We start from the raw sequence: 144,179 nt of genomic DNA, 5'->3' as shown, positions 1-144,179 counted from the left end.
CCCAAAAAAACCCGCAAAAAGAAAAGATTAAATTTTTAAGTTCCCTACAACTTGAATGGAATCTGGAGTATACAGTGTAAGTGAAATAAGCAGAGGGAGATGGGCAATTACAAGATGAACTCACGCATGTGTGGTATATAGAGAAAAAATAAGGGAACAGATGGTATCAAATGATAACAAACTCTTTACTCTGAACTATAAAACTGAGATATCAAGCAAATTAACAGGTGGACTGGAAATAATATAGTACACTGGTAAAGGGTTTTAGGCAATATGGCAGTGGTGAGGTGAGGTATCCTTGCACATCAAAACTATGAATGTTTATAGTATTGTAGCATGTTATCAAAACTGTAATAATTTTTAAAAACGTTCTCTATATATACCATGCTTACTTGTCTAACCCAATTGCATTGTCACTCTTTATTTTGATAAAATCGAGACAAAAGTTCTCAGATTACACACACACATACACATACACACACATACACACATTTAACCTTTGAATCATGTCTGTGCCTTTACCATAGTCACTTCTGTTGCACAATTAATGATATTCATCTTTATTTTCTAGCAAGCCATCAACTTAAGTGGTTAAGGTAAGTAGGGTACACATTTCACTGTCCATGGTCCTGAACCACCAGACTCTGGAAACTCCGTGAGATATTATTTATTTTGTGTGTGTGATTGGGCCACACCTAGCAGTGTTCAGGTCTTATTTCTGGCTCTGTAATCAGGGATTACTCCTGGTGGTGCCTGGGATTGAACCAAGGTCCCTAAGAGCTTTTATCTTATCTGCTTTACAGACACTGTCTTCATCATACTCTCTGGCCTGGTTCATGGTTTTGATCTCTGAGTTCTTCTATACCAAGCATTGGATACGAAAACCATTGAAGTTGGGTGTGTCCCCAAAATAAACCAAAAAAGATGCAGTGTAAGAAATCACGCAACCCGGAGATTCTTCTGGCACCGATTTATTCAGAGACCTTCTTATGCAAAACGGGAAAGAAGAGGAACAAGGGACGAACGAGGAGGAATCCCATTCCTTAGCTAGGCAGCTTCCCTCCTTTTTACCCCTCGCTGCCTCCTTACGCCCAAGTGTCTGCAGCTGATAGGTTAGTTACAGCTTATGGGCGTGGCAAGACATCCTGTTTCCTTATTAGGAGTTGTTTTCGAAGCACACAGGTGTTGATTACAAAGAACGCTACAAAGCATGGTTCCGTGGCGGCTCTCCACAATGCAGAAATTTGTAAAATACAAGGAACTGCATGTATTTGTAGCTCTTCTTTCCATATAATGTTCCTCTCCAAAGTTGACAATTCCATATAAAGTTTGGCGGCACTACACTAGAATTTTATGGTAACTACTCCCAGTCCAGTGCTCACAAAACTTTGAAGTTCCAGGAATCAAATTCAGGCCTCATCTATGCAAGGCTAGTAGTGTTTTCCCATTGAGTCACATCCCCAGTTTCATGTTGTAGCTCTTTAAAAATTTAAGGGGCTGACACGCCGGCTGAGGATGGAAAATATCCTTTTTTCTTGCCGGGCAGCGTGGCGTCAACCATATTATGAGGACTATTTATTAAGCAGGCACAAACTTGGTGGCGCGGGAAGGAGGAAAAAAAATTTTATGTACTTGGAACAGCGGGACTTCATATCTCCCCATTCTCAGCAATGGAAAACTAATTATCAAATGCTTCCTTGGCAGTAGGGCTGTCCTTCCTAGGAGGAACTCCAACAATAGTGAGTTTTGTGCTGAAATATGGAATGTAATCAAGGTAAAGAGAAAATGAAGTGAAATTTATCAATTACGCAGGCGGAGATGGGGGGAGGGGGCGGGGGTTGGGAGGTATACTGGGATTTTTGGGGGTGGAATATGGGCACTGGTGAAGGGATGGGTGTTTGAGTATTATATAACTGAAACATAAGCCTGAGAACTTTGTAACTTTCCACATGGTGATTCAATAAAATAAATAAAATTTTTAAAAAAGAATAAATACAAAATTCTATGAAAATGACTTTAAAAATTTAAGGGGCTAAGGATATAGCACAGTAGAGCACTTGCTATAAATGCCTGAAATCCTGGGTTTAATCCCTGATCCTACAAACAAATAAATAATTAATAATCATTTGTTGGGGCTGGAGCAATAGCACAGCGGGTTTGCGGGTTTGCTAACAAAGCGTTTGCCTTGCATGTGGCCGACCTGGGTTCAATTCCCAGCATCCCATATGGTCCCCCAGCACTGCCAGGGGTAATTCCTGAGCACATAACCAGAAGTAACCCCTGTGCATTGCTGGGTGTGACTCCCCCAAAAAAGCAAAAAAATAATAATCATGTGTTGATTTTATAATTATATAGAACTTTGTACATATATGTTATATTATATAGTGTTTTCCTATAAGTTGAAATTTTAATTTATATATTTTTGAGAGGTAGTAACAGCTACTAAATAGGCTTTTATTCCTTTAATTTCTGGCACACAGGAGGTGCTCTGGGGATACTCTCAACTTTTTCTCAGGGACCACTCCCAGAAATGTTGGAGGACCATGCGGTGTCATGGTACTAGAGATTGAGTCCTGGGTTCTCACATGAAAAGCATGTACACCAGCCCATTGAGTAATCTTTCTGACCCTTACTCCTTTATTTAAAATAATTTTTTAAACTTAAGGCTAAATCTTTTTTTATTTTGCTTTTTGGGTCACACCCGCTGATGCACAGGGGTTACTCCTGGCTCTTCACTCAGGAATTACCCTTGGCGGTGCTCAGGGGACCATATGGGATGCTGGGATTCAAACCCAGATTGGCTGCGTGCAAGGCAAACGCCCTACCCGCTGTGCTATGGCTCCAGCCCCTTAACCCTAAATCTTTTAACTACATTCTAATTATTAATTCTGAGCCTTGTGGTGTAGAAAACCCAATAAAGAATGCAGTTTCAAAGATTAAAAAGTATTTCATTCACTTATTATTTCAGTTCATGGATGATAATATTTTAACTTGAGACTATTAATCCTATTGTAGTTATTTTGAGTGTTGAAGTGTTGAAAACACTTCTCTTGTTTTTCCAGAGCCGTAGTACGGAGCTTCAATTAAATTTCCAGTTATGGTAGAGTTTTCTGTTGTCCTATAGTTATAGCCTAACATGCAGAAACTGAAAATGTTGTTCAGGGTCATTTATAAGCTCATGGATGTCTGTTAGTTGATCTCTGTAGCAGATAATAATTATAGTATTTAATCACTGTTAGGGACACAAGCAATCATCTCATTTGCTTAATAGGGATTAAAGCACCAAGTCACCCCATATTAATGGCATTTTAAAAAGTTAACTGCTCTCTTAAAATCGAAATAGTTGCCTTCATGTCTCACCTTAAGTAGCACTGAGACAGGTCCGCTGACTGTGTTACAAGACTTTAGATCTTAATTACTGTGCAAGGATAAGAATGTCTGTGTATATGAAATTTATAAAGCTTAGTTAACTTTTCCTGAGATACTATGTAGCTACTTGCCAATAAGAGTTGCAATTGGAGCAGCATCTGTGAATGCACTCTATCTAAATATCTAAATATATATATATATGTATAATGTATGTAAGAGCAAGCACCCTTGCTCTGGCCCCCATAAGGGTCCATTTAGGAGACGAATTTGAATAGATACTTTTTATAGTAATTGTATAATGATAGAACTATAGTTATAGTAGATGGAGAGAAATGAATTTGTACTGAGAATTTCCATTTCATTTCTGTCAAAAGTAGCTGTTTAAACCATCAAATATGCTTAATCTCAGTCATTATCAACCTTCCAGTGGAAATTTTTTTCCTTTTCTTTTTTTTTTTTTATTAGTTTATTTTTAATTAGAGAGTCATCGTGAGGGTACAGTTACAGATCCATACATCTTTGTGCTCATGCTTCCCCCATACAAAGTTCAATAACCCATCCCTTCACCAGTGCCCATTCTCCACCACCTGTAAACCCAACATCCCTCCCCCCCTCCCCAGACCCGTTTCCCCCCACCCCACCCTGCCACTATGGCAGGGAATTCCCTTTTGTTCTCTCTCTCTGATTAGGTGTTGTGGTTTGCAATAGAGGTGTTGAGTGGCCATTGTGTTCAGTCTCTAGTCTGTATTCCATCCGCCTCACCCTTCCCCCACATGACCTCCAACCACATTTTACTTGGTGGTCCCTTCCCTGAGTTACCCAGAATGAGAGACCAGCCTCCAAGCCATGGAAACATTCTCCTGGTACTTATTTCTACTATTCTTGGGTGTTAGTCTTATAGTCTATTATTCTATATTCCACAGATGAGTGCAATCTTTCTATGTCTGTCTCTCTCTTTCTGACTCATTTCACTTAGCATGATACTTTCCATGTTGATCCACTTATATGCAAACGTCATGACCTCATTTTTTCTAACAGCTGCATAGTATTCCATTGTATAGATGTACCAGAGTTTCTTCAACCAGTCATCTGTTCTAGGGCACTCGGGTTTTTTCCAGATTCTGGCTATTGTAAACAGTGCAGTGGTGAACATATAAGTGCATATGTCACTTCGACTATACTTTTTGGCTTTTCTGGGATATATTCCCAGCAGTGGTATTGCTGGGTCAAATGGGAGCTCAACTTCTAGTTTTTTGAGAATCGTCCATACTGTTTTCCAAAAGGGCTGGACTAGCCGGCATTCCCACCAGCAGTGTAGAAGGGTCCCTTTCTCCCCACATCCTCTCCAACATCGGTTGCTTTTGTTCTTTTGGATGTGTGCTAGTCTCTGTGGTATGAGGTGGTATCTCATGGTTGTTTTGATCTGCATCTCTCTGACGACTAGTGATGTAGAGCACTTTTCCATGTGCCTTTTGGCCATTCGAATTTTTTTCCTTTTCTGCCTCAGTGAGGAAGAAAGAAAAAGGAAAAAAAACATATAAGGACTTATCTGAGATTAGGAATACAGGAAAACTAACATGATTGTAGATATTTGTTATTTTTAAATTATTTTTATTTAAATTTTTTAATCACCATGAGAACAGTTACAAAGCTTTACAGTTTAAGTCTCAGTCATACAATGATCAAATACCCATTCCTCCACAAGTGCACATTTTCCACCACCAAGAACCCCAGTATATCCCCCACCCCACCGCTCCCCCTGCCTATGTGGCAGATGATTTCCACTTTACTCTCTCTCCACTTTGATCACATTCAATATTTGGACAAAAGACCCACCCTTATTACTTGGAATTTTCCCCAACAATCAGACCTGCCAAAAAGACATCATTAGAAAATTTGTTTTCTATTGCTGATTATGAAGAGCATATGATGTCACATAACCGTGAAGTGGCTGCACGATTTTGGATTTCTGATATTTTAGTAATAAGTCTGGAGGGATTTCTGCCACAAGCCTCTGGGTTCAAGTCACTGCAGTCTCATATCGGGCTGTCCAATAGGCTCTAAAAGGTGGCAGCCACTGTGCCGCAGGGAAGAAGAGGTGGAAGGGACAAACACCTTTTCCCACCCAGGGTAGCATGGAGCAATAGTTTAATGCACAGTCCAGATGCATTTCTGCCAAAAGCCACTGGGTTCCGAGATTGGTTCGTGTGCCTCTGGGTTGATGGCCATTCAGGAGCCAGGAGCCGTTCATGGCAGCAACTCGGGGCCTCAATGGGCCGGGGAGAGGGGCCGGTTCCACCCCGCATCCCATGATGCCCAGTGTGTCACAGCTCTCTCTCCAGTTTTGGGCAGGGGCGGACGCTAGATCATTTATTTCCATTGCTCACTTTGCTTATCAGGAAAGGTTGCTTTGGAGGAATAGTCCTGATAGCCACATACCAGAGCCATGTGTGTAGAAGCTCATGGTTGCCAGGATTCACTCTGAAGAAGGCAGAGAAACTGCACCTGCTCCATCTGGGGTGTCCCAGAGATATCGGCTTGGAATGGGGCCTGGAGGATTCTCCAGTGTTGTGGTGCCCAGGAGGTTTCTTCACTGCTGAGTCAATATTTATTATGTTTACAGGTGCCTAGAATTTAAACTTCCTTCCTTTGGTGGTAGGTTGAGTTAGAGAGGGGAACTCCTCAATAGTACTCAGAATCATTTTCTCCGAAGAAACCAAATGGACAGTGCTCAGGGCTTGCTCAGAGTACCTATAGAATGTGAGACAAATACCTTAACCACTGTACTAATGTTCTACCTTTTAAAATGACACTTTCTTTACCTTCTTTGACCTGCGTGCCAAAACACAACTCCTAGATTCAATCAATCAGATGGTCCACTTCCCAAGTTTAAACTGGAAATGAGTGCTACATGGGATGGATTCTTCAGTCCACACAGGAGGTAGCAACAGAAGTGACAGAAGTTCTGCTATAGCACCTGGTAATTCTGGGGTCAGTTGTGTGACAGTGGTGCCTGGTACTCATCAGAAGTCATACCAAACTCTGAACCAATTCTGTTTGTAACTCTGTATGCTGAGCAGATTCCCCTGCCTAGTTTCCAAGTCATTTCTCAGTTTCCTGGTGTTCTCTTTAGTGTAAATGTGTCAAAGAATACATTTCTGATGTCTGTAATTAAAGTTTGTGATGATTAAAGTTGCAGGTAAGAGCCAGCAAATTTGGAGGGGCTATAAGGAAAGACTAACAAATCTTACATTGGAGATGTTACCGGTGCCTGCTCAAGCAAAAACAATGAGCAACGTGATGACAGTGATGACAGTGATAGTGATACAGTGATAAGGAGAGGCTAGGAGATGTACAGGGGTCTAGTCGAATACCTTGCATGCACTCAACAATGGTTCCATCCCTGGAACTATATACCTTCCTGAATATAGCCAGGTGTAGCTTGAAGGACTCTCCCCACACCCTGCCCACAACCTGAGCATGAATCAGTGGCAATGCAGGGCCTGAGGAGCTCCACCCTCCTGCATCCTGGCAATGAACTACCACCCCAGCTTCATGTGAGAGAAACTTATGTGGAATGAATATTTGCTTTTAATGAATAGTATCAATTTACTACAGAAACTCTGTGTGTGTTCAGGATATTAATAAACATGAAGACAAGAAGAAATAGTTATTATGTCCATATATTTTTCATATATCAATGACGTTTCAGGAGTTCATAGAGGAAAGAAAGTGAAGTAAAAATTCAGTGTGTTGATCACACACACACACACAAGAAAGAAATTGGTTCAAGTTTTGGGATATAGCTCAACTGGATATGTGCTTTGCATACAGGAACCATGGGTTTGAGAAAAGACACTGCATGGTCCCCTGAAAATCTTTAGAGCTTATCCTTTTCTCACCCATAACTCCCAATAAAGAAATTGGGAAAAGAATTAACTAAGAAAAAGTTGTGCTGCAGATCTAGCACCCATTTATAATGAAAACTCTAAGCAAAATGGGCATTGAAGGAACTTTCCTCAATACAGTCAAAGCCATCTACCACAAGCCCATGGCAAACATCATCCTCAATGGGGAAAAACTAAAAGCCTTCCCTTTAAGATCAGGCACAGGAAAAGGTTGCCTGCTTTGGCCACTTCTATTCAATACAGTACTGGAAGTTCTGGCCATAGCAGTTAGACAAGAAAAAGATATCAAGGGCATACAGATAGGAAAGGAAGAGGTCAAGCTATCCCTATTTGCAGACGATATGATACTATACATAGAAAACCCAAAAAAAATCTACAAAACAGCTCCTAGAAACAATAGGTAGATATAGTAAAGTGCCAGGCTACAAAATCAAAATCCATGGCTTTCTTATATACAAAATAATGAAAGAGAAGAAACAGACATTTAAAAAAAATCCCATTCACAATAATACCTCAGAAAATCAAGTACTTTGGAATCAGCTTAACCAAAGAGGTGAAGGACCTATACAAGGAAAATTGCAAAACACTAATTCAAGAAATAAAAGAGGGCACTAGGAAATGGAGACACATCCCCTGCTCATGGATAGGGAGAACTAACATGATCAAAATGGCAATAATGCCCAAAGTGCTATACAAATTTAATGCGGTCCCTATCAGAATTATTTGTATCACTTGTCACTTGTCATCCCTTTGATCTTCAATTTGCTCGAACGGGTGCCAGTAACCTCTCCATTTGTGCCTGTCACGTACTAGTGTAGCCCAGTGGTATCTGCTCACTCCAGGAACACGAAGAGGCTCAAACAATTCATTCAGGGTTTTGACAAAGAAGTCTGACAATCTCATAGGTAGGTGGCCATGCAGTCTTTTGAAATCCCATGGAATCCAGTCGGTAACAGCTCTAGTCCAGCAGTTGTCTCTAAATCGCATTATGTGTCTGGTCCATCTGATTTTCGACACCTTGACAAACAAAACAGAAATCCTCCCTATCAGAATACCCATGACATTTTTCAAAGAAATAGGCAAAACACTCCTGAAATTCATATGGAACAATAAACCCCCACGAACAACAAAAGCAATCCTTGGGAAAAAGAAGATTGGTAGCATCACCTTCCCCAACTTCAAACTCAACTACAAAGCAGTAGTAATTAAAACTTGCATGGTATTGGGCTAGAAACAGACCTGCAGACCAATGGAACAGAGTTGAATATCCTGTCACAGACCCCCAAATATATGGCCACTTAATTAAAGAATAAATACCTCAATATCAGACATGAATCTATAAGGTACATAGAGGAAAATGTAGGCAGAACTCTCCATGACATTGAAGCTAAAAGCATCTTTATGGATGAAACAGCACTAACCATGCAAGTGGAAGCAAACATAAACAAATGGGACTACATCAAAATAAGAAGCTTCTGCAATTCAAAGGAAACAGTGACCAAAATACAGAAAGAGCCCACAGAATGGGAAAGAATATTTACCCAATATTTATGTCATAAGGGATTAATATCCACGATATACAAGACACTAGTACAGTTGTACAAGAAAACCTCCAATCCCATCAAGAAATGGGGAGAAAAAAAGAAAAACGGAGACAAGAAATGAACAGAAGTTTCCTCAAGAAAGAAATACAAATGGCCAAAAAGCACAAGAAAAAATGCTCCACATCACTAGTCATCAGGGAGATGCAAATCAAAACTGTCACTGTCACTCTCATCCCATTCCTCATTGATTTTGCTTGAGCGGGCACCAGTAATGTCTCCATTGTGAGATTCGTTGTTACTGTTTTTTTGACATATCGAATATGCCACGGGTAACTTGCCAGGCTCTGCCGTGCGGGTGGGATACTCTCGGTAGCTTGCCAGGGTCTCCAAGAAGGGTGGAGGAATCGAACCCCAGTCAGCTGCGTGCAAGGCAAACGCCCTACCTGCTGTGATATGAGATGTCATCTCACACCACAGAGACTGGCACACATTCAAAAGAACAAAAGCAACCAGTGCTGGCGTGGATGTGAAGAAAAAGGGACGCTCTTTCACTGTTGGTGGGAAGGCCGACTGGTCCAGCCTTTCTGGAAAACAATATGGACAGTGCTTCAAAAACTAGAAATTGAGCTTCCATATGACCCCACAATACCACTTCTGGGAATATATCCCGAGGATGCAAAAAAGCACAGTCGAAATGACAGCTGTACCTATTTGTTCATTGCAGCACTGCTCACAATAGCCAAAATCTGAAAACAATCCAAGTGCCCTAGAACAGATGACTGGTTAAAGAAACTTTGGTACATTTACACAATGGAATACTGTGCAGCTGTTAGGAGAGATGAAGTCATGAAATTTGCTTATAAATGGATAGACATGGAGAGTATCATGCTAAGTGAAATGAGTCAGAAAGAGAGGGACAGATATAGAAGGACTGAACTCATTTGTGAATTATAGAATAACATCACATGAAGCTGACACCCAAGGACAGTAGATACAAGGGCCAGGAGGATCGCCCCATAGCTGGAAGCCTCCCATAAGTAGAGGGGAGAAGGCAGATGGAAGAGAGAAGGGATCACTAAGAAAAATGATGGCTGGAGGAATCATTTGGGAGACGTGTGCTAGATAATGGACCAAACATGATGACCTCTCAGTGTCTGTGTTGCAAGCCATAATGCCCCAAAGTAGAGAGAGAGTATGGGGAATATTGCCTGCCATGAAGGCAGGGGGAGGATGGGAAAAGGGGCTATAGCAGTGATTCAATAAAATTAAAAAAGAAAAAAAAAGAAAAGAAAAGTTGTGCTGCTAGAAAATAGATAGAAGCCAAGGACTGAGGGCTCAAAATCTGGAGTTGGTTCAGAAATACATCTGGGATGATTTTTAATACATTAATTTTGGAGTTAGAAGAGGTATATTTTTATCCCTAAACTTTATTTATGCCTAAAAATTAATTTGCAATTTTACCCCACAGTGAAAAATGTCTAAAGTATATCTTTGACTCCCCTTAATTTAACTACTGATAACATGTTATTGACCAGAAGACTTACTAATCCTTTAAACTCATTAATATTTTATGTTATGTGTATATCTTTGACTTCCCTTCATTTAACTACTGATAACATGTTATTGACCAGAAGACTTACTAATCCTATGAACTCATTAATATTTTATATGTTATGTGTTCTTATAATAATATGATAAAGCAAAATGTCATTAAAAATCATAAATGGGAACTAGAGATATTTATCAAATGGCTGGAGCACATGATTTGCATGCAAGTCTTAGGTTCAATTCCTAGCACTGCATGGTTCCCTGAGCACCTCTAAAAGAGACCTCTGAGCACTGAGCCAAGAATTTTCCCTGAAAACTTTTGAGTGTGGCTCAAAGCACCAAAAAGCCACAAACTAAATCATAAGTAGATCGTAAGTGGATCATTGAAAAAGTCTTTATCCTTGTCTTCATATGGGTTAACAAAAAAAAAAAAACAAAACACACAAAAAAAACACCACACCTATGTGAACATACACTGTTCATATTCACTTTGTTAGTACCCCTACTTTCCCTCCCTGCCCTGAGCAGAACCCCTGCAGCCGAAGAGCCCAGCCATAGCCATGCTCAATGGCCAACATCCAGAGACTATAAAACCAAGCTCCCAGAAGAGAACGACGCAGAGAGTCTCTTGTCCCCAAGCCTGGCTGTCTTCACTGGAGCCCCTAGGACAGGGTGGGTTGGGTTTTGCTCCCCACCCCGAGCAGAGCTCCCTTGGCTGAAGACCTCCAGAGCCCAGCCACAGCCATGCTCAAGGTCCCTCTCCACACGTTTGGACGAGCCTCACGTATGAAGGAACCAGCAGAGGGTCCCAGGTGTGTGGGACCTGGGGCTGAGACCTCCTAGCCTGCTGGGATCTGGACTGGGCCTCTTCCACCCAGATCTCCCATTTTCTAGTCGCTAGGCAGTCACACCCAGGGACTGCCCCGGGGCCGTGTAATCCTACCAACGGCCAACATCCAGAGACTATACAAAACCAAACTCCTGGAAGTAATATCTTATAGCCTAGTTATCCCCCTCGGAGAACCTGCCATGCTATCAAGTTTACTGTCCGCATGGGAGAGCCTGGCAAACTCCCCATGTCATATTCATATGCCAAAACCAGCAACAATGATGTATCTCAATCCCCTGACTCTGAAAGAGCCTCCAATGCGGCACCATTGAGAAGGACGAGTAAAGAGAAGCTTCTAAAATCTCAGGGCTAGGATGAATGGAGACGTTACTGAGACCACTCGAGAAAATCCATAAACAATGGGATGATGATGATGATGATGATGATGATGATGATGATGATGATGATGATGAGTACCCCTAGCACTTCTTAGGTGATCTCTGATACAGAACCAGGAAGAGCCCCTGAGCATTTCCAGCTGTGGTCCCAAATACACAAAGCAAAATAAAACTCACATTGACTAATAAAACTCCACTCTATATGTGCTCCTACACTTTCCAAGTGGTTGTCAAGTACTGAGTACACAGCAAAGAAGGAAAATAGATAAAACAGGGTGAAGAATCACCCTCTATCTGTCAGAATGACAGATAGAGCCAGAGTTGGATGGGTGTTATTTAAAGATAAACTCAGGCATATTTAAAATTTCAAGGTTTTTTGGGGTAAAAATTGGACAGTGTCCAACCATAGGAAGTAGAAATGCTCCACTGATGGGATCTAAGGGAAAACTTTTTGGAATTTTTTTCAGTGGGGCTGGTGGTTAGTGGGGTGAGGGAGAGTACTCTGGTGTGGTACTGAGGCTACACCAGAGATGCTCAGTAGCTACTCCTGGCTCTGTATTCAGGGATCACTCCTAATGGTGCTTAGCGACTATATGGATTGTCAGCAATCAAATCAGGGTTCCACCTTAACCCCTGTACTACATTTCCAGCCCCATGGAAATGATTTTTACAGAGAAAGTAAAGTCAGTATATTTAATTGTTTATAGTTTAAGTATTTGTTTTATTTGAAAAACTTTGTTGATTGTGAATGATTGTCTTAAGAATGACTTCTTAATATTGCAGAATTTTCTTTTTTTCTTTTCCCCTCTTTTTTCATTGAATCTTCATGAGATATCATTACAAAGTTGTTCATCATTGAGTCTCAGTCATATAATATTCAACATCCATCCCTTCACCAGTACACATTTGCCACCACCAGTGTCCCCAGTTTCCCTTCTGCCTGCCTTTCTCACCCCATGCCCGCAACGTGCCTCTATGACAGACAATTTTCTCCTTCTCCTTCTCCCTCTCTCTCTCTCTTAATTTTCTTTCAGGTATTGTAGTTTGTAATACTATTACTGAAATGGGGTCATGCATATCACTTTACCTCCTTTTAGCACTCAGTTTTTGCCTAGAGCGATACTTTCCAACTCTCATTGTCATAGTGGTCCCCCCCCCCTCTATCTTTAATTTTATTGAATCACTGTGAGATAGTTACAAGCTTTCATGTTTGGGTTACAATTACACAATGATCAAACATCCATTCCTCCACCAGTGCACTTCCCTACCACCAATATCCCCAGTATACTCCCCCTTTCCCACCCTCCGCCTTGCCTCCATGGCAGACAATATTCCCCATACTCTCTCTCAACTTTTGGGCATTATGACTTGAATATTGCAGAATTTCCAGGCATAGCTTTGTGTTGACTTATACAATCTGCTAAGGCCTCAGAACCACCTCAGTTTAGGAGCCTCAATGTTTAATTTTAATAGTGTCAAATTATGTAATGGTGGTTAAGAAATACCTCTTAATTATTGAGACATAAAGTAGAACACTAGTTATTATGACCTGGAGGGAATGGAGATCTCGGCATTATTCATTTAATAGGTATATAGTGGCAGTTCCATACAAGGAAAGATGTTCTGGGGATGAATGTTGGTACTTGCATAACAATGTAAATATGCATAATACCACTGAATTGAACACTTAAACAAGATTAAGATGGTAAGTTTTTCATTATGTGAAGTTGATCACAGTTTTAAAAAATTATCTTTACTTATACTATTTTGTACATATTTAAGTCTACTTACAAGACCAGCTGCAGGTTAAATTGTAGATCAATATATGTGTATTTGAATAACTGGGTCATGTGGATGTCTATTCTTAATTTTTTTGAGCAGTCTCCATACTGTTTTCTGTAGAAACTTAACCAGATGACACTCCCACCAGTAATGGAAGAGCTTTCTTTCTCACCACATCTCCATTAGCATTGATTATTTTCAGTCTTTTGATGTATGACATTCTCGCTGGTGAGAGGAGATATCTAAATTGTGTTCCCAGATGATAAGTGAAGAACACTTTTTTTGTTTTTTGCTTTTTTGGTCACACCCGGTGATGCACAGGGGTTACTCCTGGCTCTGCACTCAGGAATTATGCCTGGCAGTACTTGGGTGACCATATGGGATGCTGAGGATTTGAGGATTGAACCCGGGTCGGCTGCTTACAAGACAAATGCCCTACCCGCTGTGCTAATACTCCAGCCCCCGTGAAGAACACTTTCTCACAAGCCTTTTGGCCATCTGTATGTCTTTGTAGAAGTGTCTGCTCAGATTCTCTTCCCCTATTTAGATAGTATTGTTCTTTTTCTATGTGTGTACATTATAAATCTCAGAATTTGGTAGATGTGTGCTGAACAAACATTTTCTCACGATCTTAGGGCTTCCTTCTATTCTATTCACCATTTTTTTTCACATGGAAAAATATTGCAATTTGATGTAGTGCCATTTGTTTATTTTTGTGTCTATTTTCTTGGTCAATGGCAGTGACTCTTTGAGGAGGCCTCTGAAGTCAATATCATAGAGACTTCATCATGGAGACTTCTAAATTTTCCTAAATATACATTATGGATTAATGACTAATATCAAGGCTTTTGGTAAAACTTGTGAATAAGCTTTTGTATATGGTGTGAGATCTGAATTGATATTCTTTTTTAAAAAATTATATGTGGTCTAATCATATTTTCTAATACTATTTTTTGAAGAGGTTTTCCTTGCTTCATTTTATACACTTTACTCCTTTGTTAAAGATTAGCTGCACATATATCTGGTTTAATTCTGGGCGTTTAATTTTATTTAATTTGACTGAAAGTCTACCTTTATTTAAGTACCTCTTAGTTTTGGTAATTTAAATTATACTCTAAAACTACAATCAAGGAGAAAATAGTTTCACATTATTTTATTCTTCTCAGGATTTCTTTGACTGATAGTACTTATACTCCATGTAAGTGCTAAATTATTTTTTCCATGAAAAGTGCCAGTAAAACTTTTGTGGGTACTTCATTGAATCTTTGGGTAGGATGGTAATTTTTTGGCTTGTTTGGGGTCACACTGGGAAGTGCTCAGGACTCACTCCTGATTCTGTGCTCAGGGTTCACTCCTGGTACTTGGAACTTGGTATACTAAGTACTTGGTGCTTGGTACAATGGTACTTGGGAAACCATATGTCCATATGTGATACTGTGGATCAGACTAGTGTTAGAAACATACATGGCTCCTTAACCCCTGAACTTTCTCTCTGTCTGTTCCAAAGGACTTTTAAATAGCTAATGTTGCATAAAATTTTTAAAATATATTTTGTTTTTCCTATTGGAATGTAAATCTATGAGAACAGATATAATCTGTATATGAGTCATATATTTAGTACCTATTGCAGCTTCTAGAATGGAGTAAGTACACAAAACATGTACTTCAATAAAAATGTGAATATTCAATAAAAATGCAAATGTCTTAATCTATTTTTTGCCACGTTTTCTCTCCTCCCTATCACCACCTCTAGCTCCTACTTAATCTTTTCTCTCTTTTTTTCTCCCTCCCTCTTGTTTGTTTTCTTGCTTTTTCACTTTCTCCCTTTCTTTTTTCTTATCTATGCTCAAGGCTTGCTCCTGTTCTCTGCTCTGGGATCATTCCTAGACCAAGTGTGGAGCCAAGGATCAAACTGGAGTTGGCCTTTAGCATGAAACACAGGTTATACAATTGTTCCATCTATTGAACAATTAAATTCATGGGAATTTGGATAGATTAGGAAGTATCACTGTAGCATTGTATCACTGTCATGCCATTGCTCATCGATTTGCTCCAGCGGGCACCAGTAACGTCTCCATTGTGAGACTTGTTGTTACTGTTTTGGGCATATCGAATATGATACAAGTAGCTTGACAGGCTTTGATGTTCGGGCAGGATACTCTCAGTAGTTTGCCAGGCTTTCCGAGAGGGATGGAGGAATCGAATCTGGGTCGGCCACGTGCAAGGCAAACGCCCTACTCACTGTGTTCTTGCTCCAGTCCAATTACCACCTCAGATTAGGAAGTATCAGGTATAAATTAGGTTTATTTCCTTTAAATGCACGTTGATTATATCTCTGAAAAATGTTTAAAGTTGTATTTGGTTATAAAAGCCTTATTTATTATTTGGCTCATTTATTGTAGTGCTCAGAGAGAGGTGAGCATCTTTTTAATATTAGCCTAAGAATTATGAAGCAAAAATATTTGTTTTTTTAATTTTTTTAATTTATTTTATTTTTTTATTTATTTTTTAATTTTTATTAAATCACCATGTGGAAAGTTACAAAGTTCTCAGGTTTATATGTCAGTTATACAATATTCAAACACCCATCCCTTCACCAGTGCCCATATTCCACCACCAGAAACCCCAGTATACCCCCCGCCCCCACCCCCTACCCCCTACTGTATAACTAATGAATTTCACTTCATTTTTTCTTTACCTTGATTACATTCCATAATTCAACACAAAACTCACTATAGTTGTTGGAGTTTCCAAACAAGAGAGACAGACCTACTACATTTGATAATTAGTTTTTCATTGCTGGAAATGAAGAGATATGTAGCCCCACTGCTACAAGTATATAACTCTCTCTCTCTCTCTTTTTTTCCTTTTTCCTTTTCCCTTTTTTTTTTCTTTTTCCCCCTCATCCCCCTTCCTGCGCCTCATAGTATGGTGTACGCCACGCCGCGTCGGCCAGCGTGGGGCTTTTGCTTAGTTCACAGTCCAGAGGTGGCTGCTACATTAAAAACCTTCAATATTTCAACAAAAACTTACTGTTATTATTTGGAGTTTCCCCCCCAAGTCAGACCTGTTCAAATGGAACCGTTTCACATTGCTGACAATTATAAATGTTAAGTTGCGCGGATGCGGCAGCGTCCGTGCGGTTTTGGATTTCTGTATAAAGTCCAGGGAAAATTCTGCCAGAAATTACATAGCCCAGCTCACAGTCCCAGTGCATTGCTGTAAGAAGTCTCTGAATTCAAAGTCTTTAGGCACAGAGGGTCCGATTCGCGCTCAGCGGCTCCGGATTTATCTGGGCCGAGGGCGTGCCGGTTATGCCCCCTTCCCATGAGTTCCTGGGAGCCCCAAAAGTAAAAACCAAATACCTGTGGGTTTGGAGTCACAGAAGATGGCGCCTGCCACATGGGTGCCGCCAGCCTGCCGCTTTCCATGCAGGAAGACAGGGTGGGGAGGAAAAAAAAATCCACCCCCGGCAACACAGAGTTGTAGCCCAGTTCGGTGTCCCAGTGCATCGCTATCGGATGCTGCGCTGGATGCCCGAATGTGTTACATCTTTGGAATCAAAGTCTTTAGGCACAGAGGGTCCGATTCGCGCTCAGCGGCTCCGGATTTATCTGGGCCGAGGGCGGCAAAAATATTTGTTAACCTTTACTTTCACTAATCTAAACCTTGCATTCTCTGGTACCAAGGTCATTTTAAAGAAAAGATGGATCCTACCATATTTATTGTTTTTCTGCCAATATTTGCATCTGAAGTGAAGACATATCTTTATGAATGTTGTAGGCATACTTAATTATGGGGATAATTTGATTAAATAGTGCCCAAAATGTTGACATACGGGGGTTAAATTGAAAGCATGGGATTAGGTAGGAAGCAGTTGGGGCACATAAATCAATGGTTAGAGACTTTGGAGCTGTGATTTGCATAGAGGTAAGATAAAGCTCCAAGGAAACTGCCCTTCCCTTGACAGGAAGTCCACTGCCTGCAAGTCTCTGACTCAGTCTTTTTTTTTTTTTTCTGTTCTGGCAATTAAACCTAAGGTCACACACATTCATGACAAGTGCTTTAACTCTGAACTATATTTATGGCTTCGTATTATTGAGGGGTCTTTTGGACCACATCTGGCTACTCTCAGATGTTACCTCTGGTTCAGTGCTTGGGGAACCATGTGCAGTGTCAGTGACCAAACTGGTGTCAGCCACATGCAAGGCAAGTAACTTAACCCTTGTCCTATCTCTCTGACCAAATAAAAAATAAATCTTTTGGGAGGGGGGTTGTTTGGGACCACTCCTGAGCAGGAGTAAGTCCTGGCTCTGCACTCAGGAATCACTTCAGGTGATGCTTGGGGGATCCTATAGGATGGCAAGGATCAAACCAGGTAGACTGCATGCAAGGCAAGTTCCCTACCCACTGTACTATCTCTCCAGCCCCTAAAAAATGTTTTTGATGCCTATTTGATGCTTGTACTTCCCATGGTTAATATACAGGGAAGGGTATTAATATGGATAGTCCCTTGAATTCAGTAATGGATATGTTTTGTGTGTTTGGGGGCCAAACTTAGTAATTCTCAGAGTTCACTCCTCGCTCTGTACTCAAGGATCATTCCTGGTGGGGCTCCAGGGACCGTATGTGGTGCCAGGAATCCAACTCAGGTCGGCCATGTGTAAGGCAAGCGCTTCATCTCCTATATTGTTGCTCTGGCCAAGATAGTTTTCATATATGTTTTTCTTTTATTTTTTAAAAAAATGTAGGAGTGCTGCTATTTATTCAGCCACTGGTTAAGCTGACTGAAGCAGGCATGAAATCCATATTACCATATTACTTAAAATTTTTTTAATTAGTGAATATTATTGAGAAAGACCATCACAAAGGTGTTAATGATTGGGTTTCTGTCATATAATGATCCAACACCCATTTCCCACTACCAATGTTCCCAGTTTCTTTCCCAACATCCTTCAACACACTATCCTCCACAACCAGCCTGCCTCTATGGCAGGCACTTTTCTTCTTTCTCTCTCTTTCTCTTCTTTTCCTTTTGTGCATAATGGCTTGCAATACAGGTACTAATAGGTCATTGTGTTTGTTCAGGGCATTCAGTATTTTTTATCAGGAAAGTAAGGCTGGAGTAACTTTTTAACTGGGTGGCAGCTTTGGGGTGTGCACATGACTTCTGAGGCTTCCAGCAGTACAGGGAAGGGGGGGTAGTAGCCCATCCCGACCCCCAGAAAGTCTGGAGAGTTCAGTCACAAAATCCCGCATACTAGAATTTTAAGAAGATTATATCTAGGTGAAGTGTATCCTGAGACTGTGGGGTCCAACTGGGGGCATGGCGGCAATTTTGGATGTGGGAGAAAGCAGCTACCAGGGGCTCTGCTTCAGTGGGTACCAGTCTGATCCAACCTCCTACCCCCGATTTACCCCAGTCTGCTCAGCCCTGCTAGGGTGAGAGATTAACTGCAGCTTTTGATTTCTTTCAAGATTTATGGGTCTCTGAAGCAAGGCTGACAAATGAACTTTGACAACAGTGCCGGTGGTGGTTTGTGGGCATAACTCCCACATACCTAACTTTTGGCCATTTAATTTCTTTGGAATCTTGGCCTGGAGTTGTTGCAATCCTGCCAGAGGCACAGTGGCAATTTTTGTATATCAGGAAGCCTGACGGTACCATCAGGATGCTGATGTACTCGCCCCAGGGTACAGGTTGACCTGCTGGCAGCACCACACTCCCACATATATCTTTTTTCAATTTTTGTAACACATTCTCTCAGATCTCTAGAAAATTAGAAAAAAAAATTGCTGCACTAACATTTTTTTACCCCCAGGGCTAATTATTCCCCATATTATGAATTATTCCCCATATTATGCATGTTTGTTACATGAAAAAAAGCACAGTTTTCATCTTACCCTACTCTTTTTTAAAACTTTTATTTTAAAATTTTATTGAATCACTGTGAGATAGTTACAACCTTTCATGTTTGGGTTACAATCACACAAACACCTATTCCTCCACCAGTGCACACTCCCCACCACCAATATCCCCGGCATACCCGCCCCCCCTTTCCCACCCTCCCCCAGCCTCCATGGCTGGCAATATTCCCCATACTCTCTCTCTACCCTGGGGCATTATGACTTGCAACACAGACACTGAGAGGTCATCATGTTTGGTCCATTATCTACTCTCAGCACACGTCTCCCAGATGATTCCTCCAGCCATCATTTTCTTAGTGATCCCTTCTCTCTTCCATCTGCCTTCTCCCCTCCACTTATGGGAGGCTTCCAGCTATGGGGCGATCCTCCTGGTCCTTGTATCTACTGTCCTTGGGTGTCAGCTTCATGTGATGTTATTCTATAATTCACAAATGAGTTCAGTCCTTCTATATCTGTCCCTCTCTTTCTGACTCATTTCACTTAGCATGATACTCTCCATGTCTATCCATTTATAAGCAAATTTCATGACTTCATCTCTCCTAACAGCTGCACAGTATTCCATTGTGTAAATGTACCAAAGTTTCTTTAACCAGTCATCTGTTCTAGGGCACTTGGATTGTTTTCAGATTTTGGCTATTGTGAGCAGTGCTGCAATGAACATATAGGTACAGCTGTCATTTCGACTGTGCTTTTTTGCATCCTTGGGATATATTCCCAGAAGTGGTATTGTGGGGTCATATGGAAGCTCAATTTCTATTTTTTTTTAATTTTTATTTTTTTACTGAATCACCATTAAGAAAGTCACAAAGCTTTCAGGTTTAAGTCTCAGTCATACAACGATCAAACCCCCATCCCCTCACCAGTGCCCATGTTCCACCACCAAGAACCCCAGTATTCCCCCCCTCCTACCCTCCTAGCTGTTTGGCTAATGATCTTCACTTTATTCTCTCTATACTTTGAATACATTCAATATTTCAACAGAAAACTCACTATTATTATTTGGAATTTTCCCCAAAAAGTCAAACCTGCTGAAACGGCATCATTCGATAATTTGTTTTTCATTGCTGAGAATGGAGAATATATGAGCTTGTGTGGCCGCAATATTTTAGTAATTAAGCCCAAAGAGATTTCTTCCAGAAGTCACCGAAAGAAAAGGCCGAGAGAGAAAAACATTACCTCTCCCGGGGCGGCATGGGGTTGTAGCTCAGTTCACAGTCTAGATGCATTTCTTTATGAAGCTGCTAGGTGCCAAAAGTGGTTAATAGGCCTAGCTGGGATCATAGTCTTTTAGGAGCAGAGGAACCGTTTCGTATGTGGCCACTCCGGATTTTGTCTGGGTGGTCAATTTCTAGTTTTTGAAGGACTGTCCATATTGTTTTCCAGAAAGGCTGGACCAGTTGGCATTCTCACCAACAGTGAAGGAGCGTCCCCCTTTCCCCACATCCACGCCAGCACTGGTTGCTTTTGTTCTTTTGAATGTGTGCCAGGGGCTGGAGCAATAGCACAGCGGGTAGGGCGTCTGCCTTGCACGCGGCCGACCCGGGTTCGATTCCCAGCATCCCATATGGTCCCCTGAGCACCGCCAGGGGTGATTCCTGAGTGCATGAGCCAGGAGTAACCTCTGTGCATTGCCGGGTGTGACCCAAAAAGAAAAAAAAAAAAGAATGTGCCTCTGTGGTGTGAGATGATATCTCATTGTTGTTTTGATTTGCATATCCCTGATAGTGATGTGGAGCATTTTTTCATGTGCCTTTTGCTTGTTTGTATTTCTTTTTTGAGGAAACTTCTGTTCATTTCTTGTCCCTATTTTTTGATGGTGTTGGAGGTTTTTTTCTTATACAATCCTGCTAGTGTCTTGTATATCCTGGATATTACTCCCTTATCAGATAGGTATTGGGTAAATATTATTTCCCATTCTGTGGGCTCTTTCTGTATTTTGGTCACTGTTTCTTTTGAATTGCAGAAGCTTCTTAGTTAGATGTAGTCCCATTTGTTTATGTTTGCTTCCACTTACATGGTTAGTGCTGTTTCATCCTTAAAGACGCTTTTAGCTTCAATGTCATGGAGAGTTCTGCCTACATTTTCCTCTATGTACCTTATAGATTCATGTCTGATACTGAGGTCTTTAACCAATTTGATCCGACTTTTGTGTCTGGCATTTGACAGAGGTCAGAGTTCAATTTTTTGCAGGTAGCTATCCAGTTTTCCCAGCACCACTTGTTGAAGTGGCGTTTCTTGTTCCACTTCACATTTCTTGCTCCTTTGTCAAAGATTAAGTGGGGGTCTGTGGCAGGATATTCAACTCTGTTCCATTGGTATGCAGGTATGTTTCTAGCCCAATACCATGCTATTTTAATTACTACTACTTTGTAGTAGAGTTTGAAGTTGGGGAAAGTGATGCCCCTTGTATTCTTTTCCCCAAAGATTGCTTTAGCTATTTGTGGGGGTTTATTGTTCCATATGAATTTCAGGAGTGTTTTGTCTATTTCTTTGAAATATGTCATGGGTATCCTGAGAGGGGGATCTTTGTTTTGTTTGCCAAGGCATCGAAAATCAGAGGGGCCGGACACATAATGCGATTTAGAGACAACTGCTGGACTAGAGCTGTTACCGACTAGATTCCACAGAATGTCAAAAGACTGCATGGCCACCCACCTATCAGACTTCTTCATCAAAACCCTGAATGAATTGTTTGAGCCTCTTTGTATTCCTGGAGTGAGCAGATACCATTGAGCTACACTAGCATGTGACAGGGACGAATGGAGACATTACTGGTGCCCGCAAGAGCAAATCGAAGATCAATGGGATGACAAGTGACAAGTGATACAAGTGATCCTGATAGGGACTGCATTAAATTTGTATAGTGCTTTGGGAAGTATTGCCATTTTGATCATGTTAGTTCTCTCTATCCATGAGCAGGGGATGTGTCTCCATTTCCTAGTGTCCTCTTTTATTTCTTGAAGTAGTCTTTTGTAATTTTCCTTGTTAGGTCCTTCACCTCTTTGGTTAAGCTGATTCCAAGGTATTTGATTTTGTGGGGTACTATTGTGAATGGGATTGTTTTTTTAATGTCTCTTTCTTCTCTTTCATTATTTGTATATAAGAAAGTCATGGACTTTGGGGTGTTGATTTTGTAGCCTGCCACTTTACTATATCGACCTATTGTTTCTAGGAGCTTTTTTTGTAGATTCTTTAGGGTTTTCTAAGTATAGTATCATATCGTCTGCAAATAGTGATAGCTTGACCTCTTCCTTTCCTATCTGTATGCCTTTGATATCTTTTTCTTGTCTAACTGCTATGGCCAGAACTTCCAGTACTGTATTGAATAGGAGTGGCAAAAGCGGGCAACCTTGTCTTGTGTCCGATCTTAGAGGGAAGGCTTTTAGTTTTTCCTTATTGAGGATGATGCTTGCCATGGGCTTGTGGTAGATGACTTTGACTATATTGAGGGAAGTTCATACAATGCCCATTTTGATAAGAGTTTTCATCATAAATGGGTGCTGGATCTTGTCAAATGCTTACTCTGCATCTATTGATATGATCATATGGTTTTTATCTTTTCTTTTGTTGATATGATGGATTATGTTGATTGATTCTTGAATGTTAAACTATCCTTGCATCCCTGGATAAATCCTACTTGGTCATGGTGTATGACCTTTTTGATGAGTCGTTGGATTCTATCTGCTAATATTTTTTTTGAGGATCTTTGCGTCTGTGTTCATCAGGGATATCGGTCTGTAATTCTCTTTCTTTGTGGTATCTTTGTCTGCTTTTCGTATCAGTGTGATATTTGCTTCATAGAAACTGTTTGGAAGTGTTTTTGATACTACAATTTCCTGGAAAAGCTTAAAGAGTATTGGGAGTAAGTCCTCTTTAAAGGTTTGGAAGAATTCACTAGTGAATCCATCTGGGCCAGGACTTTTGTGCTTGGAGAGACTTTTTATTACCATTTCAATTTCCGTGATGGTGATAGATCTGTTCAGGTATTCCAGGTCTTCTTGTTTCAGCCTTGGGAGGCTATAGGAATCTAGGAATTGATCCATTTCCTCGAGGTTTTAGAGTTTCGTGGCATAAAGATTCTCAAAGTAACCTCTGAGGATCCTTTGAATTTCTGTAGTTTCTGTTGTAATGTCCCCCTTTTCATTTCGGATTCGGCTTATTAGGGTTTTCTCTCTCCCTTTTTTTGAGTCTTGCTAGAGGTTTATCGATCTTGTTTATTTTCTCAAAGAACCAGCTCTTGGTTTCATTGATATTTCGGATTAATTTTGGGGTTTCCATCTCGTTGATTTCTGCTCTGAGTTTTATTATTTCCTTCCTCCTGTTTGGATCAGGTTTCTTTTGTTGGTCATTCTCCATTCTCTTAAGCTGTGAGGTTAGGTTACTTATGTGGGCTCGCTCCTCCTTCCTGAGGAATGCTTGTAGAACTACAGACGTTCCTCTCAACACAGCTTTTGCTGTGTCCCATAAGTTTTGGTAACTCGTGTCCTTGTTTTCATTCGTTTCCAGGAATCTTTTTATTTCCTCTTTGATTTCCTTTTTAAGCCACTCGTTGTCCAATAGTGAGCTGTTTAATTTCCAGGTGTTTGATTTAGTTTTCTGTTTGTGTGATTTATTTCTAATTTCAGCACATCATGGTCTGAGAAGACTGTTGACACAATCTCTATCTTCTTCATTTTATAGAGGTATGTTTGTGGCTCAGCATGTTGTCTATCTTGGAGAATGTTCCATGCACACTTGAGAAGAATGTGTATTCAGCTTTTTGAGGATGAAGTGTCCTGTATATATCTACTAAGATATCTACTAAGTCCCTTTCTTCCATTTCTTGCCTCAGATGAAGTATGTCCTTGTTAAGCTTGAGTCTGGTTGATCTATCAAGAGGTGATAAAGCAGTGTTGAAGTCTCACACTAGTATTGTGTTGCTATAGATGTCTTTCTTCGAGTTTATGAGTAGTTGTTTTAAGTACTTTGCTGGTCCCCTCATTAGGTGCATATATATTTAGTCATGTAAGTTCTTCTTGTTGTTCAGATCCCTTTATCAATAAGAAATGACCTTCACTGTCTCTTGTGACCTTCTTCAGTCTGAAATCGATGTGGTCTAATACTAGGATGGCTAACCCAGATTTTTTATGCTTACCCTATTCTTATGTTAATGCTGGTCTCAGAGAGAAAAACTCTTGCATTAATGGAATAGTGTTTATTAACTTTTTGTTAATTTAAGAAAAGCAATTTCAGAATATCTTTCTATTCCATAGGTCTGTGTCATATTTTCTGAGGGCATTAACACCTTCAGTTTGTTAATGGAACTTATGATACAAAGTAACCTTTCAAAACTTTCAGTTGATATTCCTAGTGCTGGTTTTCAGAAGATAAGTGAGAAAATGTTAAACTCTTTGAATAGTAATCTAGCAAGAACCACTAGGCTTTTTTCTTGTCCTTTTGGGGCGCTTCCATCTTAATGTGATAAACTGTTGTCTCAATATGATAGTGACTGCTTAATTGAAAATAATTAATTAAAAATAATTCCATTGCCTTTATAACCTAGTTGTAAAAGTGATATTTCAAGCAACCAGTAGCCCTATTTAGTCAGCGGCTACTATTTTGGACAATGCAACAGACAGAACACTCCTAACACTTGCAGAATGTTCTGCTGAAAAAGGAGATAATAAATCAAAAACTGTACTATTCCTCAGAGTAGAACTATTTAGGAGTCTATTATGTCACAGATTCAGAACTGACAACATACAGCAGTATTCTGTGCCATTCTTCCAGCATTTTCTGCTCCTACAGTGAACAACGGCCAGCATAGGATCATCACGGAAACTATTGAGGAATCTGGCTTTGCACTTCAACTCTTGTCTTAGTGTCCACAAAAAATTGGAAGTGATTTATATAGAGTAACAGCCTAAAAAGTAGTGAGAGTAACAGGGACTTCCTTACAGCAGTGGCGTCATGACCTTATGAACTGTGCAAAAGCCGGAGAATTTCCAGCCAAAGTCAAGTTGTGAAGCACTGGGCATGGCCCAGAGTGAGATACAGCATTGGCATTCCTTTGAAGCTTTGGCCTCTCTAATCCTGTTGCAGATGGTTTTAGTGCTCTATTTTGTTAGAAGGTCTTCCTTGAGTCTCTTGCACCACTAGCACAAGTAATTGAGCTTCAGTTTGGAACTCATTTAGCATGGCATTGGCAGGGAACACCCAGGTTAGTTACAATTTGCTCCTGCGTTTCTTGGAAGGACAAGTGAGGTTCTCTTCCGACCAGCAGACCAGCAGCACAGTTGTATGCTTTCATTGCAGGAACAGCTCTGACACTTTGAGAGGGAGAAACTTTTCTCTTACTCGATTATTATGTTGGCATTGGTTATATATCCAAGAAGAGAAAAAGTCCTCCCTTAATTTTTCATTTTCAGAGCAGCTATCTAGGTTCACATTCGTTTTGATTAAATTCTTTCACGTTTCAATATCTCAAATTTTGGATTCAGTCTGGTTCAACTTCCGTACAACTTTAACAAATATAATGCCCCCTCCCCAACTCATTTTCTTTAGTTTGTTCTGCACTTTGTTGGTGGCTTCCAGTAGTTTTATAACTCACAAATCTAAGTCCTTGGATTTTCCATTTGGTTTTAGCAGTTTGACACTTCAGCATTGTACCACATAAATAATTTTTTTTAACAGGATATCATTATTCACACCTTCCCCAAAGTTTCAACTTTGTACTAGTTGCCATGGTAACAAGAAGGCACCAGCTGAAATGGTGTGCTTGCTCTCTTGAAGTCATTAAGATGGAGAGGAGAGGCAAATAATTTATATTCATGGTTAAATTAGTAGTAACAAGAGAAAAACATATTTTTTTTGGTTGCTGGACTTCATAATAATCCTTATTTTGGGGTCTCCTAAGTGATGCTCAGGACCCCTGGGACCCCTACTGGTGATTAAAGGCAACCAGACAAAGGGCCAATGGTTCAAATCAAGGGCCTGGGGATGCTCTACTGTCTTAACTCAGTGGTGCTGGTGCCTTCCAGGGCCACACCCAGCAGTGCTCGGTGCCACTAGGGCTGCGCTTGCTCAGAAGACCTTGTGGCACTGGGAATGGGAACCTAGGTCAGCATGTCTGGCCTGTTAATAACTATTCTTTGACTGATTTTTATTACTTTATGATTTTTTAAAAAAAATTTGTATTAAAGACATTTCATTTGCTGATGGAAACTTCAGGACTAGCAAGATGTTGACAACATGAAAGCATACAATTTTTTCGACTGTTTTTAAAAAATTTTTTTTGTATTTTAAAAAAATTTATTACACTCAACATTATTATTTTTTTTAAATTTTTTTATTGAGTCACCATGTGGAAAGTTACAAAGTTTTCAGGTTTAAGTCTCAGTTATACAATGCTCGAACACCCATCCCTTCACCAGTGTGTTTTTTAAAAAAATTAAAAAAAAATTTTTATTAGTGAATAACCGTGAGGTACAGTTACAGACTTACAAACTTTCGTGCTTGCATTTCAGTTAAAAGATGATCGAGTACCCATCCCTCCACCAGTGCCATTTCCCACCACCAATGGTCCCAGCATTCCTCCCACCACCCCAACCCTCTCCCCTCCACCCCACCCCACCTCTGTGGCAGGGCATTCCCTTTTGCTCTCTCTCTCCATTTAGGTGTTGTGGTTTGCAATAGAGGTATTAAGTGGCCATCATGTTTGGTTTATAGTCAACTTTCAGACCGCATCTCCCATCCTGAGCGAGCCCTCCCAGCACCTTTTACTTGGTGACCTCTTCTCTCTCTGAGCTACCTTTTATATTGTGTCTCTATTCGTGGCATCCATCATTCTGACTATGATATATGTTTTGGAGTCTTTTTACTAGGGCCTCTTTTAGCTGGCACTCTTTGGGATCCTTGGATCTGGATGCCTGCATTCTCCAGCTCTGGGAACTTTTCAGCAATGATATTTTTAACTGTGACTTTTTCACTGGGGTTGTCTCCTTGTCCTTCTGGTACTCCAATAATTCTAATGTTGTTCCTCTTGAAATAATCCCCTGATTTGCCTAAGAGCTATTTTGAGGTCTTTTCCCATTGCTTATTGTTGTCTGAAGGCTTCCTGCAGCTCATCTTCAAGCTCACTGATTCTGTCTTCGACTGTAGCCATTCTACTATTGAGGTAACCCACTGAGTTTTTAATTTCATCTACAGAATCCTTTATTTGTGACACTTCCTTTTATAACTTTTTAATTTCTGCTCTCATTTCTTGCTGTATTTTCTCGGCTGTCTGTTCTGTTGTTTCATTCATGTCCTCCTTTAATTTACTGGATGTCTGTTGAACCATTTCTTTGAGTTCATTGAACATCTTCAACATTTCATCTCTAAATTCTTTATCAGAGAGATTGTATTTGTGGGTAATGCTTGTATGGCTGGACCCTTTTCATCATCTTCTCCTTGTGGTGCGGATTTTCACTATTTCTTCATATTTTTGTAGTAGTATGGAGGTGGGACCTTCCAGTTCACTATGTGTCAGTTTTCCCCTCTTGTGAGAAAGGATTCTGGATGAGCTTGGTCGATGGTGGCCACCTTTTCCCCCTCCTATAGTTTCACCTTCCTCTCAGGTGCTCCTCAGTGGCTTCTGTGATGTCTCTAGTGAAGCTTTGGAGGATGTGTTCTTTTATATTGGGTTTGTAGAACTTTTTGTGATGCCAGTAGTACGGTGCAATTGGAATAGGCTACTGGACTATTGGCCTAATGTGTTTGAGATGGCCAGGATATTCTCCCCAGAATTAGGTGATGGAAATGAAAATGTGAGTCCAGAGTGCCAGGAAAGGGAAAAATAACTGCGGCTGCAAAAATGGTCAAGCCCATTTCTGCGGAGGCCATGCCTCCTATAACTATGTGGGTGGGGTGTCAGGTGGGGGCACAAATCTGGGATATGGAGCAAACCTGGCAGGGTGCTGGAGGATGGTGCCGGGATAGACGGGATATCAACTGATTTTTAAACATGACAGATAATAACATAATTAAATGGGTCATACATCTGGAAAACCAGGTATGTGATGGGATGACTGGGACTGGAGAGATAGCACAGTGGGTAGGACGTTTGCCTTGCATGTGGCCGATCTGGGTTTGAGTCCCAGCATCCCCTATGGTCCCCCTAAGCACCGTCAGGGGTAATTCCTGAGTGCAGAGCCAGGAGTGATCCCTGTGCATCGCCAGGTGTGACCCACCCCCCAAAAAAAGCAAAAAAAAAAAAAAAAACCCCAAAATTCACAAAACTGGGATGACAAAGGAGTGGATTCACTTTAAGAACAGCTGTGAGGCCAGGGCCATCGCTCAAAGATCTGAAACTCATACAAGAGTCTTCGTTGATCTGGGGATGGGGACCCTTGGGATGCTCCCAATCCCCAATACCGAGCAGGAGAAAAGCCACAACCTCCTTCCCCCCTCAAAATAAACAAACAGAAAAACAAACAAAACCAAACTAATGTGTACCATCAAACTTTAATGCTGGGTGCAGTTAGGCTTCTATACACACAGAACTGTGAAACTGCACTCCCTATATTTATAGAGTATTGCAAACCAATGACACATCAATGATTCTAAAAAAAAAAAAACAAAAAAAAAACCCCAAGAGCAATTGTGCAACACCACCCCCACTCCATAGGAGAATGGCAAAACGGAAAAAATTCCAAAAACAGGAACAAAACCTGACCCTGTTTAGTTTTGGAAGACGGGAGCAACAGGCAGCGGAGACACCCATAAGACGGTCCAAGAACGTGGCGTCAATGCTGTCTCCAGGAAGCTGGGCAAACAGAACCTTCTGCCCAGGGCTGCCCAGGAGGGGGCCCGGGGGTGGGGCGTGCGGGCAAAGGGGCGTGGCCGTCCCGCTCCGCCCCAGGCGCACCGCTTCAGCGCGGGGCCCGCGAACTACCATTCCCAGAAGGCCGTGCGGGTCCGAGAGGGAAGAGGCGGCGGCGGCGGCAGGAAGGGCGCGAGCGGCGGGGGCGGCGGCGGCGGCTGCACCCGGGTCGGTCCGACAGCCCTGAGTTGAGTGATCTGGACGCGGCCCATAGCCTCCTCCGGAGATCGGGCGCTGGCCCGGACGTCCGCGCGCCTGGGGCGGGATGTAGCGCGCTGGGCGTGGAGGCCGCCGGGCTGGCGGGGGGCGCGGGGGGCGCGCCGAGGATGGAGAGAGCCATGGAGCAGCTCAACCGCCTGACGCGCTCTCTGCGCCGCGCCCGCACCGTGGAGCTGCCAGATGGTGAGCGGGGGGCGTCCCGGGCCCAGGGCTGCTGGGGGCGGCTCAGTGTCTGGGGGGGGGGGTTTGCGGGCGCGGGGGGAATCGGGGGTTGGGGGTGCGGGGCTCGGTCCGCTGTGAGGTCGGGTGGGGAAACTTAACCCAAAGCGATGAAGATACCCACTTTTTATTCTTTTTTACTTTTCTGAGACCCGGGAGGGGCCCGTCGGGGTCCCCAGCGACGCCCCCCAGCCTGCTGTTTCGGGCCCAGGCAGGTGGGAGTTGGCAGGACCCGGGGCCAGGGCAGTGCGGGTCGCTTGGCTGCAAGATTCGGGGGAAACCGGAGCTTCTCCCGACTTAGGAGACTTGATGGAATAAGACGCGGGAAGGTGGAGACCGGGATTCAGAACATTAACTACAGGGGCGGGCCATGTTACAGGCATGATTACTTCGTGGGGGTAATGCACGGATGCCCGCCCCCACGACCCTTCACTTACTTGGCTCTGCACAGGGCTTCCCTCCCACCCCGCCGCCCCGCCGCCGCTCCGAAAGTGTAGCGAGCATCACTGTGTTTTGACAGTAAGCAGGTAAAAAGGATGTCGAATGTCAAACATCAAGTACTCTGTGTGTGTGTGCGTGCGTGCGTGTGTGTGTGTGTGTGAGATACCTGCTTGTTTGCCCTCATTTAAAAAAATCTATTTATCAGACGTAGGTGGGAACTGGGGAACTCCTGAAAATAAGGAATGTCCGTGTAGTGTAGTTCAGCGTGGCAGGTTTTCTTCGGGACAGGTAAAACTGGCTGTAAAAGGGCTCAGCAAGCCGTTTTGTCCCAGCCCTATGAATTCACATGTTTCAGAGACTGGAAGAGAAGATGACGGTGCAAAGGGCATTTGGTACCCTCCGTCCAAATGACTGGGTTAAGCAGGGTTAGACTGGTGAATTTCTGCCCCTAAAATGTGCTTAATGACTGTCAGGTTTCTTAAGATTCATAGGATACTGAATCCAAGTGTGTTCTCATAATAGATTTTTAGGAGCAGCAGTTTTCTTTTAAGTTTTTGAAAGTCTTAGTCAGCCTCTGGAATGTTTCCTTAGATTACCGTGTAGGGGGCGGGGTGTTTAGGCCCCACCCTGCTTGGTGCTCGGGAGTCTCCTGTGGGCAAGGCTGGAACTCCCGCCCTTTGAGCTATTTCTTGAGGCCCTCCTCTCCCCCATCTAATTTAATCAACTTTTAAACAACTGAGTTTCAACGTCTTACTCTGTGGAAAGTTCCACCAACGGTGTGATAGTTTCTACAAAAAGAGAGTAATTAAAAATTAAACTCTGAGGCCCACTTGCCATGCATTGTCGCGACCAAGCTCCATTGCCGGGTACCACAATTGATCCTCTGAGTCCCCCCCACCCCCCCTCCAGGAGTGATCCCTGAGTGCAGAGGCAGGAGTAAGCCCTGAACACTGCTGGGTGTGGCCCAGAAGACAAACAGAACTTGAGTTTATTTTCCTTGGTTGTTATGAATTTGCTCATCTTCCTTTAATTTATCTTTGACCCTTACTCCTGATGAATCTTTTTTTTAACTCTGTGAAATTGGCTTGAGGGGTAGGAGAATTGTGTGTGTATGGGGGGGCAGTGTGAGGGGGCAGGAAAGGTGATGAAGGATAGAGGGGAGGATAGAGGGATATAGCATCCTAATTTTAAAATTCCAGATTGAGAGGGCCTTAGCATAATAGTACAGCTGCTAGGATGCTTGTTTTGCTTGCGGGCTGATCTGACTTTGATCCCCAACGTCCCATATGGTCCCCTTACCCATCAGAGTGACTCCTGAGTGCAGAGCCAGGAGTAAGCCCTGAATACCAGCAGGTGAGGCCCCCCCCCAAAAAACAGACAAAATTCCAGATTGTATACAGTTTAGGGCTGAGCATACATTCTGAGAGCTTTCTAAATTTAAGAAAGAATTTCACTGCCTGTTGGCATTCAGCAATAAATAAACATGTATAAACAATTAAATTTTTTGTTTGTTTTGGGGCCACACAGAGGTGCTCAGGACTCAATTCTGGCTCTGCACTGAGAGAATCACTTGTAGTAGGCTCAGGGGACCTTATGAGTTGCAGTGTATTGAACCCTGGTTGGCTGCATCCAATGCTGTTGCCTTACCTGCTGTACTATCACTTAGACTCCAATAAACACTTTTTTTGTGTGTGTGTCTGTGTTTTTTTTTTTGGGGGGGTCACACCTGGTGATGCACAGGGATCACTCCTGGCTCTACACTGAGGAATTACCCCTGGCGGTGCTCAGGGGACCATATGGGATGCTGGGAATTTAACCCAGGTTGGCTGTGTGCAAGGCAAATGCCCTACCCACTGTGCTATCACTCCAGCCCTCAATAAACACTTTTTATTAAAAATTGCATTTGATGTTTTGAGGAGAAATTGCATAATATGAATCCAAGCTTCTTGCTTCTTCTTCTTCTTTTTTTTTTTTTTGCTTTTTGGGTCACACCCGGCGGTGCACAGGGGTTACTCCTGGCTCTGCACTCAGTAATTATTCCTGCAGTGCTCAGGAGACCATATGGGATGCTGGGAATCGAACCTGGATTGGCCGCATGCAAGGCAAATGTCCTACCTGCTGTGCTATTGCTCCAGCTCCAAGCTTCTTGTTTCTTAAGATTTCCACTGAGTTCTGAAATATTAACAAAATGACCAACATATTTAAAACAAGTTGAACTTTTCTTCTGACTCTGAAAGCTTTAATTTTATACCTAGTCTTCAAGGTATAAAGTCTTCAGTCTTCATGAGGGTGGAGGAGGAAACACTTGATAAGTGGTTATATTTTAACCTTTCTCAATTGTACTTCCTGAATAGTCTCCTCCTAGAAGAGGAGTCACAACTCTGTCTCTTCATAACTAATGTTTGTGACCAGCTTTTGTAAGATTAGTTATGATATAGAAATACATCTGTATTTTATAAATATGAGTTTACATATGATAATATCAACAAATTTTGGATGCTCACTTATGCTCACTTTTTTTGTTTTTGTTTTTGGGGCCACACCTGGCGGTGGGTGCTCAGGATTTATTACTGGCTCTGTGTTTAGGGGTCACTCCTGGTGGACGGGGGAACCACATGGAGTGCTGAGGTTCAAACTTGGGTTAGCTGCATGCAAGGCAAGTACCCTACATGCTATACTTAGTTCTCCCACCCCAAACTTTAAATTATAATATTATTTTGACTCGTAAGTTTAAAATCACAAATTTGGCATATTCTGTTTATGACTTTATTATTGAGGAGCTTAATTGAAATTGTCATTATCAACAAGTTTAGCTTCTTATTGGGGTGTGTATTATCTGAGAGGCAGAGAATGCTGTCTTGCCAGGGAGGTTTAAATTAGTGTTTTCAGCTCCTGGTGACTCAACTGTTAGGTAAAGAGAGCAATTTAATGGCTGAAATAAAAGAGAACAAAACAAATTAGGGTGCATTGCACATATTAAGAATTAAGTACTGTATTCCTTCCGGTAATCCAATATTTGGTAATATCCTTTTGGTAATCCAATGTTTGGTAACAAATACATATTACCAAACATTTATTACCAAATATCCAGTTCAGTTTCCCTTTATTAAAAAGTGGGATCTTTTTATTATCAAATATCCACTTGTTCTCCCTTCTTAAAAAGTGTTCTCTTATGGTGGATTTCTTTGAATCCGTATGTAGACAAAGTTCACAGGTTACATTTGATTGATTCAAGTGCACAGACTGGGTCTGAGTGGTACCTGGCAGTGTTCAGGGGCTGTTTCTGGCTCTGTCTTCAGGAGTGACGCCTGGCAGTGCCAAAGGTGGTGCCAGGAATTGAACTGGCGCTTTTTTGCCTGAGAGGCACATTCCTTCCCTCCTGTACTATCTCTTGGGCCTTGATTTATATCAAGACTTCTTAAGATAGCAGTTGCTTCTCTATTTTAAAGTCTTTCAAGTTTTCAGTAATTTTAGACTTACAGAGAAGTTTTGTGAATTGTAGTAGAGTCCCTATGTAGCCTTTATCCGGCATCCCAGGATGTTAGCAACTTATGCAGCTACAACTAAGGGAATATGGGTTTATCATTAATAGCTGCTTAAGATACTATTCAGTTTCATGCTTTCCCACTAATCTTCTTTTGCTGTTTGGATACCTCATTGTATTTAGTTGTCATGTGTGTCCTCAGAATTTCCCGAAATGTTCTTTAATTGTGCTTTACTTTAATAACCGTATAATATGCTCTTCTCAGTGGGCATTTGTGTTGTCAGGAGACTACTCGGGGGCCAGGAGATAGTGTAGAGCTAAGGCACATGCCCTGGTGGCCCCTGAGCACTGGTGGTCCCTGGCAGTATGGGAGCCGAAACACCACCACATTCTGTGTCCTTCGTTGAACTCTCTGGACCACCAGACAAGAATCTCTGGGACTGATCCTGGCATCCCTGGGTATCCCCTCCCTGCACCTCTACCCGCTAAAAAAGAAGAAAAATTCAGATTGCTCAGCTTTGGTTTTCTTTTTGTTTTAGGGGCCTGACATGGTGGTACCCCCCAAGTCCACCCTGTGGTTAAGGGGCTCAGTCTTCTTCCTGGTGGTACTTGGGAGAACTGTGTGAAACTGGGGCCTCAGCATGCAAAGCACGCGCTCCATCCCTTTGAGCTTTCTCCCCGGCCCTACTCAGGTTTTTAGGTGAGGTTCCCCTTAATTGGCTTTTGCTTTATGCTCTTTCATAATTCATTTAAAATGATGTCTTTTTGACTAGATACTCCAAAAGTAATGTGATCTTCTCAGTGGTTTATATACATATTTAGGGCTATATGGCATTACAGTGTATTTTCTGTAATAATCAATTGATTCCATGTCAATTGATTAAAGTAGTATCCGTTGGGTTCTCCTACTGTTATCATTTTTACCTTGTAATATTTTGGGGAGATATTTTGATACCATGCAAGTAGTACTATTTCCCATTAGGCCTTTCACTCATTAATTTTGGCATCTACATTGACTTTCTAAGGGCTAAATGAGAGTTGTCAGGGTTGCTTCTTAAATATTTGTAAACATCTAAAAATCCATTGAATTGAAAAATGACCATGACCATTGCTAGTATATAAATTCAGTTCCTAGCTGAAACACATAAACATAATTTGGCATCATACTACTACCCCACTCCCACCCTGTGGCGGGGGGGGAGGGGAGCAGCACATCTGATCCTACTCAGGGGCCACTCCTGCTTCTTTGCTCAGGGACCACTCTTGGTGGCACTCAGTGCACCATTTGTGGGTCTGGGGATCAAACTCCACTCCAGTTTCATGCAGGGAGCCACCTTTTCATTTGTACTGTCCCTCCAGCCCAGCATAGTGGTTGACTTTTAACCTTTCTTCTTATTTCTGTGAATGAATTATTCCATAAAGGGAATAATTTAACATGTGAATAGTGTAAAGAGATGAGTAAGATTTTAAGGCTGCTTCATAAAAGCTTTTAAAATAATTTCTTGCAAGAAGCAAGTGTCATGTATTTTTTAGCAGATATATCTTTTGTTTTTGTTTTTGGGCCACACCCAGCAGTGCTCAGGGGTTTTCTTGGCTCTATGCCCAGGAATTATTCCAGGCGGTGCTCAGGGAACCATCGGGATGCCTGGGATCTATCCCAAGTTGGTCATGTGCAAGGCAAATGCCCTACCTGCTGTACTAATCTCTACAGCCCCAGCAGATCTATCTTTATTATTAATTTATTAAAAATTTCTCCAAACTACATGTAAGTATGATGTAGATGTGAAGACGATTAACACCTCTTTTGAAGTACAATTTCACTTGCTAGGGTTATAGTAAATATTAAGCCTCCAGTTTTATCATCAATTCCAGAATGTATCACTTATTTATTTATTTATTTATTTATTTATTTATTTATTAATTAGTGAATCACCCTGAGGGTACAGTTACAGATTGATACATTTTCGTGCTCATGTTTCCCTCATACAAAGTTCGAGAACCCATCTCTTCACCAGTGCCCATTCTCCACCACATATAAACCCAGCATCCCTCCCACCCATCCCCAATCCCATCTCTCCCCACCCCACCCTGCCACTGTGGCAGGGTATTCCCTTTTGTTCTCTCTCTCTAATTAGGTGTTGTGGTTTGCAATAAAGGTGTTGAGTGGCCATTGTGTTCGGTCTCTAGTCTACATTCGGCACGCATCACCCTTCCCCTGCATGGCCTCCAACCACATTTTACTTGGTGTTCCCTTCTCTATCTGAGTTGCCCTCTCCCCAGAATGTGAGTCCAGCTTTCAAACCATGGAGTCAACCTCCTGGTACTTATTTCTACTATTCTTGGGTGTTAGTCTCCTACTCTGTTATTCTATATTCCATAGATGAGTACAATCTTTCTATGTCTATCTCTCTCTTTCTGACTCATTTCACTTAGCATGACACTTTCTATGCTGATCCACTTATATGCAAAGTTCATGACCTCATTTTTTTCTAACATCTGCATAGTATTCCATTGTATAGATGTACCAAAGTTTCTTCAACCAGTCATCTGTTCTAGGGCACTCGGGTTTTTTCCAGATTCTGGCTATTGTAAATAGTGCTGCAATGAACATATAAATGCAGATGTCATTTTGACTATACTTTTTTGCTTCTCTGGGATTATATATTCCCAACAGTGGTATTGCTGGGTCAAATGGGAGATCAATTTCTAATTTTTTGAGAATTGTCCATATTGTTTTCCAAAAGGGCTGAACCAGTTGGCATTCCCACCAGCAGTGTAGAAGGGTCCCTTTCTCCCCACATCCTCTCCAACAGTGGTTGCTTTTGTTCTTTTGGATGTGTGCCATTTTCTGTGGTGTGAGGTGGTATCTCATGGTTGTTTTGATCTGCATCTCCCTGATGATTAGTGATGTAGAGCAGTTTTTCATGTGCCCTTTGGCCATTTGTATCTCTTCCTTGGGAAAGCTTCTGTTCATTTCTTTGCCCCATTTTCTGATGGGGTTGGATATTTTCTTCTTGTAGAGTTCAACCATTGCTTTATATACCCTTGATATCAACTCCTTATCTGATGGGTATTGGGTAAATATTCTTTCCCATTCTGTAGATTGTCTTTGTATTCTGGTCACTGTATCTTTTGCGGTGCAGAAGCTTTTTAGTTTAATGTAGTCCCATTTGTTTATCTCAGAATATGTCACTTTTGTGATGATGTATGCAGAGGTACAAGCAGTAGCTGGGATGAGAAATTTTATAGTATTTCAAATTTTGTAATTTATTTCCTCCTCCTCCTCCTTCTCCTCCCGCACTTCTACCTCTTCCTCCTCTGCTCACTCCCTTCCCCTCTCCTCTTCTTCTTTCATAACACCTGCTGATGCTCAGGTGTTACTCCTGGCTCTGCACTCAGGAATTCTTTCTGGTGGTGCTTGGGGGGGCCGTATAGGATGCTGGGGATTGAACTCTGGTTGATCCCGTGCAAGGCAAACACCTTCCCTGCTGTACTATATTGGTCCAGCTCCCTCTTCTTTATTTTTAAGAGAGAATTTCATTAATTCATTTCCTCCCTTCTCTTTACTTTGTTGTATTGAGATGACTGGTGTTTACAAGTATGTGTGGTTGTGTGGCTCGCATATTTCTGTGTACTTGCCATGGGTCACATAATTTAGTCTCTGTGCTAGCACACCTGCTTAAGGGAGTGGTTGCATGCATTCTGTTGGCAGTGTTTGTCGAGAGTTGCTGGGGTGGTCACACATTTGCTCTTCTTTGGTTGCACTCCTGCACACTGCACATCTTTTGTTGTAGTACTTAACGGGTTGCAACTTCAGTTGTGGGGTTTGCACCTGGGGGCACGACTTTGGAAATCTAGACGGCAGAGCCCTGGGGAGCACCCTTGGTGCCTGTAAGCAATATTGAGACTGGAATGATGGCCTTGTGCATTTCAAGGCTTGTGCCTTTGCCACTGAGCCATCCCTGGATAATTCTATATTATCCTTAACTTTTTCTGCTTCTTCGAGTTTTGTTTGTTTGTTTTTTTTCAAACTACTGAGAGTATCTTGCCCGCACGGCAGAGCCTGGCAAGCTACTCGTGGCGTATTTGATATGCCAAGTCTCACAATGGAGACGTTTCTGGTGACCGCTTGAGCAAATCAATGAGCAACGGGATGACAGTGACAGTGATAGTTGAGTTAAAACTTTGGAGTAGTCTTACTTTGAAGTAACACCCTTTAGGAAAAATAGAAGATAAAATTGTTTGTCTTTTTCTTTTCAAACTTAGATAATGAAACTGCTGTTTATACATTAATGCCAATGGTTATGGCGGATCAACATAGGTGAGTGCCTGTTTCACAAATTTACAATTTTGGAGAAGTACAAATTTACCTAAATGTTGTATACTTATATGCTCACATCCACAAATAGAGTTTGGATGCCCTGGTGAAGGCTAGTAAGAGTACTAAAAAACTGTTGATTTTAAGTTACTATGGATTTTTTGTGTTTTGTTTTGGGCCACACCCAGTGGTGCTCAGGGTTTGCTTCTGGCAGCCCTAGAGCGGGGGCCATACGTGGTGCTGGGATTGAACGAGGGCTGACTGTTTGCCTGGCAGATTCTTAATCCCTGTGCTGTCTCTCCAGCTCTAATAACTCTCAAAATCAAACACTGCCAATTTATTTTTCTTTTGAAATAGGTCTGTTTCTGAACTACTATCAAATTCAAAGTTTGATGTCAATTATGCATTTGGACGTGTGAAAAGGAGCTTGCTTCACATTGCAGCAAAGTAAGACTAAGAGATACTTTGGGTTACGTTCTCATTTAGAGTATCGACCAGTTAGCTCTGAATTTGCTGTTGTCCCACTGACAGAAGAATGTTCTTTACTCATTTTGGTGTAGCGTACTCTGTTTATGTTTTTTTTTTTTCTTCTCTAGACAAATTGTTAACTTTGGGATTTGGATTCAAGTTTCTTATTTATTTTTCTAGCTTGTTCTAGATTAGACCAGAGTAAATTAGGCATGGATAATTGCCTTTTCTGGATGCTCTTTTTTTTTGTTTGCTTTTGGGCCATACCCAGCTGTGCTCAGTGTTTGCTCCTGGCTCTGGGCTCAGGGATCATTCCTGGTGGGGCTCGGGTGACCATATGTGGTGCTGGGGATCAAACCCAAATGGGCTGTGTGTGTCACAAGCACTTTACCTGCTGTACTCTCTCTGGCTCCACTTTTCTGGATGTTCTTAATAGAGTACATTTACGTTGTTCCCTAATACCATGAGATCTTATATGCTAAGTGCTCATTGTTCTTTATTATTTTTTTATGGTACTGGGGATCAAATACAGGATTCATGCTTGTGCTTGACTATAGGACCACATGCTTGGCCCTGCATATTGTATTTTTTACTTATGTGTGACAATAATTATTTCCTATGATGTTTCATTGTGTCATTAATTATTTGATCTCTAGCTTCTTTTCAGAATTTATATGGATGTGCTCAAATTTATTTTTCATAATGAATTTGGTTTCTGGGAGTCAAAAAAGTTGAGAGTGTTATACTTATTGTGTACTAGTGTTGTATTTTACTTTGCATTATTTGAACATCTCATATTTTATTATTTCCACGGCAAAATGATATAGTTTGAAAATAGAGAGTTTGCACAAATCACAAATTAATTCAAATTGTGGTTTAATATTAACCTTAGAAATAATTACTAGAGCTTTTTGTTATTTATTTTGATTTGTCATTATTGCTATTGAATATATCTGAAATGTTCTTAATGTTTTTCAGTTGTGGATCAGTGGAATGCTTGGTTCTGTTGTTAAAGAAAGGAGCAAACCCTAATTATCAAGATATTTCGGGTTGTACACCCCTTCATTTGGCTGCTAGAAATGGGTAAATATTTTGTTTCCTTAAATCACTTAATTTTATCATTTATATAAATCGTAAAGTTTTGGAAATACTTCTTTTCAAGTTAAACTCAGTTGGTGTTTCCCCCATCATTTGTCTTGATAAGATCGTCTTGTATCACTGTTTTCAATATTTAGGTAGCTGTCATGTTTGCTAATTTATTAAATTTTTTTAAAGTATTTTTCTTAAAATGTATTTGTGAAATTAATTATTACTTGTATATAATATTTTATTTTCCAAAAACAACAAAATTGTTTTGGAGAAAGACCACATCCAGCCTCAGAGGTTACTCCTGGCTTTGTGCTCAGGATTACTACCGACAGGGCTTAGGGCGACCTTATGTGGTGTCACAGATTGAACCCAGGTTGGTTGCATGTAAGGTAAGCACCTTAGGGGCTGTAGAGATAGTACAATGGGCAGAACCCCTGCCTATTTCTAGCTTGTTCCAGATCAGATCAGAGTAGGTTAGGTATGGGAATGAAAGGGCCTTTTTTCTACCGTTCCAGCCCCAGATATTTTTAATATCACCAAACTGTGCACTTAAATTGTTGAGATACTATTGACTTTTAAATATTCCGCAATTAAGACTGAGGATTGTTACAATAATACAACATTTTACTCTATCCATTCCCATTCCCATTAAACATATTCTCATTTGTTCCCCTTAGATATCGTGATGTATAATAATTTTAATATTTAGGCTCTACGCATAGACTGATGTGCACCACATGCACCATCAGAGTGCCAGTATCCCTCCACTCACTGTCCCTAGGCTGCTTTTTGTCCATCTGTTCACTTCCACCCTTTATTCTCCCTGCTCTTGATTTAGTTAGGCACGATTCTCAGAGTTAGAATTTTTATTGTTTTATATTTCCTTTGTTCTTGTTGTTTTTTGGTGGGGAGGATCTCCCAAATGAGCTTAGAAGTCCAGGGACCACTCCCAGCAATTCTCTGGCATTCAGTTCTCTGGTAAGCATCGGGTCCTGTGAATGGTTAGCAGAGGATTACCAGGGCCAGCTGGTAGGCTTAGAGACTTTCAGGGCTGCATCTGCAGATGCTTGGGGGACCATATGGTGCTGGAGATTGACCTAGGGTTAGCTGTATGCAAGACATGTACCTTAACCCTCTGAAGTCTTTCTCTAGTCCCTATTCTCTACTTCAGTTTTGGAGTATTTTGGGCCACACCTGACAGTGTTCAGGGATTGCTCCTGACTCTGATCTCAGGGATCACCCTTGGTGGTCCTTAGGGGATTATATACAGTGCAGAGATTGAACTGGGGTGAGCTACGTGCAAGACAACTGCATTAACCTCTGTGATCTCTTCTGCTCCCCCTATCTGTTTTGTATCTGTAATGAAGATTATTTATTAGTCACACTAGGAATTTCTTGGCATTGTGAATGATGAGTTTGTCCCAATGACATGAAAACCTGATTGTACCTTTTCTTTTTATCTTTTAGTTATGAACACAATTTTGTATTTTTTTAATGTTGTAGTGTACATTTAAATGTTGCATATATATATATTGATATCTGCCTCCAACTAATATTGATGCAGTTAATATATCAGCAAAGTAATTGTTAGTGTTACTGTCTTTTTTTTTACTTTCAGGCAGAAGAAATGCATGAGTAAATTACTAGAATACAGTGCTGATGTTAACATTTGTAATAATGAAGGACTTACAGCAGTAAGTATTTTTTCATGTGTCTTAAAGAAAATATATTGAAGGAAAAGTTTAGTGCAAATTTTTCTGTAAGTTTCTTCTTAGTAATAATTAAGATATATTTTTATTTATATTTTGAGCCCCAATATTCTCTCAATCTTTAGTTTGCCCTTTTAAACTTGTAGCATAGCTTTTGTAGTACACGTTTAAAATTTGATGAACTTTGTTGTATTAGTTTCTCCTTTTATGGATTTTGCCTTTGTTGTCAAATTTGAAACTCTGCCTAATCCTAAATCCTGAAGATTATCTTTTTTTCCCAGAAGTTTTATAACTTTGCATTTAAGTCTATTGATCTACTTTGAATTTCTGCGCATGTGAAAATTGACACCTTGGGGCTGGAGCGCTAGCACCTTGCACGGGCATTCCCAGCATCCCATAAGGTCCCCTGAGCACCACCAGGAGTAATTCCTGAGTGCAGAGCCAGGAGTAACCCCTGTACATCGCTGGGTGTCACCCTCCAAAAAAAAAAAAAAAGAAATGTGACACCTAAGTCAAAATTCATCCCTCCCCCTCTCCCATGAAGTCCAGTCTCCAGTCTATCACTCTTTGTCAGAAAAAAAACCTGCTCCCTGAATGAAATTGTTTTTTTTTTTTCCAAAAGTCAGTTGGTAATACTTGTATGAATTTATTTCTGAATCTGCAATCCTACTGACCCATGTGGCTGACCCTTACAGTACTGCATTCTCTTGGTTGCTGTAGCTATATGAAACACATTACTATGAGATTGAATAATTGTTCTTTTTTTTCATATTTTCTTTTCTTTGTCAAGATTTTGTTAGTGTTCTGGTTTCTTTGCCTTTCCATGTAAATTTTAGGATAAGTGTGTGCATTACGACATTTACTTGAATATTTTTTTCTTTCGTTTTTGTTTAATTTCTTTTTTTTTTTTTTTTGCTTTTTGGGTCACACCCAGCGCTGCTCAGGGGTTACTCCTGGCTTTGCACTCAGGAATTACTCCTGGCGGTGCTTGGGGGACCATATGGGATGCCGGGGATCGAACCCGGGTCGGCCGCGTGCAAGGCAAACGCCCTACCCGCTGTGCTATCGCTCCGGCCCCTGTTTTTGTTTAATTTCTTTTGGGTCACATCTGGTAGGGTTTAAGATTTCTCCCAGCTTGGTGCTCGGGATCATGAAGTGCCAGAGATGTGAACCCCAGCTTTCTGCATGTGTGTAGCCCATTGAGCTCTTTCCAACCCTACTTACAAGCATTTTTATTGGAATTTTATTAAACCAATAAATTAATTTGCAAAACATTGGTATCTTTTGCTGTTGATTGAGTCTTCCAAACTATAAACAGACTCTCCAATTATTTAAGCTTTTCTTTCCTCAGCATTTTGTTAAGGTTTTAGACTTTGTATATGTTTGGTTGTTATATGATATATTTTATTTTAAAATTTAATTTTGGGTGTGTGTGTGTCTGGGACACACCTAGGGGTACTTAGAGACTACTCCTAGCTCTGTGCTTGGGATGGCGATTCTTGGGGGACCATAAGATGCTGGAGATCAAATGCATGCAAGGCAAGTGCCTTAACTCCCTGTATTATCTCCTTAGCCTGTGTGGTATGTTTTATGATATATTTTGATGGTAGGGCTGTAGCACTGTTGTCCCTTTGTTCATTGATTTGCTCGAGGGGGCACCAGTAAGGTCTCCATTGTGAGACGTGTTACTGTTTTTAGCATATCAAATACACCATGGGTAGCTTGTCAGGCTCTGCTGTGCGGGTGGGATACTCTTGGCAGCTTGCCAGGCTCTCTGAGAGGGACGGAGGAATCGAACCTGGGTCGGCCATGTGCAAGGCAAACGCCCTACCCGCTGTGCTATGGTATATTATAAATTTAAGTTTCTGCCTTTTCACTGATAGTATATAGAAATGGGATTGCTTTTTATGTGTTGTTCATTCATTCTGTTACCTTGTTGAACTCATTTATTCTGTTTTTCTGTTCTGTAGTGTCTTTGGGATTTTTCTATATAGAAAATCATCTGCATATCAAAATACTATTTTTTTTTTCTTTTTTGTGCCACACTTGGCTGTGTTCAGGGCTTGCTCCTGGCTCTACTCTCAGGACTCGCTCCTGGCAGTGCTTGTGGGGGGACTATATGAGGTGCCAGGGATCATACTCTATTTAAAGCCAGTCAGATTGGCATCCTTGACCTCTGTCCAATAGAGATTGATCTCAGAGAATGAGACAGACAGAATATATAAGGACATACACAGACTATCCAAGCTTTATACACACACACACACATACACACACGTTAATTGTGCAAACTTTAGGTCACCTGAGTAGACATCTGTGGTCTTATAGGCAGAACATTTATTCAATTTAGTATTGCTCCTCCACCACGCCCCTTGGCTCTCAACAGGTGACAATGTGTTAAAAACAGTGAGTAAGCACATCAACATTCAGGAACGTGGAGATCAGAGGCTTGGGTATTGTACATAACTATCAGAAGGCATGCTTAAAATATAAAGTCCTAACAGTTTCCCATTCTATTTTTTCCCCCCATGCCATCCCTACATTTAGAAGGTCCTAAAAGTCTTACTTTCTACTTGCCTGTATTCTATATTACCAATATTCTATTCTTTAATGCTGTTTTATTCTGTCCTCAGTACATTTTTGCAAACATTTTGCATTCCAAATTATTTTACCCAGGGTCATATCACATCCTTGGGTTTTTTTTTTGTTAGGAGGATGAATTCCCACAGAATCAGGGTCGACCAGTGCCTTACAATTACTGTACTGTCTCTCTGACCCACAAAGTACTTTTATCTCCTCCAGTTTATGTTTTTCATCTTTTTCCCTCTTGCCTCACTGCTACTTAAAATGGTTTTCTGAGTGTTTAATTACCAAATTTTCCTTGAACTTTACAAATATCCTCAAAATATAGCTTTAATACCTCTCATTTGGTTAGTTTTGAAGGAGTCTCTTGTGGAGACCTCTCTAAAATTAATTCATTGTTTGCATGAGATCCTTGGTTTAATCCCCTGCTTTTTTTAAAATTTATTTTTTTAATTCCCCGCTTTAAAAAAAATTACATATTTTCACATACTAAATTTTTGTAAGGGTCACATCTTGCAGTATTTAGGGTTTACTCCTGGTTCTGTGTCCAGGGATCACTTCTGGTGGGTCTCGTGGGACCATATGCAGTCTGAGGCATTGAATCTCTCTCAGCTCTGTGTAAGGCAAGCACTTGACTTGCTGTAGTGCCTCTCTGGCCTCTAGGACCTTCTTAAACTGTGGGTCATCACCCCATTAGAATTGTATAACGCATGTGCAGTTTAAAATTACATTTAAAACCAGGAGTAAGCCCTGAATACTGCAAGGTATGACCCTTACAAAAATTTAGTATGTGAACATATGTTTTTTTTTTTTTAAAAGCAGGGAATTAAACAAGGGATCTCATACATTCAAGACAAGCACTCTGTTGCTAAGCCATATTGCAGTTGCAAAATATTTGGCAACAATAAAGGGATTCTGAATGCACAGCAGTTAAAAAAGTTGATTTAATATCAGCTGCAAAATGAATTTGAGGTGTTTCTTGCATCACTCAGTTATCATTGCATTTGTCTGGCAGAAAACGCACACGGAAGGCTTGGAGAGATAGTACAGTGGGTAGGGTGCTTGCCTTGCACACGGCCAACCTAGGCTTGATTCCCTGCAGCACATTTGGTCCAAAAACTTCTCCAGGAGTGATTCCTGAGCATGGCCAGGTGTAGCCTAAGTTGTCCTTCTCTCCCCCCGCAGAGGATCATGACTTGAAAAAGTTTAGTTGAAGAAGCCCATTTCTGATACTTCATTGTACAATGAAGGGCTTGGTTTTTGAAGTGCAGGGTGTATGACCGACCTACATCTTGCTGCATTTTTTTTTCCCCATGTAGGAGATAAAGGATTGTGGACTTGAATTTTAAATGTAATCTTGAGTTTCTGTATTATGCTCACAGTTGAGAAATAATAGCATTATTTATTTGCTGTTTTGATATGAAACACTTTTGCACAAATGTTTAGTAACTAAATGGCTGCACAGATACACTGGCTGGCCGTGAATGGGCGAACAGAACTACTCCATGACCTTGTGCAGCACGTCAGTGATGTTGATGTGGAGGACGCGATGGGGCAGACAGCGCTGCACGTGGCCTGCCAGAACGGCCACAAGACGGTAAATTCAGCCTTGAGGCTTTAAGTTCTGTTGCATGCTCACTTTTGAAAACTTTGAGTTCATAAAAAAGTTTTGCAGTGCATAATTGGGAACATGAATCGCCGTAGCAAAATCTTACCAATTTCTGTAACAGATGGACTTCACAGTAATTCTCCTGAGGATAAACAAAATAGATAATAGTGCTTTTAAATATGATTAAGTATTTGTGATTGGGATTGCACTTTCATGTCTGATTCGTATATTTTAATAGCTGGCATGGATTTTATACAAGTAGCTAAATGTAAATTTTAAATATAGGATGTTCACATAATCTTAACGGTTTTAATGTATATTCTGTTCTTAGTTTTGCTAGGTATTTCATATTTTATTTTGATGTTAATCTCAGTGAGTAGAATTAATGAAAAATGTTCAGTGATTTTGTTTAGTTGAACTTGGATTACTTATTTTTCTGCTTTCTTGAACTCTGATGTAAAAACCTAGAGTAACAGTTGTTTTCATTGTATAGATGTCTAAAGTTACACATTTATTTTATGTCAACATTTTAGTATTATTTCTACGTACAAACATTTGGCTTTGGAAATTGAGGATTAGTTTAAATATGTTATATATGTGTACACATATATATAAGTATAGGTATAAATATGTTATCTGTTATAATCTGAAACAGGTGGTAAAGGAGAAATTACTTCTAGTCAGATACCTTTGAAGAGTTATATCCTTAGAAGATTTGTAGGTGACCCAACTCCACTGTGGTGATGTCTCAGAGTGAGATTTTGCAGATATAGTAGAGAAGCAAGGGTTCTGTCTAATTTCATTGACTTGGGGTTCAAAAGTGTTGGTGTGAGAGTCCATTCTGTCATGGTTGGGCGAGTATATCTTATCGTACAAGGATTATATACAGTATTGCCTGGCTATGTTTAGAATCATTGTATGATTCTAAGGACCTTTGGACCTTTTTCATCTAGGGCAAGAAATAGTTTGAAAAATAATGTATCTTCTAGCCACTAAGCTGAATTACACCTCTTGAAATTTGTGTGCTATACCTATTACCCGTGTTTCATTATTATGTATTTCTGGGGCACATATTCAAATCTCTGGAGTGAGTATATTCTTTCATTTTGATTGGATATGCTATATTGGGCCACAGTATATAAGAATTGTTATTTGGCAGTGATTATTAATGTTTTAAAAAGCCCTTTGTATGTTTTTCTGCAAGTTGAACACTGAGTCTAAAATAGTCAAGTATATTTGTCAAGTATCTTACTGATTTAGTTAGTGGAAAATTTATATTGTCTCAAAGTAGCCATTTTTTGCATCGATGTATTAAAAGTTTAAAAAGTTGTGTGCACATGTACTGGTGCACATAATTTTTTTAAAAAATTTATTCTTCTATTGAATCACCATGTGGAAAGTTACAAAGCTTTCAGGTTTAAGTCTCAGTTATACAATGCTCGAACACCCATCCCTTCACCAGGGTGCACATAATTTTTAAGTGTTTGAAATCTCAATATTTATTTTCAACTTTAAGAACTTGAATATTGATTTATATATATTACATGGAATTAAGTGTAAAACTTTATAGAGAGATTTTTTTCCCCTCTCTACATCTGCCATTCTGGGGCCATTCTTGGTCAAAGCTTCATTGCTGGAAGACCGTGTGATGTGCCTGGTCTATTTCTCTAGTTCTAAAAGTTTTTTTTTTTTTTAATTTTTTATCTAGTTTCTGTGATTTACAAGGCAATTGATGGTGGTTTCTCATGCCCATAGTCTAAAAAATATTTTTAAGAGCTTCTCAGTTATTTTCAGATTCAAGAGGTAGAGATGATAAAGAAACTCTCCAAAAATTTACCTTCTAATTGCACTTGTGGATAAAAATACCAGCAGGACATAAAAAGATTTTGAGCAGTTGGCTAAGTGCTCTAAAGTTTTAGAATTTACAGTTAAATACTATGTTGCTTTGGTGACATGATCCTCAGGTTCATAGTACCTTCTTTTTTAAAGACAAAAGATATGGAGAAGATTCACTTTTGTCATCACTAAGAAATCAGTTTTATCAAATTTCCTGTTTCACTAGAGGGTCAATCAAGATAAAAGATTTCAGCATCCTTTCTGTACAGGGAAGTGGTCTGAATATTAAAGAGTGCATTCTGAGCTTTTGATCTTGCACATAATAAATGCTTTATAAATGCCCATATTAAAAGTGATTGAATGAAAAATAGTAGTTCCTTAATAGTTAATTTTTTATAAAATCTTTTCTTAAGTTAGCTATTATTTGACATAAGTATCTGAACCACACCAGAATTATGTTTTTTTTCTTTGCATATTCAATTTAAAAATTCATTTCGGTTTGGTTATTCATCTGACTTATTATATATAGCTTTTGGCTTTTCTTCCCCTTCTTTTATTTATGTCCTAAGATATAGACTATCTACTGATGTCATAATTAAGGAAAGTGTTGTGAAGACTTTGGAAGGGTCTTAAAGACAATAATAATATTGGTACTGTTACTGCCATTATTAAAGTGGATGATATGACTGCAAGGAAAGTACAGAGAGCACTCAGTGGACGCTATTCTCTTACTCTTGTGCAATAAGGTAGACCCAGTGTGGGCTTTGATTTTTTAATATCATTTTAGAAAATGTAGTAAAATCTATTATTACTCTATGTATGTGTGATTGACTCCAACTTTTATGAGCACAAACTGGTTATGTTTTGGTAAATGTTTTCTTTGTCATTACTTCTTTTGACTTTCATTAATGTGTTAAGTTGCCACACATGATTGATGATTATTTTCCCGGAAGAGTTTGAACTTGGACATAATAGCTGCGTCACTCATGGTTTATGGGTATCAGAGTGCACAGCAGGATTAATTTATGAACTAATTATCAATCCACTAAGCAGCTTTTATTTTTATCAGAATAAACTTATATGTTGAATATGATGCTCCTTGATAATATGCAATGATTGTTTAATTTTGCTTATGATATAAGCTCCTGAAATTTAAAAGCAGTTACTTGAGACTGGTCTTTTGGCCTGTCTCTGTCATAGAAACTGAAAAATGTGAACATTAAAATTGTGGAACAGTGTTTTACCCTGTTCAGTGAGTTCACTTGGTATCTTGAGCCAGCTTCCAGGCTTTTCATAAGGAGAATTACAAGCTTCTGCAGAAACATTAATCAAATTCAGTCTTGCAGCACAAAGGTAGAAGTGCTAACATTTCAGAATGTACTTTCTGGCTTAGAGTAATTTTACAGTTCTCCTTTAATTACTTTTGGGAAATGTGAGCAAATAATGGAAAGTTCTTTTTTCACTGTGTTTTTTCTGATATAATTGAGTAATACTGAGTTGCTAGATGTTATATAAGAATTCAGAGTTTCACTAGTTAGGTGGACAGGTTCCTAGAGAAGACCTATGTGAGCCTTAAGCCAGCTCAAAAAAGAGCTGGCCGTTTCCCTGCACTGCCCCAGTGCATAGGTTATTTTGTGCATACCTGTTATGTCATGCTAGCAGAATTTTATTAAATAAAAAAGGATAATTTAAAGAATTGCCTTTGGCCTTTTATGGAAAGCTGCAGATTCTTACTTGCAGCTTTAATATTGAATATTTATTTCTTCTTTGATCCGTGTTTGAGAGTTGGCACTGATAAAGTAGAACTGTCTTAGGTTTCTTGCTTTGTAATTCATCTGCGTATTTGACACAGGTGGTCTTGGTTAGTAACTTGCCTTCAATTAAATTACTTTTAAGATTGACCTAGGTATTAGCTTATACATCAGTTTTCCACTCAGGATATTGTTTTTATCACTTGAAAGGTCATGAAGTCTGTTAAAAATGACTTGTTTCTCTTGACTTTAACTCAGGCGTATAAAAGGATTTCATTTTAGTATAGTTATTAAAAGTATGTGTGCTGAAAACTTTAAAAATAAAGTGAATTAGCTGTCAGTTACGTGTAATTTTGGTATAATTTTACATTTGTGTTTACTAAATTTTAAACTGCTCAGGCTTAATTTTTTCCAACTATTTAGAAACAGATGACATTATGATTATTAAAAATAAATTGTTTTTGTACTTTTTTGGCTTATAAATGTTTTTTTAAGAAATATTTATACATAGGAGTTGAGAGTAAAAAATTTGCTAAAGCAAATTGAGTCCACAGCTATTACAGAGAATTTTATCAAACCTTCTGAAAGTTCTAGTAATTTTTTCTAAGCTACATATTTTATTTCTTTTCCAGTGAGAATGTGAGTTTCATGAGGGCAGACACTTTTGGTTCATTTTGTTCCCATTGTAACTCCTGCATTTAATGTCTAGTACATAATTAAGTTTTTCTTGAAAGATGAAATGGTCTAGTCAAATGCTGTATCATTTTGATAATTTTCTTTCTGTCTCTTTCCCCCGTTTCTAAATGTCACTTATTTTCTTGTGTACCTTTACTTGAAGGTTATATTGATGGTGCTGACTCTTACAAAAAGTCCTATCTGTTTTTTTCTTTAGAATTTTTGCTTTGAGAGCTTTTTATTAATTGAAACAGAATTTATATCTTCAGTTATGTTTTGCCTTATGTATCTGTGTAATTTTAAACCCTCAAGTAGTATTGTTTCTTCAAGAACTTTTTATGTATATTAATATAATAAAAACCGTTTCATTTATCTAACTTTTACTAGTTTCAGTGTTATTCATCATTTTCTATATATTGGAATTTTTTTTTTAGAATAAGTTTTATTTATTTATTTATTTATTTTTTGCTTCTTGGGTCACAACCGGTGATGCACAGGGGTTACTCCTGGCTCTGCACTCATAAATTACCCCTGGCAGTGCTCAGGAGACCATACTTGAAGCTGGGAATCAAACCTGCGTCAGTCACATGCAAGGCAAACGCCCTACCCGCTGTGCTATCACTCCAGCCTCATATATTGGAATTCTTTTAGTAAAAAGCAAATTCAGGTTGTGACTTTCTTGCTCCTTCAGTTATGCCATCGAATCAGTAATTGCCTGAATTCTTTCTCTTCCCCCCTTCCCCCCCAAGGAGCTCTTACAAAAAGGGAGGGAATCAGCAAACCTTTTTAAATTTTTGTTTGTTTGCTTGTTTTGCTGCACCTCCTAGTGCTCAGGCCTTCCTCCTGACTCTGAGCTCTGGGATCACTCCCGAGTGATGGGGCTCACTCAGGGGCAGCAGACTGCCTGTCAAAGTGCCTTAACCCCCGTGCTATCTCTTCAGTCCCAACAAACATTTCTTTAAATTGTAAAGATAGATGACTTTTCACTCATTTCATGCTGTAAAACAAGTTTTTATTCTTTTCATTTACACATCTTTATATATATATATGTATATATATCTTTATCCTTACTCTGAGGAAAATGAATTTTTTTTCCATTCTCTGTCTCTGTATCCTCAACCTTAGAAAGATTTCTGAGTGGAAGAGAAAATATTGGAATGAACTATATCTAATTCCTTGTATGTTCATAGCTTTTGAGTAAAGATCTTCTAAATGTCTTTGTATGGTCTTTGTGGGCAAAGATGTGATAGGAACATATGACAGATTATAGTTATGTCCTATGCTTTCTGGATATGATCTGCCTGGAGCTATTTATTTTTACTTTCTGGGTTTTGGGCCACACCTGGGTGTATTCAGGCTTAGTTCTGTGCTCAGGGGTTACTCCTGGCAGGACTCTGGGACCACATATGGTGCCAAGGATTGAACCCAGGCTCGCCACATCCAAGGCAAGCACCTTTGTCACTATCTTGTCTCTCCAGCCCTGGTTTGCCTGAAGTTTATTTCACTACTTTGTTGGTAAATGACTTAGTGGTTAGGAACCTGGGTTTGGATTTTAATCCCTGACTCTCTGTTTGTGTGTTGAGATAAATTATTTAACCTCCTTGATTCTTATTTTCCTACTTGCAGAATTGGAGAAAATATCCACTTTCTCAGCCTTACAGGATACTTCAGTTGAATAAAGGATAACTGCTTATTAGTAGAGCATCTAGGTACATATTCAATAACATGATTCATAATGTTATTATAGTATTAATAACATTACATAGTAATATTATGTAATATAACTTAATATGTAATATTGCATAGTAATAACATTATATAATTGTTGTTAGAGTATTGAAAACTATGTAATTGCACAGTTTTCTTACTATATTTCAGCTTCTCACATATATTCTCACTTGTAACAAATTTTAATTATAATATATTCATTATATTTGCTTTAATCATACCTGATCCTCTTAAGGGATGGCCTTTTGTCTATAATTTCTATAGCAGTTAGTAGACATTTACTGCATCCATTTCATTCGTCATCTGGTGCTAAATAGATACCACTTTTAGGTAAAAGAGAAAAAAAAAAGAAGACAGCCATAATCAAAAGGCCAAATAGGACTTGTGACCCAAATGCTTTTTTCCCTTTCATTTGTATTCTGTATGTGAGTTCTTGTCCTCAGTTTAAAGAAATTACTGCACTGATGATAAAGTTCAATGTAATAGTTGTTCTGTTACATAGTTTTTAGAATTTCTCTGGGATAAAAGTGAATTCAAGTAATTATGTATGAATTCTATATCTTAAGTTTTTAAACATCAAAATCTTGTAATAAGAAATTATTCCTATAAATGGCAATGTAATTTTTTTTTGTCTAGTCTGATCACAAGACAACATTTTTCAAACCTTTTAGGTTTTTTTCCTAGTATGGATTTTGAGACACTGTGCTTCTAGAGCTCTTTATCATTATGACTCTTAGATATACCCAATTATTTTTTGTTATGGTGAGTGTTTAAATACTGGAGTGATAGCACCTCGGGTAGGGCGTTTGCCTTGCACGCGGCCGACCCAGGTTTGATTCCTCTGTCCCTGTTGGAGAGCCCGGCAAGCTACCAAGAGTATCCCACCCGCAATGGCAGAGCCTGGCAGGCTACCCGTGGCGTATTCGATATGCCAAAAACAGTAACAACAAATCTCACAATGGAGACGTTACTGGCACCCGCCCGAGCAAATTGATGAACAAAAGGACGACAGTGCTACAGTGCTACAGAGGGTTTAAATGATCTTTTTTCTAATGACTCTTCCCACTTCTTAACATTGTCATATATTTGCTAGACAATGATATTTATATGTATAGTTAGATAAATATTGTTTACTGTTGAGTGAAGTAATAAATTATATGATAATGTTTTCTTTACAGTATTTGACATGGCTTGTTGAAGGTCTTTTAACTTATAGACCAGGTACTTGGTGGAACTTTGTAATCTGGCTACTCATTTCCTTCCGTTCTCGGCAGTTTTTTTTGTTTTTTGTTTGTTTGTTTGTTTTTGGGCCACACGTTGTGTTGCTCAGGAGTTACTTTTGGCTCTGCACTTAGAGATTACTGCTGTTAGTGCTCTGAGGACCAAATGGGATCCTGGGATCCAGCCTGGATTGGGTACACACCAGGCAAGCACCCTTTGCCCCTATACACTGTACACACACACACACACACACACACACACACACACACACACACACACACACACACACACACACAATTCCCTGGCTTTTTTTCTCCTTGTTCTTATGCTTCCTTCATTTTCTTTAATCTAAATTTCTGCAGGTTTCCCCTATTATCCAAAATGGAACATGCTTATTTGATACGATTGGTGTAGGTTATTTTTGTGGCCTAGGAATGCTTACAATTTTTTGTTTTTGTTTTTTGATTTTGGGCCACACTTGGCTGTGTGCAGGGCTTACTCCGCTCTGTGCTCAGGGATCAGTAGTTCTGGAGGGTTTCCGGAGATCATTTGGTGCTGGGGATTGAGTATGGATCAGGTGCATGCAAGGCAAGTGCCCTGCCTACTGTAATACGTCTCCAGTACACCAATTTTTCATATGATGGTAACATCACAGTCAGAATCCCTGTCATAGCCTACCAAATCTATCAAATACGAAAGCTTATTTTTTTTTCCCCCAGTTTTGGGGCTGTTCAGGGTTACTCCTGGCTCTGTGCTCAGGAATCACTCCTGGTGGGCTCAGGGGACCGTATGGGATTCCAGGGATCAAACCTAGGTTGGTTGTGTGCAAAGCAAGCTCCTTACCCACTGTACTATCTCTCTGGCCCATGAAAGCTTTACCTTTGAGTAGCTGGGAACACTAGTATTCTTCCCTGGATTAATCAATAATTTTTTTTCTTTCCTTTGTGCATTTTTTTTCCTGTAGTTTTTCTAAATTTGTTGTAAATCTCTATTTAACTTTATTTTCTTACATCATTGTTTTCACTTTCCTGTATTATGGGATACTTTCCCTATAGCATCCTGTTCTTTTCTCAAAGATAGGTCTTTTCTTTATTTTTGGTTCTCTTTATGTCTTTATTTTTCTAACTTTTTTCTTCCCTCCTTCTTCCCTGCCATCCCTCCTTTTTCCCTTCCTCCCTTCCTTTCCTCAGGGCTCACTCCTGGCCCTGCTTGGGGGACCATTGTGGTGCAGGGAATTGAACCCCAGTTTGCCTTGTGCAAGGCAAGCATCTTAGCTGCTGTACTAATTCTCTGACTTCACTTTTATTTTTTTGTTCGTTTTCAGTTTTTGGTTTTAAGGTTCGAGGACTGCTTCAAAGATACACTTAAATACTATGTTTCTAGTGATATGTAGGGGAGAGGCACTGAAATGAGGGATGGAAGGAACCTTTGTGTCCGACTGGCTAACTTCTGAGTGAGTGCTTGAGTAAAAGTAGCATACTAAACTCCAGGTACTTACAAAGTTATAGCTGTTGTAGCTGTTTATTTAACAGCTCTATGCAGGTAGTTTTGCTGTCATATGTCCAGACCTCTGATTTTTTGCCGGTTTTGTCCTTCCATGTACCTTGGTCCATTCTGCTCTCTTATTGGTTCTGTCCCTTGTCCTTGTGCTCTCTTTGGCCTGCTAGCCTGTCACTGACACACTCTTTGCCTGTCCTTGCAGGTGCCTGCTGTTCTTGGTTCCCTCTTTGGCTTTTCTTTGTTCTCTGCCATGTGCATGTGGGTGAGAACTGCCCGACCACAGGTGTGGGATCAGAAGTTGCTGTCTGTCTGTCTGCCTGGGGAGATATGAGCCTAGGGTCAAAGTTTGTTAGCTTCATCTTCCCCCTTCAAGTGTCTGCTGTCTTTGTCTCTTTGGCATTTGCATTAGCTGTCAGACTGGCTGCCCCTCCTGTGGGTGAGATAGAAAATGACCAGTTGTATTTAACTTTGCATCCCTTTTCGCTTCCATTTGCAGTATGCAGAAAAGATTTTCAATCTCAGCATTATTTAGGTATCTTAATTCTTTTATTGTGGGGGTTGTCTGCATTGTAGAATGTCTAGATCTATTCCTGGCTGCTGCTGCTGCTTCTTTTTGTTTAGGGTCACACCTGGTGATGCTCAGGGGTTTCTCTGTCTTTGCACTCAGGAATCATTCCTGGTAGTGTTTGGGATACTGGGGATCGAACCCAGATTGACTGCGTGCAAGGAAAACACTCTACCTGCTGTACAATCTCTCCTGCCCCTTATTCCTGGCTTCTATCCACCAGTTCTTAATAGCACCCTCCTTTCCAAGCCATTAAGATGGGGGAGGAGGGTTGGGGGGTGAGGGGAGATCTCTCAGCATTGGTGAATGTTCCCTAGAGGGAAAGCTTGTCCTTAAAGGAGAACCGCTGCTATAGACCCAATTGAATCTGACTGGAGTATTTCACTATCGATTCTTCTCTGCGGCCAGTCTACAAGAGGAGACTCCTATTTGCTGCCCAAAGTTTTAACCATTGGTTGCTTAATTTCTGGGAGTCTGATGGAATCTGGGGGATGAAGGTTTTCCCTTAGTTTTTTTCCCGTAAATTTTTTTCAGCATGATGTCTCTCTCCAGTTACCTGTACTACTTGTCTGACAGTTCAGAGCATTCCTATTTATTTTGTCTCGTGATTAAACTGCCCATCTTCTGAAAGAGTATAAGGAGGGATAGTGGCTAGCTGCCTGGGGTGGGAGCAAGGGTCCGATTGTTTATTTTGTAGACTTTCGACTCTTCCAATTTTGGGCTGTGTTGAACCGTGCCTGTCTGCAGAGAGCTCATGACATTTCCAGTGCCTGTGTTTACTGTGTGTGTTCCCTAGTGAGGATTTTGTGGTGGATTGTTGGAATTCTGGCTTCCCGGCGCTTAGACTGCAGCTAATATTGATCTGCCAGTCTGCTGCTCTTCTTCAGACACTTTGCTCTCTGCCCCCCAAGCCTGTTGGTTTATCTAGTGTACTATAGAGACTCTTTGTGAGTTTATTGTCTTACTGTTTTACCGATACTGCTTTCAGGTTTTAAGCAGCACTAAACTTGAGCATCTATGTTCAATCCAATGCAAATATGAAATCCTTTGATTCCCCAAACTTTTAAAGTTTTTATATATTTTCTTGCTATTTGCTAGAGAAACACAAACAAGGATCAGAGGAATAAAACCAGAAAAGATGATGGGATTTGGGGTGAGCCTGTATCCAAATCCTGTATCCTAATCATTCTAGATACATAGTTTCAAGATTTTAGATTAGTTTCCTTCCCTTTAGTGAGAGTCAGATGTTCAGAAGTAGAACTTAAGAGAGTTTATGTGAATGACTATCTGTGAAACTGAGTCAGTGTTGACTACTGTTATATAGAAAAAGGATTTTTTTCTTTGTTATGAGAAAGTTACAATTTTGGTACTTTTTTTTCTTAGTTAAAAAAATACCCTCATTTTTAAATTTAAATGATTAGAACTCCATTGCCTAATCTACTAGTCACATGTGACTATTTTGATTTAAATTAATTATAAGTGAATAAAATTAATATCCATTTTTTAGTTGTACTAGCCACATTTCAATAACTACTTAAAACTGATTATTACTATATAGTGGTTCTCTGCAGGAGAGGTATATCCACTTTTCAGAAACTAAGTTACTTAGCACCCTCAGGGAAATATACTTTCTTTCTGGTGGGGGGAGTTTGGGCCAAGTGACAAACTAACAGAACTCACCCCCACCACCCCCAAATAGTTATACCCTAGGTTATTAGTAGCCATGCCACCTACATCCCTTCTTTTCAGTGCCTCTGAGTGGGTGGTATCACCTTTGGGAAACTGCTCTAGAGTATTCCTCGGGAGTGCTAATTTATGTTACACGGATAATCATACATGTATTTTGTAGTACCTGAGAAGTTCACAGTTTACCAGAGAGTTGGATTATCCTGCCATCATAATCATCTTGCTCCTGTTTGTTGTTCTTTTTAAGTCTTCACTTATGGCAGGACCTTTTCTCATATGAATTAAATTGCAATGCTATGTCTTTGTTTGACTACTCTGGCTATAATTTTAATTGTTTCTCTTCCTACCAGACAGTGCAGTGCTTGCTAGACAGTGGTGCTGATATTAACAGGCCAAATGTGTCAGGAGCTACTCCATTGTACTTTGCTTGCAGGTATGCTATTTTACATTTCCAAATGTTTTCACTAAAGAATGTTGTAGATTTATGTATTTCTGTACATTTCCTGAAAGTCTTTGTTTTTCCTCAAATACCATATTCCCTTTTAAGATATAATGTGGCATTATGAGTCTGTTACTTAACTGTAAAAAGAAACATTAATGGATTTTTTTTATTAAAGCACCACGAGTTCAAAGGTTTTCATAGTTGTTGAGTTCGAGCCATACTATGTTCTAACACGACACTTTCCTTTCCCAGTGTCGAAGGGTTCCCTCCCACCCTCCATCGTTCATCCTGCTCCCCTGACAGGCACATTTTTAAATTTGGTTGGTGTAGTTTGGATTGCCTGTTGACAGCGTTGTCAACTGCAGTTCAGATTCATACATGTACCTTGCCTCTATACCACCAGTGTTCCTGAAACTCCTGGTCCTTGCGTCTGTTGCCTCCTTTCCACCTCTTCTTATTCTCTACCTTCATTTCTTAAAAAATAAAACTTTATTTTTTTTTTTACTTAGTGTTTTAGAATGTCATAGGAGGAACTTTTAGTTTACTTGATATTTTAATTTTATACTAATTGCTTAATAAGAAAAAGGATATATCAATAATACAGTAGTTCCCTCTAGGAAACTTCCCATGCACTGACAAAATTTGCTTTCCTCGAAGCAGAGAAAACTTTCCAGTACAAAGTGTTAAGTTAACCAAGTCAGTTCCAAAGGGATAGGCTATGAAAGTATATCTTGGTCAAGAGCCGTGTCTTTGCTTTCTCTGACTTTGTTAATCTATATTTCAATTTATTATTATTAGTGTTATGCATTAAGTTGTTACTGTTTTTTTGCCTTGGCTCATTTTCTTGAAACAAGTATGCATTATAGTCTTTCATTCTTGTAGTAAACAGTCTTCCTGATGTATATTATTACAGGCATTATTATTATATATTTAATTACATATATTATTATATATGACATATAACCGACTATATTAATATACAAAAGTGATTATTGTATAATGATATATAAGAATATCAGTTATTAGTATACAAAAATAATACCGTTTATCCATCATTATAGGCAAAATAATAAGGATCTAGTAATATAGTAATTATCTTTGTATTTCCATTCATATACATACATATAATATTATGTAATTGTAGTTTACAGTTAATAGCTGTTTATAAAACACTAGTGATTCTTCTCTCTGGTTAGATTATATAATTACAATGTTTATTTTGGTTCTTAAATTCAGATTTAGAACTCTAACAGAAGCTCCTCTTACCCTGTTTCTGTTGCATATCTTATTACTTGAGACTTGTTTTTGGGTTAACAGATTTGTTTCTTGTTTGACTTTTCCTTAGTACATTTGGTAATACTTTAACCGAAAAGATTCAAGTCATCATTCAACAGCCTTACCTTACTTATACTAGAATACAGGACTTTTAGATTTTTATATTTCTAGATCTTTTCTGAATCAAGTTATTTTCTTTCTTTGCACTTAAATATTTTCTAGTTGCCTGACTAGAAAACCAGTTTCTTCCTGAATTTGTGTCTTTAATTTGGCTATTATCACTGAAATCATATCCTATCACGAGAGGTTGTTTTTAGGTCAGACTTCTTTTTAAAGCTAGATTTGAGTGGCTGGAGTGATAGCATAGCGGGTAGGGCATTTGCCTTGCATACGGCTGACCCAGGTTCAATTCCCAGCATCCCATATGGTCCCCTGAGCACTGCCAGGGTTAATTCCTGAGTGCAGAGCCAGGAGTGACCGCTGTGCATTGCCGGGTGTGACCCAATAAAAGAAAAAAAGAAGCTAGAGTTGAGTGTTCATATATTCTGAATCTTTACTATTTTCTATTCACCCAACCCACATTAATTAGAATTATTATCTCTTATTCAAGAGTATCGGATAGTCTCTTACCTGATTTTCCTGATGTCTTACATTATTTCCCTCCAGCATATTCTTTCCTCTGCAGCCTTAATTCACATCATTAATTCTTTTGCAAAAAATTAATTAGTGCTTTTAATGCCTGTCTTTAAACTTTTCAGGTGCCTCCTTCCTGGCTTCTTTTCTGAGACTGAACTCAGCTATAGCCTCTGAGGCATACATGAGCTGATATCTGCCTAATTTATGGTCTTTTAGTCATGTTGGTTCTCTCTAAGTGGACAAATACAGCAGATTCTTTCTATAGTCTATGTGTTTCATTTTTTATTTACGCTTGAAATGGTCTTCCCTATGTTTTTTATTTGGCTCATCACTTGATGACTACTTTTTAGAAGGTGATTTCTTGACCCGTTTAGGCCTTTTCATCTTGCTCATTTCCTTCACAGCACTCTGTTTTATCATTTTTTTTTACTTGTTTACAGTCTTCCCATTAGACTGAAAGCTCAATGAAAGCAAGAATTATGTTTAGTTTACTCACTACTTTATATTCAGAGTGTTTAGTATAGTGCTTTGTCCTTAGTAAAGATTTTTAGTAAATATTATTAAGTGAAGCAATCACTGTAATTATCTTTAAAAAAATATATATATATACTACAATATCATGTGTAATAATAAAGTACAGGTATTTTTCATTGTTAGAGAGGGGATATCTGTAGAGTTAGTTGGAGCATACATGGTAAAATAATTTTTAGATGCACTTCCTGGTGGTGTTTTTGTCCCACCATTTTCCCCCTTTCTCTTCTCCCCTTTGTAACTGCTTCTTGCAGTGATGGGAGTTTGTGCATCTTTCATGGTCACATGTATGCTTGTTGGGGTCTGTACACCTGATCTTGGAGCTCACACATCTTTACTTGCATTGCTTGCTGAAGGGTGCACCCATCATTGACCCTGCTCACATGCACCTGACTGCGATGCTTTGAGATGGCGCATTCTTGTGGAGCTGAAGATACCAAATGGCAGAGCGGTCCTTGTTTGGTGCGCTGTGCTCATGCTCGTACCTGGGCAGCACTAGACATCGTCAAACTCATGACCTCAGGCATACAAGGCAGCTGCTTTAAACACTCAGCATCTTTGGAGCCCCCTCATTCAGTTTTTGTTTTGTTTTGTTTTGTTTTTGGTGAAGGTAAGGATGGGAGACAGGACACTTCAGGTTGTGCTCAGGCACTCTTCCTGGCTTTGTGCTGAGGAGTGACCTTTTGCAGTGCTTGGGGAGAACATACATGCTTTTGGAGTTGTCAGCATGCAAGGCAAGCACTTACATCCTGTGCAGTCTCTCTACCTCATGTCATTAAGTTTTATTTAGTGAATATTAGGTTGCTTTGAACAAAGATGATTAAGCGAGTGTCCTTAAAACTGCAGCTGGGGGGCTGGAGCGATAGCACAGCGGGTAGGGCGTTTGCCTTGCACGCGGCCAACCCGGGTTCGATTCCCAGCATCCCATATGGTCCCCTGAGCATGGCCAGGGGTAATTCCTGAGTGCAGAGCCAGGAGTAACCCCTGTGCATTGCCGGGTGTGACCCAAAAAGGAAAAAAAAAACCACTGCAGCTGGTGGAGGAGGGTAGAGGCTGGAGAGATAGTGCAGTGGGCAAGGCACTTGCCTTTGGATGCAGTTGACTTCATTTCTGTTGACAGCACCAGGTATGGCCCTTTGAGCCCTGCCAGGAGTAATTCCTGCACTTAGAGTCAGGAGTAAGCTATGTGCACAGCAGGGTATGGCTCAAAAACAAATAACAACAATAATAACAACTAAGCTGAGACTGGATGACCAAAACATAGTGCAGGGTTTAAGGTACTTGCCTTGCATGAAGCCAACGCTGGTTTGATTCCCGCCACAACATATGTTCCTTTGAGCCACCAGCAAAGATCTTTTGAGTGCAGAGCAGGGAATAATCCCTGAGCACAGCTGAGTGTGTGTGTGTGTGTAGTTTCCTGTGTATCGCTTCTAATATACTAAAGGAAAATAGAAATCATACCAAATTGACTCTGTAGACCATTATAGTACACTTAAGAAAAAAAAAGAAAATAATTGTTTTTTTTTTTTATTAAAAAAGTATTATTCAAGTTCCCAAAGTTGGCAACTTTAGTCATGCCCCTTGACCTTGGTTTCTTTGTTAAACTGCAATATTGACACCTGTTTGTGGGTCTGTGGTGAGAATTAAATGAGCCGGTTAATATAAAGCATCCTGCAGTATATTAGTAGTTGACAAATGCTCACGGAGCTCTAGCACTCTTTTCCATTCCCAAGTGAGCCCTCAGTTGTATTGTCCTCATTCAGTTTTATTGCTGTACAGGGATTTCTTACTAAGAAATAATGATTCTTCTCCCACTGTACAGATGTATTACTTGTTCCCCTGTAAACTCTATTCTAATTCTGAGCTCTATTTTGCTGGTGTGCTTTTATTCCACAGTTTTGGGTCTGACTTTGACCTAAACTGATGACAAAGTAGTTGTAGATGTTTTTCTTTTCTTATACTTTGTACACGACATTATGATTCATTATGGTCTTTCACATATAGGTACACATTGATCTCTCACTTTAGATATCCTTGCTTTCAGGCCTTTCATTTAATATCTACAGATGCTTTGGTTTCTTTTTCTTTTCTTTTTTTCTTTTTGGGTCACACCTGGCAATGCACAGGGGTTACTCCTGGCTCATGCACTTAGGAATTATTCCTGGTGGTGCTCGGGGGACCATACGGGATGCTAGGGATCAAACCTGGGTCGGCCGCGTGCAAGGCAAACGCCCTGCTCAAGGCTATCGCTCCAGCCCCACTTTGGTTTCTTAAGTAATTAGATTGGCTATATATAAATTCAGTCATTTTGTTCACCTTTCCCTACAAGTTTTTCAAATAAAAGGTTCAAATATGTAATGACTTGAAAGTATTTTCTGTATTTGCAGATAACTTTTATCCATTAGAAAATGTAAGGTTTAGCAGGGACTGCATGTATATAGTTAGTGAGGTATATATGAAATTTCAGGTTTGTAATACAATGAGAGAGTTGGGATTCTAGACATGAATTAGTAGCTATTCAGAGCCATTTTCAGCAGCCATAGATTTAAAATCATACACTTCTTTTTCTTTTGCTACTATTAACACATAGTATTATTTTAAAAAAATTATTATTGGTTTTAATATATTGTAGAATTTCAAGTATCTCCAGAAATGTTAAAATTCACCTTACCCACCATCAAGTTCTAGTGTCATTTCACTGTAAATGCAACCCTTCTATTTTTTCTTTCTCCTTCCTTTTTCTCTTGTAACCACAATTCCCCCAATGCTCCAAAATACCATTAGAAAATAAGTTTTCTTTATTTTCTCAAAGATATTGTAATATATATAATCTATTCCTAAGCAAGTTTTCAAATAATTGCTGAGTAGAGCCTAAAGTTAGAACACTGAAGATTCTTCAGAAATAACTTCGAAAACGCTTTAGAAGCATGTTTAATATTAGTTAAATCTTGGTCAACTTTTCAGTTACCAGAAAACATTTTGGTATTTCCTTGGAGTATTATCTTGATCGATATGAAAAATCAGCTCAACAATAAAGAATAATTATTCACTGAAGACATTTTTGCATTTATTTGATGTAGCACTCTGAACTGTGTGTTACAGAATGGTCCAAATCTCTTGCATGAAGACAGACTAGAGGCACTATTCTGATGATGCAGATTTTTTTATTTTATTAGCTATTGTTTCTTGCTTTTAACTTATTTTTTACATGAAAGTCATAGAATATAGATGGGGTTTTAATGTCATTTTGGAAGTTATTATAGATTTCATAGCGGTGGACTAAACATTTCACAGTGGTTGGCTGGAGAGGTAGCAGATAATGTGCTAGCTATGCACATGGCTGACCTGGGTTCCCTGGAGTAAGCCATGAACACTGCTGCTTGTGACCCCCAAACAAAAACTTTCACAGTCGTAGTTTCACTTTTTTATTCTAATTTTATTTTTTATTGTACACTTGGAGTATGATTTAGCAAAAAGTATCCACACACGTTGGCATGGATGTAGCTCATGATAAAGCACATGCTTGGATTGTGTGAGGCCATGTCTTTCTTCTACTGTACTCCTGATTATATTGCTTTCTGAGAATAAACTTTTTTTTTTTTTATCTTGTTGGAAGAGTATGATGCAGATGGTGGATTTTGGAGTCAGACTAGTTGGAAATCAGCTTTTTTCTCTGCTACGGAGCTGTGATTTTGAACACAATTCCATTATGTGCCTCAGCAATGTTTTTCAACCTAAAACTGAAGTTAATGCTGTAACAATATCAAGATTTTATCATATATTGTATGAAAGATCGGCATTAATGTTGTCACTTAGTAGATTACAAATGAATTAAGATTTGCGTATATTGGTTATTTTCTGCATAAGGTATCTTCTTGTTTGTTTTTTCACAAGGGTGACTGTGTGTCCCTGAGCTCTGCTCTGGGTAGGGCCTGGGCAGCACAGCCTCCACGGCCTGTGGGTCACACCTTGCAGTGTCAGGGATGAACCCGGGGCCTCTCGTGTGAAGGCATCTCTTCTGGTCCTGGAGCCACACTTGCAGCCCTCACCTTCAATGCTTACTTTTCAAATTCATGTGTGTCAGTTCAAAACCTATACTATAATTCAGGAAGATGTTGGGTACAGTTTATAACTCACTTGCTATGATGGTGGTGCGCAATAGGCCAAATGTATTGTCAAGAAGCTTGTAGTTTTATGGAAAAATTTGGCACAAGAATATTAGCGTATTAGGTAATGATATCAACTTCTTGATGTACATCAGCAAAACTAGTTTCTGGTTTTATTTATTTTTTTTTTTGGTTTGTTTGGAAGGGACTGGTTATTGTTTTTTTAGTTTTCTGCTTTTTTCTTGGCAGATTAGATTTTATTCTTGAATTTGTTTAATAATGTAATCCGTATTCTAGATTTAAGAGAATGATATGCCTATATTTCTGGAATCATATTCATCGTAGGATCCTGTTGTTTTTCTAAAAGCTGTTTTAATTTATTAATTATATGTTGCAGGTGAAATTCTAGACTTATTTGGCCTATCACATTTTCAGAATTCGTGGCCCCAGAAGGAAATCTCCCCTTTCTTGCCCTCCCCATGCCTGCCCTTCCCTCCCCTCTCTACTGTTCCATCCACTTTAAAGTCTGAATTGCGAATTTGGTTTTTAGTACTTAATTTAGGAACATATGAACTAATTGTAAAACGATATCTGGAATCTAGTGTTCACTACCTCTGAGATAGGTTGGATATAGCTTGTAGAGTGGTAGAGATACCAGTTTCATCTTCTGCAAGAGGAGAACAGTCGGAGAATGTGGTGTGAAGAAAAGAATTTTAGGTCAGATTTAGGCTTTTAGCAGAAGCCAGACAGAGTGGGTTGATTAAATGAAGGCTGGAAATACAGTACAGTTTTTGGCTACTTGTTCCCAGTTCTCCCCAATGCCATTCTCTTTTTTAAAAAAAATTAAAAAAAATTTTTTAATTAGTGAGTCACAGTGAGGGTACAGTTACAGATTCAAACATTTCATGCTCATGTTCGGCAGCCCATCCCTTCACCAGTGTCCATTCTTCACCACCAATGAACCCAATATCCTTCCCACCCCCCAATCCCATCCACCCCTCCCCACCCCGCCTCTGTGGCAGGGTATTCCAATTTGTTCTCTCTCTCTCTCTCCTTTTGGGTGTTGTGGTCTGCAATAGGGGTATTGAGTGGCCATCATGTTTGGACACTAGTCCACTTTCAGCGCACATTTCCCTTACCACTTGGGATCTCCACTCACAATTTACTTGGTGTTCCCTTCTCCATTTGGTATGACTTTCCCGCAGCGTGTGAGGCCAAGTTCCAAGCTATGGAGTCAACCTCCTGGTATTGTATACTACTATTCTTGGGCATTAGTCTCCTACTCTGTTATTTTATATTCCACAGATGAGTGCAATCTTTCTATGTCTGTCCCTCTCTTTTTGACTTATTTCACTTAGCATGATACTTTCCATGTTGATCCACTTATATTCAAAGTTCATGACTTCATCTTTTCTAACAGCTGCATAGTATTCCATTGTATAGATGTACCAGAGTTTCTTTAACCAGTCATCTGTTCTTGGGCACTCGGGTTTTTTCCAGATTCTGGCTATTGTAAACAGTGCCGCGATGAACATATAAGTGCAGATGTCATTTCGACTATACTTTTTTGTTTCTCCAGGGTATATTCCCTGGAGTGGTATTGATGGATCAAATGGAAGCTCAATTTCTAATTTTTTGAGAAGCGTCCATATTGTTTTCCAAAGTGGCTGAACCAGTCGGCATTCTCACCAGCAGTGCAGGAGGGTCCCTTTCTCTCCAAATCCTCTCCAACAGCGGTTGCTTTTGTTCTTTTGGATGTGTGCCATTCTCTGGTGTGAGGTGTATCTCATGGTTGTTTTGATCTGCATCTCCCTGGTGATTATTGATGCAGAGCATTTTTTCATGTACCTTTTAGCCATTCGTATTCGTAAACTTTTCCTTGGAAAAGTTTCTGTTCATTTCTTCGGCCCATTTTCTGATGGAGTTGGATGTTTTCTTCTTGTAGAGTTCAACCAGTGCTTTATACACCCTTAATATCAGCTCTTTATTGGATGGGTATTGGGTGAATATCCTTTCCCGTTCTGTAGATTGCCTTTGTATTTTGGTCACTGTATCTTTTGCGGTGCAGAAGCTTCTTAGTTTAATATAGTCCCATTTGCTTATCTCTGTTTCACTAGATTGCTTAGTTCCGTGTCATCTTTGAAGATACCTTTAGCTTCAATATCGTGAAGGGTTTTGCCGACCTTGTCTTCAATGTACCTTATGGATTGTGGTCTGATGTTGAGGTCTTTAATCCATTTTGATCTGATTCTTGTACATGGTGTCAAGTTGAGGTCTAAGCCCATTCTGTTGCATGTGGTTGTCCAGTTATGCCAGCACCATTTGTTGAAGAGGCTTTTCTTGCTCCACCTCACATTTCTTGCCCCCTTATCAAATATTAAGTGATCATACATTTGGGGTAGTGTGTAGGGATATTCCACTCTGTTCCATTGGTCTGCGGCTCTGCCTTTATTCCAGTCCCATGCTGTTTTAATTGTTACTGATTTTTAGTAAAGTTTAAGGTTGGGGAGGGTGATGCCTCCCATCATCTCTTTCCCAAGAATTGTTTTAGCTATCCGTGGGCGTTTATTGTTCCATATGAATTTCAGGATTGCTTGATCCATTTCTTTGAAGAATGTCATGAGTATCCTTATAGGGATCTGCAACGCCATTCTCTTATGTTGATAAGTCTTTTCTTTCTTATTCATAGTTTTAGAAAGTATTAACATACCATAAACTATATAATCTCATTTTGAATGCAGTGAGACTGTTGTTACTAAGAGGACTAGAGATTTTGACATGTATGATAGGAAGGAGGAGGTCTGGCTAGAGTTGAGAAGAAAGTAAAAACAAAACATGAGTCCCAGTAATAGTTGTTTATCACAAAGTGCTGTGATTTATTTTAGTTAATGTCTCCCAGGTTCACTTCTAAGACTTAATAAATCACTTTTTTAGCCACATGGTGAAATGTGACAACATTGGTGAAAGTTTGCCTGATTGCTGAAATTATAGTTCAGATCTTCCTCTTGGGTTTTGAATATTAATCTCGATTTAGGGGCCAGAGAGATAGTACAGTGGGTAAGGTGCTTGCCTTCTATGCAGCCAGCCCAGGTTCTGTCCCTGGCATCCCATGTGGTGTCTGACCACTGCCAGAAGTGATTCCTGAATTCGGAGCCAGGAATAAACCCCTGAGCATCACAGGGGGTAGCTGCCAAACAAAGCAAAGCAATAGATTTTTAGAGAGCCTCTTCATTGGTGAACACATATAAGTGCTGGGATGGAGTCAATTATATTGATTTATATTTATTTTATATTAAATTAATATCATTAAGATTTCCCATTGGTTTATAATGAACTATAATTAATAAAGGTTTTCAATTAAGAACGGACTTTTTTTTTCTTTTTTAAAAATTTTATTTATTTATTTTTTTACAGTTACAGATTTATACATTTTTGTGCTCATGTTTCTCCCTTACAAAGTTTGATAACCCATCCCTTCACCAGTGCCCATTCTCCACCACCAGTAAACCCAACATCCCTCCCCCCATCCCCTGTCCCGTCTCCCCCCACTCCACACTGCCACTATGGCAGGGTATTCCCTTTTGTTCTCTCTCTCTGATTAGGTGTTGTGGTTTGCAATAAAGGTGTTGAGTGGCCATTGTGTTCAGTCTCTAGTCTATATTCGGCCCGCATCATCTTTCCCCCACATGACCTCCAACCACATTTTACTTGGTGTTCCCTTCTCTGAGTTGCCCAGAATGAGAGACCAGCCTCCAAGCCATGGAGACAGCCTCCTGGTACTTATTTCTACTATTCTTGGGTGTTAGTCTTATAGTCTATTATTCTATATTCCACAGATGAGTGCAATCTTTCTATGTCTGTCTCTCTCTTTCTGACTCATTTCACTTAGCATAATACTTTCCATGCTGATCCACTTATATGCAAACGTCATGACCTCATTCTTTCTAACAGCTGCATAGTATTCCATTGTATAGATGTACTAGAGTTTCTTCAACCAGTCATCTGTTCTAGGGCACTCGGGTTTTTTCCAGATTCTGGCTATTGTAAACAGTGCTGCGATGAACATATAAGTGCAGATTTCATTTCGACTATACTTTTTGGCTTTTCTCGGATATATTCCCAGGAGTGGTATTGCTGGGTCAAATGGGTGCTCAACCTCTAGTTTTTTGAGAATCGTCCATATTGTTTTCCAAAAGGGCTGAACTAGCCGGCATTCCCACCAGCAGTGTAGAAGGGTCCCTTTCTCCCCACATCCTCTCCAACAGCGGTTGCTTTTGTTCTTTTGGATGTGTGCTAGCCTCTGTGGTGTGAGGTGGTATCTCATGGTTGTTTTGATCTGCATCTCTTTGATGATTAGTGATGTAGAGCACTTTTTCATGTGCCTTTTGGCCATTCGTATCTCTTCCTTGGTAAAGTTTCTGTTCATTTCTTTGCCCCATTTTTTGATGGGGTTGGATGTTTTCTTCTTGTAGAGAAGAACGGACTTTTAAACTTGCTTCTTTCTCTGTACAGTCATGGTCAGAGAGACACAGCACAGATTCTTCTAATGCGAGGAGCCAAATATCTGCCAGATAAAAATGGAGTAACTCCTCTGGATTTATGTGTTCAGGTATGTTTTTCAATGTGTATTCTTAGTCCTTTAACTTTATAATAGAAACGGAGACTGGGAATCTTTTTATTTTCACCCCATCAAATGAAAAGGTGAGTGCAAAGATTTTTGTACTGTAAAGGTATGTGTATACCAAAAAGGTATTTTGTTCGGTAAAATGAACTGTGACATTATGTAGTGGCAAGATCTGTTTGATCTCTATCTTCTGTCTCTTCATCCTAACTCCTAACACTGGTACTTCTAAACCCCATACAATCTTAAGAGTGAATCTTCTTCTGTGGTAGTGAATGGTGGCTGCAGTCTGTTAGGTAGCTTTAGGATATGGGCTCATTGCTAAAGGAGCCAACTACGTCATTAGAAGGCAACCTTGTCCCTCAATACAGTAGGAGTAGAAGGTAGTAGAGATAGGCCCAGTGGCCAAATGGCCAGTGATATATTAGTCACACCTATTTAAATGGATTTTCATGAAAGTCCTGAAGAGGCGTTTTGGAGAGGCGTGCTTGCCTTGCACGTGTCGGACCCAGGTTCGATCCCCTGCATCCCGTATGGTCCCCTGAGCATCACCAGGAGCGAAGCAGGAGTAATTCCTGAGCGTAGAGCCAGGAGTACTGGCTGAGGATCACTAGGTATGGTACCCCTGAGCACCACTAGGTATGGACCCTCTAAAACAAAACAAAACAAAACAAAACAAAGATTAGATTGTAGAGAGCCTCTTTATTGGTGAACACATGGAAATGCTGGGTTGGAAGCCTGGAAGCCTTGATACCTCTTCCTACATCACTTTATCACTGGCACTGTCATCCTGTTACTTATCTAGTGGGCACCAGTAATGTTTCCATTGTGAGAATTTTTGTTACTGTTTTTGGCATAATGAGTACGCCACGGGTAGCTTGCCAGGCTCTGCTGTGCGGGTGAGATACTTTTGGTAGCTTGCCGGGCTTTCCGAGAGGGGCGGAGGAATCGAACCCGGGTCGGCCGCGTGCAAGGCAAACGCCCTACCCGTTGTGCTATCGCTCCAGCTCCGTCTCTTCCCACATAGCAAAACTTATGCATCTCTTACATTTAGATGTTTCCAAGTTTTGTCTTTTATATACATAGGTAATAATATTTTTCCTTAGTTCTTGTGAAATTACCCAGCCAAAGTGGGGGCTATGGAAACTGAAGTGGAGGTGGGGTGGGGAATCTTGTGGATCTGGTTCTCTGATCTATGGGGTCTATACCAATGCTGGGTGGAATCAGAATTAAATTACATGATTACTAGATCAGTCTCCACAGAGAACTGGAAATTGTATGGAAAACCCACTCATTTGGCAGCAGGTGTACTATGTGGAGAGGAAGCAAACTTCCTTTAGGGACTTCATTTTTAAAGCTAAATAATTAATTATTATTATTTTTTAGGGTGGATATGGAGAAACTTGTGAAGTATTAATTCAGTATCACCCTAGGCTATTTCAGACAATTATTCAAATGACACAGAATGAAGATCTTCGAGAAAACATGGTAATGTAACTGTGCTTGTAGTTTACAAATGAGCATGTTTAGTGTATATGATAGTTTGCAAAGGTGCTTAGTGCTATTTAATAAATGTTTTAATAGTGTGAATTTGCTTATATGCATTATAGGACAAATTTCTATTTATTTATATATTTTTATTTATATTATTATTATTATTATTATTTTTTGGGGGGGTCACACCTGGCGATGCACAGGGGTTACTCCTGGCTCTGCACTCAGGAATTACCCCTGGCCATGCTCAGGGGACCATATGGGATGCTGGGATTTGAACCCGGGTCGGCCGCGTGCAAGGCAAACGCCCTACCCGCTGTGCTATCTCTCCAGCCCCTATTTATATATTTTTAAATTTTATTGAATCACGGTGAGATAGTTACAAGCGTTCATGTTTACAATCACACAATGATCAAACACCCATTCCTCCACCAGTTCACATTCCCCACCACCAGTATCCCCGGTATACCCTCCCCTTTCCCACCCTCCCTCTGCCTCCACGGCAGGCAATATTCCCCATATTCTCTCTCTACTTTTGGACATTATGGCTTGCAACACAGAAACTGAGAGGTTATCATGTTTGGTCCATTTTCTACCCTCAGCACACATCTCCCATCCCTGCTGATTCCTCCAGCCATTATTTTCTTAGTGATCCCTTCTCTATTACATCTGCCCTCTTCCCTCTGCTCATGAAGCAGGCTTCCAGCTATGGGGCAATCCCCCTGGCCCTTGTATCTACTGTCCTTGGGTGTCAGCCTCATGTTATGTTATTCTGTACTCCACAAATGATTGCAGTCCTTCTATGTCTTTCCCTCTCTTTCTGACTCATTTCACTTAGCACGATACTCTCCATGTCTATCCATTTATAAGCAATTTTCATGACTTCATCTCTCCTAACAGCTGCATAGTATTCCTTTGTGTAGGTGTACCAAAGCTTCTTAAACCAGTCATCTGTTCTAGGGTACTTGGGTTGTTTTCATATTTTGGCTATTGTGAACAATGCTGCAAGAAATTTTAATGATGTAGTAATAATAAATTTTGTCTTCATATTTGGGTCTATGATATTTTGCCTTGAGACTTTTGTTAAGATAATTAGACTATTTTCTGCCGGTAAAGAATCTAAGGAGTAGTATGTTATGATTTATAGTCACTAGTTTACTGAGCTTTGTATTTATAATGACTGTAAGTTCTTTGAAAAATTGCTGAGTTTAAAACTTCTGTAATGTTTCAAAAGTTTGGCATTAAGAGTCTCTAAACTTGGTGCTTTCTGTTCTACTTACATATTTCATTGTTTTTAACTGGTGATTACGAACAAAACATTAAGTGATCTCCTTATTCCCTTTTGAAAGTTTACAGGGCAAAATATATGTTGACAGCTTTGTTTCAGATTTGACTTTATTATTTTTTCAAAACGGATAGCTAACTTGGGAAAAGTTTGACGGATTATTGCATAATCACATTTTTCATTTATATAACAGCTACGGCAAGTTTTGGAACATTTGTCTCAGCAAAGTGAAAGTCAGTACTTAAAGATACTCACAAGCCTTGCTGAAGTTGCCACAACAAATGGTCATAAACTGCTTAGGTAAGAGTCTCAAAATACAAGCAAATCAATAAGTAGTATCTGTCAGCTCTTTCTCCTTTCAGACTTTTCTGGGAATAGTTTATTTTGTTGAATACCTTTTGTCTGTGCCAAATGATTTGAAATGTTGCTGACTTCCCATTTGTCTTAAGCAACCAGGGAGATCAGCTTCTTCTGAGGCGATACGATTGTTAACGAGAGTAAAGTAGAGACTTAAGTGGATTTGTCATATCTGTCCAGAATTTTATAAGATGATTGCTTAGTGTAACAGGTACATGAAGGACTGTAAAAAAATATTCTGGGAATCTTGAATATTAACTTATAAAAATGGGTACAGGCTGCTGTTCAACCTCATAATTCTAGTAGTTTTCTCCTTCAACTTTTATTAGTATTTACCTGCATTGAACTGTTTTTTTTATTCTTTCCAAAAGGTTCTGTGGTTTTAATGTCTGATTAATAAGTCCTGGAGTTAGTGCATTTATTGTATATCTTAGATGTACACTGCAGTTACATTTCTTTGTATGTCATTGGCTCACCCTGTTTGAGATGGGCAGCCATTGATAACTGATTAATCTGTTATTTTTTAGCTTGTAAATTTGTCTCATTTTAATTTGGATCCTTCCCCTTTTGAAACTTTCTTTTCACTTTGAGGAAGAGAGATAGTCCAGGGGTTAAGGCATTTGCCCTGCGCGTGGCCGACTCTGGTTCTATCCCTTGCACTGCTTTATGATCCTCTGAGTCCCACCAGGAGTGATCCATGAACAGGAACCAGGAGTAAGCCCTGAGTATCATTGGGTGTGACTCTGAAACAAACAGCAACAACAAAAAATATACATGTAATACGAGACTAGGTTCAGTCTACAGGTTGAATCTAATTAATAGGTCCAGTCTCTTCAATTTTAGAAAAGAAAAACATGGTTTTCTCTTGCCTCAGTAGTTGTATTTGAACTTCCTGTAAATATTAAAATCTACTGTCATCTTCAGACAAGAGTCACATTCAGACCAGAATCAAATTAAAATTTGAACTTTATAAGATTGAGACATATTAAATTAAAAGTGTGGGCTGAAGAGTCAACTGATGTGTGTTTTTCTTTGCCACTGGAGTCAAAATTATTGGAGACTCCCCAAGTGCTCTGTATCCACTCTCGCACCGAATTCTAGCAGGCCTGGGCTCTGACCCAGGGTTCATGGTTGCTGGTGTCTGACAACTGATACAGTCAAATTCTGGCCGGTTTGGGCAGTGTCTGGGATTGTGCTTATGAGTAGCCTCTAACAGCAGCTGTTCTGAGAACTGATCTTCATTACTGCTAGGGAGTTTGTGTTTGCCAGTATCAGGCTGCAGTTTTAGAGCCAAGCAGAGAAGACCTGGATAGCAGCATATGTCAACCACTGCTACTGCTGCCCTGATGAACTAATTCCTGTCCTCCTACAGCTGAGTGCTACGTTAAGCGGGTCTAAAGGATGACCAGCGGGGCACTCTTGCCCCTTTGTGTTAGGTCTGTGTTGAGTTTGAATAGATTTTTTGGACTGCTTGGCTTGTACTTCATTTTGGCAGCCACGGATACCTCCTCACCAGTTTTGAAGGACCTGGGTGGCACTGACTAGAAAATTTGGACCTGTCCATGTCCAAGAATGGGTTATTAGCTAGATTTGCTCAACCTCAGGGGCTTACTTTGGCTTCAGATCAGACATGCGGCAGGTGCCTGACTCACAGGGGCTCTTTATCACCAGAGCCTGGCGGTCTTCCATCTGCTGTGCTGTGTTCCGTGGCTCTGGACACAAGCCCCTTGCGAGTTGCCAGTGCTCTGGGAAGTCGGATGTGCCTGCTGGGCTGGGCTGTCTTTCAGTTTGGCTGGGCAGGTTTCTATCAGTAGCCAGCTTGCTCTGCTGCAGACTTGGGCTGGGCAGAGCTCAGCTCAGCAGTAGTTGCCCGAGAGGTAATGCCTACACTGGTCCTCATCAGCTCTTAGTCACTTGCTTCCCTGTTGAGTAGAAGTGAAAGCAGTTGATATTTTTCGAAATCAGCACCTCTTTTGAGCTATCTTGCAACTGAGGTCTTGTTATGGTGGCTTATCAGCAAGCCCTGCTGCATTGCTCTCCTCGTTTGCCCCTCCCTCACTCCTCTGCTGCCTGCACTCTCTCTGGAGCTGCTCAGGAGTTGGGGCTGGGGGCCCCAAAATACCCAGACCCAGTGAGTTCTCTACTGGAAGTCAGGCCAACTTGCCTTCAGTCCAACCCTTGGTGTAAATTCGGCGCGACAGGATTGCCCCATAATTGTTCCTTCGAAGTTGGCCTCTCCCTAACTGCAGTGTGTTTTTTCTACTTATTGTACACTTTGATTATTGATTACATTGTTAAAATTAGTAATCCAGCTATACAATTTAAGTAATAGGTACAGCAACTTCCTATTAAATAAAATAGGATGATTTCATTTCATCTCTACATGACACGAAAGGTATTTTGTTGTATGTTGAAACAAATGTGTAATAATGATGAAAATGATTCAAAATAGGCCTAAGGTATGATTTGTCTTATTCTAATATGTTCTTCTTTTTATTTTTTAGCCTGTCGAGCAATTATGATGCTCAGATGAAGAGCCTTTTAAGGATTGTGAGGATATTTTGTCATGTCTTCCGGATTGGTCCATCCTCTCCCAGTAATGGAATCGATATGGGTTACAATGGAAACAAAACTCCAAGAAGCCAGGTGTTCAAGGTCAGAAAAGTATATGACGTAATTAGGAAGATAGACGTAAAAGAGATGACTTTGACAAAGCATGCATTCATTAATCAGAAACCTCATGAACAGGACGTAAGTTTGGTTTATGCCTGTATCACTTTTTAAGTTAGGCACACCTCTCCTTTCATCTCTGTCTAATCAACAGCAAGTCTTAATGGGTGAGCTTTATATGTTTTTCTAATAGATGAAAACTTAATTTCCTTAGTGTTTTATTCGAAGAGTATATACAGTGCAATCTAAATCCAAGTCACTTTTATTCAGAGGGCTTACTAATGCTTTAAGGAAGAATTGTTTAAGTATTTAAGAAATTGTATATTGTATTGTTTCAAGTGCTTCTATAAAAGCAACTTTCTGAATGGGATCATTGGGAGAATGATTACATACACATAAAACCGAAGGCAGTATCATTACTCATTAAAATTATGCTCTTAGGAAGTAAAAAAGAACATGACTATAATTGTTAATGTTAATACTTTTTTGTAGCATTATATTTTCAGATAATTCATATTAGGAATAAATATATAATTTAGGTACTATTCATGTATTTTATATAAAAAATGTGCTTTTGAATTATGACTGACTGGATGAATTTCTTTTGAGTATAAATATAGATTTTCTGTCCCCAAAGTGATGTAAACATTTAAAATTTATCACTTCCTTGAATATTATTATTTATAACTTTACTGTTCATAAAATTTGAAATTCATTTATTGATTCATGTTAAATGATTTTTTTCTTACAAGCATTTTGGGGCAGATCTTAAAAATGAATGCAAGTTTGCAAGTTTTTGTTGATTCTTACAGATTATTTAACCCCTAGGTTAAATAACTTTTAGAAAGTTACAAAGTTGCATGTAATTTTCTGTGCACCTGTTTGCTTTCACTCTTTCTCAAGCTTGGCTAGGATTTTCAGATGTGTGCTTTTTCAGCTTGCTTTCCCTGCATGCCCCCCTCCCCCCAACTTATTCTGCCACCTTCTGGAAGAAGGAAGTTATGCAGCTTATAATTTAAAGTAGTTTTTCACGTAAAAGCCTGGACTGCCTGGAATAGTTACTCTTTTGTAAATTTTGAACTTGTTGGTCCATGAGATTTTTAAGGGAGTTTTACTGCTCCTGTATTCACATTGTAGCCCCGGGAGAGAGCTGTAGGGGCTGGAGCTCTGACTTTGCATGTGGAAGCCCTTGGTTCTGTCCCTGGTACTTTTAGCACTGCATAAGGCCCCCAGTACTGCCAGTTGTTATCTCCCCTCCCCACCTCAAATAAACAATAAACCCAAATAAGTGTAACAGCATTCCATGACATTGTTCCTCACGTGCTCTAGTATAACTTGTAGTTGTAACTGAATCTGCCCCAATTCAGTTTTCTGATTTGATACTTTTTTACTCATTTCTAATGATGAATAGCAGATAAACCGTAGATAAGATCAGCATTATTCAAATTGGATATAGATTTTGTTCATTATTGACTGATATCTTTCATTTGGCTAAAATTTGACTATACAGAGCTGGAGACGTGGTGCTGGGGTTTAGGCTCTTGCCTTGCATGTAGCTGATTTTAGTCTGATCCCTGGCACCACATTTGGTCCCTCAAGCAATGTGATTAATGATTACTGAGCCACAGGGTCAGGAATAAGTCCTGACCACACAACTACATTTTTAAAATGTTACCTTCTCTCAAATGCCTAATTCTTTTTAAAATTTTTTTGCTTTTTTGGTCACACCCAACGCTGCACAGGGCTTACCCCTGGCTCTGCACTCAGGAATTACTCCTGTGGTGCTCGGGGGACTGTATGGGATGCTGGAAATCGAACCCGGGTGGGTTGTATGCAAGGCAAACGTAGCGGGTAGGGCGTTTGCCTTGCACACGGCCCACCCGGGTTCGATTCCTCCGCCCCTCTCGGAAAGCCTACCAAACTACTGAGAGTGTCTCGCCCACACGGCAGAACCTGGCAAGCTATCCGTGGCATATTTGATATGCTAAAAACAGTAACAATAAGTCTCACAATGGAGATGTTACTGGTGCTCGCTCCAGCAAATCAATGAGCAATGGGATGACAGTGACAGTGACCTTTTCTCAAATTACATTAGAAAGTAAGTTTGTATAAGTAGCTTTTCTATAGAGTTGTTTTTTATTTAAATGTTTTCTGTCTTTCAGTTAGGGTAGGTGTAACAGAATAAGAAAGAATGAAACTGAATAAGAAAGGATGAAAGTTTTTGTTTTAGCTTTTAGAATATGTAATCCACATTCTGTTTGCCTTTTATCAAGGGCATATATAATATTATAACATATATAAATGGCATATATGTTATTTGTATATATGTTTCTCATATACTTTATTTCATACAGTAGTATCTTGGTCTTTTAAAGTGTCTTTCAATAGGATTAACATTGGTTTTGCCTCTGACTGTGGAGAGCCTCCACGGGACGTGCTTTGTGGACACCTGTTTCTTGTTAATTGCACCATGCTTCATAGACAACACCTGATAAGGAAACAGCATGTCTTGTTATGCCCACGAGCTGTAACTACTCTATCAGCTGCAGACACTTGGGCGTAAACAAGCAGAGAGGTACATAAGGGGGGAAGCTGCCTAGCTAGTCGGTTCCTCCTCTTTCGTCCCTTGCATACTTTTCATATATATGTTATTCTAACACCATACGTATTACCATTGAAATGGTAAGCTATTTTTTATTACAAATAGCTAATTAAAAATATTAACAGGTGTCACTCATAAGAATGAATTAGTCATTTTTCTTTTAATTTTATGAATTAAATATATATATTGGGGATATAGCAAAACAATCTTCCCATTCATAAGGATAAAAATTAAAACTACATTGTTATTTATGAGTTTTTTGTTAATTGAAGTTGCAAAATCTTAACCATTTGCTGAGTTACTTCAATGTTAGACTGGAAATAATGGTTTTAATTTTTACCACATTCTGTCTAGAGTAGCAGTTGACCCCTACTTTCCATTTCATTAACTAGGAACTCTGAACATGTCACTTTATTGTTAGGATTAACTAATGGGTTTTCCTTTAAGAATGAGTAGGTTTATAGACCATATGTTTTGAGTAGGTGAAATTGTTTAACATCCTGTTGTTAGTTTTCTGATTTATTTTAGAAGTTCTTTTCGGTTAATGTTAACACTTAGCAATAGTTTTTAGTGTTTAAAGATTTTCTTTTTTAAATCCAGACTGAAAACTTTGGAGTATTTGAGGGAGAAGGTATTCTGGTTATTGAGTGGATAGTGGAAGACAGTGGGAGGTTTCCTGAATTTTGGTGTGCTCTTTTTGTGTGTGAATATAAGATTTAGCTATTAACAATTTTCTAGAATTCTGATAGGGAAAATTTGAGTGCTACAAAAGATTGAAAAGCTTTTAAGTTTAAAATCTCTTGGATTTTAATATTTGATAATTATCAATTTGAAAACATTATCATCTGAAAAAGGATTTTAAGGTACTATTAATGATGTTTCATTGGTAGTGTTTTCTTATCAAATTTCTTTCTCACTTCGGCAATATGGATCTTGGAAGTTCTTTTTTCAGTTTTTGGGGCAAAGTTTGATTACATTATGGTTTTGAAAGACAGCTTGGAATGTTTTAGATATTGTGAGTGATGTCATATCACTTTCACTATGTGTAGAATATAATTCTGTAGTTAAGATCACTAGTAAAACAAAGTAATATTTCCATAATATCATGAAGATCACAGTATCCGCCATCCAAGAATTCTGAAAGCATTAGATGAGAAAGAAAAAATTGCAAAAGAAGTACAAATTCTACAGCAAAATCAGAGTAATAGGGATAAAACTTTACAATTTTGCCCAACTGGAGCTCCATGAAACTCTCCATGATGATCCAGGAAGCCAATGCCATTAGCAACAAGTTAAAGAAGTGTTATGTTTTCAGCCAACATGATGTGTCAGAGAGGAAGTCGGTCCAGCACCTCCATTCGGGTTCGCAACCTGCAACTGGGAATCTCCACTTTCTGGAGTCTGGAGGAGTTTGAGTCTAAGCTTGCAGCCATGAAGGAGCTTTATGAGGGTGACAGCAGCAGGAGTGAAGATGTCTTCTGTGACCCTGAGGACGAAAGAGAAGGAACCGACTAGCTAGGCAGCTTCCCCCCTTATGTACCTCTCGCTGCTTGTTTACGCCCAAGTGTCTGCAGCTGATAGACTAGTGACAGCTGGCTAGCAATTTTCATAGTTATTGACCTATTATCGACATACACAAAGCTTTTTATTCATTTTAGTATTTTTCTCATAGATATTGAAAACAAAGATAGTTTGCAATCATTTATTTTCAGGTTTTAGAATTTATTTTAAATCCTTTTGGTCTGTAACTGCTATCAGAGTTAGAAATTAAGTCAAAGTTATTTTACCAGTGTACTTTTTTTTTTTTTTTTGCTCCTTGAGACATGAATTTCCTGAACAAATTTTCAAAGGGATAACTTCTTGGGTAAAAATACTATTAGATTAAGGTTTAGTTTTAGTGTATGTGTGAATTAAGAAAGAAAGGATGTGAAATAGAAAAGGAAGTTCCACTGTGACTTCCCCCCTCACCTCTTCTAATTCTTTGCTGTGTTCCTTTATTGTAAACGCTATAGAGTGTGTCTTGGGGGATAAAGGGAGATCAGGATTGGGATTAGGCCACATGCAGTGGGGCTCAGGAATTTCTCCCGACTCTGTGCTCTGTACTTATATGTTCCTAGGAACCAAACAGGTATCAGCTGTGTGCAAGGAAAACACCTTAAACAGTGTACCATCTTTTCCTCACCCTCCCTCCTTTGCCTCCTGCCCCCCCACCACCAGTGGGAAAACTTTATGGGTAGCTTTTTCATTTATTTGTTTGTTTTATTTATTGTTTTTGGTCGATATCATTTTTACAGACATCTGGGCCTTCATCTTGTTTCTGGATTATTTAAATTTTTGTACCCTGTGAGTATTTGCAAATCGGATTGCTCATTGCTGGAATGTGCATGAGTGGCTGGTATTCTTTCCCGCTTCAGGTTTTATCTCCATTCAGAGTGTTGCTGTTGTGCAATTTAGCCCTTCTCATTTAGAGGCTAATTTTTTCTCTTCTCTTTTGTTTCAAACAGTCTTACACCACCACCTGTTCTTTCAGTTTTGGATGTATGTTTTCTGATTTATAAACCACGATAGTTTTGCTCAATAAAAGTTATAATTCTCACATACCCCTGTCCTCCACCCCCAGAAAACACCCCCATCTTTTACAGCAGATTCTATGTTGTGCCCTGGGAAGAGGCTGTATAGATTCAGTTTGGATCATGATTAGAGTTCATGTATTTTCAGCAACAGTATCCTGCTTAGGGCAGCTGCTGCGTGTGTGTGTGTGTGTGTGTGTGTGTATGTGTGTGTGTGTGTGTGTTTGTGTGTGTGTGTTTGACCCTCACTTCAGTCTTAGGGTATGATTTTTTTTTTCTCTGTTTACTTGTCAGCCTTTAACTTGTGATAACTAAATATTTATTGAATCAGTAAATTAAGTTTTTTGGTTCAGGGCAGTTAATTTATAATGTTTTCCACATTTTTAATATTTTAGGCTTTTATGTGGTATTTAATTGTTTATGCCAAATACAGTAGCAATAACAGATCTCATTCCTCTGACCCTGAAAAGAGCCTCCAGTCATTGGGAAAAACGTAAGGACAGGCTGCTAAAATCTCCGGGCTGGGATGAATGGGGATGTTACTGTTGCCCGCTCGACTAAATTGATGAACAACGGGATGACAGTGATACAGTGATAATTGTTTACAAATTTAATAAGTAAAATGTTCTGAAGGAGGGATTGTTCTGGAAATATGAAGGAAGGCTGAAGATATAGCAGAGAATTTTTAAGAACAAAGTAAGAGAAAAGAATTTCCTGGCGAGCAAGTGATTTAAAACTTTTTCCAAAGTTCCAAATACAGTTGCATAATCTCTTCATAACAATCTTTAAAAGTAGGATTATTTATTTTAGATAAAATATTATAAAGATGAACTTTCTGGAGCAAATGGTTAAGTTTGTAGCATTCTGTAATCACATAAGAAACGAAAAGTGGAGATAACTTTTACATTAATTTCCAGAAAGTTTATCATTCTCAGAATGTATCATCTACGATCATTTAGCTGTTATTTACTCTCCTGAACCACATGATTATCTCTATTTTGAATTAAAATTTTTCAGAATTTAATTTTACCTGACTTCATTGAAGTATAATTGACATATGGAACAGAATACGCTGTAAATTTAAGGTGTACATGTGATGATTTAACTCAGTTACATATTGGAAGTATTTACCATGGTAGCTAGTTTTAACATATCCTTCCCGGCACATGAATAAAATTTTATTGTTATCATAGTGAGAATATGAAGGTTCTACTTGCATAGTAGCTTTCAGATGCATAATGAAGTATTGAGAATTTTAGTCACACTGCTGTGCCTTAGATCCCTGATAAGATGTTTGTTTATAGTACTTGGACAGTTGTATTTGTCTTAAATATTACTGATTGTTAGAGGTAAGACGTATTTTTATCTTTTCTAATACTAAGTCCTGTTTTAATACTTGTGACCATATAATATTTTTTAAATGGTTTCCTTTGCTGCTAATTTATAAAGTATTGATGTAGAAATGAGTTTATTCTATATTCTTATAATATGAAATTATATATTAATCTTCACTTGCAATGTAGGACTTATAACTTTGTTTTTAGTTAGTAATTATTAGTATTTAGTAGAATTTATTTTAGTTATTAAAGAGGTTTTGTGTGTGTATACTATTTGCTATTCTTTAAAATTCCTTGCTATTCTCAAAATCTTAGGAATTGCCTACAAAGAATAGAATACAACAGAATTGTTGGGCTTTTAGGAATTTTAATTTTTTTAAATAAAGATGGACAACTGAAAATTGTTGAACTTCCATTAATATAGTCAACATTAGGGGTGGTTGTTTATATAACAGAAATTATGATTCCAAACTAAGTATTTGACATTTTTTATTTGACATTTTTTAAAAGAAGAAATATTACTTTCATTTTTTTGCTAGTTTTGCTTCAAAGAATGAATACAAAATTCTTGCTGTAAGTAAAGACATTATTATATATGTATGCATATTTGGCATTTGTATGTTTTTGTTGCTTTCAAACTATATTGTTACATTAACTTGGAAAAACAGATGTAAATCTTTTTTGTATTTGTTTGCCGCTGTGGGTTTTTATTCTGGAGTCGAAAAATGATGTTTGAAAACACTCTTTTTTTTTTCCCCTCTTAGCCTCTAGAGTTGCTTTGGCACTCATTAGACGAATGGCTAGTTTTAATAGCTACAGAATTGATGAAAAACAAGAAGGACTCGACAGATATCACATCGATTTTACTGAAGCAAAAAGGCCAAGATCAAGATGGTGCCTCCATTCCTGCATTTGAACCTCCAGGACCTGGGCGCTATGAAAATCTCTCCACTGACACAGGGGAATCTAAACCAGATGCGCTGTCAGGGAAACAGGAAGTCAGTGCAGACTGTCAGGATGTTATTGCTATGACAGCTAACCGGCTAAGTGCTGTCATTCAAGCCTTTTACATGTGCTGTTCTTGTCAGATGCCTCCAGGGTAAGAAAGTTTCTGCTTATTATTTCCTTCTTTTGGTAGTTGAAGAAAAGCTTTTGATATTTTTTTTGATAAGTTTTTTGGTAACAACAAAATGATAATTTGATTTTAGGTCTGATATTGTTTTAGGATACCCATTGTATACATTTATTATTAGTATGAAATATTTGATTTTATGAAAAGTATGTTATTTAAAGTAGAATGGTATGAAGGTTACTTAATTAAGCATTCAAAATGTGTAGAGCAGAGATGCCAGAAATTTCAAGAATTTTGAAAACTCACTTGCTTTGATTATCTGTTAATGAGTTTTTAGATTTTTTTTTCATTTTATAAATTGAATGTCTTGATTTCCTAAATTCATAGGTGATTCAAACCCAAATTACTCTTTTGCCACCTAGAGGCCAGTTCAGTTGAACAGTTATCAGATTTGCTACATTATACTTTGCTTTATGTGTAATGACTCTGTTTACCATCCACAGAATGACTTCCCCTCGTTTCATTGAGTTTGTCTGCAAACATGATGAAGTTTTAAAATGCTTTGTTAACAGGTAAGACTGAAATGTTGTGTGTGTGTTTTTTTCTTTTTAACTGTTCAAAAAGTGATCAGTGACAAGGGTAAGCTTAGTAGGGGTTGTTTTTCTTCTTTTTCAGAATGATGTGTTGAATTTTCTCTTTGCTTAATGCTATTCATCTTTCCCACCTATGTAAACAAAATATATTTTTCTTTCAGAAACCCCAAAATTATATTTGACCACTTTCATTTCCTCCTTGAATGTCCTGAGTTGATGTCACGATTCATGCATATTATAAAAGCCCAGGTAAAACTTTCTCTTAATCTTTTTTTTTTAGTTTAAATGAAAATTGATTTTAAAAATGTGAATGATGCCTAGTGAAGTAAATACTGTGTAGTGAGACCTGCTTAAGGGGCTTGAAATTACTCTTGTCTTAAGGATCTGGAAGACTATGACGTTGGTGTTGCTACTTTAGCATCAGGGATCATGTTTCTTTTCCAAGAAGTGTTTATAGAGTGCCTACTATGTGCAAGGCTTGTGCAAAGGTAGCAGAACACACTACTACTTCTTCAAAACCAGTTTAATTCTTGTAAGGTTGTTGGTCCTTGAAAAGTTTTATCCTCCAATACATTTAGGAAATATATTTGTTCTTTTGAAGGTTTATAAAGTAAATCATATTAGTAGCTTTGAGAAATCCTATGGCAAACGTAGTGATTTTATTTTGTTATTCTCCAGACTTACTTGACTTGAGAACTTTTCCCTTGCCAAGTTTCAAGTTTTTCTCATGTCTCATGAATGAAACATTCTAGGGAAATTTTTGCTTTGCTCCTTCCCAGCTGTGTGACTTGGGGCATCTTTCTAACATTGAGCCTGGCCTTCTTCATTTAGAAAATCGAAGTAATGATAACAGTCTTATAAAGTATTGTGGAGGATAAACTTTGAATAGTGGTTGGTATTCGTGTTCAATAAATAACACTTATTTCAGAGATTGAAAGCATACCTCCACTCACCAGGACATCACAATTCAGTCAAGCAAGGGGAGTTAATTTCCGTAAAATAGTCATTACAGGACCTGAGAAATAGCTTAAAGGACTGGAATGCATGCTTCGTATGCTTCTTATGCTGGAGCTTCAAATCCCCAAAGCATCAAGCCAGGAGTAGTCCCTGAGCACCACAGGGTATGACCCCAAAACAGAACAAAATGAATAATTATAGTAATGTCTGTCTCTTATGGAGTTTAAGGGACGGAGAACTTACTATCAGCTGTTTTCCCAAAGAGAAATTCCAAAGAGGAGGTGGATTTTTATGCTTATCCTAAGCAAAAGGTCAAGAAGCAGTGAGGAGGTAGGTTTTTAAGCTGGACTGTGAAAAGATATGCAGGGTTCTCACAGGATAAAATGGAGAAGATGGATGTTCTAGCCAAGTTATGTAGGTTGGAAGGTGAAAAATTCTAATTGCTGAAGCCAACACTTTGGATGAGGAATGAGATAGAAATCTGGAAAGGGAGGTTGGTCATGTGTGTTGAACCTTGGTTACTAGATTAAAAACTATTGCTTGTTTGCTAAGCAGGAAAATGTACATGATTCTGGGAAATCTGTCAGATTTGTCAGAAATGTGTGATAAACGGGAGGCTGCAGTTTAGATGTAGTAAGATAATACTGTATTTATATTTGTGGAGACCATTTGTTAGTTTTGTTTGTTTGGGGGCCACACCAGCTACGCATTGGGCTTACTCTGTACTTTGGGTCACTCCTGGTGGGATCAGTGGACCATGTGGGAGGACTCTACATGACAGTGCTCATTAGTGAGCCCTGATGGTGTTCAGGGGACTCTATTGGAGATTCTATTCCCTCCCTTCGCCTTTGGGTTTTGGATCACACCTAGTGGTGCTCAGGGCTTAGTCCTGGCTCTACACTCAGGGATCACTCCTAATGGTGTTTGGGGGACCCTAAGGGGATGCCGTGAATCGAACCCTGGTGTGCTGAGTGCAAGGCAAGTGCCTGACCGCCTGTATTATCTTTCTGGATTTGAATTTTTATTTTTAACTGTGTAACAGCGTTCTAGTACAAGTGAGAATATACGTGAAAGATTTTATTTTTGAAAAAGGCATTTTCTTACTTTCAAAACCATCCCTGCTTTTGGATCCTCTTGTCTCTCCTCTGCGTAGCTCTCTACTCTCTAGTCTTTTGTCCTAGAGAGGGAATTCTGTTGCCTTACTAGGGTGAGGATGGCCCACAGGTGTAGTGGCCAGGCACTGTGGTTTTAGAGCTTGGGCCAGGTAAGAAGGGGCTGGTAGAGGGCCTGAATATGGAGTTTGTGACTTAGAGCTGCATCTGGAGGACATCTGTGTGGACAGTGGTCATGGTGCTGAGATAGCTTGACAGAACCAGAGTTGGATGGTGGGAGGAGACCGCATGGAGGGGGGCAGGAGGAGAGGGAAAGGAATGAGAGTAAAGAACTAAAATTTTTCTGTACGCCGCCAAGTGAAAGCTGAGCCGAACTATAAAAGACATTAATGGGAAATCAACATAACTTGAAATGGGTCTAAGGATTAGGTCAGTAATCTCCAGTGTTATTTTTCTTTTGGGGGGTGTGTGGCTATTGTCATTCTTGCAGGCAGCTTCTCTCAATTGTAGGAAATACGGATTGAAGTGTTTCAAAGTGGGCATCATGTTACAGTTTGCTCTCACATCAGGAAAAACCTCACTTTACATGCTATAACGTACTTAGGAAACTTTTTGTCACTTAAAGGTTTTTCTCATCCAACAGTGGTGGTCCCATCCCACAAGTGGTCTTGTTCAGTTAGTGGCTTCAGGTGACTGGGAATTAAAGGAGACGTTTTGTGTTGCTGCGAAAATTCTGTTGAGAGAAAACTCTTTAATCATATTTTGTGAATTATCTTATAGAAAGTTAGGTCCTACTTCATGTATATGATGTGTGTGTGTGTGTGTGTGTGTGTGTGTGTGTGTGTGTGTGTGTGTGTGTGTGTACATATATGGTTGGTCCCCAGATTTCAGTCAGGGTCTCGGCTGCAGACTGCCTGCCAGCAGGTGCCTTAACCTTTGTACTATCTTTCTGCCCTTAGAGGCATTTTAAAAATTTTGTTTCATTTTTGAGCCACACCCAACTGTTCTCAGGGCTTCCTCCTAGCTGTGCACTCAGGGATCACTCCTGGTGGGGCTTGGGGACCATATATGGTACTGGGGATTGAGTCCAGCCCATCTGCAAGACAGGTACCCTATCCACTGTACTATCCCTGTAGGCATTATTTTTTAAAATCAGACTTCAAAGTCTATGCTTAAATGTATGATTTCTGTATAATTTTTGCCCTCTTGTTTTACTGAATTTTTGAATAGCATGAAATTCTTGACATTGGGCACTTTGCATTCTAGTTTAGTCTTTATGAATACCCAAGGACAATGGGAGCAAAGAATATGAGGACTGGTATTCAGTAGGAAGCAAGGCACCTGAGGGGCTGGGAGATAGGACAGGGAGGGGCAAAACAGTATTAAACCAGTAGGAGGAGGTGGTGCTGAAAGGTGGTAAAGTCTAGTATGAAACCCTCTCAGCAACAGTACTGTAAACCAGAGTGACAGTGAGAGTGAGAGAACGAGAGAGTGAGAGAGGGAGAGGGAGAGAGGAAGGGAGAGAGGGAGGAGAGGAAGATAGAGATCCTCTCATAGAATTGGACTAATGAGAGGGAGGCAGATGGGGTGGTGGGGAGCATTGGTGGAGGCAGTGGACACTGGTGAAGGGATCAGTGTTGTAAAATTACATGCCTGAAACCCAATCATGAATAACTCCATAATTTCACGGTGACTGAAAATAATTTATTTGAAACAATAAAAATGAACAAATTCAATTTATAAATCCAATAGTGAATCTGATAAAGCACTGCTTTATTAAAAAAAATACAGAGCACTGTTAGAATTATGTGCAAAATCATGCATTTAATTTAAAGAAAGGGAAGCACCATTGGGTCTGAGTTGTGGGGCCTAAGCATTGAATCCGCTGAGTCTCAGATCTGGGGGCGTGTATGGCCAGGAGGGGCGTCCATGTTTCCTGAGCATTGCTGGGAGGCTCCTCCCCTATGGAAATATTTCTCTTTTCTTTTAATTCAAAAGTGCAAATATTAAATGTCAAATCTCCCGAATTAATACTTTTATTGAGAATTAATTAAGAGTGGTATTTAAGTTTTTTTTTTAAAAATTTAATCACCAGGGGCTGGAGTGATAGCACAGCGGGTAGGGCGTTTGCCTTGCATGCGGCCGACCCGGGTTCGATTCCCAGCATCCCATATGGTCCCCTGAGCACCGCCAGGGGTAATTCCTGAGTGCAGAGCCAGGAGTGACCCTTGTGCATCGCCAGGTGTGACCCAAAAAGCAAAAAAAAAAAAAAAAAAAAAAAAAAATTTAATCACCATGAATTAGTTACAAAGATATTCATGATGGAGTTTCAGGGGTACAGTGTTCAACACCCATCCCTTCACCAGAGTGCACTACCCTCTACCAGTGCCCCTGGTTTCCCTCCTGCACCCCAGCCTGCCTCTGGGGCAGGCACTTTCCTCCTTCCCCATCTTAGCATTCCCTTCCCTAAATTATCCCTCCAGAAGTGGTGGCGGGCAAGTAATTCCTCCCAGTGTGTGGGCTGTGTTTGCATTCTCATCAGTACCTTTGAGGTACAAAAGCTTCTTAATTTAATGTAGTCCCATTTGTTTATCTTTGCTTCCACTTATTTGTCAGTGGGTTTCATCCTTAAAGAAGCCTTTAACTTCAGTGTCATGGAGAATTCTGCCCATATTTTTCTCTTTGTACCTTGTGATTCAGATCTGATGTTGATCTGTAATCCATTTTGATTTGGTTTTTGTGCATGGCATTAGAAAAAGTTCTGAGTTTGTTCTTTCTTTTTCCCTCCCTCCCTCCCTCCCTCCCTCCCTCCCTCCCTCCCTCCCTCCCTCCCTCCCTCCCTCCCTCCCTCCCTCTCTTCCTTCCTTCCTTCCTTCCTTCCTTCCTTCCTTCCTTCCTTCCTTCCTTCCTTCCTTCCTTCCTTCCTTCCTTCCTTCCTTCCTTCCTTCCTTCCTTCCTTCCTTTTCTTTCCATGTTGCTGCCCAGTTTGTCCAACACAATTTGTTGAAGAGGCTTTCTTTGTTCTGCTTCAAATATCCCTGAGGGTCTGTCTCCCGCTGACTGTCAGGGGTCTGTTGCAATGTTAGTTGAGTCTAAGGCTCTGGGCATGCATTTTGGTTTTTAAGGGAAAAATTAATGTTTAGTTTAGCTCAGTGTGAGATACTTATTGGTGTCCTAATAACTGCCTGGTAGATAACCACTCTGGGATGTTAGATATTGGTCATATTTATCTGACCAACCTGGCTATTGTGTTATTGTACCACCTTGGTTCTCTTTTTTTTCCTCTTCTATGTTGACCATTTGCTTAGCAAATTCTCCCTGACCTATGATCATAAACTTTTCTTGGTATTCTGTATTTTTTTGGTCCACACCCAGCGATGCTCAGAGGTTACTCCTGGTTCTGCACTCAAGAATTATTCCTGTCGGTGCTCATATGGGCTGGTAGGGATTAAACCCGGGTTGGCAGCATGCAAGGCAAGCGCCCTGCCTGCTGTACTATCGCACTGGCCCCATGTTCTTTATTTCTTTTTCTTTCTTTTTTTTTTTCTTTTTGGGTCACACCCAGCAATGCTCAGGGGTTAACCTGGCTCATGCACTCAGGAATTACTTCTGGTGGTGCTCAGGGGACCCTATGGGGTACTGGGAATCGAACCCGGATCGGCCACATGCAAGGCAAACGCCCTACCTGCTGTGCTATCACTTCAGCCCCTTTGTTCTCTTTTTCTTTAGTCTCCAAACAAGAGACCTTATCCTGTCACCAGCTAGAATTTTCTCCATTATTTTTTCCAGTGTTTCAGATCCAACACAGTTTTTATTTCCAGGTCCTTAACAGTTGTATCTCAGACATCCTCAAATTCAGAACATTCATTATCTTTACCAACTTTTTTCTAGAGCCGTCTCAGAATTGGAGATAGATTGTTAGGCAAGGTTTTTCTTCATGAGGTTTTTTCCTTTTGAGTTCTTGTATTTAGAGATCTTCTCTTGCTTTTCACTTTATTCAAAGGAATGTCTTTCAGATTCACCTTACTATTCCTCTTTCCTATGACGAGCAGGCCCTTCTCATCCAATATATATATTATTACAGCTGCTGCCAGGAAGATTTCCCTTTATATTGGTGCTGCACTCATGTTAGTTACTGCACTTACCGTGTTACATCTTTGACCACAGTGGCCCCTGCACCTTCTTACTTAAGTTCCAGTAGACACAATCATGTCCTCGATTATATAGCTCATTTCCTTCACCACTGGGAGGGATAGGCTTCTCACTCCGTCTTCTAAGGAGATCAGGTTTCTCCCTCTACTGCTTTTCCTTTTGATGTGCATCTCTTTTCTCTGCTTGAGCAAGTCCTATCCAGCCTTTAAGTTCTAGTTTAAACTGTGACATCAGGAAGCTGTTATATATCTCTGTATAGTCTTTATATTCTTAACTGCACTGTGTAGCTGTACTGGAATGTTTGGAACTCAGTGTTTTATATATACTGTATTATTCCAGGTAAATTAAAGTTTTTTTGTTTTTGTTTTCTGGGTCACATGCATTGATGCTCACTTCTGGCGGGGCTGGGGACCGCATGTGGTGCTGGGGATTGAATTCTGTTACCAAGTGCAGGGCAAATAAATGCCTTCCTCACTGTCCTATCTGTGGCTTCTCCAGCTTTTTAACAGTGAAATGGGGATTTTTATTTTTAATTTTTGGTGTACTAGAAGTCAAACCCAAGGCCTTAGACACTTGAGGCGTATGCTTCTAATGCTGAGCTATATCCCTGGCTTTGACGCTAGAATTTTTATAACTTTTTATGTTACCTGCAGTATGGGTACATATAAGATACTCAATAATGCTTTTGATTGACCAAAAATTTACAAATCACTTGCTCTTTGTAGGTATGGCTGATGAGCAAAGTATATACTCTTTACTATGTAATGGATCTTATTTTTCAACTTTCAGGGTAGGAGAAGAGGAAAAAGGATACCTTTTTTTTTTTTACAGTTGCTGCATATATTGTGAAATTATAAAAACAAAACATGCATGAAGATTATTTTCAGGGACTGGAGAAATAGTATAGTGGATAAGGTGCTTACCTTGCATGACCATATGGGGTGATGAGGTTTGATCCTCATCACCCCATATGGTCTCCAGAATTGACCCCTGAGCATTGCTATTGTCCCAAAAAACAAGCAATACAAAAATTATTTTCATAAGGAATAGAATGGAACATGCAACATAATTTTTCTTGATGTGAAACTTTATTCGTATAGGACTTGTTAGGTTTAAAAGATTCATGTGTTCTATTAACATATATGATATTAAAACCTTAGATATAGCCTTCTGTTTTTTCAGTTTTTTTTTCTTTTGAGAAAATATAAGTAGTTTTTTTAGGTTCACTAGGCTTAAAATCTCTAGTTTTTTTGTTGAAATACTCAGAACACTATATCAACTATCATAAATAGAGATCTAAATTGCTAAGAGTTCAGTATGCTAGTTCAGTTGGACAGGTAGGTGACTGAATACTGCTGACTATTTTCTTTCTTTCTTTAGCCATTTAAAGATCGCTGCGAATGGTTCTATGAACATTTGCATTCAGGACAACCAGATTCAGATATGGTACACAGACCAGTAAATGAAAATGATATTCTTCTGGTTCATAGAGGTATGGATATGGAATGTATTGTTTTGTATATGAGGTACAAAATAATAGTCATTATAAATTTCAATATGTAAAATTAACCAATGCTACATATTTAGATTCTATTTTTAGGAGTAGCTGTGAAGTTGTGTCAAAAGCAAATTGTGCCAAGCTAAAACAAGGGATTGCTGTACGGTTCCATGGAGAAGAGGGCATGGTGGGTATAAAAATTGGTGTCATTGATATTGTTCCATATAAAAGATGTTTATGTGAATAAAATGATATTAATAATGAAAAAATTAATTTGATTTTATCTGTTTTTTCTTAGAAGAAATTTGTCATGTAAAATCTTTTTGTTGATACTTAATTTTATTTTCTTGAACTCAGGGTCAAGGCGTTGTCCGTGAATGGTTTGATATTCTGTCTAATGAGATAGTCAACCCTGATTATGCATTGTTCACCCAGTCAGCAGATGGTAAGTTTTACAGTCTAGATGACGTTTTACAGTGACATCACATTTCCAAACCGTATCGGTTTATTCTATCCTGTGGTTCTCACAGTGACCTTGTAAGCATGGTGTTCTCGTTTTATAGATTAGAAAACTGAAATTCAGTTTTTGTTTATGTTAACATAGTTAATGAGCGGGTGAATCATTAGCAAAATGTGACTTATTTAGTTTAGTCTTGGTTCTCAGATAACTTGTTTCAAGGACAAACAGACACAGACACAGACACATATATTTGTACACCTTGCAATGTGCAGGGGTTACTCCTGGCTCTGCACTCAGGACTGGCATTGTTCTGGGGGACCACGTGGGACAGATTGAACCCGGGTCAGATGTGTACAAGGCCAACACCCTACCTGCTGTGCTATCACTTCGGTTTTATAGTCCCATATTTTGAGTCTGTTTTATTTTATAACTGAAAAGTAGGTTTGGTATGGAATCATTAATTGAGGTATTTTATACTGCAGTTTTATTGCAGAGCATATGTGACAGCATATGTACCATAAAGATCATGATTTATTTTATAATCTAGGTCTTCTCTTTGGGAACATAGTAGTAATATGTTCTAATTTTTTATTGTAGTCAAGAGGATTATATGTGGGTAGATCCAGTGTCAGTTTTCTTTTAAATTTGGTTTCTAATCAAATTAAGGTGCTAACCATGGCATTAGCTTAGTGTAGTGGTAAAGAATTCGACCTTTGTTGTTACACTGATGTGTTCTACCCACTTTATGTTATGATCTTGGTACACTCCACTTAACAAAATTAGACCTCAGTTTTCTGACTTGAAAATGACAATACTTGTTTGGTAGTAATAATTCATGTAAAATTGCTTAGCCTAGTTTCTGGTAATTAGGAATGAAACCTACTATTACATGGTAGTAGTAGTAGTAGATTATGAGAATGATAATTTCTTGTGCAATAACATTTTATGAAACAGTAGAAAAAGTTATTAGAGTCACATTAATTTGAATGTAAAACATAACATGAACTTTCTGTTAGCTAGTTTTTAAGTTAAACTATTCCTTTTCTGAAGATTTCTGCTCCCATTTGTTTATATATATATATATACACACACACACATATATATATGTATATATATTTTGACCACTCTTTATGTTTTAACAATGCAGATATCCTAGAAAGTATTTAGAGAATGATTTATATAGAGAGATAGGGGAGGACAGTGGTGATCAGAAATCTTAGCTAATTCATCAATAATCCTAAGTATTCACTATTTCATAGGTAAAAAGAAATGTGGCTATTCTCAGAATATCATATATTTGGAATTATGTTTATCTTTTAAGCTCTTTATCTTAATAAACTTTGCTTTGACATCTACAGTCCAGTTGTTGCTCATGACTGGGAATGGATATCTAAAGTTACCTGTGAATGATTTGCTTCATTTAGCTTTTTAAAATTGTTCAGCCCCAGCATCCAAATATGTACCTTCTATCCCAAGTTGGGCTGTACAGACCCCAAGAGTCACTAGAATGATCTAGGGGACAGCAGCAGCTCGGGAGCATTTGGCTTTTTGTTTGTTTACTTGAAAGAAAATGGATTTTTGTGGAGGCACTGAAGTTAGGCCAGATAAGTTTGGAATCTCTTGAAAAGTTATAGCTGTTCAGACTAGTGCCAGCACTGGTCAATGAAAGACGAAGGAAACATAAAGTGAATGTTTTGCGAGCATGTGCTTGTGTGTGCCTGCGTGTGTGTGTGTGTGTGTGTGTGTGTGATGTGTAGTATAACATATATATGTATATATATATACATATATATACTAAGCTGGCACAAAATTCTTTTTCCACTGCTTTCATACTTCTATTATTAAAAAGTGCTGTTTCAATTTATTTATATTTTTTCCAGCTACCTAAAGAAGTAGTAAATGACATAAGTCCAGTCAATATCTTTTTTAATGAATGATAGAATTAAAGCTGAGATCTAGGTTTTTCCATTTCACTAGATTTTTTTTTTGAGATCTTTTTCATTGTTGTAAAATATAGCATAACATTGACCATGTTGACCAGTTCAAGTACATAATTTAGTGGCATTAAGTACGTTGACAGTTTTATGTAACCATTGCCTCCATCTGTGTTCAGATCTTTTTCATTTCAATAGGATCATACTCCCCTGTACCAGATTTAACATTGGGTGGTAACTTTTGCTCTTGCCAATTGTTCCTTTTAAGTTCATTGCTTCTTCTTTAAACTTGATTGTCATAAGGAAGTATTTGTTGATTTGTGGACTTAGGTGATTTTTTAAGTTTAAATTTGTTAAAAGGCATTCATTGACTAGATTTATCACTTAAAAATGTATACAAGGGCTGGCGAGATAGTATGGTGGGGAGGATGCTTGCCTTGTGTGCGGCAGATCTATCCTAACATTCCCATCAGTAATGGTACCTCCAGGACTAATTTCTGAGCACAGAGCCAGGAGTAACCCCTGAGCATTGCTAGGTGTGTAACTCCACCACCCCTTCTCCAGAAAACAAAATTTGTATACTTAAGATTTTTAGTTTTTCTCTAGTAGTGCTCCATTCTTTTTAGAGTGAAAAGCAGTGAATACATAGTGCATTACACGTTAGAGAGATGATGAGTGAGACAGTATCCGCCCCTAGAAGTTCTTGGCCACACTGCTTAGGAAAAGATGGGTGTATATGTCTGTGAAGGGGAGGGTTCAATTAAAAGTATTCTTAAATTTGGTCTTTGAGTAAATTTTGCCTTTGCATAAAGACTTGCTCTAAGTATTTCAATTAATATTATGTTTTGAATTTCTTGTCCTGTTATCTTTTATATATTCCTCAAAAACTTCTTTGGTAGTTAGAATATTACCTTAGTGTTGCTATCATTTAATATGAACTAATTTATGTGTATTAAGATGATGTCTCTTTTGTATGCCTATTTTTAAAAAGAAATTACTTTGTATTTATTTTAATAGGAACAACTTTTCAGCCTAATAGCAACTCCTATGTGAATCCTGATCATCTGAACTATTTTCGGTTTGCTGGACAGATCTTAGGATTAGCTTTGAATCACAGGCAGCTGGTCAACATTTACTTTACAAGATCATTCTATAAGCACATTCTTGGTATGGCTCTCATTATTTCTAGTACTTTTGTGAAATTTTTCTTTTTTAGAAATAGTTTTGTAAAATACTTAGATAACTATTTCTACCTCTTTGTAAGTAAACCACAGATTGGTCTAAATGGTTTTTATTTTTAATTAGAGACTGTAAGATATTTGGGGTTTGGAAAGAAAAGCAACCAATTGTTTTGTTAAAGTGTTAAAAATTTTTAGTGCATGTTTTTGCTAACCATACAGTATCTAATGTTATACTTAAGAGAATTGTCAGTCTGGATTTTTATAACAATATTCTAAATGGCTTTTAAAAAGAAAGATCACAATGTGAAAGTGGAAGGAAATAATCTTATGTGAAGGTATCTGCAGACTTGGAATTAGTGTCAATTTAAAATAGAGAGAATTGGATAATATTTTGCAGTTTTACAGAAAAATCTGTAGAGGGCAGTATTTTACCACTGAACAGATAAGGAAAGGCTGAATCATTTAGAATATAACTGCTATTTGTTTGTATTTGTAGGCATTCCTGTAAATTACCAAGATGTGGCATCCATTGATCCAGAATATGCCAAAAATTTACAATGGATTTTAGATAATGATATTAGTGATCTGGGTCTGGAACTAACTTTTTCAGTTGAAACTGATGTATTTGGAGCAATGGAGGAGGTGCCTTTGAAACCAGGGGGTGGAAGTATTCTTGTGACTCAGAATAACAAAGTGAGTATTTGACTTTTTCCCTTAACTGTTTTTAAAACCGGGTCCCCATAATTTGCTAACAACCTTTATTTGTATAATTCTGTAATGTTAACAGATAAAAAAAAATTTAAATTAACATAGCAGATACTAAACTTTGAATTTGAAAGGATCAATTCAGTATTTTTTGCTATGTTGAAGCCATTAATGAAGCATCCTGGGGTACAATTCAGTTGGTTATATAAGTTTGGGCATGTACCACTTCTCTCTGCCACAGATGTACCAGAGGCCCTTGGCCCCTCCTTCCCCTTACTTCTTCTTGCTACCCTTCCCCTTCCCCCCCAACTCCTTGATTCCTTTCCCTCTCTGTCCTTCACAGTCAAGGGTCATCAAGTTGTCCCCTTTAAATACCTTGGATTCCTTCTTACAGTTATTCTCTGTACCATATATATGTGACATCTATATGAGCTTGTCAGTGAACACAAATATTAAAAAAAAATATTCTAATTAGTAGATTGTTCTCTTTTTAGTGCCTTTATTTTTTAAGTTGTTTTCTGAGTGGGGTATGGGTTTGGGCCATACCCTCTCTGCACTCAGGGATCACTCGGTGCGGCTCAGGGGACCATATGTGGAGATTGAACCCAGGTTGGCTGCATGCAAGGAAAGCAAGTGATTTACCCACTGGACTATCTCTCTGGCCCACGCATTTATTACTTTATTTTATACTGGAGACCTACTTTCAGTGTAGTGCGATCATAGAATCTTTACTCTAAGCAAATGAAGCTTGTCACAGATAGTCTCAAGTATGACTTCTCATTTCTATCTATGGTTGCTCTGTCTGATAACTGAATTTGTCATTTCTCTCATATTTTCTATGACAAAGGGAAAAAAAACTCCCTTAACAGTTGCATGAATACGCTTTGCATTTTTAGAAATTGAAGAAAAGAATTGAGCAATAGCAAGTGAGAATAGGAATATCAGGAGACAGCTCAGTGTTAATGCATATGCAAGCCCCAGAGTCCTTCACAATCCCCCAGCACAGCTGGGTGTACATGGCTTTGGTCACCCCCAAGCACCCACTGTATCACCTGGCCTGACTCTGAACCATCAGACCAACCCCACCTCACTGAGCATCACGGGGCCTTGGCCTTGGCCTCTCTAAGCTTATCTCGGTGTGACCCCTGTCAAACAAAAGAAGAATATGTGTGGATCTAGTCTGAAGCTGGAATGCTACTGTAATATTAAAGAGTTGGGAATTTTGTTTCTAAGTAAATAAATTTCTACCTTAACAACTCATTGGTGAATCGTATACATTTTCTGTTTTTTTACTTTGATATTAGAGTTAAAAGCAGAAGTTTAATAACTAACACCATAATTCTCAGCTTTCATCTTTCTGATTTATACATTTCTCACAATATATAGAGATTTAAAATTTTTTTATGAGTCAATTTTAGTTGCATATCAAATTCTTTATTTTAAAACACTGCTTATTCAATAAGCAACTTAAATTTTTTCAGAAATCACCTATTTAGGATACCCTAAATCAACCAGTGATTTTAATATTGCTAAAGTGCAAATAAAATTAAAATTTCTAGTCATGGTTTTTTAGATATATTTTTAAGCATAGTTTAAACAGTTATCATGTAGTTTTCTGTTACTTTAGGATCAACCTTTTACTACCTTTATAGGCATTAAGTTACTTTTAGTTTCATGTTTGAAGGTTACCTTAAAAATTACACGTATTAAAACTTATGTGATTTATCAGTCTTGCTTGTAAGAGAGTATGTAAGCTAATCTCCACATGGGGGAGTCATTTATTCCTAAGTTTTATTGGAATTCTTTGATAATTATAGAGTAGAACAAAATAGATGCAAACATTTTTGTTTAAAAAGCAGTACATTAGAACAATAAATATAGGTGATGTAGGCAGAAGAGTAACTATCAAACCTTCATTTGAAATATAATGCCCTTTTAAACTTAATTTTGTATTTCTCTATGATTTAAGATCAGAAAAAGAAATCATCCTTGGTTTTACTTTTGATAATAGTAGGAGCTAATAAATGTTTACATTTAAGTGGTATTACTATTATTTTGGTTTTCTTTGGGAACCACACCTGGTGGTGCTCATAGACTCTTCCTGGCTCTGTGCTCAGTAGTGACCCCTGGCGGTGCTCAAGGGATCTTTTGTGGTTCCATGGATTTGAATTGGGTATGCAGGATGCAAGGCCAATGCTTTAACCTTTGTGTTATTTCTGTGACTGCTTAAGCAGAATTTTAAGAAATCTTTCTGGGGGACCTCTCAAGTAGTTCTTACAGGGCTTAGGGGCCACCTGTGGTGATTCTTGGCTAACAGGACTTCACAGATGAATCCTGGGGCCCGAAAATGTCTCCCGGATTGCCCTCCAGAGCCGCACGCAGCAATGCTCAGAGGTCCATAGTGTTCTGGGATTGAACTGGGCTAGGTGCTTGCAAGCCATAAGGTTTTGCGTTCACTTTCTCTTTTCTCTGTTAAATTCTTGACCATCAGTTAAAAATCATAAAATGTTCTAAAGAAGTGAAAGGTTTTGTTTAGACAGTGAGCTTTACGTAGGTTTTAAATGTCACAGAGTACTAATAATGTTTACATGTGCTGGGAGTAAAATAATGGGAATGTGATCAAGGAACTGGTAGAGGGGATGGGAACAAATGAGACAGCTTTTGAGGATGTAGAATTTATAGAACTCGATTGCTGTTTGAGAAAGTGAGAAAGATTTAATTTGGCCATCACCTTTGTGGATTGGGCCCAGAATAGTTATCAGGGTTACCATCTTTTTCTCACCAGCCTCATTTTCATCAGTTTTCTTTTCTAGTTGTAATATGTACTACCTTTTGAGTATATATTTAGACATGAAATGTGTGCTTTATGTATTTCTCATTTTCCATTTTATATGGAAATAGGTATAATATGAAAAGTATCTGACATTTATTAGGTGGTGGTTATAATTCACTATGCACTATTCAGAGTGTTTTATGCATATTGACTTTTATATTAAGTAAATATAAAAGTCATACTTGTAAATATAAAAGATTTCCGTATCAACAGGCAGAGGCCCGAACACTGTTTAAGTAGCTTTCCTCGAAATCACTTGGTTAGTAAAGTGATGACACTAGGATTTGAATCCAGGCAGTCTGTAAATTTGAAGCCCAAGCATTGATCTATGATACAATATGCTTGAAAGTAGAACTAACGGAACCTCAGTTTTCACTGAGGTCTGTTAAGCCCTGTAACTAGATGGGAGAATCAGCAGAACCTATAGATCTTACCTGGAATTGACGTTCTCTGTTGTAATTTTGTGCCTGTTGATTTAAAGTTTCTGTTTCATTGAAAAGAAAAGTTGCTATTGTAAACATGAAATGGTTATGAGTTGCTTTGTTATAACAAAATTAAATGCATACACACTCACACTCTAAGGTCTGTATGATCATGTCACTACTTCACTACTAGATCTTTTACCGAAGTAGTGAATGTAGTGAATATAATCACAGGCAAATTTTGAATGTCTATTATAAATTTTAAAATGTCTCACCCAACTTCATTTTTATCAGGTTAATTCCTTATATTTCACTGCTAATTTCACTTGATTTATTTCATACAAAGACATTTGGTAAACATATAAGCACAACTTATAGGTTGGTGTATGGATTATTGACAGCAGTCTCCTTATTTGCATCTTTAGAAAAGAAATCTGTTTAGTACTTGGAAGGAACTTTTAAAAATGGTTCTGGTCTGTGGTCTCCACTCATTGTATATGTAGTATATGTTTTAGCTTATATCATCCTGTCAACAAAGAGAACATACTTTTCCTGACATTTTATTTAGTATAGTCTAATATTCAATATAGAAATAAGCAAATTCATGAAATTATGACCCAAAAAGTCACTGTTTTCAGTGACAGAATTTGTTTTAAGAAAACTGAATAAGATTTTTAAAAAAAATTATATTTAATTTTATTATTTTTGGGGGGCTTTTTGGATCACACCTGGTGATGCTCAAGGGTTACTCCTGGCTTTGCACTCAGGAATCATTCCTGGCAGTGCTCAGAGGACCATATAGGATGTGGGGGATGGAACCTAGGTCCGCTGCATGCAAGGCAAACACCCTACCGGCTGTACTATCATTCCAGCCCCCAGGGTTATCTTTATTTATTTATAAACAGTATATCAATCATCACAACTAATCTATGACCTTAAAAATAAGAATATACTGGCAAAGAGTAAATTACTGAAAAAATTGCACTGTCATCCTGTTGTTCATCGATTTGCTTGAGCAGGCACCAGTAAAGTCTCCATTGTGAGATTTCTTATTACTGTTTTTGGCATATCAAATATACCACGGGGAACTTGCCAGGCTCTGCCGTGCGGGCGGGATACTCTTGGTAGCCTGCCGGGCTCTCTCAGAGGGATGGAGGAATTGAACCCAGGTCGGCCGCATGCAAGGCAAACGCCCTACCTGGTGTGCTATTGCTCCAGTTGATATTTGATTTAGTTAGGTAGAGGCATTAAGTGTGGGTGAGTTACACAGATTCCTTTATAGGTGATGTGACGGTAGTAGTGTATAACTGAACAATAAGAATAGTTGAAACATTTGGGCATAATTATAGTGAATATTCATAGTAATCATATCAAGAAAATTTTGGGCCAGAGAGATAGTACAGTGGGTTGGGTGCTTGTCTGGTATGCTGCTAGCCTGAATTCTATCCCCAGTATCTCATATGGTCCCTGAGCACTGCCAGGAGTGATCCCTGAGTACAGAGCTAAGAGTAAGTCTTGAGCACCATCTGGTGTGGCCCAAACACAAGCAGAAAAAAAAAAAATGTAACTTATATGTTTTAGGATTTACTATTTAAGGAAATAAGGAAATATATAGTAACAATTGAACTTAGATTTAATTGTTTAATTAAATTTAATATATAGTAACAATTGAATTTAGGTTTAAAAACAGTTAATTTCAACTCTCTGGAAAACTCTTTACTAAACATCTCAGAAGCATTTGGGTTGGCTAGGATTTTATTATTTTTCTGAATAAATAATTTAGACAAAGACCCATCCACATTTAAATTTGTGTGGGGTCTAGTAGCTGAAGAAGTTGATTTTCTCAAAGTCATATCTAGTAACCGTGCCAGATTTGGTGGAATAAAAATGGAAAGCAATATTAGAAGTAATAGAAGGGAAAGTGTGAGGAAAGTTGAGTGTACTTCTGGACAGTAAAAAAAAAGAAGCAGCACTGGAGAGATAGCACAATGGGTAAAGCACTGGCCCTGCATGCTGCGGATACAGGCTTTATCCCTGGCATCACTTATAGTCCCCTGAGCACCATCAGGAATGATCACTGAGCACAGGAATAGGCCCCAAACACAGCCAGATGTGCTCCCCCCAAAAAGAAGAGTGTATGATAAAGTATCAGGATTTGATGAAGAGAATGTAGACTATGCTTATAGAGTGCAATAGCAAATTAAAATAGTACCTTTTGAATTTAACAATTATATTAAAATATACAAATTAAAATAAGTATATTTGAACAATTCACAAATCTTTTACATTCATGCTTTATAATTTGTCAAGATATCTTGAAGAATGATTACTGAATATTATCTTAAAGTCATAAAACATCTTGGGGAGAGATTATTAAGGGTAGACAGTCGTATTGCACCTTAAACATGTGAATGAAGGGAGCAGAACTGTAGTATGTACAGTAAGGAGTCTTAAAGCAGACCTAAAAATGAATCATGTGCAAATGCTGAAATAACTAACTGTTCATTATCACTCAGAATATACTTTTTTGAATAGGACCATGAGAATTTTATATCTACTCTATGTTTGATTGTCAGGGACATATACTTCTGTATCCTCTCTGCTACCTACTTGGTGTGACCTAACTTGAAACAGCCAATTAATCCTTCTATGGGAGAAAAATACCTGAATGGTTGGTAGTGGGGTTTGGTGGTGAGAGTCATTTTTTTTTTCTTTTTGGGTCACACCCGGCGATTCACAGGGGTTACTCCTGGCTCTGCACTCAGGAATCACCCCTGGCGGTGCTCAGGGGACCATATGGTATGCTGGGATTCGAACCTGGGTCGGCCGCGTGCAAGGCAAATGCTCTACCCGCTGTGCTATTCCTCCAGCCCCAGTGAGTCATTTGAATAGCAGAAATAACTGGCAGTTTTCTCTATGCCAGATTGCACAAGGGACAATCTGGTGTGAGGTTAGGAGAGAGCTGTGAGGAACCCACTGTAAGGAATACTTTCAAATATCTGGAGATGTTTGGGAGAATTCAGAGCCAGTAAGCATATTTAACTTGACTGGTTCAGGGTCTTTTGAGCAACTGAGCATCAGATTACTGTTTTTTTTTTTTTTTTTAAAGCTACACACACACACACACACACACACACACACAAAAAAAAAAAAAAAAAAAAAAAAAAAAGAGGGGACCTAAAATGATTCCTCTGTTTTCAGAATATTCATTCATTTGGGGGAGGTAAGAACTAAATGCAGCATGTTGCTTTTACCTCGGTTTTACTTCAGATGCAGTTAAAAATCTATGTCTATTTTATACATGTCAATATCTTATCAGTCATTTGTCAGTGTGTCTAAATGATTCAGTGCTGTGGAATAGAAGCAATGCAAAATAACCCAGGTGAGCTTGGCTCAGAGTGCTAGAAGCAGAGTTGGTGGAACAAGGCCAGTTTGAGGATGGCTTTTAAAGTAGATGATATAGAGTCCATATCATACAGAGTGATACCCGGTGATAGAAACAGGATTTACGAGTGCATCCTAAGATTTTGACCTAACTGACCTAGTTGTTGGTAGCTTACCATGATTGAAGGAATATGAATGTTGGTACCAAGTTTTACAATTTTACCTTTTAGATGAAATAATGGCATCAAATATTAAGAGTACACATTTTAAAATATCTGAATTTTTTTTTTAACAGGCAGAGTATGTTCAGCTTGTTACTGAACTTCGAATGACAAGAGCCATTCAGCCACAGATCAATGCTTTTTTACAGGGCTTTCATATGTTCATTCCACCTTCTCTCATACAACTTTTTGATGAATATGAATTGGTAAGAAAAAAAGTATCAGTTCTTTTGTTGGTATACAGTCACACAAAACCCAGTTGATGTAATTTTGAAGTAACTTTAGAATGCTAAAATGGAATGGAATAATGTATAAGACTTTGTGGTTTCATATTTGTGTTTAGAGGTTTGTTATAAGATTTGTGATTGTGCTTCTCTTAAACTTCATAACTAGATTAGCAATTCCTTCATGTATGGGATGTGGTAATGATTCATGAAAGTGAAATATTTCCATTGTGTTCTACATAGGGATGTTGAAGGCCTTTATTCACAAAGGCAGTGTTTATGTAATTTCTGAATTTTTACTTTGGTTATATGAAGTCAAATATGATTGTACAAATTCTTGCATACTTCCAAAAAGAATTGATGGAACATTTTTCTTGTTTTGTGCTATATTTTCCAGCTTCATATTTTACTATTCATAATTTTGTAGCTCTCCATTTCACGTTGATGTGGAGTCCACTTTTTGCTGGACTTTAGTCTGTGATGACTGTTTTACTCTTCAATTCCTTCTATTATGTTCCAGTGTGATTTCTAATTGTATATGATTGATGCATGCATATCCTCCCATTTCCTTTTTTCTTTTATTTTTGTTATTTCAAACTCTTGATGAGTTGTCTAAATCCTTAATAGAACACAGCATTTTAAATAGAGCACAGCTGCTTTATTATTTAAATTATAATTTAGAAGAGTAAATTCCAGATGAATATACAAGTATCCTTTGGCTTCATTCTCTTTCATATGATGAGTTTTACCCCTAATACTTTTTCTGATAGATACCTTTGATTATATATATATATGTATATTATATATACATATATATACACACATACTTATATCTGTATCTATATATCAGTATATAGTAGTGGACAAAATTTACTTATTAATTTTGGAGTCAGTTGTGACATAGTTTCATTAAATGTCAATTTGAAGTTTATTTGTTTTGGGGCCACACCCTGCTGTGCTGAGGGCTTACTCCTGGCTTTGCACTCAGGGATAACCCCAGGTGGGACTTGGGATCATTTGTGGTACCAGGATATAATCCAAGTCAGCTGCATGCAAAGCAAACACCCTATCCCCTGTATTGTCACTCTGGTCCATGAGATTCCTTTGTTATGTTTTTAGTATTCACATTACTGGTTTTGTTTAGCATAGACATTTTACTATTTAAACATGGGAGTATTTATTTGTGAACTGTTCTTTAGCTGACATCTGATTTTCATATACTGTGCTTGGATTAAATTAGTCTTGTGATACACATGAGAATAGGCTATTTTCTTGACCTTTGTGTGAAAAACACATAGCAACAATGTACTTGATAAATGTTGACATATAACATGCTACGCTGTCTCAAAACACTCTATACTGCCTCATAATTTGCTGACATCAATAGATTTTATAAAACTTTTAATTAAATCACAGTGTACGTGCATTTTATTTATTTGTTTTTTTTGGGGGGGCACACATGGCAGTGCTCAGGGATTATTCCTAGCTCTGTGCACTTCATAGGAGACTGTATGTGTCACCAGGGATTGAACCCAGGTTGACCGCCTGCAAGGCAAGTGTCTTACTTGCCGTGTACTATCTCCCCCACCCTGTAGATGCATTTGAATATGAAACTACTATCCAACCTCAAGAAACAGAAATCCTGGCTCCAGAGAGATAGTATTGTGGGCATTAACCTTTCAGTCTTCCAACACGGGTTTCACCCTCAGCATCCCATATCGTTCCCCCAAACCTCACCAGCAGTGACCCCTGATCACAGAGCCAGAAGTAAGCCCTGAGAACTGCCTGGTTTCTCTTGGATTCATCCTGTTTTGGTTACAGTGCATCTTGCTGTTTCTCTGTGTGGGTTTCTTTGGAAATCTTTGGGTTTTCTGGATTAGGGAACATCTTCCTTCTCAGATTAGGCAAATTCTTAATGGTTTTACATATATTGGGCTGGAGTGATAGCACAGCAGGTAGGGTGTTTGCCTTGCACGCAGCTGACCCAGGTTCAATTCCTCCACCCCTCTCGGAGAGCCCGGCAAGCTACCGAGAGTATCTCGCCCACACAGCAGAGCCTGGCAAGCTATCCGTGGTATATTTGGTACGCCAAAAACAGTAACAACAAGTCTCACAATGGAGATGTTACTGGTGCCCACTTGAGAAAATTGATAAGCAATGGGATGACAGTGATACAGTGATATGTATTACACAATATATATATTTCCCCCCGCCAGCCATTCTGCCCCATTCTTTTCTCTCATCTTGAAATTCCTGTAATGTGGAGGAGGTTGTTTCTCCTGATGCTATCCATCCCATAATGTTCTTAAATTCTCATCATTTAAAACTCTTCACTTTCTTTTAATTAAAGTTCATGGATTCTGGTTTTGGCTTCTTCCATTCTATTGTCTTATCCTGCTGTTTTATTTCTTAGCTCAGCTAATACATACTTTAGCTCCTTCATTTCAGCATGGATGATTTTTTTTTCTTCCATTAATCTTTGAGTTTATTGGTGATATATTTCATCATTAAACCAAAGTATTGTTCCTTTGAAGTCTTTCTTGCACAGTTTAGAACGTTTTTGTATGTTTTAAGACTCTCCTGACCTTTTGTCCCACCCTTTGAAGCAGCTGAATCCCCCATTTTTTCTCATTACAGTTGGTATTGTGTGAGGGCTAGGAGTGGGGATCTGAGTAGGGTTTGGCAGGAAATGTGATAAGAGACTCACATTTGCAAGGCCGAGCTTATACTTGTGACTCTGACTTACATGTGCCTGGATCAAAACTGGGGATGCGAGGTCTCATGTACTTGTAGCTGCTGTAGTACTGAGGTTCTAGCCAGGCCGGGTGCTGTGAGATCTCTGTGCTCAGCAGCACCCCCCTTGCCTCCCACTGCCTTAGGGTGGAGGTTTAAGTCCAGCGCTGGCCTGCCAGCCTGTCCCTTTACTGTTTTAACCCCCGCTTCACCCTTCCCCCACCCTGGGGAAGCTCTCCTTAGCTAGGTCTGCAGCTTTGAATCTTCCTGAGATGGCTGAGGTTCTCCAGTGAATTTTCTCAAGAAAGCCTCTCGGGATTCTGTTCCATTTAGGTTTTGTGTGTCATTTATGTTAATTTGCAGAAGTGCTTTTCAGATCATTTCCCTTTTTTGGCCATTTTGGCTTTGCCCCCTGCCTTAATGGTTTCTAAACTAGACCTTCCCCCCAACCCCCACTCCACTTTTTAAATTGTATTTTAGGTAACATATTTACTATATATATATATATATGTATATATATATATATATAATCGGGCTGGAGCAATAGCACAGCAGGTAGGGCTTTTGCCTTGCACTCGGCCAACCCGGGTTCGATTCCTTTGTCCCTCTCGAAGAGCCTGGCAAGCTACAGAGAGTATCCCGCCCTCACAGCAAAGCCTGGCAAGCTCCCCGTGGCGTATTCGATATGCCAAAAACGGTAACAACAAGTCCCACAATGGAGACGTTACTGGTGCCCGCTCGAGCAAATTGATGAACAACGGGATGACAGTATTACAGTGCTACAATGATTTACTGTAATGTTAATATTTGTTTTTGTGTGCAGTGACAGCCCATCCACCAAAATGCCAAAGACCCTCCTGCACCTCTGGCTCACCTCTTCCCTTCCTCGCTCCCCTGATTCCACAGCCTCCACCTGTGCTTGGTAACCTCAGTTTTACCCAAAGGTTCACATTATCACTGGATACTGTCTATCCATACCTTTTGCTTTGTTTTCTTATATATCACATAAGAGAGTTCATCTAGTATTTGTCCTTCTCTCTTATTTTAACTACTTTTAAAAATTATACTACTTCTTTTGCCTCCTTTTCCCCCTGATGTATAAGGGATTGTTGATCATCTTCTTTTCTTGATGTATTTCAGGATTTCTTTGAGTCTTTCTTGTAATTTTTATGTTGCGTACATGATCTCTAATTTAACAAATTCATGAAATAAAAGCATAAATCAAAGTTATGCTTATAATGTTGCACATATAAACTTGTTGCATGTGTTGGTATATAAATATAAACTGTTACGTTTTAATTATATCAACATGGAGACAGTGCTACATCTCAAAATATTTGAGGTTATCATCACTATCAAAAATTCCCATGTAGTCCTTGTTATTGATGACATGGAAAAACTGTCACAGAAACAAATCAGTTTTACTTGGGATTGGTTTCCAATTAAAGCAGATTTACTATTTAAATGTAACAGCTTTTTTCCCCCCTAAGAAGATTAATGAAATATTTTTCTTCTTCCCCAAAGGAGCTGCTGCTTTCTGGCATGCCAGAAATTGATGTGAGTGATTGGATAAAAAATACAGAATACACAAGTGGCTATGAAAGAGAAGATCCAGTTATTCAGGTAAAATCTCTCTAGAGCTTAGAATGAAGTTAAGTTTTTGCCATTTAATTTTGTAAGCTTTTCAGCACGATGGATGAAAACCTACATTAATTAACAAAGTAAAGTTTTTCTCTCAATTCTTCTCCTGGGAATATTGCATATGAAAGCTTTGTATGGAATCATTTTGATAAATGAGTTTCATAGAATAAAATATGCTTTATGAATATTGCATATTTCTTTCACATTAAGAAATCTACAATTGCTCAGAATTATGAGCTAAGTTTTTTTAATTGTTCTTGTTGCTAGTGGTTCTGGGAAGTTGTGGAAGCTATTACTCCAGAGGAGAGAGTGCTTCTCCTGCAGTTTGTTACTGGAAGGTAAGAAGTGTTTTACTGATAATGTGGAGAGAATTTAATATATTCCATTTCTAATGGGATAGACACAAACAATCAAAATGAATTATTGCTCTGGTAGGTTTCTTGCTTTCTTTATACTTTTCACGGGGTAAACAAGGATTTATTTGTGTATTAAAGATAAACATAATAGTGCTCGTGTATGCAGGGCTATTAGCATGTGTATTTTATCGTTTGGTAATCTTTCGTTCTGCTGTTAATGACAGTAGGCACATTTTTCATACTGGCATGTTGCCAGACAGTGTTTGCGTGTCTGTGCTATCCACAATACAGAGAAAACACAGTTTTCTCCAATTCTTATCTAATTTTGAGAGGTTTCGAGATTTTGGTATGAAAAATAATTAATGCTGCATGCTTTGAAATATTTATTTTTGAAGCAAGCTACATGTGATTAATTTTAGAAAGCGGGGTCATTTTTGGGGGATGGGTGTGGGTTTAGGGCAGTGCTTTCTGGAGCCACTTCCAGCAGTGCCCGGTGTAGAGGCGGACAACATGTGATGTAGGAGACTGAATCTGGGACTCCTGCATGCAGAGCGTGTGCTCTAGCACCGTGAGTCCTCTCCCCAGCCCCTGAAGCTAGATTCTTTAAACCTCTTCTAACTATTACATCTAAGATAGATAGATAGGTAGATAGATAGATAGATAGATCGATAGAGAGATATAGATAAAGATATTTTTTGCCACCTCTGGCAATGTTAGAGTTTCCTCCTGACTCTTCCTGGAGGTACTTGGGGAACTGAATGGGGTGCCGGGGATTGAACCTGTGTATTGTCTTCATTTTCCCAACCACCCGTCAAGCCAGCCCCCATGGCAGGCCCACGGTATTTTGTTTCATATTTGCTTGGCTGGAGCGATAGCAAAGTGGGTAGGGCATTTGCCTTGCATGCAGCCGACCCGAGTTTGATTCCTCTGTCCCTCTCGGAAAGCCTGGTAAGCTACTGAGAGTATCTCGCCTGCACGGCAGAGCCTGGCAAGCTCCCTGTGATGTATTCGATATGCCAAAACAGTAACAAGTCTCACAATGGAGATGTTATTGGTGCCCTCTCAAGCAAATCGATGAGCAATGGGATGACAGTGTTACAGTGCTACAGTGATGGGATACTGGGGATTGAACCTCTGTCAGCCACATACAAGGCAAGAGCCCTGCCCACTGTGCTACCTCTCTAGCCCTTGGAAAGATAATTTTATAAGTCTGGATTTTATTCTTGCTAACTTAGAATTTTATCTGTTTCCTTTTAGTTCCAGAAATTTTCTTTTTTCTTATGTAAAGGTATTTCATTCTTTTTAGGAGAGTTGGACACAGAAAATTTGAAGAAATAAAAATATTTCTTACCAGCAATAACCATTATGAACAATAGGATTATTATTTACTACTTGTTCTTTGTCCTGATTACCAAAGCCAGAGAAAGATCTGATCCCATTAGACCACATGCTTGCATGTGCCAGGTCACAAGTTTGATCTCTTGTACAACCGCATCCATTGGCTGCCACAGGGTGTAATCCAAGTGGCTCTCAAACATCACTGGGGGTGGCCAGGTGTCTGCCAGCAGTGCTGGGCTCTGGCAGCACCATATGGCGGGCTCCTAGCATGGAATAGTCAGACCCCCACTTGCCGGGCCAAGTCTCACTATAGCAGTTGCCTGTGGGCCTCCAAGCACTGCTGGAGAGGAACCCCTTCACTGCCAACAAACAAAATCATAATTGTGAATTTACTTCTATAAAAAATGTAGTTATATGGCCCCAGATTTTTTTTTTTTTTTTGCTTTTTGGGTCACACCTGGTGATGAACAAGGATTACTTCTGGCTCTGCACTTGGGAATCAGGGGACCATATGGGATGCTGGGAATCCAAACCGGGTAGGCTGTGTGCAAGGCAAATGCCCTACCCGCTGTGCTATTGCTCCAGGCCCTTAGGTGATATTTTTTTTAAAAATGCATCTTATATTTTGAATCTCTGGAAATTAAAAAATGTAAAGAATTTTCCAATTTTCTCACTGTGGAAAACAGCAAGAACCCTTTGACCCAAAATATTTTTCACAAACTGGGGAATTATTTAGATTATGTGTAAAAGCCTTTGGTGATTTGGGGTGGAATGATGGTACAGCAGGTAGGGTGTTTCCCTTGCACTCAGCGAACCGTGGTTTGATCTCCTGCACCCCATATATTCCTTCAAGTACTGCCTGGAGTGAGCACAGAGCTAGGAGTAAGCCTTGAGCACTACTGGATGTGGCTCAAAATCAAAACCAAAACAAAAAAGAAAAAAGCTTCTAGTGCTTGAAATAATAATCAAATACTTATTTATCAAGCAAACTTTTTTTTTTCTTTTTGGGTCACACCTGGCGATGCACAGGGGTTACTCCTGGCTCTGCACTCAGGAATTATTCCTGGCATTGCTCAGGGGACCATATGGGATGCTAGGAATCGAACCCGGGTTGGCCTTGTACAAGGCAAACGCCCCACCCGCTGTGCTATTGCTCCAGCCCCTATCCAGCAAACATTTAATGAATTTCTTGATGTCAGTTATTTTGGTTTCCTTGGGGATACAAATTCAAATATGATATTTGGGCCCTAGAACAAAATCCATTATAATAGGAGAAACATGAGAGAAATGTGCATTGTGCATGCAATTATCTGAATGCAGTTGATGTACTATTTGCAATCAAAATCCTAATACTGTAGCACTATAGTACTGTCATCCCGTTCATCAGTTTGCTTGAGTGGGCACCAGTAATGTCTCCATTGTGAGACTTGTTACTGTTTTTGACGTATCGAATATGCCACGGATAGCTTGCCAGGCTCTGCCGTGCGGTCAGAATACTCTCGGTAGCTTGCCAGGCACTGTGAAAGGGACGGAGGAATCTAACCTGGGTCGGCTGCGTGCAAGGCAAACTCCCTACCCGCTGTGCTATCGCTCTAGTCCTAATACGGCCTAGTAAAATGTAGAGGGCTGTCTTCATGGAAGCTTCCTCACAGGGCAGAAAGTAGCTTTTGCAGGCTCAAAAAATGTTATTTTGTCAGTGTCCTGTAGATGAATATATTCTGACCCTAACTTAGATTTGTGCTTCTTAGTTTGTTTGGGCTTATCCCAGACAGTGCTCAGGGGTTGCTCTAGGTCGTGTGCGTTAAAGTCACTCCTGGTAGAGCTGGGGATGGAACCAGGCCTCCTGCATGTAAAAACCTGTGCTTGTCCTATTGAACTGTATCTTTGACACCCTGTATTAGATTTTGAAGTGTAATTATCACCCCAAGTTTCCTTTCCTGATCACAACTGACTCAGATATAAACTCTTAGTTCCAGAGTCCCACATGGTGGCTTTGCTAACATCATGGGTGGAAGTGGATTGCAAAACTTTACAATTGCTGCCGTGCCGTATACTCCAAATCTACTGCCAACTTCAAGCACGTGGTATGTTAAATTAGCTTATTTACGTGTACTTTGAATTGTTCTGGTAAGTTTTGAATGATCGATCAAAAGTATAACATATTGCTGCATTGTGAGAAAAACCTCCGCTGTGTGACCTGTACTTAGCATTTTAGAATCACTGGTAAGTAGCTGTGTAGTTCCTTGCCTTCCCCACTTTTTTGATTATAGTTCAAGTCTCAGTAAAGTTATGATGTCATAACTGTTACTTGTTAACACCATCACTTCAGACTAAATAACCCTATTGCTTGTTTATTTTAGAGTGAAACTTATCTTCTCCACTGCATTTGCATGCTAAAGGAACCTGCAGTGCGGCAGGGTTTTTTTTTCTTCTTTTTAAATACTACTGCAGGGTTTTCCAATTTGAATGCAAATGTGAAAGGGTTGTTTTATGTTAATTTTGAGTGGTGGTTTTACTGCTAGACAAAACAATCAGAAATTTCCTAGATTTCTTTTTTTAATGGGTGGTATATTTTTCTCTTAAAGCATCAACATGCTCAAGTTACCTGAATACCCATCTAAAGAAATACTCAAGGACAGACTTCTTGTGGCTCTACATTGTGGCAGCTATGGTTACACAATGGCGTAATGAAATCTGGAAGACTCATCTGACTACTGATGCACAATTCGGAGTGGCAGAAGTAATTTAGGAAACTGTCAACAGAAAAGCAGCCTAAATGCAGCCCATAGGCAGGGCTGATGTTTAAAATTCATAAAGGATCAGGTTCCCCCATCTCCCATTTCCCTTTTATGTTTCTCAGTCTGTGTTACAACTGGAAAACATAAAATCAGAGCAGTCTTCATTTTAACTGAAAGTAGGAAAAATTATCCTTTTTTATATTTCCTTAATCTTACCCAAGATTGTGTGAAGTCAGAATCTTATTTTGTATTCCACCTCTGCTATGTAAACGGTCTTGTTCAGAGGTATTTTTTCTTTATTTTTCTGAGTATTAAATTATATTAGGACCACCAGCCTACTAGCTCTGTTGCATGTAAAGTGCTGTTTATATTTTGGGAAACTATTATACAGAAAGGATTAATTTAGATTGTATATAAAACCACAAATATGTATTTTCCCATTGACTCTATATTGCAATGATGGTTTTTTAGCTTTTTAAATATTTTAATATATAATGTAGATTTCGACTGATGTGGTTAACAACTGAGGAAATGACATCTAATTTATATATTAAAGCTTCTACTATATTGTATGAATTGTTTGCATCTTTCAGTGGTCAGTTTTCCATATATATTGTGTGATTTCAAAGTTTTTTTAATGCATTATATTCATTTGTATTTTACTGAAATTAAAGTATACTATTTTTATCTTTTTTCTTTTAAATATTGTTTTTCTTTCCATGAGCTCTGGATGACACATTTGAAGAGAGAGGGACAATATGTAGATTATAATTTAAATATGATTTTTTGGGGGGTGGCTACCAATTGGTGCTCAGGAGTGCTGAACCCACCAGTAATTCTCCACCTTCCAGGCTGCTGGCTCAGATCAAGGACCCAAGGAGGTGATGTTCCTCCAGCCCTGCAGTGCCGGAGATACTTGGCCACCCTGTGGTGCTGGGATGGAGGGCCTTCAGGGCTGTACCCAGCAAAGATGGGGACCACATGGTGCCAGGAATGGTAACCATGTAGGACTTACCTGGCGCATGCTAAGTAAACTGTTGTTTTATCTCTTGGCTCATAAATGTGTGATTTTTAACTTCCTAAAGTTGCTTTTTGTGATTAAAATGTTCATTTTCAAGCGATGCCTAGGATAGAGGGTTAACGTTTTAAAAGTTTTTGTGCCTTTTTTTCCTGGTGTTTGGTTTGGGGGCCACACCTGACAGTGCTGAGGACTCCTGGCTCCGCTTAGGGAATCACACCTGGCAGGGCTCTGGGAACAGCAGGGGGTGCCTGGGATCTTACTCAGTCATGCATGTGCAAGGCAAGCACCTGAACCACTGTACCTGGCCCCAGGTTTTGAAGTTTTAGGATGATCTGATCCAGCGATTTCAATCTGATAATACCTGTGAACAAGAAGTGGCCTATAAACAGCCAGTTGAAAACCACTGATCTAATCAGTTTCCTTTTGAAAAGATGTTTTTAAGTACTTTAAGTTGCCTTTTAAGGGGAAGGAAGACCATTCAAACAGAGATCCTATCAGGATTTTAGGCCTTTGCCTCTGGAAATTAAAATAGAGTATCCGATGACATCACTGTTGGTGGAATGACTCTGATACAAAGATTTTCTCATGTGAGCAACTCATATTTGTCAGAGACAAATGTATTTATCCATATAAACAAATGTATATATATATATGTATATATACTGTGCATATATAGTATTATATATAGACATACATTGAAATCTGTTAAGTTTTAAAGCTCTGTAGTGTTTTTTGTCTTTTTTTTATATTAAGAAAACATCTCAACCAATTACATTCAAAATTAAGGATTGTTTAAAAATTATTAACTCTAAGATGAAGATTCAGGCACTGGAGAGATAGTACAGCAGGTCAGGTGCTTCCCTTGCAAGTGGCCGACCCACATTCAATCCCCATCACCTTATATTATGGTACCCCAAATGTGCCAGAGTTGATCCCTGATTGCAGGAGCAAGAGTAAGCCCGGAGGCAAGTTGGTTGTAACCCCAAAACAAACAGTAAAATAAAATTAAGATTCAGAATGATTTATAAATGAATAATAGTTTTTAAAATTTGGGTTTTCAAAGTCCCAGTTTATAGGTCCCAGTTATCTTTAAGTTTTTAAATATTAAGATACTTAAATATCACATTGTTTATAACTTTATTGTTTACAAACATTTCTGCTTATAATTGTGTAATACATTGTCTTTCTCATACTTATTCTTTCAAAAATATTTCTATAGAAGAGATAATAAAACTTGTAAAGTCTCATGGTATTACCCACAAAATTTGAGTATTTTTATAGCACTATAGCAGTTTCAGTATTAATTTTTTATATTGTTTTTCTTAATTATATAAATGTGATAATGTAAAAAGATTTTATGTGAATTTAAAGTACTTATAGAAAGGAAACATCTTAAATTTATAGCACCCCATGATTTTTTTTTTTTGGTAATCCAATGAATTTGTTGAACACGAGGTAGTATAGAAAAATGACTAGAGATTGTCTTCCCTTTTGAGTAAAGAAAGATTACACTAATGGAAAAATAACTCAGCTCTTAAAATATGTGGTAGTTTTGCATAATGAAGAAAATAGTGGAACAGCATTCTATTGAAATTGGAAATTAAAGAAAGGAAGACTTATGTAGGAACCTGATTATTGAAATGGCTGGGCAAGAGTAGATTAAGTTACTCAAATAGCTTGGGGTTGCGGGGGGTGGGTAATGGCTACCTCATAAAATCCATCACTAGGTTCACCTCAGCAAAATCAAAACCTCAGAAATCCCAATTTTAAAATATGCTGAAAATATGCCATTACGGTTTTTGTGGGAACTGAAGGCTATGCAGGTCTGATAGCTGATTCCCTTTCATAAATTTTTAAATTTCAGTCATCTTTCTGCATTTGGAAATTAGGAGATGACACTGGAGACAGCCAAGAGGCTGAGTCTCACGCAAGCGGTTTAGGTTCAATACCTGTCACCCACTAGTTTCCCGAACCAGATGTGCTGGTGAGCACCACTGAATGTGGCTCTAAAACTCCCCAAAACCATATGCTTTAACAGACAGTTATTAGGGTGGGATTGACTAGATGCTACTTATTAAATATGCTCTGTAGTAACTTGTTACCTTTTTGGCCGTTGAGAACATAGAACTGTGTTAATTAGAAAATAATTCTGTGCTCTGTGATTTGGCACAAACTGTTTGGAAGGTCATAGAACAGTATCATATTTAAAAAATGTACACTTCTTGATTCAATCACGATCACGATCACGAAATCCCGTTAATCACCAATTTCTCGGGTGGGCTCAGTAACCTCTCCATTCGTCCTTTCCCTGAGATCTTAGAAGTCTATCCTGACTCGGCCCTCCCAACGATGTTGCACTGGGGGCTCTTTCAGGGTCAGGGAAATGAGATCTAGCTTGTTACTGGATTTAGCATATAAATACACCATGGGAAGCTTGCAAGACTGTCCCATGTGGGCAGGAAACTCTCAGAAGATTGCCAGATTCTCCTAGAGGGAGAAGTAGGCTACAAGATATTGCTTCTTAGAGCTTGCTTTTAAGTCTCTCTCTGGATGTTGGCCGTTGATGGGAATTATACACACCTGGGTTCCTCTGCCGGTACCTTCATGCATGAGGCCTGTCCGAACGTGTGGAGAGGGGCCTTGAGCATGGCTGTAGCTAGGTTCTGGTGGTCTTCGGTTGCCGGGAGCTCTGCTCGGGGTGGGGAGGGAAGCTGGAGCCCATCCTCTCCGAGGGGCCCCGGGGAAGACAGCCAGGCATGTGGGCAAGAGACTTTCTGCACTTGACTCAGTAACATTAAAATTTCTTGTGAATATGCTTGTTCATGTACATAAATATACATACAAGAATGTTCATTATTGTTTTGTTAGAAAAACTGAAAATATTTCTTTAATTTTATAATAAAATATGTTATATCCTTACAATAACTTATTGGGTGCAAAAAGTGAGAGACTGGGGACAGAGCTCGGGGCAGTGGACATGCCTAGAGTGTTTGAAGCCCTGAGTTTACTTACCCACACCATATGGTCCCGAACCTCTCCAGATGTGGTCCTTCCAAGCTCAAGCACCACCAGTCCCAGATGCTGCCAGTTGTGGCCTCTGTAAGAAATGAGTCTAGTCTGTTACTGTTTCTAAGTATGCAAAGTAAAGTGAGAGAAGAATGGCTAGCTTATTAGACTTTATGTAAAAGATAGTTATATACCAGAAAGATTTATCATCCAGAAACTACTGTTATATCTGGAAAAGAACTGTAATGCAGGATAAAAAAATTTTTCACTATAAAAGGTTTTTTTCCTGTTTATTTAAACAATTATGAACCTGTGCTGTCCAGCTCTTTATAAACACACACACACACACACACACACACAAACATTCTTGCTTATAAGAGAAAAAAAATCCAGTAGTACTGTAGCACTGTCATCCTGTTGTTCATCGATTTGCTCGAGTGGGCACCAGTAACGTCTCCATTGTGAGACTTGTTACTGTTTTTGGCATATCGAATACGCCATGGGGAGCTTTCCAGGCTCTGCCGCGCGGGTGTGATACTCTCGGTAGCTTGCCGGGCTCTCTGAGAGGTAAGGAGGAATGGAACCTGGGTCAACTGCGTGCAAGGCAAAACACCCTACCCTCTGTGCTATCTCTCCAGAATGCAAATATTAGTAACAAGTTTTATTTAATCTATACAGTGGCATAATAATTATGAATAAGCAATGTTTTCATAATCACAAAACTTGTAATTTTATATTGTAGTTGATAAAATTGATTTTCTAACTATGGCAAAGTCAAAGGAATTATCCTTTGCCTATAAAGCTCTTTTTCCATATTGCCTTACAAGCATATAAAGCTCCCAAATTCTACCAATTAGAAATTTATTTGAATGTGCATTCTCTCATCCTAATATTCTTAAACAACAAAAATGGCATATTTTTAATACAGGCAAATTTCAATAACATTAATTTGTGTACTAACCAGGAAAAAGCAGTATATTAAACTCTAGTCAACAATTTCATTTTCTCATGCGTTTTTTATAATTGAGCTTGTGAAGAATATAGAAAATATTTTCTATATTTGAGATTATAAGCTAAATAACTTAGTATCTTGAATGAATGTATCATAATTTATTTTATATAATAGTTTTAATACATTTCTCCCAATATTTCCAAGAGATTTTAAAAATATGTGTAAAGTCCATATAAAGTGGCTTTAAACACTGCTTAACTCTAGGAATGGTAAGTTTTCTTGGGGTTATTTGTCCTAACTGCCGACAAATTGTTTCGTGGCCCTGGAATTACTGTTTGAAGATATAAGGAAAGGCTGTTAGAACATAAAACCTGTTGGTAGAATGGGTTGTTTTAGCAGCACAGTCAAGGCTGTATGTCCTTCCAGGATGTGAAAGCTTAAAAAGAGGAAGAAGGGTGTCACAAAAGTAATTTAGTTTCAATAATTGCTTACTTCAGCTTTCTCCCTAAGAATAGGAAAAAAATCTCATCTGTTATTACAAAAGTACCATTTTCCTGACCTAGAATGCTTATAAAAAGTTCAGCTATATCAAAGGTCACTTAGGTTCTTGTTAAAGTTACCCTAAAATGAACTTAGAAGCTTTTAGAATGTAACTTTTTTGTCAACTGGACAATGTCATAACAGCTGTCTATATGAGTGAATGTGTAGCTAATACTAAAATGTTATTTTACCACAGTTGAGGCATGTTCATATATGTACATCAGGTGTTTTGTCTTTGTTTTTGTTTTCCCTGTGAAGTGTACTCCTCTAGTACTCCGCGGGTCCTAAATACTTCCAAGAATTTGGGCAGCAAAACATGTATTTCAGGTTGATAATGTTAACAGATCCTAGTTTTATCCTTTGGTTTACGCTGTTTTCATATGCACACAGTTTATCTCAGACAGTCTGGTACAAATTGGCACACGTAATTTATAAACAGTTCTGGTTTGGCAGATGAGGAAATTGGAGATCTGAGAATTGATGATTTTCTAAAGGTTTCTGGGCTACCTAGAAACTTAGGACCTAGATTTTCTGATTTTTGTAGTGCACTAGGTTTTCTTTACTTCATTCTGTCTCATGACATAAATACATTATAAAAAGACTTTTAGGAAAACACCTGCAGCCTATTAACAGTCATGAAAGACAAGCCTATTGGGAAACTATAACTTAATAAGCTGATAGTTAGGACTGATTAATAGGACTATATTTCTTCTCTCCCACTGTGCCGCAATAAGATAGGGTGGATATTTTACCATCTCAAGTTGAAAATGAACAGATGTATTGTCAGATCATAGATCATGGGTAGTCATTAACTTTTATTATCTTTATAAAAATGTTCAATTTCAAGCATACTTGGTGCTTGGAAATATGTTGTGCATCTAATGTTGCAAAACCATTAAAGTCATAAACTGAGAATGTAATGACTATTACTATATACTCATGTGAGTGAATTGAGTCTAGTTGAGTGAGGTAGAGGGGAAATACTCCTAAGTGGGTGCTGGGTACAGTTAGTGCAGAAAACTTTTCAAATCAATTCAACAAATTCCCTTTAATGCCTTTTACTGGTTTCGGGACTATGACCTAGTCTCTATTCACAGAGGAAATAAAATTCAGTTGGGCAGAAGAAAGGCATATTTGAAACAGGTTTTAAAACTGCATAGTGTAGCATATGATTAAGTGTGAAAACCAGAAACAGAAATTAGAGAAGAGGAAAAAGGGCTTAATATAAACAAAATGTCTGTGGCAATTTCAAATATCTGATATAACCAAGTTATTAAATTACCTTCTAGATTAAATTCCAAACTGATCGGCCAGCCTGTTGACAGAACAAATGACTTAAAAGGTTGAAAAATTATAAACTTGCATTATAATTTTAATTTATAATAAATTATAAAGACAAATTTAAAATTATAATTAAAATTAATTTTTTTAAATTACAAAAACTATAAACTAGTAGAATTTGGCTAATGTGTGGCAGTCATTGAGTTTTCAGTTGTTTTAATGAACTACACAGTTCTAGTTCTGATTATTCTTTGGGAAGAGTTCTGAAGGAAGAATTTTACTTATTTTTGGTGGCGCTGAGAATTGAACTCAGGGCCTCTCACATATGCAAAAGCAAATGCTCTACCCACTGAACCATATCCCTGGTCCTTAATCTTTAAGAAGTGATCTGGTATCCTGGTGGTCTTCATAAAATGGAGAATGTTCCATTTGCAAATTATATTTGGAGATGACTGCATTTTTTTTGTTGAAAAGAGTGACACTGGGGCTGGATTGATAGTACATCGGGTAGGGTGTTTGCCTTGCATGTAGTTGACCGGGTTCGATTCCCAGCATCCTGTATGGTCCCTGAGCACTGCCAGGAAGTAATTCCTGAGTGCAAAGCCAGGAGTAACACCTGTGCATTGCTGGGTGTCACCCAAAAAGCAAAAACAAATAAATAAAAGAGTGGCACTATCTGATTGTTTTAGAAAAGCTGATAGTAGAAGTGGTAAGGAGTGCTTCAAATGTTCATGTGTGTTCTCATATCTTATAATTCTGCAGTCAAAAAAATTTTTTTTTCAGTCAAAAATTTTTTGAGTAACATTGGCTAACACTATATATGTTTTAGGGATGCAGATTCATGGTTCTTCAAATATATTTTACTATACCACACCCACCACCAAAGTACTAATAATCTACCAATGTGCATTGGACTCCTCCACAGTGTGCCTCCACTCAATATTCAAAAACAGTATGGAGGGCCCTCGAGAAGTTAAAAATTATATAAGTATATAATACTCCCTCAAGTCAAGTTGAAAAGCATCCCTCCATTCATCACCAGCTTCCTGACCCAAACCAGGCGACCCCCGGCTATTGGGGTGAATATTTTGTATAATGGGGTTATTTATTTATTTATTTATTTTACTGAATCACCATGAGATAATTACAAGCTTTCATGTTTGGGTTACATCCTCACAATGATCAAACACCCACCAGTGCACATTTCCCACCACCGATATCCTGGGTATACCCCCCCTTTCCCGCCCTCTCCCTGCCTTATAGCAGACAATATTCTCCATAATCTTTACTTTTGGGCATTATGGCTTGCAACACAGACACTGAGAGATCATCATGTTTGGTCCATTATCTACTTTCAGCACTCATCCCCAATCCCAACTGATTCCTCCAGCCATCATTTTCTTAGTGATCTAATGGGGTTATTTTTAAAGCAAGATAGTTGTGGGTTTTTTTTGGGGGGGAAGTGGGGTGTGATGAGATATTTGTTCAGGGATCAATCCTGATGTGCTGGAAAGACATTTATTTAGAAAGGGTCAGAATGGTAGTATAGTGGGGAGGGCACTTACCTTGCACAAGGCAAATTCAGGTTCCCAATTCCCGGAATTCCAACAGTCCTCCAAGCCACACTAGGAGTGATCCCTGTGTACCAAGTTTGGAATAAGCTCTCAACACTGCCTGTTGTGGCCCCTAAATCGAAACACATACACAAATACACACGCACATGCATGATAATTGTGTGAGCAGAATGAGGCTAAAGGTTTTTCCACGCTGAGTCCCTGTGTCTGCCCCCATGGCGGAACCACTTTGGGAGCTGTAGTCACTGTGGCAGCGTTGAAGATCAGGGGGTGGTTAGTCAAAGGAGCTCCTGGTTTAGGAGTCAGACCCTGACTGGGCCCACACGGACCTTTTGTGGGGCCCAGGGAGGAGTCCCTGGACTTAGGGCTCATGTTTCCTCCCCTGTAGACAGCACAGCGCACCTGTCCTGACAAACAGCCCAAATTCCAGCCAGCTATGCATCCCCAGGAGAGGAAGGATATCTAGTAGTGTCTCCACAGGTGCGGCTGTGACCTGGTGCCTGAGGGTGCCTGTCATCAGGACATTTCTGGGTCCAAGGCAGAAACTTCCTAGGTCAGGGCTAGAGGTTTGTCTTTTCTCAGCTCTCAGCTCTGACTTCTCCTCTAAATCTATCTTTGGAGTCTAATGCTGATCCTTGGGAATAATGGGCAGGAGAAGATGGTACTCTGGCTTGATCCTGGAGACTGTTGGCAAAAAAAAGAATTGTGAATTTTATCCCTTTAATGGGCTTGAGTGATAGCACAGCGGGTAGGGTGCTTGCCTTGCACGGTGCTAACCCAGCTTTGATTCCTCCATCCCTCTCAGAGAGCCTAACGAGCTACTGAGAGTATCCTGCCCGCACGGCAGAGCCTGGCAAGCTCCCCGTGGCATATTCGATATGCCAAAATCAGTAACAAGTCTGACAATGGAGACGTTAATGGTGCCTGCTCGAACAAATCGATGAACAATGGGAGGACAGTACTACAGTGCAGTATATAAACATATATATCCTTCATTTTTCCTAGTATATATGATATACATATTATATATGAGTATATTAAGTATATATGAATATACATGAATATATATGAAGTACATATGAATATATGGTAATATATATATTTAAATTTTTTATTAGAGACTCACTGTGATGTACAGTTACAAACTTATGAACTTTTGTGTTTTCATTTCACTCATACAGTGATTGTTTACCCATCCCTCCACCAGTGCCCATTCATCTCCACCAATGATCCCAGTATCCCTCTCACCATCCCCACCCCTTTCTCCACCACCCCACCCTGCCTCTGTGGCAGGGCATTCCCCTTTGTTCTCTCTTTTTTTGGGTGTTGTAGATTGCAATAGAGGTATTGAGTGGCTTTCATGTCCGGTCTATAGTCTACTTTCAGCTCACATCTACCAACCCGAATGAATCCTCCCGACATCCTCTACTTGGTGTTCCCTTCTCTATCTGAGCTGCCCTTTCCCCTAGCACGTGATGCCAGTTTCCAAGCTGTGGGGCAGACCTCCTAATCCTTATCTCTACAACTCTTGGGTGTTAGTTTCCCACTATGTTATTTTATATTCCACAGATGAGTGCAATCTTTCTATGTCTGTCCCTCTCTTTCTGACTCATTTCACTTAACATGATACTTTCCATGTAGATCCACTTATATAATATATATTTGAAGTATATTTACCTAATATATGCTAGGTAAATACGGTCTTTTCTAAGAAATTAAAACACAGAAACTGAAAAGACACAGGTACCCTGTGTTTATAGCAGCATCATTTACAATAATCGAGCTTTGGGAGCAACTTAAATGTTCCTTGGTAGATGATGGGATAAATGAAATGTGGTTTTATATCTTCAGTGGTGTATTACCTGTCCTCAAAAAAGGAGATGTTTGCATTTATGACCACGTGGATGGACCTTCAAAACACTGTTAAGTCAAAAGAAGCATAAAAGCTCTATGATTTCATTTGCATGTAGAATCTTAAAATGACAGCAGACATATTCAGATCTAGAGAGAGCTTGATAGTTGCCAGAGATAGGGGTGAGGGGTGGGTGACTGGTGAATGGGTCAAAAGGCATAAACTGCCAGTTACAAAGTAGTTAAGTCACAGGGATGTAAGTACTGCAGGATGACTGCAGCTAATACTTTATTATTGAATATTTGAAAGTTGCTATGATGGGATATTACAAGTTTCTTGTTTCACAAGAGAGCAATTTTTGTAACTATGTGATGTCTATCAAGTATACTTACTGTGATCATTTTGTAATATATACAAATATGAAATTATATATACCTGAAGCTAATATCATGTTACAGATTTATTATGCTGCTATTAAAAGTAGGAAAAAATATTTGAAATGATAACCTATGTATTGGAAGACCAGGGAATAGCGAACAAGATGAAACTGAAGCAAGTAAATTTGAAGTTCTAAATCTTGGTTACCCATTCCCCTCAAAAGTTGAAAAAAAAGTGAATTTGTGGTTTGACAGTAATTAGAGAGGGAGAAATAACCCCAGGCAGTTTAGAAGTAACTCTGGCTCCAGAGAGGTCAATGGTGTGACATGCTAAAAATCAGTGAAATATGTGACTGCATTAATAACCGTCTTTTTATTTTTTTTGCAAAGGCAGGTTACTTACAGAGTATACAGATAAATATGTGACTGCATTAATAGCCATCTTTATATGTATATGTATATATATTTTGCAAAGACAGGTTATTTACAAAGTGTGTAGATAGATAAATAGATATCCAGGTAGAGAAGTTACCCAATGGAATTGTATACTTTATTGTAGAGTCTTGTCTTGGCCATTGTAGAAGGTTTAGGAGTAGTCCTCACTCCCACTAGATGTCAGTATCCTCAGACATGATAACCCAAATGGCCTGTAGACACTGTCAGTTGTTTTCTGGGAGACAAATTTGCCTCAACCCAAGAACAACTGAACTGGAGGTGCTCGAGGGAAGACTTACCCTAAGTTTCAGGGGCCAGTTACGTATAGTGAGTACAACTGTGGGCTGAATCCTGACTTCAACAATTCCTGTGTGACCTTACGCAAGTTATTGAATCCCTCTCTGTGTCAATTTCCTTTCTAGAAAGCAGGAACTAAAAAGTATCTGGAGAATTTGTCCATTGTGGAAAAGATTCTATAAGTTTATTAGAGGTGTTGGTACGTGGCTGATGTTATAAAAACATTAGTTACCATTCTTAATAGATCTAGTCAGATCACCAGCTTTCTGACAGGCTCCTCAGAAGATTCCATTCTTTCCTCTTTCCTCTTCTCACCCCACACTCTCTGCAGAGTGACACACTTGCAGTCCCTAAAAAGCTCATGATCTCAAAGAGCAAAGGAAGGAGAATGGTGCAGACAGGAAAGAAGAAAGGGAAGGAAAATTCACCATGGAAGCCAGTCCTCAGCTTCCCTCCAACCATGGAAAGAGAGGCTTTAGAGAAAGGAAATCCTCTAAGAAGAAAAATAAAATTCGCGTGTAGATCAATGAGAGGGCTGGAACACAGGACCTTTGATGCCCAACATTGCCGCTCTGGTACCTACAGATTTAGACCTATGTTGGGGAGGCCCCCTCCCACAAGTCTCACGTCATAAACTAGCAGGTTTAGCCAAAATAGTAATAAGAATAATTTCAAACCTCACATATGTCCACAGGGGCTCTGTTTCCATGGGTTCTCTGCCACCACATATCAGAGAAGTCATGCATTTTTCTTTCCTTTCATCTTTATCCAATCCCTTACCAGCTGTTGCTGAGTTTACCTCATCTAGTCAGAGTTTCCAGCCTTGTCCTTCATCAGAGGCTGCTGCTTCTTTCCCTACAGGTTTTCTGTAGGTGCAGAGAGACCCGACAGTGCCTCACAGTGCCTCCCTTCTCAGGCTTCAACACTGCCTTCAACACTGCCATCAACTCTACTTTACCCACCCAAGCAATCCTAACACTAGAATTAAAAACACCAACAAGACTTATACCACTGGAAAGATTTCCAAACCCGATACTGTGTGGTCTAGTTCTAAATTAAAATTTTGGAACTTATGATGTAAAGATGCTACTGTCTCTACTGATCTATTGTTGTGATAACTTTAACAAGATAAAGCACTTAAAGAATTTGGAAATAATAAAGCCCTAAATTGGCATGCGCACTATTAAAAAAGTTGGCAACCTTTGTTTAAAGGATAGGAAGTGATTTAAAACAACAGTGGCAAACCTTTCTTTAGTTACCTCTAGAGGAACAGAATGCTTTGTTGATAAATGCTTGTGAGGAAAGTGGCTTATGAGACATAAAGCCTAGTTGATGTAATATTATTAAACATGAATTGACATCAGTACACACAAGAGTGTACTCCTCCGCGAGACCAAATGCAGTGATCATTAACTTATGCACAAGAGGCTAGAGTTTGTGTGTCAACATAGAGTTCAGCTGTGTGTACTTATTCCTCTAAGTATTTGTGACATGCCATGTCAAGAGTTCAGCAGCTGAGTTTCACATAGGGCAGTGTGATTCATTGGGATTATTAGGATCCTCCTGGAATAACTTCCCTGAGTTGATTGCCTGTGACAGATCAGTTTGCTTAGATTAAAAAGCAATTGCTGCTGTCTAGTCAAATTTAAACACTTTGACTAGAAGGAGCTGAACTTTAACTCTGTCCAGTCTATAGAAACACCTTGATGTGAAAATTACACCGAAATGTGGTGAAGAGAAAACTGAGCAATACTCTGGGGTATGTTTTTTAATAGCACCAAGGAACATAAGTGCCAAGTGGATGTGTTGACCTCAGGCATTTTAAAAGAGGAAAGCATATATTGCTTTTCTTTTTTGGTGTGGAGGGCACACATCATGGTGCTCAGAGTTTACTCCTGTCTCTGTGCTTAGCGATCTCTCCTGAGGGTGCTCAGAGGGGCCATATGTGGTATCTGGGGTCAAACCCGGGGTTCCCGCAAGCAAGGCAAGCACCTTCCCCTCTGTACTTTCTCTGTGGCCCCAAGAGTATATTGCTTTTAACAGGAGCTTTATGTGCCCAAATGCACTAAGTAACAATATTTGAGGTACCACTCTGTTCCATGACCACCAACAGATTTAAAGTAGAAAGGATTAAACTTCTGGACTGAGAAATGGAAAATATTTAGAGATATAGGTATCTTTCTCAATCTTTCTCTGAATGGGTTGAGGAATTAAATTTAAAAAAACAGCATCAATGAGAATGAAATAGTAGTATGCTAAAATTAAGTCATTTAAAAAAATAGAAATGGAACTTATGATTTAAGTGCAAAAAATTATTTCTCCTGCTTGTTTGAGTTGTAGGTAAGATGGAGGCTGAGATGACATTCACCTACCTGTGGTGGATCAGCAAATAGAATATCAAAATTCGTATGAGTAAGAGGAGAGTCTTGTACTCCACTTTCCATTTTATTACAGTTTCTTTTTATATTTGGGATTCTTGATCTCTTTGACTTTGGAGACTGACTAGGAGTTTCAAAGTAGAGAAGAGAAGCTTTGCTTAAATGAACTCCCGCTTTCAGTCTTCTGACAGTACACTCTTTACATGGGCGAACGCTACAGAAAGCATTCATTAGAGAGAGTTTTAATTTCAGGGAACTTTTCTTAACCATCAGCATTATTACCAAGATCATCTATTAGGAACTAGTGGAGTTCTGCCACCATAAAAGTTTAAGCTTAGTTCATTTTCATCACTCTACAAAACAAAACATCCCAGGTGTCCAATGACAAATCTGTTAAATAGAATATTTCACACCTGTAACAGCTAAGAAATTCAATTACAGGGAAGACAGTGAAAAACATCATAGTACCAGTTACCAGGAATACAAATCCAAAATATTATTCCTCATTACATCTTGGTATTGGCATCACTGAGGAAAACCAGTACTACCAAGCACTGAATGATAGATTGCTTTTACTCACATAGAGAAGAAACAGGGCAAGACTCTCTCTAATAGTGCATATTAGTCGTTCATGACTAAGCCTTGCCTGCAGCCGTGATGTAGGACAGCTAGTTTACACCCCTCCCATGCCACAGGATCTTGACTTTTCTCCAGTGTCATCAGAAACACTCAAGTTGAAAGCATACCTGAAGGGCATATACAACAAATTGGAGGCTTACCACGGGCATGCACAACAAAAGGGCTTTGACTCCTGAGTCAGGTAATACTATTCCCACACAAGTTGATAAGCGCTACCTACAGCTGTGTAGTTCTTCATCTCCTAGTAAGGAAGTATTCCAGGATGAAGTCTCATTCTCAAGTGACCGCATAGTGGTTAAAAGACACTGCACACAAGATTACCTTTGTTAGTCAAATACCTTTTCCATATTTGTAAATGCAATTATACAAATTTTTTTTTCTCCCGAGGACAGTGTTTTTCCCAAGCAGTATTCAGGGGAGTTCAGGGTGATGGCGGCAGGTAGAGTACTCAGAAGATTATCCAGAGGTGGTTGGACATTACTAGGATGACCTAGAAAGCTACTTTTGTCTAGCACAGTCTTGCACAGGTGGAGGGGCTAGAACTCTGGGGCAATACTGAATCATTAGCATGGCTAGGAAGGCCTTAGGCCCCGGGAGGATGTGACTTGGTCCAAGGAATCCCAAAGATCCAAAGATAATGGAAACCAAAGATAATGATGATGAAGTTCATGAGGTGGTACAGAAACATGAGGAAGTAAATACTGGTAGTCATGTGATACTCAGTGAGTGAAGAAATGATCTAGATGCTGCTCTATGCTCTGGCAGGTAGAAAAGCTGCAGCCAAAGTCTCAAAGTCTGGCTTACATCACTTTCTCTTTGTGGTGACTGTTTCTTCCCGTGGCTGCTGTTTTTGCCTCTTCTTATGCTTCCCTATACTAGATTCAAGGTTGTTTGTTTTCTGGTTTCTCTAGAGGTGTGTGTGTGTGTGTGTGTGTGTGTGTGTGTGTGAGAGAGAGAGAGAGAGAGAGAGAGAGAGAGAGAGAGAGAGAGAGAGAGAGAGAGAGAGAGAGAGAGAGAGAAAGAGAGAAGAGAGAGAAGGGGGGAGAGAGACTGTGTGTCTGTGTGTTGGGTTATTCCTGACCCATCTAAGCTATTATGAACAGTGCTGCAATGAACATACAAGTGCAAATGGTATTTCTGCTGAGTATTTTTGTACCCCAGGGTTATATTCCCAGGGGTAGTATTGCTGGGTCATATGGAAGTTTAATTTCTAGGGGTTTTTTTTTGTTTTTTTTTTGAGGAATGCCTGTATTGTTTTCTAATAAGGCTGGGCCCATCAGCATTTCCACCCACAATGAGTGAGAGTCCCTTTGCACCAGGTCATTTGACCTGATTCAACTGACCAGCCGAGTGCTAAGAGCTAAGTCTCAGTTACAGTGGCACTGTGCAGTTGCTCCAAGGGAGGAAGCCAACTTAAATACTCAGTGAACATGGTGACCTTTGAGAAGGTCACTCACCCAGATAATTACCCACCCAGAAGCACTGGCTGGGTTGGGGTGAACAGGAAGACAGCTTGGGCAGCACCAGCATGGTGGCCAAGGTGGTGGCCATGCTGTTGAGACTGACAAGTAGCAGAGTGGCTCCAGAGGGGTTGCCAGGTGCTGGGACCCACCTGCAGTGTGAATGCCTCGGTATCCTTCATGCCTGGGTTATCTGAGAGCAGCAGGCTGGTTGGGAGTGCGACTGGAAGCCCCTGCAAGGGTTCTAGAGAGGCCCCCTCAGAGATCACTCCTTGACTGCTGCTGCGGGATGGGCAGCCTGGTGCTCAGGTGCTGCTCGTGTTTATATCTTGCTGCTCAGTGCATGGTGTTGGACCCATCCTGGTGTGGCCAGGGACACCAAATCCAGAGAGTATAAAGGTTAATTCTTAGTAGACCTTGTGAAGGGAGAATAAGCACAGCACCCAGACACTAGAAGTCTGTCCTAATTCTTAACAGTGTTGGGTTCACCCCAGTCATCAGATAAAGCCCTATTCTCCCTCTTCAGCAGTGGAAGCCTCAGAAACTGCCAGAAAAGGCAAAAGCTGCTGCAGCAGTTACTAAGAGAAGACAAAGTTGCAAAGGTCCAAAGGGGGAAAAAACAAAACAAAACACCAAACCGGCACGTCATAAAAAAAGCCTCAAGGGAGCGAAACCCTGGGGAGATGGGGTTAGGGGGAGACACTCAAATGATCAAAAGCTGCAGAGATAGCTGAAATAACTTGGAGAGATAGGAGCTGAGGCAGCGACAGCCGCAGCAATGGTGGCAGACCCCAAAAAGTGAGACTCCCAGGGGAGAAAATGCCCCACCCTAAAAAAGTCCCCCATCCCAATCCCAGAGACAACCACGGATCTGGAGCATCTCAATCCCTAGACTCCAGGGACCCTAGGACCACGGAAACCCCGTTTTATATAAATTGCCCATCCCACTTTGCCTGCTGATTGGTTGTCCCTCAACCTATAGGCTAGCATGAAAGGAACAAATTGGAAATTTTAGGGATCTGGCCCCTCCCCTTCACCGCAGCTGCACCAATGACGCTCTGCCTGCTCCCCTGCGCAATCTCGGCTTCCGGGCTTGGGTCCAGCCTGCCCCTGAGGGGTCCTGGTGCTTTGTGCTTCTTTGCCACTTCTTGGAGCAATGTAAGGATGGAGCGCACTTTGGTGCCTAGGGAAGGGAAGCAGTCAGAGCCTGTCAGAGAACCCTCAAGCCCTGCATAAAACTCTGCATTTGGGAGTGCCACCTCTCCGGACTCCAGACTGAGCCTCAGCCCATCCCCGCCACCACGTAGGCCACTTGCTCCTTCTTACTTCCGGCACAGCTCATCTATGTCAATCTTTAGATACATAGAGCCACTGTCTTATGTTTTACGTTGTTGCTTCGGTTTGAAACTTCTGGGCAGTTTCTATGGTCTTGTTATGTCTGGTGTCTATTATTCACACTGTATGACAGGAACCCCAAAGGGATTACTGCTGAGGATCCCCCACCCAGTCAAGCCTCCCTAGGGAGTGCCTGAGTCCTAACTGAGGTGGGAGACACCTGCAATCTCCCTCTCCTCCAGGCCATGTCTGCAGCCTGCACGTCCCCACCTTCTCCCACAGTTGGATTGAACACTGATCTGCCACCCAGTTCTTTCAGAAGATGCAGGAAGAAGGAGATTGTGGTTTGAATTGTGATTAGGGTGCAAGCTCAGCAGCCACAGGTGAATACAGGGAGTGGGGGATGCCGCATGTCTAGAGGTCTCATAACTCTCTCTTTGGCTTCCTTTCCAAGCTGTATTGGGTCCAGATGCCCTGGGCTCTGACTCGATCCTAAGTTGTGGGTTGCAATTCATATGGACCCAAGTCATTGGATGTGGCGAAGGCTGGGTGAGTCACAAAAAAAATGACAACAGTTAAATGCATAAGAACCAAAACTGAATCCAAAACTAACTGTCTTGTGAACTGGAGGTGTTTCTGGCAGGGCACCCGCATTGTATTTATTTCTCGGGTGAAATGGGGTCAAGCTGAAGAGGTGATGAAGTCCCGAGCTGGAGGCTGGAAGCACCCAAGGTGAGTGGAGTTACCCACAGGGGCCATGTTCAGACCCCAAGGCTTGAACTCCAGCTGCCTAAACCCTGGAGTCACAGGCTATTCTGTCAGTGCCCCTGACCCAGGCCACAGCCACTAACCTTGATGGCCTTGGTCTAACCACTCCCATAGCAGGGATGCAAGATATCATCCTTTGGCTGCTTGCTGATCCCCAGGCATCTGCATAGGTCTCTCTGTGCCTCCCAGCCCCAACAGGTCATGGGTTGCTGCTCCCCTGTCCCCCTGCTCTCTTGTGAAGCCTCTGTTCTGGGCTTTTCCACCCCCCAGAGATCTCATTTATATTTTCTGTTGCCCTCTCTGATTTCTCCTGCCCCCTCTTCCCGCTCTCTCGGCTGTCTAGATCTTCTTCTGGCCTTTTTACTCCACTGACCATTGTAATGGGAAACATGGGCATATGGTCTGGGTCTTGGGGAGTGTGTCATCTCACTGGAGTCTCTCCTGGTATCACCATCCACAGTACCCTGTACACCCATGGCTGAGGTTCTCAGTCTGGGCCTGTCTCTTCTCTGCTTCTCCTGCACAGCCTTGAGTAGGAAGCAATCTCCAGAGTGTATGACTGGGCTGCTGGGGGCGGCTGGGTGAGTCACAAAAAAATGACTCTAGACTGCCAGCTTGGGCTCCTTGCTGGGATCCTGAGGATCCTGGGGCAGGGTGTGGGTCCTGTCTTTTCAGATGGGCCAGGGGCTTCCCTACCTGGCTGTGGAGGGCAGTGCTTTTGAGTGAGCAGCGTGAGAGATGATGGACTCCTAGAGGCCTGCAAGGGGGGAGGCCCACTGCTGACCCTGATGTGTCATAAGACATGGAACGGCAGCAATAGAAATTGCTCTCGTTGGGCCAGCAAACTCCTGCCGAGCATTTGCTTGGGGGTCATACGAGCCGTTCACCATGAATGGAAAAAGCTGAATAACCCTGCAGGAGTTGCTCTGCAGGTATTCTGCAAAAACCAGACACGTTGGAGAGATGGGACTGCAGGCAGAGTGCTTAGCTTGCTTGCAGCAGTCTCGGGTTCCGTACCTGGTACTGCATATGGTTCCCTGAGCACTGGCAGGAAGAAGCCCTGAGCATCACTGAGTGGTGGTCTTACACCCTTACCACTCCACACCCCCTACAGCAGAAGTCACAGACCAGGAGATGTTCTTGGAGATGATGACGGTGACATAGAGGAAAAGCTGCTTCGCAGTACTGGGCAGGCACATAGGTCCTTCAGCAGCTGGGTGGTGCCACAGAGCAGCAGGTAAGAGGGGGGGCAGCAGGTAGCCCAGCTCTGAGAGGCTGATTTGCTAGCTCTTTGCTAACCCCCAGCAGCACCATGAAGACAACTCCCTCAGTAAGCTGAGGCCAGACCTGTAGGCTCTGGATGAAACTGGGCAGGTAGTGGCGGTTGGTGCTGATGCCCTCTGCATGCTGCCACTGCTCTGGGTGCTTGTCTGAGGACACCTATCTCCACGGAAGGTGTAGGAAGCAGGAGGAAGAGGGCAGGAAAGGTGCTGGAGAGCGGGGCTCATGGGGATGACCTGACTCCAGTGTCAATGCATAGGGCAGCCCGGCACTTGAGGAGCTCCAAGAAGAGGCAGTTCATTTGGCCAGGGGCAAGCACTGCCATGTGGTGCTGTCAGGAGAGATTGGCCACCGGCACATCTGGATGAACAGAGAGTTTAGGTGCTCTCCAGTTCTGTGCGCGGTTTTCAGGAAGCAGGGCTCCAGCCCACTCTATAGAAGAAGAATTTCCCAGAGTACACAAAGCAGCTGCACAGATTCAGGCCCAGCTGCTGAGATGTGCCAGAGGCCCAGATGGCTCAGGCAGGGCCAGCTGGTGCTGATGCTGGTGTACTTGGCAGTGGTACACATCAGTCTCAGCACCAGTAGATGCAGGGGCTGTAGGTGGTTCTAGATGTTTCCCAGATTCAAAAGTGCCATGTCCCATATGGGTTGGCAGGGTTGTGGCTCTGGTACCATCCACCCTGGTTGAACTCCCCGCCTGTGGGAATGAGGCTCCGGGGAAGGACTTGATGCTCTTACAGGAACATTCATAAAGGTGTGCTTTGAGGGCTAGGGCAACTCATCCCTAGCGACGGGGCAGATACATGTGATGGGCAGGAGGTCATGGGCTGCAGGTGGGGTGGGGTAGGGCAAAGGCTTAGTCTGACCAGCTGGCAGGAGTATCATCCCTGCCAGCATCTTTAGGGCCTCCCAAGAGTGCTCAGGGCTGCTGGTAGAACTGGGGCCCGGAAGCTGGGCAGCTGCAGCAAGCACTGCAGGAAACCTGCCTGCAGGTGAGGAGATCCAAGAAGTGGGGGATGGACATAGGTCTAGCAGCAGCTGCTTGGTCACTGGCTTCACATGTTGGCTGTGGTGTTTAGGACGTGTGTGACTGGGCAGCTGTTGGATATCAACCCAAGTGCTTTAGGCTTCATCGGTGAATTGCCCCCTATCTTCCTCCCAGAGAAGTTTAACATGCTCTTGCTACATCCCGAACTGAGTTAAAGTTTATCTTTAACCTTTCCTTTGTATTTTACCTCTCATTGTCACAGTTCCCCAAGTCAGTCTTGATTCCTTGTAAGCCAAAACTTTCTGGTAATTCTGAGCTTGTATTTGTACTGCTTTGTATTTGAAGTCCTGTGTATTTGTAGCTGCTTTTCTATTTCCCCTATAGCCTTTTTATATTTTACTATAGAGCAATGTTCTTTGGTTAAACACAGAGACCTTTATTGGTCTGCTCCTAATATTTGGGAGTTGACTGACTCTGAAATGTGTCTTCTCCTGGGAATAATTACTTGGTCATAATAACTTGACTCAGGCTTCGGTTTCTGTAGTTCCTAACACCCCAGAAGGGAAGTCCTGCTGTGGGACTGGGATGGACCCGGGGCAAGTGGCAAAACTACCCGTCATCGAAATGGCTAGAAAGCATAAATGCATGGTCTTGATGCAAACTGTTACAACCTAAGAGACAGGATCCCCATGGGGAAGGATTAGCTGAACTGGCCTGAGGACTTAGTCTGGGATTTATGGTATAAGCCTTGCTTGCTCTCAGAGCCCAGAGAACTGAGTGTTAAAAGCCTTGCTTGCTCTCAGCCCGGAGAACTAAGTGTTGGGATCTTTGTCTCTTACTGTGTTTATCCAAACAACTGCAAGTATTGGTAATTAATACAACTAGAAAGATAAAAGCAATGTAGATGTCCCTGGGAGACAAAGTGTCTTGAGTTGATCTCCCCAAGAGAATTTCCTCAGCCAAATGTTTAACTATGTAAATGACCAATCACACCTGTCCTTACCTCAACCCCCCTTCAGATGTTCTACAAGTATGCTAGCATCTTTGCATTAAGGGAGCCATTTTCATCATCAGACTGTGGTCCCCAACCTCCTCCATCTCCCCGTCTCTCTGTGTCTCTGTTGGGGAGCCCTGGGGAGGTGGGGAGGCGGGGAGGTGGCTCAGGGCCACTGACCGCACACACGTGTCCAGCAGCAGCAGCAGCTGCCCCCGTGGTCTACTTTTTGAACTCACAGGCAGCCTTGCTCAGCGCCTGCTCCCCTGCTGATGGTAGCTTTAGGTAGGGTGTGGATGGGCGGCAGGGCTAGATGCTTGAGCTCAGAGGGACCAGTGGAGTCTTTCGCTGCAGGGTATGGGAGAGCAGGGAAAAGCTGAGGAAAAGGATGCGGGAGAGAAGCTCAGCTTTGCTGCCTGGCTCCAGGTTCCTAGTTTTTTTGCTCATCATTAGTAAATCCCATCATACTGCCTTTTCATTTTTTATCTTTTTTTTTAAAATTTAGTCACCATGATACACAGTTACAAAGCTGTTCACGATCAGGTTCCAGTCATACAATGATCCATTCCCTCCTAGCCCTCTACCAGCGTCTGTTTCCCACCACCAATGACCCCAGTTTCCTTCATGCCACTCCCCCGCCCTCTAACCTGCCTGTATGGCTCTATGGTGGGCACTTTTCCTCCCCTCCCCTCCCCTCTTCTCTCTCTCTCTCTCTCTCTCTCCCTCTCTCTCTGTCTCTCTCTCCTTCTGAGCACTATGGCCTGCAATGGAGATACTGAGAGGTTATCATGTTTATGTCCACATGCTGGACACGTGTGTGCGGTCAGTGGCCCTGAATCGCCTCCCCGCCTCCCCACCAACTTTCCAGGCTGCCTTTGGATATGGGAACATTCCAGAACTGGAAGTTGTAGACAGTGAGGAGGACAGCGTGGTGTCAGAACACGTTAGACAGCTTCTGCCACAGGCTGTAGCAGACTTGACAGGAGGTGATGAGCACAGACTTGTAGAACACAGGGCGGCAGCGGAGCTGGCTGTGCTGAGTGTGCCAGCAGGCATGCGGGTCCAGTGCTTGGAGGACCTCTGACCAGCAGCCTCCAGCTCCAGAGCAGCGTCTGTATCAGTGTGGACTCGGTGTCCACTGCTGTGGCCTCTGTCAACTCAGCAGGGGCCTTTGCCTTCCCTCCATGCCTTCTCTTTGACACGGTGTAGCAGGAGCTAGAAAGTCAGAGTGAGAGCAGCATGGTGCCAAGGCCCTAGCAGAGGTGGTGGCATCCTCCTGCTGGTACAGGCTGACAAGGCCCAGAATGGTCACCAATTCTGTGCAGTCCACACAGTGCCAGCCCCCAGAGCAGGAGAAGTGGTGAGATTTCATTAGACTCCATCAGGCTGGTACTCTGAGGACAATGATGGATGGAATTGTGACCAGCTAAGCTGCTCGGGGCATGGGATTCACATGTAGGGCAGCCTCTTCTGGGTTGAAGCAGCTCCAGCCTGGCCCCAGGGCCACTGTTTCACCTCGGTCAGCTCCACATCCTGCTCCCTATAGCTCCAGCTGTCCCATTCAAGGCAGTGAGTGTGTATATGAAGTTTAAAGAGTGAACTTTGGGAGAAACTTGACCTAGGAACCTCAGAGACCCTGTAATAAGTCACTTCGAGGCTGTAGGTCAAGGTCACAGATCGGGAGCAGATGAATTTGGTGTCTTGGCCCTTTGGTCATGATCAAATCATACTTGTAAGATTAGGCAACCATTGAACATGAAGCGGGCACACCTGTCAGATGGGAGCAAATGTGTCCTCAGACTTAGGAAAAAAACTCCTTTGGGACCAAAGGACTATTGGTTGTAGGGAGCCATTTTACCTTATTGATCTTATCCTATCAGCATTTTTTTATCACTAGCTAACGCCCATGCCACACGCTGCATTTCTATTGGGAAACCCGGCATGCATACTATACCACCTCTTCCCAGCAGGGATGTATAAATACTGTAACTGCCATAGAATAAACGCCTTTTCTCCTTCCTCTGGGCTCTGCGTCTGTTCATTCGGCTGTGAAGGGTTCTCCCTGCTGAACAGGACAAGACCTCCACTTCGACCTCCACAATCAGTCACTTGGTTTTGATTTTCTGCATGAATTTAGATTGCTTTTGGAAGGCTTTGGATCTTTCTGACCTTCTGGGCATTAAGCAGTAGGGATCAGGATAATTAAGCAGCGGGGTAACTGGCTGGTGGCAGCCACGCCTTCCTTGTTATGTTGCTTCTTTGTGGGCTGCCTTGGGAAGCTGAACTCAGCAAACATGGGCTGGGTCACCCAATAATGCAGAGCATACGATATTCTTGGGGGACTGGACTGTGCTGTTGCCATAGTAATCTTGCGTCCCACTTGAGGAAATGTCCTGTCTTCTAAAATAATCACGGTTCTGGAATTCACCTGACTTCAAAGACGTGTTCTGAGAGTCACTCTGAGGAATTCTGTTTTGTTGAGTGTATGTGAATGAAATGTTGAATAATGAATTTACTGTGCTTATATTTAGACACTCAGAATTTTGTTCCTGGAAGCAACTCAGGAAGTATCTGGCCCAGGGGTTAAGTAGCAGCCACTGAGTGCCAATCAGTGATTACCAGACTGGACAAGGGCCCAGTGTTGCTGGCTCTTCCAGTTAGAAAATACAAAGCCAGAAATCTGGATGCATATTGTGCAGCTCAAATTTTCAGATGGCAGTTTTATTTCAAAGTCCCAAAACTCTGATCAGGTTTTAGGCCTACTCTGAAGTTTACTTGTGTCCTGTTTTCAGCATATTGTTATAGGTTGGTGATAGATGATGCTGAATTTAGTTGAAGGAATTCTAGGATAATGTGAGTTTGGCAGATCTCAAGAATGGCATAGATTAGAAAAAACGTTATTAGCTTTAACCTTTTAATATAAAAGGCATCAAGAATCCATGTCAGTGAACTTCTTTTCTCCTTAGGCTTTCAAGCTTGATTAACCAATCACTTATGAAGGTGGATCTTCTAAAATACTTCCTATTCATCCCAGAAGTTGTCCCTTCTACTCAGCAAGAACTTGTCAAAATGTCATAAACCAAGCATCTGTTCTCCTATTCTGTGAAAATTGTAAGAAATTTGCGTTTTCTGAAAGTGAAGCTCCATTAAGCATCAAATTGGCATCCAACGACAAGTTTTTTGTGTGAAAATATGCTTAGAGAAAAATCCAGAACCATCATTTAGAGAAAAGTTCTCAATGTGCTTATAGCCACACTCAGAAATGACCAAAGGTAGATGACAAACTTTAAGACGGATGATTTTCGAAAAATGAAGAAGATCTCTATTAATAGCAAATGGTCAAAGACAAAAGAACTGAGCATACCACAGGTTGTGGGCTGGGGAGGGAGATAAGGGGGTAGAGAAGGGTTGAGGGGAGGAGCCTGAGACAATTGTGGAAGGTGGTGCGCCCTCTGGTGGAAGGTGTATTGTTGGAACATTGTATTATTAAAAGAAATCATGACGTCTTAAATTAAAAAATTAAAAAAATTAAAAAATCCTTGGTGATTTTTTGGGGATGTATTTGAAATTTGATTTTTTTTATTAAAATGAAAGAGCTTGGTTAAACATGTGCTCTCTTCATTATTTTGAATTCTTTAGAGATGAGTAGCATAACCTTTAGTTTTCTGATATCTTTTAGATTTAAGATTTACCTTCTCAACAAAATGTATCTCATGGCAAAAGAATATAGATTCTGGTTATATCCTGATATTCTGGTGTATGGTTGAACAGGCATTTTTTAAGTTCTTAGGAAAGGGTGAAATAATGTTAGCTTCTAATACTTCTCTTTTTCACCCATAAATATTTAGAATATCGAGAAGTGTTTGAACTAATACAAATGGGTATCTATTTTTTAAAAAAATTTTTATTATATCACCATGTGGAAAGTTACAAAGTTTTCAGGTTTATGTCTCAGTTATACAATATTCAAACACCATCCCTTCACCAGTGCCCATATTCCACCACCCAAATCCCCAGTATACCCCCCTGCCCCCCAACCCCAACTGTATAACTGATGAATTTCACTTCATTTTCTCTTTACCTTGATTATGTTCCATATTGCAAAACAAAACTCACTACTGTTGTTGGAGTTTCCCCCCAAGAAAGACAGCCCTACTAAGGAAGCATTTGATAATTGGTTTTCCATTAAAAGATTGTATGTTTTCAGGTTTTAGAAAAGGTTCGGATGTGTCCCAGTCCCGCAAGCCGGAGCCGTGTTAGTTGCTGCTCAGTGTCGCCAGGGCTCCATCTGGAGAAGGTGTAACAAATGGGTATCTAAATATCTCTTGCCGAGTGATCCTTTGAGAAAGGGACCACTAAGTATTACAAAGGAAAATTTTTATTCTACCTAGGACAATGTCTGATATTGGAAAACTCTAATAAATGTAGCATAGCAATATTTTCTGCTAGATAGGCAAGATAGCATAAGTGGTAAAGCAATGCTTAGCACGTGCAAGGCCATGGGTTGGATCACTAGCATTGCATAATCCCCTGGAGCACTAATGTATTTGGCCGTGGTGGCTCTGAGCACAGCAGGCTCGAACTGGGCTGAGCTCTGCTGGTGGTGATCCCAGGGCGACTGTATGTGGTTGTATGTGGTTCTATGGAAAAACAAAACTTGTTTTTAAAAAGTGTTTTTAGATTTTTATTTGCGATGTCTGCTTGTACAGCATTAAGGCAACATAGATTCCTCACCATCCTGCTCCTTGCTTAATTAATAACAACCAAGGTTTACATTGCATATACCAGTAGGTGTTTGCCTCTGAAAACTAGCCACTAGCAAGTACATTTCATGTGTGAACAACAATTTGGCAATAGGCTTAGCTTAAAATTGTGGCCATCCTGAACTGTCTTTCAGGATCGCACATTAATTCCATGTGGAACCCCATCAAACCTTTAGGCATTAAACAGAGCAAAGCAGAAGTACTTAAATGTACACCACACTTGATGAGATGGCTGGTCTTTTTGATAAAAAGAGTGAGTCCAGAGGCTAGACATCTGGTGCTGTTTATGCAAAATACGTTGTCAAATTGCAGCAAATAGAAAAATAATGATTGTCATTTTCTTTTGCTACCATTCCTCCAGGAACGCATTACTGTCTGCTCTCCTGTCAAAATTATGTTGAGTGATAGCAATAATATTAACAATAAACTCTGTGGCTTTACAAACTTATCATTCCCATTTGGGTCCAGTGATACGGAGCCGCCTGCCTGTTAATGCTGGGGCAGACCGAGGCTCCTTAGGGGGTCTTGCAGTGCTGGGGGCTGGAACTGGGACATTTATACACTAGGCATAAACTCGGGCTCTTTGGACTTTCTCCTCATTTTTCCCTCCCTTGTGCCCCAATTGGTTTGTCTTAAGGAATAATAACAAATGACCTCCATACTGGGGTGCTGCAATTTTCTTTTATTCTCCTCAATACAGGTTAGATATGCTCAAAGGGTAAAGAAGAAGGATGTATGCTTTTCAAATGTTACTTCACTTTTTATCACCTGCTTTCATTTATTTAAAAAGATATCTTGTTTTTATTCTCATCTGAAAATAGTTCGTTCCATGTGAGGTTAATTTCTAGTTCTCAGTTAATATTGTTTTGAAAGGATTTTTTTTATAATTCTCATTAAATTCTTTGTTTTCATAAATGTTAAGTTCTGTGACTGCAAATAATTATGATTCTTCTTTGCAAATCTTTATGTATGTAGGGAAGCTTTCAAATACTTAAATTGAGGAAGATAGTACATGGAAATGTTTGATTCTACCCAAATAAAACTAACTTTGAAATATCTGGAAGTGAAGTTAAGCAGCTGTATAATGACTTAACCCAAAAATCTATTCTGACCCAGGTTGATAGGGTAGAGTGGGAAAGGGGAGTTGGTATCATTTTGAGCAGTAGAAAACTCCTTTCTCTCTGCACAACTTTCCCCTCAGTCTTTTGTACATTTGTGAAGTTCTAGTTACCCTTCAAGTCTCCTGGTTCAGGTAACATTTTCTACATATATTTTTAAATTTGGTGTGCAGTGAAAATCTCCTTTCCTGCAATGTTTCTTTAAATATGGGAAGTTTATTTTAAAAAAATCTTTTATTAGTGAATCACTGTGAGGTACAGTTACAAACTTAGGAACTTTCGTGTTTGCATTTCAGTCATACAGTGATAGTTTACCCATCCCTACACCAGTGCTAAATATGGGAAGTTTTAAATTGATCACCTTGAGCAAATATCAGATGATCTCACTCATGTGGTATATAAAGAAACAAAGCAAGGGGCAAGACAAAGCCAAATGGAAAGAATCCCTTGGACTTAACCAATTGTGGTTTCCCAAGTGAATATGGGAAGGGGACCCGATGTGGAAGGGGTTCAGTGGACTGTGGTGGGGAGAGACTGATACTTTTGTGGTGGTATGGTGTGGTGATATAGTTTGAAGAGGCACAAAATTGTATCCCTAATACATATAGTCTTTTATTTTTTTTAATTTATTTATTTTTAATTAGTGAATCACCGTGAGGGTACAGTTACAGATTTATACACTTTTTTTTTTCTTAAAGAAATATTTTATTGAACCACCGTGAAAACAAGAAAAGAAAATACAAAGCTTTCAGGTTTAAGTCACAGTCAAATACTGATTAAACCACCATCCCTTCACCAGTGCACCCGTTCCACCACCAAGAACCCCAATACACCCCCCTCCCACCCCACCCCCCATCTAAGTAGCTAATGATATTCCCATTATTCTCTATATATATTGAGTACATTCCATATTTCCATACAGAACTCACTATTATTGATTGGAAATTTTCCCCAACAATCAGGCCTGCTGAAGAGGCATCATCTAATAATTTCTCTTCATTGGTAAGAGTGAAGACTTTGAGTCTGCGGTTTTGGGTTTCTAATATTTTATCTCAGTTCACAGTCAAAATGGATGGCTGCAAGAATCCGCTCTGGTGCCAAAATGGGTTAGGAGATCTCAGGATCACAGTCAATAGGCGCGGAGGCTCTGCTTCTCGTGCCGCGGCTCTTGGTTCATCTCTGGGCGGAAGGCGCGCCGGGAACGCCTCCCCTCCCAGGACCACCTACAGGCTACGTCACTAAAGAAAGTCCTACCTCCTGGTGGAGGGGTCTTAGAGGGTGGCTCTCACCGCGTGGCTGCTGCCGCTGCCGCCATTTTCGCTCAGAAAAATGGGGTGCAGAGGGAGAAAAATCCCTCCCTGGGCTGCACGAGGTTGTAGCTCAGTTCACAGTCAAAATGCATGGCTCAAGCATCCGCTCTGGTGCCAAAATGGGTTAGGAGACCTCAGGATCACAGTCAATAGGCGCGGAGGCTCTGCTTCTCGTGCCGCGGCTCTCGGTTCATCCTTTATGCACTTTTGTGCTTAATACATATAGTCTTTTAAATCAACAATATCTTCACATATTAGAAGAAGGATAGGAGGTAAGGTTTGAAAAAAAAAAGGGGCCACATTGGGGATTGGCCTTTAAAAAACAGGTTGAAGAGACTACCCAAATTGCTTTTTTCCGAAAGAACTAGACTGTGCTAAAGGAGGCAATTCAAAGCAATTTATATCAATGCAAAGCAACTAAACATTATTGAAATCACCCTATTGTTCAAAAATAATGAAAAGGAGACTATAATTCTGGAGGCCTCTTCCAGAGACGGATCTGCCACTTGGCTGAATTGTCCTAGGCTTCTGTGTGCAGATCTCGGCCCATAAAATGAAGTCTCTTTGTTGCTTGTGGTATTACATTTTTGTTCTTTCATAATAAATCTAACCCAAAGACTTTCTCTTACTGTAAATTTGTCTTCGTTGAAGTGCTCATAAACAATATCTGCTCCCATTACCTGTGGAAGAACCAAGTTTGAGCATCTTGTAGCGTAAGCATATGCGCAAAGAATCAATATGTGTTTTATTAGCACCAGGAGACTCATTGGATTGATTTTTTTTCTTTTTACCTTTATGGGCAATTGCTATAAAAAGGTAAATTAAAAAGTTAACCATCTGCTACTTCACTTTTCATTTAAAATCTTTTATTTGATTACTCTTTCCAGGTAATCGATGCTTTCTATTTTGCTATTATGCTGGCTAGTGAATGAAGGTGGTTTTAATTTATAGCTTTTATTTACCTAACGGTATTGTCAGAGTCACCATCTTTATGCATCCTATTAGTAGTCTGGGAAATATTTCTCACTACATCGAAACAGAACAAAATTCAATTTAGAAATATAATTTCCTGCCATAGAGACACTTGATAACAGGGGGGAGATTAATGGAGCCCAGTGACAGAAACTTGATTTAAAGCAGGAGATTAATACTGCTTTATCAGCCTATACTGCAAGTGAATTGGCTCTGAAAGAGAAAAAAAATATGTTTTAAGTTGCTGAGTTGTCAGCTTGTTGGCTGGAAAAAGGTCTCTGGACATTTATTTTGCTATTGCTGAGTATTTGCTGCATGCTTGTCTATTTGACATCACAGGAACAAACCTGCACACAACACCAGACTTGCTTATTTTACAGTAGTAACATGTTTCTTATTATTCCTTTTGATCCCACAGGAAGTGCGAATGCTGTGGAGGTCAGCTTCTGACTTAAGGGGATTATACTCAGTAAATCATGTCAAAATTAACAAATAGAATTGTGCTGACACTCCAGTTCTGTTGGATTTAAGTAAAATGTTTAAAAAGCATTTTTAATTGCAAAGCTCTTGCCCTTAAGTCCCATCATAAACCCCCTTTTCTCCTATCCCTTACAGAAGTCATTAATTTCCTTTCCCAGCTCCCATACTTTTAGATATGAACTTTCCAGAAAAATTTAAAGCAAATTTAAAGACTATTTCAATAGGTTGAAATGTCCACTAGGTCCATGCGGAAACAAAATACTGATCTTGGTGAGCTGTAGGAAGTTGTTTTAAATTTTGATTTCTCAAAATTTCACCCCAGGAAATGATGTTTTTGTATTGGTAGAGCTAAAACTTTTGATCTTGTACTTAGGCAATATAAATTTTTGAACTTTGTATTTCCTAATAAATTTCTCCTGTGAAATAAAAAAGAAATAGAATGAGTCCTTTGCCCAGATGCCTCTCAAAAGTGTTTTTCAAATTTGCATTTTAAATAGATAGCTTGTAGATAAGTTACTTGTCACTTTATTATTGAAGGAAAAGCATACACTCAATACTTTGTTTTTGCTGACTTTGAAATTTTGTAGTAGTGGATTAAAAATGCATTAATTTTATTAAGTTCTGTAATAGAATATTTTACTAGAGGTCAGGATATCTGGGTTATAGCCTAAGCTCATTTAACAACTTTCTGTATTCTAGTAGACATTTAAAAGTCATTTCTGCTTCCAAGAGAGCTGACTACACCAGATGTTTTACAACGTCACAAAGTTATTGATGATATCAAATAAGATGGATTATGCAAATTATTTACATATGAAAAGGCTTATAGAACTGTGAATGATTCTACATAGAATAAGCATATTATAGATTCAGTTAAATATATTTAATTTAAGATTTTATTGTATAAGATCCATCATTTTACAGATACCTATTTTAGTTTTATGTTGATGCAACCAAAACTATCAGTATCTTGAGATTGATCCACTGAACAGGTGGTTTAAGTGTTTTTTTTTTAAATTTTATTTTTATTTACTTATTTTTGCTTTTTGGGTCACACGCAGCGAGGCCTAGGGGTTACTCTTGGCTCTGCACTTAGGATTCACCCTTGGTGGTGCTCAGGGAACCATATGGGATGCTGGGAATTGAAACTGGGTCAGCCATGTTCAAAGCAAACACCCTACCTGCTGTGCTATTGCTCCAGCCCGGTTTAAATGTTTTTAGATATATGGAGAGTAATGACCTATAGTACATTTTTCCTTGAAACTAAACTATGAAGCTATGAAGCACAGGAATTTTTGTTTGCTTGTTTTGGGGCAACACCCAGCAGTGTTTAGAGCTTACTTATGGCTCTGTACTTGAGATCACTCCTGGTGTGTTTGGATGCAGGGGGCGAGGTGTGGGGGTGGAACCTATATGGTGCTGGGTAGCAAACCCATGAAAGGCAAGTGCCCTATCAATTGCATTATTTTTTCAGCTCTATAAAAAGAAATTTAAGGCAATATGATTTTCCCACAGTGAGCTCTCAGTACATTGTAAAAATGAATGCTAACAACTGACTCATACATGGAGATGGTCAGCCTATTGGGCTGAGCCAGCGCCTTCGGTGGTGCTCTCTGATGTCACCCATCTGGCATCTGTATGCTTCATTAGCTTGTGGATTCTCTGGTGTTTGAAGAAATGCATATGCCTGTAGGAATATTAGACACTGTTAGAACTCTTTCCTGGTTCGAAGGCATACACTAAACTTCCAGGTAAGGCATCTTAAAATGGCTAAAGGTTCACAACATTTATTTACTTGAAGGGGAAGATGTTTGCAGGAATCTAAGATCACTTTTTTTTTTTTTTTTGCTTTTTGGGTCACACCCGGCGATGCACAGGGGTCACTTCTGGCTCATGCACTCAGGAATCACCCCTGGCGGTGCTCAGGGGACCATATGGGATGCTGGGATTCGAACCCGGGTCGGCCGCGTGCAAGGCAAACGCCCTACCCGCTGTGCTATCACTCCAGCCCCCTAAGATCACTTTTAAGCCATAAGAATTTAGCAGAGAAGACAGCCTAAGCGGGTTTTTAATTTCAGTGAATGTGCATATGCTTTTATTTCTTTTGGTTTTACTGATCCAGGGGGACCCTCAGAGTCTATGTCCCTTTGACCTTTTCCTAGTCATCAAATTACCCTCATCCTGCCTTTTTCTCCTTTGCACTTCCTCTCCCAAATGGCCTTCTTTGGTAATGCCTTATAAACTGTTCAGTGCCAACTTCAGACATTGCCACTTGGATTAATTTTAATCCCCTCAGTTCTGACTTTGCTGGAATGTGACCGACAAGTGTACTGACCTCTTGGGAGTCAGTCTGCTGTTTTGTTGGGGGTTCCTAGCATCCCTCAATTTACAAACACTTTATTTTCCACTCTGGGGAATACAGTATTAGGGATTCTTTTTCTCTTTTGTTTTTCTTTCTTAACTCCCTCTTCTGTGTGCGGAGAGTAACATTTGAGAGTAGGGGAACAGGATAAGAAGATTATTGACAGTGACAGCTTAGCTGCCATTATGAGTACAAGTTGACAAATCAGACACAGGAGACACAGACAGGCTTTGATCTAATATCATCTTTGCTGGGCTTTCTGGAAGGAGACACAACAAGGAGATACTGCGTCATCAACTCAAAGGGAGGCCTAGCAGCTAACCTAGTTGATTTTTCTAAACCTCTTTCTCCAAAAAAGGCATTTCTGAGAATTGAGGCGTGCGGGGTCACTTTGTCACAATGAGGCCTTTACCCCCTTTCATTGCCACTGGTCTTGTGTATGGTTTTCATCGTGACTGATGTCAAAAGCATTAACAGATCTCCCCACTCAGTTTTTTTTTTTTTTCCTACACTACAGAGGGAGGAACACTCTTTCTGTCTGTATTACAACTTTACTGCTTCCTGGGAAACAAGGATTTGGGAGGCCAGGTTGTTCTGAGGCAGGTCTTGTCAGGTAGGTCTGATTTCACGCTCGGTTCAGATGCAGACAAGCTGCCTTTGAAACTGTACCAAGAGGCACGATGTTAAGAAGGCTCACGCTGATGCTCAGCTCTAATGTGCCAGTAGAATGTCTTTAATGGCAACATTTACTACTGTACATTTAATTTTTGAATGTTCAGTGCATGCCTCACCTGATTTTTGGTAGGGTGAGGACACAGCCCTGATCACCAAATGTTTCAAAATCTAGAGGGCAGTTTGCTCTGCTTTTGAGTTACTACAAGACTAGTTCCCGAGTTGCAAGTTCAGAACAGGGTATTCTCTGTGAGAGCTCAAAGAAGAGAATAATCACCTTTAGTGACTATTTGGGATCTTAGGTCTTAATTAAGTCTTTCTTATAAGAATTTCACATAGAATAGTAATGGATATGCCAAACAATTAGTCTGGGATGTTGGAGAATCATAATCTTTTAATCACTGAAAAAAAAAGACTTTGTTGTTATCTATGTTTTTACAACATTCCCTAGCATAAAGAGATCATTTTCTTACTCTACCAAACACATGAATGTAGTGTTGGGTGTCCTGAAAGTGAATGATAAAGTTTTGTTGAATTAAAACTAAATAACACCACCGCAGTATTTAATTATTTTTAAGACACGAAAAAATAGAATATTTCAAATCTAAGCTTATGAACCTTAATACTTCTAAGAGTTCATGTATGCTGAAAAGAAAGAAATTGCTTAAAACACATTTAATAGGACCATTAACTGTATTTTTTTTTTTTTTTGCTTTTTGGGTCACACCTGGCTATGCACAGGGGTTACTCCTGGCTCTACACTCAGGAATTACTCCTGGCGGTGCTCAGGGGACCATATGGGATGCTGGGAATTGAACTTGGGTCGGCCGTGCAAGGCAGACGCCCTACCACTGTGCTATTGCTCCAGCCCCAGCTGTATTTCTCTAATAGGCAATGGGAGGGTAAAATATTGAGGCATGCTGCATCCTAACCTTGACTCAATGTCAAGGGCATAACTGGGCATTGTGCAGTGTGGCTCTGGATGTCCCCCATCAGATGCAGGGTTCAGAAGGAGAAACCATGGATCTGACCTAGTCATTCTGACTCATAATCTTCTTATTTGTATCACTGTATCACTATCATCTCGCTGCTCACTTATTTGCTTGAGTGGGCACCAGTAACATCTCCATCATGAGACTTGTTGTTACTGTTTTTGGCATATCAAATACGCCATGGAGAGCTTGCCAGGCTCTGCCGAGTGGGAGAGATACTCTCAGTAGCTTGCTTGGCTCTCCGAGAGGGGCAGAGGAATTGAACCCGGGTCGGCCGCATGCAGGGCAAATGCCCTACCCACTATGCTATCGCTCCAGCCTACTTTGTAACTTTTATAAATTTTTTAAAAAGTTGTCTTGAGTGAAATTTTAATTCATTGTCTTGTGCTATATGGAGGAGCATCCTAGTTAAATGGTAGTTGATAATGTGTCCAATATGTATTCATACTTGCAATTTTTTAATAATTGTTAAATTTCAGATGCCTCCAAATGAATTACCTAATTTGACTCTTTCTATAAGCCACTTATAGTTTTGTTTTTTTTTTTTAAACTTTCAGGTTCAGTAAATTTCCTTCTGAGAAGCTGAGTAACTTGGCTGAGT

The 144,179-nt window shown here is 39.8% G+C and overlaps 1 protein-coding gene across 2 annotated transcripts; it reads left to right on the top strand.

Annotated features, from left to right (window-relative positions):
• The first annotated feature begins 29,261 nt into the window (after positions 1-29,261).
• Positions 29,262-111,996, top strand: HACE1 (HECT domain and ankyrin repeat containing E3 ubiquitin protein ligase 1). 2 transcript variants are annotated; one of them, XM_055136186.1, is made up of 24 exons: positions 29,262-29,549; positions 37,777-37,831; positions 38,186-38,275; positions 39,275-39,379; positions 41,004-41,079; positions 45,143-45,274; positions 56,599-56,681; positions 67,751-67,847; positions 69,246-69,347; positions 70,832-70,938; positions 73,500-73,650; positions 80,939-81,273; positions 81,750-81,818; positions 82,001-82,088; positions 89,441-89,552; positions 89,648-89,745; positions 89,916-90,003; positions 92,970-93,119; positions 93,630-93,826; positions 100,773-100,904; positions 105,180-105,278; positions 105,564-105,634; positions 108,961-109,074; positions 109,576-111,996. In XM_055136186.1, the coding sequence occupies exons 1-24, from the start codon at positions 29,474-29,476 to the stop codon at positions 109,676-109,678; spliced, it is 2,730 nt and encodes a 909-aa protein (XP_054992161.1). In that variant the 5' UTR covers positions 29,262-29,473; the 3' UTR covers positions 109,679-111,996. The 2 variants fall into 2 exon arrangements, with proteins under 2 accessions (XP_054992161.1, XP_054992162.1); XM_055136187.1 differs by lacking the exons at positions 29,262-29,549; positions 37,777-37,831; positions 38,186-38,275; ... (1 more) ...; positions 41,004-41,079; positions 56,599-56,681 and having other exon boundaries at positions 45,162-45,274.
• Positions 111,997-144,179: the final 32,183 nt, after the last annotated feature.

This window comes from Sorex araneus, chromosome 4 (genome assembly GCF_027595985.1).
Source record: "Sorex araneus isolate mSorAra2 chromosome 4, mSorAra2.pri, whole genome shotgun sequence".
Classification (NCBI taxonomy): Eukaryota; Metazoa; Chordata; class Mammalia; order Eulipotyphla; family Soricidae; genus Sorex; species Sorex araneus.
This window is presented reverse-complemented; position numbering and strand designations above follow the sequence as displayed.

Coding starts and splice junctions, on each gene's coding strand:
- HACE1 (XM_055136186.1), top strand. CDS start 29,474: ATGGAGAGAGCCATGGAGCAGCTCAACCGCCTGACGCGCTCTCTGCGC. Junction 45,275..56,598: donor GCCAGAACGGCCACAAGACG/GTAAATTCAGCC, acceptor TCTTCCTACCAG/ACAGTGCAGTGCTTGCTAGA. Junction 100,905..105,179: donor TTTTTGATGAATATGAATTG/GTAAGAAAAAAA, acceptor TCTTCCCCAAAG/GAGCTGCTGCTTTCTGGCAT.